The sequence below is a fragment of the Pezoporus occidentalis genome, unplaced genomic scaffold (genome assembly GCF_034315485.1).
Source record: "Pezoporus occidentalis ecotype Australia unplaced genomic scaffold, CSIRO_AGI_Poc_V1 ctg83, whole genome shotgun sequence".
NCBI lineage: Eukaryota > Metazoa > Chordata > Aves > Psittaciformes > Psittacidae > Pezoporus > Pezoporus occidentalis.
Window position 1 is genome coordinate 4,199,320 of NW_026916192.1, and position 144,179 is coordinate 4,343,498.

General features: G+C 40.1%; 3 protein-coding genes across 8 annotated transcripts; 2 read left to right on the plus strand and 1 right to left on the minus strand.

Annotated features, from left to right (window-relative positions):
* Positions 1–1,162: 1,162 nt before the first annotated feature.
* Positions 1,163–2,270, minus strand: MC3R (melanocortin 3 receptor). Its single transcript, XM_062604077.1, has one exon. The coding sequence runs from the start codon at positions 2,169–2,171 to the stop codon at positions 1,194–1,196; it is 978 nt and encodes a 325-aa protein (XP_062460061.1). The 5' UTR covers positions 2,172–2,270; the 3' UTR covers positions 1,163–1,193.
* A 13,222-nt stretch (positions 2,271–15,492) lies between these two features.
* On the plus strand, positions 15,493–61,772 carry LOC134156181 (formin-H-like). 5 transcript variants are annotated; one of them, XM_062604028.1, is made up of 18 exons: positions 15,493–15,572; positions 19,435–19,690; positions 30,852–30,956; positions 32,586–32,672; positions 35,267–35,440; positions 36,479–36,627; positions 38,802–38,978; positions 39,579–40,005; positions 40,182–40,344; positions 43,416–43,527; positions 47,188–47,278; positions 47,808–47,894; positions 50,007–50,174; positions 51,779–51,908; positions 52,040–52,072; positions 53,780–53,883; positions 55,241–55,324; positions 60,961–61,772. In XM_062604028.1, exons 2-18 carry the CDS (start codon positions 19,631–19,633, stop codon positions 61,063–61,065), a joined length of 2,256 nt encoding a protein of 751 aa, XP_062460012.1. In that variant the 5' UTR covers positions 15,493–15,572; positions 19,435–19,630; the 3' UTR covers positions 61,066–61,772. The 5 variants fall into 5 exon arrangements, with proteins under 5 accessions (XP_062460012.1, XP_062460017.1, XP_062460016.1 ...); XM_062604029.1 differs by having other exon boundaries at positions 15,495–15,572; positions 50,022–50,174; XM_062604033.1 differs by lacking the exon at positions 50,007–50,174.
* Positions 61,773–76,823: 15,051 nt separating this feature from the next.
* On the plus strand, positions 76,824–83,483 carry CBLN4 (cerebellin 4 precursor). Of its 2 annotated transcripts, XM_062604071.1 has the most exons (4): positions 76,824–77,754; positions 79,250–79,366; positions 82,170–82,305; positions 82,396–83,483. In XM_062604071.1, exons 1-4 carry the CDS (start codon positions 77,479–77,481, stop codon positions 82,479–82,481), a joined length of 615 nt encoding a protein of 204 aa, XP_062460055.1. In that variant the 5' UTR covers positions 76,824–77,478; the 3' UTR covers positions 82,482–83,483. The 2 variants fall into 2 exon arrangements, with proteins under 2 accessions (XP_062460055.1, XP_062460056.1); XM_062604072.1 differs by having other exon boundaries at positions 82,170–83,483.
* Positions 83,484–144,179: the final 60,696 nt, after the last annotated feature.

A 144,179-nucleotide genomic window follows, 5' to 3' on the forward strand; every position in this document is an offset into this window, starting at 1 on the left:
AGACTAAATTACTGCAGCTGAAGTTGCATGCTTTACATGCCACCAACTTGCACACATGGTTTGAAAATGGTTGCAAACAGCATGCTGCTTTCCTGTTTCCAATGCAGGAGTGTCCATCTACTGAACTCAGAGTAAAGCTCTTGAAGTAAAAAGAGACTGACCAGTGACATGCGTCTCTGAATGCACAGAAGATGTATCTGCCATATACATCTTATTTCTTCCACATACCTGACTTAACCAAATGGATACCTCCCTGCAGCTTTTACACAAAGCTATATTAAAACCATTTTGTTTTTAGCTATTCCTTATGTTCAGATCTGTGTAGCCTTCAAAGTTTCCTAGGGATGGGTCTCTTTGGTGATAATTTATCAAAAGATTTGTGACTTCATTTTATTAACATGCCAAATACTACATGGATCGGTGCATCCCAGTTAAAAAAAAAAATAACAAGTTGAGGATGTGATACTCCTGTGTCACAATAATGTGAATGCCCTCTTCATAGGAGGCACATCCATCAGGCAGCTGTTTCAGTCACACTCTCACTGATACATGAGCTGTTCCTTTTCACTTAACTGATTTCTACTGAAAACGTACTTCAATACAAGAGGGATGTTCACTTTCACCTTCAAAAATTTTACTCGGGTTGCTTTGTAGGAAGCAGGATTAATGTCAATCTATTCTTTTAATAAAAGGTAGAGGCATGGAAGCAAGTGTAAAGCAATGCTGTTACCTGTTGGTGTTTTGATTTGTCTTGAAAGTGAATAGCTTTCCATAGAGGCTACTTATGGAATCTTTTAGAAAACACTGACCTGCTGATAGTAGCCCAGAGATAAAGCTACAGGTACAAGGGAATGGCAGAGAGAAAATTATTTCAGTCTCTGTAAGGTACTATTCCCTTTCAGGGTTCATTTTTTCCAGCAAGTTTCTTAAGCTATTTTGTAAGCCACTCTGGATTGTTTTCTGTTAGAACTATTTAAATAGTTTCAAATACTTCAGTTGAATCTGGCTTTCATTTTGAAAAGTATGAATCAATGTATTTAGTTGTTTGTTTTGTTTTCCTTTTTCCTATGCTTTTCCTTCAAGCAATGCTTTTAATCTGGAGCTATCTATGTACATAGATATCTAGATACATATGTATATTCATACCCTTATTGTGTGTATCCTTTCTCTATTCTCAACACAGAGCTGGATATTTACAGCATGCACTGTCCCACACTCATGCCATAACAGCAACACACTATTTCTTTGAAAGTCTTTCTCATCTCCAGGCTTCGGAAAGCATAAATGAGTGGATCAATTACTGAGTTGCACATTATCAAGACAAGATAGGTATTGAAATGTGAAGTGTAGCAGACACAGTATGGATTCATTGGGCAAGAAATTATGAGAATGAGGTGAAGGAAGAAAGGCGCCCAGCAAACAATGAAGACACCAAGTAATATAGTGATGGTGATGGCTCCCTTCATGCAGGTACGCTGGTAGGGCACCCCATCCACAGGGAGGGCTGCAATCCGCTTAACGTGCAGGCGTGCAAACAAGAACATGTGGACATAAAGGGAGGCCATGAGAAAGAGCATGGTAAAGAACATGGTGATGAGACAGACAATGACAGTTTTGCTTTCTGAATAGGCAATGAAAATGATGCCACAGATGATACAAGCAATCCAAATGACCACAATCAGGGTTAAAGCTTTCTTCACAGTCATGATGCTGTGGTAACGGAGAGCATAGAAAATAGTTATGTACCTGTCAATTGCTATAATCAAGAGGTTGCAAATTGAGGCTACCAAAGAAATACAAATCATTGAGTCAAAAACATTGTCCATATGCTGAATAAAGTGGTCATCAATGATCAAATAGCCGTTGCTCAGGATTGCGATCATGATGGTCTCCAAGGCATTTGACATGCTCACTAACATATCTGCAACAGCCAAGCTACAAAGGAAGAAATACATGGGAGAATGAAGGTTTCCATTCTTCAGCACTGCAAGAATTACAAGGATGTTTTCCAGGAGGCTGATGATTCCTAAAGTCAAGAAGACCTCGGCTTTTATGAAGACCTGCTCACAAAATCCATCACTGCTTCTGTTGTTCAGTATTGAGTCATTGAAGTCTTCAGTGACATTAAGCAGCACAGGCTGAAATGAAAATGCAAAGTGTGTGGCATTCATTGTCAGCAAAGGAGTGGAATTCAGAGGTGATTGTGGACCTGACAGAGCACAGGTGGAAAAAAAAGAAGAAAAAAGAGGGGTGGGGAAGGAGAAAAAAGAAAAGAAATCCTTTCAAGTTGTTGCTGTGCACTTGGGATGGAGTCACGCAGGACTTGTCTTTAGTCACTTCTACAAGTAGAAACACAGAAATCTGCATTCAGAGTGAGTTTTGTGTCAGTCCCAGGCCGCTCTTCTCCTTTATAAGAAAGTAAGCTTCAAATCTTGCAGGCATCAAAGAGTTTTCTCTGAAGGGAAGAATCATCAGCAGCACATTGCTGGTTCTAGCTCTCCTGATGATTAAAAGCAAGGGGAGTTTTCTGATCTGGTATCGTCTGCTGGGGCCAGTGCAGGTTTCCTGTCAGTGTGTTGCAGCTCAGCAAAGTATCTCCTGCTATTTCAGTGGCAAGAAAGGGAAAGAGAACGAAGGGATTTATAGTGCATGAAAGGAAAAAACAACTCCTACTTAATCCTCCGTGCAGAGCATTGGCCATTAGAGAGCAAGCACCTTTCTGACTGACAGCTGCAAGCACCAGGTACAGCATCTCCACCGCTGGCTCCGCCAGCGGATCCGAAACTGTCTGGCGCCCCCTGCAGATACCGAATAGGATGGGGTTTGCCTTAAAATTCTCCAGAAGAGCGGGATTTTCATGCAGAACTTTATGGCTGTTGTGGGCAGCTGGGTCCTGCCTCGCGGGGCAGGCAGCTGAGGGTGCTGTGTGTCCGGGGTGCCCGCACACTGTCCCATGGCTTCTTTCCTGCCCGGAGCCAGAGCTTCTCTTTGCCTGGTTCAAATGAGCTGGGAGAGCACCGAGCTGAGTCCAGAGAAGTCCTCCGTTTAAGGCTGTCCCGGGCTCACTCGGGCTTTGACCCTATGACTAAAGACAACCCGAAGGCGATCTGTAGCACAGATTGACTGCCTATGCAATAATATGCCCAGTTGCTGTGATGCTCTGAAGGCTGTCATCAGCTAGGTAATATTGGTTTTATCAGAGATGAGCTCCCAGGGATTTCATTTCTTACCCACAAATGCTTTGGGTTTTGTTTGGTTCCTAAATTCCTTGCTCACAAGTGAAAAAAAGTGCAGGTGTGTCTCTGCATCCTGTGCCAGGAGTCTCCAGCTCTGCCGAATGATGTCAAGCAGCCTAAAGCCTTAACCAGCTCTGGAAAGTTGATCCCCCTCTTCCTCCCATTCTCCCTGTCTGCCCAGTGTGAGATGCACTGGCAGAGAAGGGTCATCCCAGGAGAGCCAGAGCCTCAGCTGGTTATTAGACCAGTTACATGGAAGTTAATTTGTAGCTGAATTCAACTTCCAAACCATCTCTGGCCGCGCTGGCCTCCGGGGCAGAGTTCTTGAAGTTCAATTGCCAGAGTTAAACTTCTTTTCTAATTTTATTATTGTTTTAAATCCTGTCACCCAGCTCATGAGAATGGACTCTTAATGTTGGTCTAGTTTCCTTGGTAGCACCTGCAACAGCCTGAAGCCTTCTGAACTAACTGCTCTTGAACTTTGACATTACCCCTTAAAGCTCTGAAAAGTCCTTTATTTCTAAGGGTCTGTGGGACTGCTCCAATATCAGACTTGTTTTAACAAAGATCCTTCTAGTAACCTTCCTGGGCAGTTCATGTGGGCACAGAGCTGTGGGATGAGCTGGTCTGACCCACCATGTTACTGGGTGGCTGCGTCTGTCTCCAGTGAATGTAACCTTGAGCACCTGTACTAGAATTGCTGCCCAGCTGGAAATCTCTGCTGGAGAAATGAAACAAATTTCCATGTGCCCTTTCCTTTATTTATTCTTTTAAAGGTAATCCTTCTCCCTAGCAGCTGCTCTTTCTCACAGGAGCCTGCCACAACTGATCTTTACTGGAATTGCACTGATTTGAAGCCTGTGCAGAACCAGAGATGTTTTCAGTTATCATGTATCGACAGGCAAGCATAAGCTAGTTTTTTCTTGCACATTATTCACTCAGACTATGTATCTGTAGTGAATTTTCTTTGATTTTTAGTTTTGAAAGTGCTTGCTCGTTTCTGTATCCTTCATGACTCATGTTTTTGCAGAAGTACTTTAGAATCAAAGCCATACAATCAATGTGTACTGATGTGTGGGGTTTCTATAACAGGTTTCTTAGCTCAAAAAGTCACAAATATTTTCCAGATTTATTTTGAGCACAAATTATTATCACAAATTATTGACCCACAAGTCAATATCAAGAGGCAACAAAACTCAAATGCAAACTCTGGATGGTAGCTTTGCAAGGACAACATCCAGTGCTGTAATTTTAATGAGGAAAAAAATAGGTAGGGACTTGCTCATCAAGTTGTCTGTTTAATGTTCTAAAGATCTTAGTTCGTCTCTCAGTCTCTCCTGCAATTCATAGTGATGTACTTTAAAGCAGATAGCTTAAAACAACAATCTGTGTCTCACCCGTGCAGTGAGCTGCCTCATGCCAGCTTTCTTGAGCTGACTGAGTACACTCCAGGTAGTGATTTCAAGACATAATGACTATCACTGCCTTGTAAATGTTGTCTTTCCAGCTGAGGAGGAGCCCGTGTTTGCAAAGGCTGAGCACATGTCCCTCCCTGCCAGCTCTGTCCTTTGAAGTGGTAGGTGGAGGTTGTATACTCTCAGGGTGAGGACAGGCCCAGAGGCAGAGCTCCCATTCATGGAGGAGAGCTCACTCTGGAGGAATAGCATCCTCTGGGTTTGGCTCTGAGTTGCCTGCTGGTGGAGGGGCACTGTGTTTTAGGCACCCACATGTTTATCAGCTCATAGGAGTGCTTTGCCATTTACATTTCAGTCCTGTCTTCCCGTCTGACTAGTCTCAGCCGTATACTGCATTTATCTCCTAAATAAGGGCTTCAGAATGCTCCATCCTTTGTTGCCACACAGTTTCAAAAGACTGCTACAGATCTCCCTGCCTTTCAGCTGAATCTGAGTATAAGAAGCATTAAATATGTTGCATCATGAATTTTTGAATGTATCTGGCAGCAGGAATCGAGCCACCATTTGCACTGAGATGCAATTTGAAGTGGAAATTGAACATTATATCCCAAAGTGGATTAATGGCACTGTTAGCTTTGCCATTAAGTGCTAAAAATAGTGGGCTAAAACCTCATATCTGATTGCAAGCTCAAACTGACTCTAAGGTCTTTGCAAAAATGGGAAGAAGCTGTGTTCCCACAAAAGACAGCGACATGCTAGGTGCTATTTTCAAAGGGTATGAAAGGATTTCTCTGCTCAGCATTGAAAACCTACGTGACCTGAACTTCTGTAGTAGTGTAGAATAAGTTGCTGCCTCTCAGCTGCCAGTTCCTGCTTCATTTCCAGGTAGGGTTACTGATAGTGCCTGTTGCAGTACAAACTAAACAGGTTGCTCTAACATCCACCGCAGTGGCGCAGTTGATTTGCATCGTGGCAATTGCTATGCTACATCTGAGGAGTGGCAACTTATTAAATGATGATAGACATTCACATCCTCAATCTCCTGGAGAGTGAAGTCCAATTCTTTTGGATAGGGGGCAGAACGATGGCAATTGTTGAAACCAAGGGCATATAAAATGAAATAACACTTGGTTTAGGTCCTCCCTCCACCAAAACCAGGTGAAGAGAAAGTTGGAAGTTAGAGATATGAGGTGACTGTGTGTACATCCCAAATTTTGCCTTGTGCATAGCTGTTTCCATCTCTTATACCCAAGTCCTTAAGGGGAAAACAAACTGCTGCCTGGGCTGTGCTCAGGTCTGTTATTCAGAGGAGGTTATCCTGGGTTTAGCAGTAGCAGTCAATTTTTCTCCTTCGTGGTAGCTGGTGCAGTGCTGTGTTTTGATTTCTAGCCTGGGAGCAGTGCTGATAATATCAATGTTTTCAGTTGTTGCTAAGTAATGTTTGGTCCACGATGGAAGTCATGCAGGTTGAGTGGGACTGGTCAAGGTTTTGGATCTTTGGGCTTTGCTGGTGAGCCAGCAAGCACACAGCACATCTGAATGCTTCATTGCCACTCCATGGAAGTTCAGCAAGTGTTGTCATCTTTCTTAAGTTGGTGAGTAAAGTACCCTTCTCACCTCTTGTTTTGGGCTTTGCAGTCCATGATTAATGTTACATTTTATAGCCTTCTCTGCAAGTGGTGTGAGAGTATGTTTATTTGACACCCAGGGAGCAGTGTCAGCTTTCTGCTGTGTTCATGTTTATTCACAGGACTTAAAAAAGAAACTCGCTGCTGAAATTATTGACATTGTTTTTTAATCTTGTCGTGTGCTGAATGGTTTCTGTCCCTGTCGTTGCTATGCAACTCTCATCTATTCTCTGTTTCTGATACCATGTTCATGTCAGACAGCAGCTGGGGCCACAGGTCAGGGGAGAATAAGTACATGGGAAGGGAAAACATCTCTTGCAGCACTGTGTTCAGTCCCTTGCTGTATCAGCTGTCGTTGATGACTATATTACCTCCTCGTGTTTTATTCTTTCAGCTTCCAGCCCAAAATCCCTGAACTGTATTGTTCCTCATAGATGGAGAGGAATCTGTGTTTCACCAATTTGATGTGACTTTGGTTCAGTCAGGCTATCCTATTTTGTAACGATCAAATAGGTAGTAAGAAATAGTTGTGGTTTTGGCTTCCAGAATTACCCTTCTTTTTTCCTGATTTTTTTTTTTTTGTTAACATATTTTCTTATGATGAATCTTCACACCCCCAAACCTTTATAGAGGCAAGGGTGATTTTATGCTTGTTTTAAGTTGTGTCTCACTACGAGAACTTAACCTCCTATGCTTTGATTCTGAATACAGCAGTACTCTTCAACCTCCAGTGATTTACTGGAGGTGGATTGTGGAGGTAGTCTTCAGGGTCTGGCTTACCTGAGCAATAGAACTCTTTTGAATGCACATAGAGTTCAAATCTTGTATTGGTTCTGTATACAAATACCAGCACTTGGGTAGGATGGCACAGCTAAACCCAATTATTTAAACAAGTGTGGCCTAAGACAATTTTTACTGAGGGAAGCTTCCTTCTGTGCTTCTGTAAACAAGAATATAAACCCCCGTAAGAATTAAAAGTTTTAGAAGCATGCAGGCCAGATTGCAAAAATTAACATTGAATTTCATTATGAAATTATCTCCCTGACTGTGGAGGCATTTGAACTGAATCAGCACCAGTGTTTCCACCCTGAAGATTTCTACATACTGAAGATTTCGGCATCAGAGCCTCCACATATCTCAGGTTTGTCTGATAGAGCAATTTGTGCCTACTTGACCAGCTGGTACTACATGTACACTCTCCTCACTACACTCTATACCTGTGACCAGATTTGACAATATTTAGCAGTGGCTACCTCCTTTTGGAAGGGTTACAGAGGAACCCTTGTTTTGTATTCTACAGATTGGAGCCCTGGCTCAGCATGTGTTATTTTCCATTCCTTTCTTTGCCCCAAAAGTTGAGACAGTTTATCTTCAGATGCATGTTTTCATGTATCACCACTTTAAGCCTTGATTTGTCAGAGGTTTGTATTCAAATTCAGGGCAGCATAAAGCTTTCTGAACTAGCAGACCATTTCCTTGACAGTATTCTCTAGTACACACTTGCCATCAGTTTTGTTTTTCTGCCAGTGGCTGTCCTTCCCTATTGGAGGCTTGCAAACTTAAATTGTTATTTAATCCATGAAGTTGTTATATTGCTCATGAGTGTTACATATATTTCACTTCAAGCAGACGTGTCCTTAGAAGGATCATAAGTAGCCCTTTCTAAAATGTCAGGGCAATCCACCCCAAACACAAAGATGAAATGAGTAAAAGGTGTATCTAGATGTCTCTTACAAAGGAGGCTTTCAGTCATGTTCTTTTTCTCATCATTTTACCCTAAAATAACTCTTTTTCTAAGAAAAAAGAACAAACACAAAAGCACAATTAATGAATTTTGGCTGTGATGAAGTAAAAAAATTAGCTGGTTTAACTGCCAGCAGAAATGAACCATTTTCACTGGTGCAAACTCCAGCCATGTTTTACACAGCAGTTAATATTGTAAGGGTTTTTTTGTTTGTTTGTTTTAAATATTATTACTCAGTTGTTTCTTTACTACTTGAACTATTTAATCTTCAGGGAAAGGTAAAAAGAGAGTAACAGCTACCGGTAAATGTAGGTAATAGAGTTTTCTAGAGAGAATTCCCTTGTGGTATTGTTGAATGAAAAACCTTGTTTAACCCGTGCCATGATAATGGCTGATAAATGCCTATAAGTTTGCTTTATTTTCAGTCTTCTCAACAATAGTTTGTGCAGACAAAACTGAAAATCTCTAACTGAAGTTAGAGAATAGTGAACAGTTGGTTGCACCTGTGCAGCAGGTAATTACTACTGTCCTGTGGTTCCAAATAGCTGAAACAGTGAGTGAGATGCTCTTGGAAACCTCTCCTCAGTTTTTGAGCAGATAAATACTTTATCTTAACAATGCAAAATACACTGGTTTTGAATTCTGCGCACATTTCTGGGGTACCCATTATAGGCTTTGATTTGGAAATACCTGCAAACATGCCCTTGAATTCATCATCTGGGCAAGTCACCATGGTTGATTGATTCAGATGATTAAGCGCTGTATGCTAAAATGCTGTGTTTTTCTTGAATGTCTTTCTGAGAGCACTTTTAGCACTGTCCGATTCACAGACTGCAGAATCACTTGTGATACTAGAGATCAGATGCAATATTGGACAGAAAAGTGTTCTTTTAAGAAGCTGTAGTTCATACACGTCACTATTGTGTCCATAGCTAATCTGACATCAGCTGAGGTCAGTGGAAGGTGCATATGTCTGTTCCAGATTACTGGAAGAGTCTTCAAATGGAAGAGTAGGTCCTCACCTGGCACAACCACTGAATCCCTGCTGAAGGCAAGGGCATGAGCAGTTTGTACCATTTAGGATGTGACCTACTGAATATTCTTTCAACCCTGGCTGGAGCAAAAAGCCCCAGGACTGCAAATAAAGAGACAGCCTGCCAATCTTTGTGAGGAAAAGGAACATTCAATAGTAACTGTGATGAGGTGGCTTTCAGATGAGTGTTTCTATAATTTCAGCCAGTTAACAGGTTAATTTGAACAGACCTAACTTTTGCACATTATGTACAGTTTTTCTTCTCATCCAACAGTAAAAGGAGACAAAGCAGACCTGATTGCAAACCACTTACCAGCACCTGCAGGTGCTTTGTCATATTCAGAGGATTTTAAGGGCTTTAGAATAATAATGCACAGTATCAGTTTTGTCCTCTCATTTACAGAGTGAAAAGACAAGCAGACGTGATTAAGCCAGCTGCATTCTGCTATTCAGCTTCATCAGTGCCAAGAATCCCTGGAATATCTTCCTTATCTCCCTGGAAGCTCTTGTCTTCATAAATCATGCTGCCCTGCAGTGCCAGGGCAAAGCAGTGGGTGCATTTGGCCTTTTTAAAGCCTAATAACCTAATGCTGCTGCCTGAGCTCATTCCTGGCACTGTAGGTAACTGCAAGACTTTGGAAACCAGCAAGCTTTAAAGATGATTTTACTGAGTGTTAGGTGCTGTGGGTGAGTGGATACTGGCTCAGATTGTTCTGCTAATGCTCAGAGCACCTTAGCTTGTTGCTGCACTTGGAGTCTTGGTGCTGCTTCCTTGCAGACAAAACACTCATACAAGAAGGACAGGAAAAAACTCCCACAACCAGAAAATTGAAGCTTTTTCCCTTTGATGCTGCCACTCCTTACATGCTGGAGATGGACTGTATGCTGTGCCTGTCACCAGCCACTCCTACACATGAAGCAGTACCATTTTCAGGCTGTTTAAAATGATGTCTACTTGTGTGTCTGCCCATCTGTGTGTGGTTCCCTTTGAAGACTGCAAAAGAAACATTCTTGGCTGGCTAAGCCAAAAATGGGGGAAAAAAGTCCCACAGGTATTTACTTGGTTGTTGGTTCCCACTTCAGCACATGGGGTTTTCCTGAAAACAGTGGGGAAGTCCATCGGATCGGTTGTTTCCTCTTTCTAGCCATGGAAGAGCATTCCAGTAAGACTGCTTCTCTCTCAAAGGCAGTGATAAGAACATCAGAACCTATCCTTTAATGTTAATTATGAGTTAGGTCTACCTTTTGCCTTGTTAATTTGATCCAAAAATTTTCTGTTGTATTCTTTTTGTGTTTGAAAGGTACTGTCCTGTGGTTGCAAAAAAAAAAAAAGTCAGCTGTAGTGCTTTATCTCCATTGCTTTTGCAACTAATTTCTAGAGCAGAGTGAGGCAAACACCTCTTATAGTTTAGGGGTAACTAGAAACAACAGAAAAGGCCCTTGTCAATCAACTGCATGTTGCTGTGCTTGGAGATATTGCCCTAGTAAAATAGGACTTAAATGCCTATCAGGGTTAGAGAGATTCCTTTTCTAGATTCTGGAATTTGCCATATGAGCCAGTTTCTTTTCAAGCAAGGTTAAACTGCAGTGTGAATATGGAATATTTTCTGTTAGAAACAAAATCTCCTTGATTTTTTTTTTTTTTTTTTTAAAGCAAAATAAATTTGGAAAGCAAATATGGGTTGTGAAATTTTCTGCTTATTATAGAAAACAGAAGTGACAAGTAGTCAGTCTCATAGCATTTATTGTTCCTTTTCTTTTCTTCTTCAGTTCAAGTTCACCAGGTTATCTACACTTCTTTCTTCATATTTAATAATAACGTATGGTTAGGTGTTTCTGAATAGCCGATTTTGCCATCTGACATGGGCTATTAACAATATTAACAATATATAGGCATAATATTTCTAAGGGTTTCCTTTATGTGAGCCAATGCTGCCTTTCCTCGTCCAAGCAATGCCAACTTGAAAGGCTTGTGTGGATCATCTGGGGAGACTATGTGCTAACAGGGTGCCCAGAGATCTGTCAATGCGAGAAATACACACCCCCGCGCAGTGGGTTGTTGCTCTTTCACTGGCTAATTAAATGTCAGAGCAGGAATGGGAATGAAATACTGTTTTTGCCACTTTGCAGTGGAGATATGAGATTCAATGCCACGGGTGGGTGCCTCATTCCTGTATCTTAACCACAAGACACTTTTATTTCCAGAGGTAGTTCTCTATTCCTTCTCACTCTGTGCAAAGCAGAGAAGGAAGCTAATTCAGTCTGGGTCTCAGCTTTGTGTTTTCTGCTCCATAGTGGAGCACCTATTTTTCTTGAAATCTCTTCCTTCATTTTCTGTATTAAGTGGGCAGCAGCGACTGAATAAGGCCAAGCTCTGCAGACTCCCCCCTGCTCTTTCCACTGCCCAGCAAATGGCCTGATGATGAATAACTCAGTGACACCAAGGTTGGAATTTCAAAAGGCTTTTAGTAATAACCTGCCACTGGCAAACATTGGTGGCGAAGGTTTCTAAATAACAGCTATGGCTGAAATTACAGAAGAGAGTGCAGCTGAGTGCTCCCTACATTGTAAAATGGAGGATAATGATGAATACTTCCTGGAGGGAAAATTGGCAGGACAGGGGCTTGATTCAGCCCATTTCAGTTCTCTGTTGCTGCTGCTGCCCAGGACTCTGCCTGCAGGCCTGTTTTCTTTCGGAGACTGTGCCAAAAGGGGCTGCCTAAAGGCAAGTTTTATGACAATGAAATTCCACATCTGAGCACCAGATTTACTGGTCATTTTTAAAGCCAGCATCTAGGAATCTGGCTTGTGCTTGCTGATTTTAGTGACTGGTAATAGCCCCCTCTCCAGAAAAGCTGGGCTTGCGAATGTGCTTGCTGAAGTTTGGGTGATTAGCTGCCTTGCTTGAGCTTGACATTACACCACTGCATGTGTAAGGCGTAGGATTTTAGTGAACACTTGGTGGTTATATTTGCAACACTCCTGTCTGAAGCCTGCAATGGCATTAACTGCGTGTTCAGCACAGATGGACAACTGCCTGCATGGCTTCAGCCAACAACAATCACTTACCAGAGACATAGTGGTTTTCTGTGGAAGCCTCTTGCTTTACTCTTTGCCTGTCGTTTGCTGACCAACAATGAAAACAGAGGAGGTGAACCTATTTGAGCTGTCCCTGTACATGGCTCAGTGGCCAGAATGAAATGGTGGGACAGGGAGGAGGCAGCTGCAGTCTCCTGTCATCATATGTTTTTAATACTGTCTTTTGTCAAAGCCAAAATACTTGTTTTGATTGATCCAAAGATTGAAGTTCCAAAGGGAGGCTGCAGGAGAAGAGGCATCCTTTTGTCATAGGGCTCCTTATAGGATAAAGAGGTTATCCTGGAGTACAGAGGACCCCGACTTCCCTACCCTTTTACACCTCATTACACGGGTGGTGCAGCCGTGTTCCACAGCTTTCAGAAGTGTGATCTTGACTGTTGCCCTCAGAGGTAGGATTTCTTTACTTCTCCCTTTGATTCCACAGCCAATTTCTTGTTATTTCAAACCCTTCAGCATTTACTGCTTGCCGCTGCTGAGCCCCAGCCATTCCCATGAGCCGGTGCACACCCTGGACACAGTCTCTACAGAGCCCATCGTATTCTGACTTCTCATTTAAACCCGTATCTATGGCTCTTCAATTTTAAACTGTTTTGATGTAACTTTTTTGATAGCCTGAAATTAAGGAAGTGTCTGGTGCCATCTTGTGTCACAGAGGGGTAAATATATAAAGCTGTCATTTTTGAGTAATGTGGGCTTTTAACTTGTTTAGTTTTAGGGTGCGTCACTGGATGCAGCATCAGTAATAACAGGGTGAGATCGCCAGTGACAGAGGACTAGAATTTTGCATTAATATGTTGTGATCAGTTGAAAAATGAGCTAAAATATGAATGGGTGTAGTATCACCAGCACCAGCAAAGCTTTCTTGACTAAAACACAGGCTGTGGGGCAAGCAGGTGTGAGCACTGCTGGCTAAAGGCCACTGAACGTCAGCTAAACATGAGAGGAACTGTTCACACAAGTGTTGCTTGGTTTTATGCTACTTCATGGTTTTACAAAGATGTCCTTGTCAGGGTTGGCTCAGCTGGCAAAATCAGGCAAGTCTCTTTGCCTCTGTCCCTGCCATGGGCTGCAGGAGTCAAAAGGGATGGATGCAGTGGCTGCTGCTGGGACAGGGGCAGCTCTCCTCTCCCTTTTCCTCTCCTCTCTTGCAGGCTTTGGGATTGGTGTCATGGTCTCACGGAGCTGAGCATCTAGCTGGGATGTCAGGCTCCCTCCTCCCCACTGAGAAGAACCAGGCCACTGCCGGGATGCACTGGGAGCACTGCTCTGACATTTCGACTGTTAGTGTTTGTTGCACACAGTGGGAAGCTCAAAGGAAATTTGAGAGAGACCTGTGGGTTTTTCTTTTCCTTTCTTGATGGTGACAATGAAACACTATCAAAGGCAGAAAACTGCTGGAAACATTTTGCTATTCAAAATTCATCAACTAAGTAGTTTGTGCATTGCCAATTCACAAAGGAAGAACTAATAGCTCTGTGACTAATTACTGATTTGCTTTATTTATATATCAAATTGCCACTATGCTTTGTACAATGTATCGTAGAAAGAATTGAACAATGAAAGAAGGATATTTGCTTTTATGAAAGAAGCCAAAGCCTGACCTCTCCATCAGTTGGGTGCTGTGCATCTCCTTCGTTTTAATGGGTAGATGTATTATAGAATAATAGAACCATAGAATAGTTAGGGTTGTAAAGGACCTTAAGATCATCCAGTTCCAACCCCCTTGCCATGGGCAGGGACACCTCACACTAAACCATCTCACTCAAGGCTCTGTCCAACCTGGCCTTTACACCGCCAGGGATGGAGCATTCACAACTTCCCTGGGCAGCCCATTCCAGTGCCTCACCACCCTCACAGTAAAGAACTTCTTCCTTATATCCAATCTTCTAGTTCCTACTGAGGAGGTTTTTTTCCCTTTTCTCAATTCTCCCACCATTCATTCTAACTGCGCACATTGAGTTAATTACAAAATTAACTCAAATTGCCTGAAAAAAAAATTAACATCCCCCCCCTTCCCCATTCCACAGGAAAACATTTCTTTTAGGGTATTTCTGGTGAACCAGATGGAAAATGTTTAATTTTGTCATGTGTCCAGCCAGAGTGGCTGGGATGAGCTTCCGATGTCCAACTCTGATGCCTCCTTGCACATTGATGGTCCTGGGAAATTCAGGTGTCCCTCTTGGTTGGACATACTGCCATGCTGACAGTCCTGTCCAAGCCACCTCATCCCTCTCAGCTCTCCTTTCCTCCTCCCTCCCTCCCTTGGGTTCTATTTCAAAATCACAGTTCTAAAGTGAATAACAAAACCAAAATGAAATGTATACATTCCAGCTGTCTCAGATCTGGAGTGCCCTCTCCCTTGATGCCGCCAGGACAGGCTGGACCAGGTTCTGGGTATGAGTCTCAGTTCAACAGGAATAGTTGCGCATAAATTTTTTATGTAGAAATTTCTTATTTCTGCTTACAGGCTTAGGAATTAATTTACAGAGGTGTAACCTAAGATGTATGAAGCTGTGTACTGTGAGAAGGATTTATGGGTGAGAATACAGCAAAACCTGGTGGTATTTGTGTGAGGGCCAGGACCGAGTACTGCGCATCACTAGATGTCACTCTCGACCTGAATTTAGTTTCACAGGCTCAATTGATTGTCCTAAATTTTAATTTTAAATTATTCATCTTTTAGTCACACCTTCCCATCCTTTTACTTTGTTTTCCCTTGCATTTAACGCACAGGTGATGTTCCAGTTCATTGTAGCATCATCTGTTGTACATCAGTATTCTTCTTGCTTAAAACCAGGATCGAAATTAGGTAAAATAAAAATAGCCAAAATTTGCAATACCGTCAATTTCTGTGCTAGATATTCACTGGGGAAATAGAAAAGGCAGACCCCCCTGAAACAGGGTTTCCTTCTAACATGTTTGGTTGGTTTTCCAGTTTCATTCAGAACTTGTTGGCACAGTCATACAATCCATCATGTGAAATGGAGGGTGTCCATTTAAGCCCCAGAGATCTCCTTTGTTTTAAAATACTGGATTTTGGTTTATGTTAGAAAGCAGAGGTGATATTTAGGTGATGTATGTGATTTAATAATGTTCTCTTTTAAATTGCTAAGGGTTTCTATTTTGGTGCTTCTTGGTTTCTCCATCGAGCCAAATTTCTTTAATGAATTCACACTGAGGGGGCTCTGTTCATCCTCAAAATCTAAACAATCCCTGCAATAGAGCCCCTAATGTTCTCTGTCTCTTTAAAAATAAAGGTGCATGTAAGACAATTATCACTTTCAGGTGTGAAAAGGACCAGGCAGACTACTCCTCCCTTATGCCCTGGCTCTTCAGTGATTCCCAGCTCTGCTTATAGGCACTGCTGCCTCCAAAGAATGTCAATTTAATGGAAAGCAGAAGCACAGCATCTTCCAGGTTGGTTATTTTACTGCTGGCTTCCTCTGTACATAGGGCTGACTCTCAACATTCTGTCTCTTTTCATTTGGGCTGTGCAAAAGGTACCTGTTTTCTCTTTCAGTCTTACAGATCCAGGCGCAGTCTCTCATTTGGTCACTGAGCAAGATGTGTAAGCCCTTTTATCATACCAGCCCTTAATGTCAGAGTGTTTTTTATCCTGTATCTCAGTTACTTCCTTGATGTACCTATTAACCTATTCTAAGACATGACACTTACAATTGCAGTGTGTTTCCTTTAGAGGAGATACTTTATCCCTTTTGGTCCTTTCAGCCTTTTCTTCCTGTTTCCATTTGAAAAATGAACTGTTCTCTCTTCAATTACTCATCTTTTTTCCCCTCAATTCCTTTTTCTTGATTTACCTTCAGCATGTCTCCCCACATCACTTTCTGATGATTAACACCCATGGTATGCTCACTATCGCACTAGGTCAAAACCCCACATTACACAATGGTGTCATTAGGAGCTCTGGTTTCCTCTTTTCTTCAACACTGTTGCACAGAAAAAAAGAAAAAAAAAATTATAAAGCAGGTTTAAGCTGTAATTTTGAGGTGAAACAAGTTTCTTTGTTTTTCACCTCTAAAATATTTGGCAAGAACATTCCAGCTCTGCTGAAAAGTTTAAACGTTTGTGCTTGAATGAGAGGAGAAAATGTTTCCATGAAGTTAATGCTTCTGTTTGTTTGTTTTAAAGAATAATTTCAGTCAAACATCCAGTTTTTAGCCTGAAATGACTTATTTCAGGAAGTCTTTTTCTTGGGTACGAAAATATTTAAGAACATTCTTTAATGAAATGAGAAGGGATACAAACATTTTTTGACTTCTGGCTATTAAAGTATTTGAGGTTGATTGAAAGCACACTTGTCATAGGAGTTGTTTTTTTTTAACTTCCACAAAAGGCACAAAATCATTAGTTCACACAGAATTATCCACAATATCCTCCTGGAAAGCCCCAGGGGTTTAGCATTTTGAAGAGCAGGTAGGGAAATCTCTGATTCCTGGCATGTGAAGTCATGCCAAGGCTGTGAGGGATCTGGTGAGCAAGAGGATGAGATCATGCAATCAGGAGGCTGAGAAGGAGGCTTACACCTTGTGGTTGCATATAGAAGTGAAGGAAGTTTGGAAAAAGCTGTTCAGAATCTCTGTTAGTAAATCTGAGACACCTGACTTGTCTCCTTAGCCTAAAAAAATATAAGGGAAGTATGGCAGATGTGCACTGGTGGGTGGGAGTGGGACCAGACTTGGGGACCATGGGCAGCAGGACTTTTGGAGAGGTTGTGGCAAGGCAGAACAATGTGCGTCTTGAGGCAGAAGTCCACCCTGCTTGGCAGCAAACACCTAGCACCTAGTGCAAGTACTAAGGAAGAGGGAAAAGTGGTTACAAAGTCATCTGTGACACTGGCTTTTTCCACCATAGAAGGGTTTGAGTTTGAAGGGACTCTAAAGCTCATTCAGTTCCAATCCCCTGCCACAGGCAGTGTCACCTTCCACCAAATCAGGTTGCTCCAAGCCCCCTTCAGCCTGACCTTGAACACTTCAGAGACAGGGCGACAGTTTCCCTATTGTCAGAGTTGTTCTGAAGTGGAATATGCATTGCTAGTATGACACATTTGCCTTACGCATCGGACAGCGCACAAAGTGTTCTTGTTCTTCCATTTTGGTTTAAAACTCTCTTCCTCATTCTTTTCATTTTCATTGGAGAGTAGTTTATTTAAGCACTGAATTTCCCATGTGTTTGCTGCCCCGCATGAATCTGACATGTTTGAATCGATTAACTGAGAAGAAAACAAAGAAAATTACACCAGAGCCTTTATTAAGGGAAGGGGTAATTAACGACTTCAGATTAACTGAAAATGTTTGCTCTAGAAGTAGCAATTGAGCTCTGCTCTGATTAACTGCTTTCTCACAGGCTTTGTAACCTTGCAGGACATGCTGTCAGGCAGGTGGTGGAGGGGAAAAGACCATCTAATATCTCTGCAGAATCTTTATAAAAGAAACCTGTCACTTGCTTATTATAAAATGTTCTGTGGCTCATAATCACATTATTAAAAGAAATTCTTTGGGATTCTTTAATTCAAAGAGACAACCATAGTCTCTTCAGGGCTGAGGACTTATAGGGGGAATAGGCCAATACTAGAAATTTGATTCCGAATGAATTAGTTGCTATTCTATTTTAACCAAACCATTTAACATAGCTGTCAAAGAGACCTATTTCCCATGATTTCTTTTTCCAGTTGAAAAAGTTCCATCCTGTCATACTGGACATAGTCAGAATTGAGAATTGAGAGCACTGAAAGATGGACAGTCTTCTATTAAATATTTCTTTAGAAGATCTAGGCTTAGGCCCTGTTACATTTATCTGCCTTAGTTAAGCTAACATTCTTTCAAAGAATAAGACTTACTTTTAATCGGTTCAAGTGATTTAAAACTGTTTATACTAGCATATATTGACCTTCCTTTCTATTTGTACTGTCCTAAGTAACCACGGGAGAATTCATTCCTGATTCTTTCCTTCCCACACATTTGCTAAATATGGTCTCTTTTGGGTCCATCTACCCAAACATCTAGCAAGTGTGGGCTGAAAGGCTCTTGACTGTGTAGCTGATGGATCCTGTGTGGCTGTCAGAGCCTGCTTTCAGGCACAAGTTTCAGATCTGTTTCTGGCATTGTGGAGGACCTGCCATCAAGGTGAAGGAATGGGCTGGCCAGCTCTGCGCGGTGTCAGTCTCTGCAGCTTGTCTCTGACTTCCAGCTTGGGCTGGGGCTGCCTCCATTTGCCTCTTGCTTTTGCAGCACTGTCTTTTGGCTGAGCTCCTCGGCAAAAGGTCCGTAACTGTCAGCTAAAAGAGCAGGCGGCATTTATGCACGTTGATATATGGGGCTGAGCCAGGGAGCCCTGCCTTTGCTCCCAGAGTGGTCTATTGGCACCACTTCATCACTGGGCTTCCCAGCTTCCTCTCTGTGTGTTCTGTTTCTAGTCAATTAATATTCTATTCAATTAATATTCTATTCAATTAATATTCTATTCAATTAATATTCTATTCATGTTCTATTTCTGTTAATATTTAGCAATAGTAAAAAATCGCTAAGGAACCCAGCTAGTAGAGGAAAGAGACCCCTCTTCTAAATCTTTTAACTCCTGCCATGTTTAAAAATACTTACTTTGCGAGAGCTATATAGCGACTTCTGATTTTTCTCCTTTGCCTCTATTTGAAAGAGAAGAAATTTCAAGCTATGAACAGTCCATCTTCCAGAAATGTTTATTAAGGACTTTTAATCTCCAAAACAATTTTGATATGCTTTTGTGTCATAATAGAAGCCTCCATGTACAGGTGGGGAAACTGAGGCATGTTTTCTCTGTAGCTTCTGAACAGGGTTAGATTTCAGGAATGCCTTGCTGTTAATTCCCTCTTCTAATCACTAGACTCTCTCCTCCAACACAGATAGCAAAACCAGAGTTTATTGTTAATCTTTACAGGAATCTTGTATGTGAACCTGCAGGTGCTTTAGTGCTTTCGTCGAATATGCGCATATTCTTGCTGGAGGTTGAGGTGTTATGTTAAAGATTGCTGCTGTGCATGAAAATATTGCTGTGAAAATTTTGCATTGTATTTGTAATTCCTCAGGCAAACTTTGTTGCATTTAGTAGGAAATTCATGCTGGTAACTGATGTGTTGAGTGTTTGGATAGATCCAATGTACAGTAATCAATCATAATCTCAGATTCATGGCTCGGTGGTTTTAGGAGGTCACTAGAACATAAATATCAGCTCTGGAAAAGCAAACAACCAACTTCTACTTTTTTTGCTTTGAGTCTTTTCACAGAGCTGCCATAAGGAAACAAAGCGTCATTATCGTTTCTTTCAGTTCTCAGCATAAAAGGAAGTAACACTTAATAAAAGCCATTGGCTGCAAGATTTCATAAGAGAGAAAGAAGCAGAGAGAAAGGACGAGAACTGTGCTGTGGAAAAGCAGGTGTGATTCATGAATTAACTGGAGTTTTGAACCCTATGGGATACTGATGAAACAAACAATTTTCACAGACATGGATAATTCAAGAACACAAGACACTTTTTCACAGGTAAAAGCAGAAACTTGCTGCTTGTGTGGAAGTCCTATTTGTGGGTAACTAAAGAGCACATCAGAAACTGAAAATGACTGTATTTTATTGGCAGGGAATTTGCAGTAGATTGTTTAATGTAATTGATTATTATGTGATATGAGCTCAGACTGGTCTAATAAATCAGAAAGTGTTAGCAGATGTGTATGAAACAATATTTTTGTGCTTTACTCTTGAGAAAGTTGCAATGTGTGAGGTTTTCCTGGTGAAAAAAAATGAACAAAGAGAGAAAATCAGTCTTTCTATTGCTAGAGAGGATTTATTAATACTACATATTATCTGTGCTAAAAATTTCCATAAAGTAATTGGAGGGGAAAAAAAGTGGTTTATATTATAGGCAAATGTAGTCTTTTGACAATCATACTGGAATTTGAAGTGATTGATATGCCAGACATTAATATATATCAGCTTGCAGCACTATTGAGTTTGCCTGAGAGTGCCTGCCAGATATATAGCTGTTGTAGCATTCTGCTTGTTTCAATACTTGTGCGTTTGGAAGTCTGTTATCTGGAGAATTAAGCAGTGTAAAACTTGCCTGTAACTAGCACAGCCGATAGCATGTACTGGCAGAGGTGCCCTGGTGTGTGACCTGGAGTAGAGAGCAATTAGGAGAAAGAATGGCTGTATTACGTGTAAGCTGAGAACGTTTGATGGAGTGGTCTGAGTTAGTCCTGGGCAGCTGCCGAGAGTGGCTTGGCTAGCAAAGCATGGGGATAATCCAGCCCTGTTTTCATGATCCCCCTATTTCACCAAGTACAATATGTTCACTGAAAGGATTTGCTAAGCAAGGCTCTAGATGAACCCAGAGCAATTGCATAAACCAGGGTAGAACCTTTTTATTACTCTTTGGTTTGTCATAGAGGAAAAAGGGCACAGGGCAAATTGCTGCCTTTGGTTACCTACATACAACATCAACCTCCTTGGCCTTTGAAGATTTTCGTGGAGGGCAGTGGAACAGGTGATCAAAGAGTGAGTCATTTAGCTTGGCAGACATTAATTGCTTCACCTGAAGTAATAGAACCTGAAGTGTAATAAAATTGCAGGTCCCATCTGGCCCTATTCAGTATAACAACATGCTGAGGTTCTGGGGTCTATTTGGAGAAGCTGTTGATGACAGTGGTGTTGAAAAAGGCACAGATCCAGTCTGGAAGTATTTTTCCCTTCTCTGCTGTCTGCAGCTCGTGTTTTTATTGCTTGGCAATGACGCACAGGCCTGCAGCTTGTGAATCATTGCTCTTATTTCTTACTTCAGGTACTGCTGAGGTGGTTAGGGCAGCACAGATGTGGAAATAACCAAATGTTTGCCACCAGAAAGGGCTTACATGGATGAGAATCAGAAAACGGGAAACCAGCCAGATGGTGCCATTTTTCCCTTACTTTCACTCCCCAAGGCCTGCAATAAAGTGTATGCACAAAGCTCAGGCTGTATGATCTCCAAAATACTTGCAAAGCTAAAACTGCACCTGAGAAAAATGTGTGTTAAACTTTCTGTGAACTCCTTTGGAAACTTGACTCTGTCTTCCTGAGGCTTTAATCTAAGTCTTCTGAGAGCTGATAAAATCATGGTGCAAGGTGGAATGATTGTCAGACCTTTTGCTTTCCCACCCTGCTTTACTTTAATCAATGACTTTAAAGTACTTTATCCCCATGGCTTTCCCCTACAATTTTCACTGGACTTTCTGTTAAAGGACACTTCTCTTAGGTGATTGATTTCCCCCTTATCCCCTCCCCCTTTTTTCCTGGTCTTTCCCAAAGTACCTTTTTCACTGTGTATTTACCAAGGGATCGATTCCATTTAAATAAGGCCAAACAGTTCCGTATCTTTTGTTATCTGTGTTCATGAACATGTGCCCAGCCTCAGAAGCAGCTCTTGTAGTCTCTGGAATGGGTTATTGTTGTTAGACTATAAATCAGAAATCTGACGTTCTGCTGCTGTCTCTGGGGCTTCTAATGGCTTGACTTTAAGCTTTGAGTGGTCAGTTCAGCACAGATGTGGATTCAGAACAATCAGCTCCTTACAGCTAACATCAAATGTCAGATAGCACAGAGGACTTGACAGTTCAACTTCCTTGGTCCTGCTGGTGTTTGGAACCTGGGTGATTGTGGGTTCTGCAAAACTGCTGGAGGACATATGCTGTACCACACTGCAGAATCACTTGTAGGCAGACGAAAGCCTCGGTATGGAAACAGTTCTGTGTGGGAATCAGAGCTCACCTTTCCTTGTTCCATCTAACAGTGCCTCAAAGCCTGGGAATGTGTTTCTTGTGTAACACAAGATTGAAAGACCCAAGGAGGTTGCACTGAGTTTTCATATGTTTGCTACTTAGCAGGGAACGAAACTTAGCCCATTAAACAGAAGAAATGCCTGTGGGACAGGGATGATGTCCACCCTGAGGTATGTCTTCCTTGCCACCCATACAAAGGGGAAATCCCTTAGTTAAATTTTCTGCTACTGGGCCATTTGGAGCTCATTCTATCTTGTTTCATTCTCAGTATTGTTCAAGTTCCTGAAACTGGGAGCACAATGAATGTTTCCAAGCTGCTTTCTGAAGGAAAATTATTTCCTAAGCATAACAAAGGGCTTAAACCAGCATAAACAGGTGTCCAACTAACTGGTCCTGAGGAAGTTAACCTTGTTTGGAAAATGTAGTGTACTTCTGTAGGGAAGTATTAAGAACATTTATAAAGACAAGGATCATATTCTACTGAATCTGTCAGAGCGTAGGAGGAGGGTGGCAAGGAAAAAAAGCCCCTTTTTACCTACATGTTTTGCTAGGATGATTTATTAACAAACCAGAATCCTGGGGAAAAGTTAGGTCAGAAACAATACATTAGCAGGTGAATGCTTGCTGGGGTTCGTCCTTTAACTCTCAGACTGTTTTGATTAGAAAAAATGAAGTGTTTTTTCATTAAACGTTCCAGCTAAAAAATGCAAAATTCGTGGACACCGTGGATTCTCAGTTAGATGTGCATGGAATCAGTGTTGTGTTCTCTATATTGTGCTTCATACATATTCCATAGCAGGTGTTATCTAATATGATCTAATAAACATCAAGTGTAATGAAACGAATCTTGTTCAGCAGTTAATAATTTTAGCAGCCCAATTCTTGTTTGATCTGTATCTTTTCCAAGATGTCAGGGTGCAAAATGCGATTGTAAGCCTGTGAACAGAAAGATGCATGATTTTCTCCAAAATAATTAGATGTCACTGTTAAATAGTCTGGTAATCTTTGTTCCTTCGCAAGATTAATTGGACTATCACATTAACAAGCAAAGACGATAATCCCCAATAGTTCTTATCACTGTGAATTACTTTAATTACTGTAACTAAAGGCATAGAACACTTAGTTACAAACGGAAATACTTCTGTATGAACCCCTTCTTTATTCTATTTTAGTCCACTTTGTAGTATAGCATGTAAGTTAAATCTCAGTACACCATGAACTTACTTAGGTGAGTTCACACTGAAGTATTTTTCTGAAGTGAAAAATCATGGACACATATGAAATATGTCCATGAATATGAAATGAAAAATTCAGGACACCTACTGCATGTTTCTGTGGTGGCGAGGCACTGAAATCAATGGGCATTTTACTGTTGTACTGAATGTGCCTAGTGTAAATCTGTCCTTGGATGCTTTTGAAAATCATCCCATAGTAGCTACTTCAAAGGTAAACTGCCTCTATTTAGGTAATCCAGATTGCACTCGCTTAATTGATTTCAAATGGCACTAATGTTCAGCAAGCCAGCCTCTTACCATATAAAATCTTTATTTTTTTTTTTTTCATTAAAAAGGATTCACTTTATTCACATTTGAAAAACTTGTTTTTGTGAGGGCCAAAGTTTAGAGGAAACCAAATTTTTGTGATGGTGGGGGAGGGTGTAAAGTTGATTTACTAATGGCTTAAACATGACACAGAAAAATTGAACATGTTTGTCACTCATTGCACAAATCATTAGTACAAGCTGGAAGCCAGTTCACACGGGGAGCTCCTGCATTTTTATCAAGGTGCCTGCCTCCAGCTTTTGTAATACCAAGTGTAATGTAAAGCTTTCTGTAGATGTTTTCCCTTCCATTCACTGTAGCATTCTGATCAGGTGTACTTCTGGCATCAATGGGGCCGTTGACATTTCAATCATTGTAATCTATAGGAGAAATTGAAAGGTTTCACTGCTTGCTGTACGGTGAGTACACTTAGATCTGCCTCTGCACATGCCTAAGAATTCTGCATTCCTAATTTCTGTTTTGAATACTATCTGCAAATATATTTTGGTAGGTATTTGAAGGAAATCACTAGCAGGTATTTCAAATACCCTGTTAAGGTTACTTAATTTAGTATTGCACCTGCTTAATATGAAGTAAACAAAGCAGTAAAATCACAGAATCCATGAATTTTAGCAACACATCAGGCTTTTAGATAGACAAAATTCTCATTTGCAAGCAACTGGACTGAGATATAAAGGAAATGTGAGTGGAAAACTCATAAAAATACTGTTCAGAGACTGCTGTGAATTTTTATTTGAAGATGTAGAAGTATACAACTGTGTCTTTATACTCCAAGATTACCTCTTGGAAACAGCCACCTTAGCTTTACTTGTCAGTATTAATAAACTCACTAGACAATTGACACCAAATGGGTGTGGAGAGGAAATAAGAATGACCATTAATCTGCTGATCATATTTGAGTCTATCAGTACTGAAGAACTGAAGCACTGTAGGCATGGCTCTGCACAGCCATGGGCATCTCCTTTACTGTCGTAGATTGCCCATACCCTTAGTACAAGCCTGGCTGAAACAGGACCTATGATAGGATTTGGAAAGCATCATGGTATTTTTTTCTTATGAGGTGAGGCTTGCTGCAGAATGTTGCTCTATAGGTCTTGCTCTTCAGTACTTCATTGCAACGGTAATGCTGAGGCTGTGTAATACCCAACCAGGCACTGTCAGTTCTGATAAAACAGCACATGGCCTCCTAAAAGGAGGGGTTTTCAGGGAGCATCTCTGCATTGGAAATAAACTCTCATAGGCTGAACAAGGTTTGCTAAAATCTTTTAAATTTAAAATTTAAATTACTTTTCAGAAGGAACTTTAAGAAATGTTTAGGCATTAAGGCTTCTCAATTTGGGGATGTTTTCAAAACTGGACTAGTAGGTAGACTAGTTTGTACTGTACTGCTGTAGTATACACATGCCACTAGGTACCAGTCTATACCTTAGGTTCCTAAATATTTTTGAGACTAGCTCTTTGAGATATTTTTGTTGTTGTATAAAGGGCTATAATAATTAAGTACCAGTAAAAAATAAACTGCAATAGAATATGTTTGGGCTCCTCTTGCTGCTATTGAAAGTGGCAGAATTTCCAGTGTTTTCAAGGAAATCAAGCTACCATTTGATGAATATCTTTTTCTTTGAATAAATGTTGACAGATACTATTCAGCCAGATAGAGCCCTGAGCAAATAATGCAAAACATTATTACAGATGGATAATTTATTTGATGAATAGCAGCTCCGTTTGACAAATAGTCAAATTGGTCTATCTCTATGACTGGCTACAAAAGAGGGCATTACCACATAAAAATATTACATCAATCATCTCTATTGATATTTAATGTAAATTACAAGTGAAGGCTTTTCAGCTGCCCCAATCATAGAAGACAGCTACTCCCCTGTAAATATATGAGTGCACTCAGTACACTTTGGGCCAAGTTCAAACCTGGTAAAAGTGACTATATTAGGAGATGAAAGTGGATAACACCAGACTCTAAACTTTACTGTAACCCAGACTACGTCTGCTGTCTTTAAAATCACTTGAATGACATGGTCAGCATGCAGGCAGAGTGCAGCTTGGCATAATATTGCAAAGGAATGCAACTCTCCATAGTGAACAAAGCCAGTGGCTTTGACTAAAAAGGAAAGAAAAAGAGTTTTCTTTAAAAGCACAGCTTGGAATAGGAAGTTGCTACTTGAACTTTCATCACAGGTCAATCTGTATTGTATGCTGGCACTTAATTTTAAGCTTCTATACTGTACTTGCTTTGCAGAAAGTGTTGTACACTGTAGCGGGAAGGCACTGAGTCAGCAAAAAGTCCTCAGAAGGCTTTAGCTCAAAGTCACTTTATCTTGCTGCTGTGGGTAGAAAACAAAATCTTCTCTTCTTAAAAGCTGTATTCAAAATCTGGATTCCAAAACGAATGAAAATATGACCTATGCTGGGTAAAAAGTGTCAGCCATGTAAAAATAGCGTATTTCTTTTCATGTGGACAACACTAACATTCAGTCAGATTTATATCCAGAAATTCATGAGATCTCTATAAAGCAAAATAAAGCTACTACTTGGTTATTCCCTCCTGGATGAGCCCCTTTGCCGTATTGATCCTAACAGCGCTAAAAGGAAGATGCTGTTGTGGAGTGCAGAGGGTGAGGAAGAAGCCTTCTTGGCCCACCTTTCCTTTCTGGGTCCTGTGGCAGCCAAGAGCTGGTTTGTCTCTTACTCCTCGCAGCAAGCAGAAGAGCATGTTTAACATGGTTAATGTTTAATAAGGACAAGCATAAGGAATGCTTAACAGTGAAAAGCCTGACTAGACTTGAATGAAAATTTCTCCTCATTTGTACAGGGAGCAGGATTTCTGCATGACTTGGTTTTGTTGTCACAGGAAATGATAGAGCTCGGTGCGTATTATCTATGATCTTCACCAAACTAAACCTGAAATAATGTTTCACTGAATCATGCCAATATTTGTAATAATTGAGATCATATGTTTAGCTGACTGACAGCAGGATTTCTTGCTCTATCTCTCCATGAGTGTACATTCCAGGAGTCTTTTTGCATTAGCTTGCTGTCATATTATTATGATTCAGGTAGGATGTTCCAAGGAATAAGAATAAGCTGAGCAAAAGCCATGTAGCTCAGATTCCTCTGTAGGTAATGGAGAGAAAGAGTTGTCAGACAATGAGACAGGTCTTGCATGCGGTGAATTACCACCTAGAGAAGCCCAGGTATCCCCACTGACTGCATAGGAGTCAGAGCAATCCTGTGGTCAACTGAGGAAAGCGAACCAGCGTATGCTAGAGGATGCAAGTCAGGAAGAAAAGACACAGGAAGACATCAGCCAGTCTTATCCTTGGCCATTATCCACATTCTGCATGCCTTCCACTGCTTTGCTCAGTCAGCTGTAAATTACTCATATGATGTGGCTTTAACCCCTCTTCCTTGGCTGATGCTCAGAAGCTCTGGGGACCTTTCTGGAGTCCTTACAGTAATATTTCCACAGCATGAAAACTGCATGCAAATCCCCCCATACCTCTTAGAGCCTAATGTGAGACTGTGCTCGGTAAACAGACGCCCTGGAAGGGGTCATGTGAAATACTGTGTTGACAGCTGCCCAAGAATAAGACAGAAATCTCATATCTTGCCACTAAACACATTTTATGCATGTCTAGGCCAAAAAGATAAAAGCCTCACCCTTCAGAGTAATGGAGATACAGAGAATGCCTGGAGCCCCACACTCTTCCTTCAATTGTGAGAGTTGGTTTTTTTTGCTTCAAATCACTTGTGTGGCTATACTGAATTTTAGATGGGTGATGAAAATTTAATCTGTATTAAACGTCTCTAACCTGGCAGGTAAATTAATGCATTTTTAACACAATCTCATGTATTTCCTTAATGTGCATGCTTCATAATAGAAGCATTTCATTTTTTTCTAGGTTTTGTTATCCAACCTTGTATAAAAACATTCTGTTGTGCTGCACCAGTCACATTTTATCAGGAAATATAACGTGATCTGACCTAGTGGCATTTCAGCGGATAATATGACAAAAATTGTTTCTTTTTAGGAAAAAGAAAATATAACCAAAACAAACACAAGAATGAGCATTACAGAAATGGTGATGTGCTGAGAAAAAAGCCCCACAGATAAAAAGTGCTAAAGGTCAGGATCTGTTACTCAAGTCTTGTTAGCAAGTAAAAATACCATGCTAACACGTGGCTGCCAGAAACTGAAGCGAGCCAGATAGACTTCTGACAAATAATTTTGACAGTTCTCATAAGCTGAAAAGTGCCTTTCTTTGCCTCTCTTGTCTTTTGAAATGTTTCCTTCCTGCTTACAGGATGTGCAGTGAGAGTTAACAGAGATGTTAAAACAACAGGGTGTTGATAAAAATAACCTGTACCAAGTGCTGCCTTTTGTGTGCTCTCTGGGGAGTGCACTAACTGTCAGTAACTTGCTAACTAACCTTCCTGAGTTTGCAACATGCAGCATGATTTGCTTCTTTTTTAAAAACATTTTTCTTCATCCATTATTAAGCAAATTAAGAAATGTTCCCTGTTGTTTTAATGTCTTGGGCAGAATTTCACTGTAGTTTAAGGAGGCTTTCATGAAGGTAAGCAGAATGAAGAGCCAAAAATGTATTTTTTTGGTAAAAAGCAAAAACAATCCCAAACCAAAAACAATCCCAAACCAAATAAAAAAAACCCTTGTCTTGGTTTTGGCAGAGATGTGGATGCAAAGTTTCTTGTTTCTATATAGAATATTTGGCTGGAAAGACAGACCTTAAAGTACTCAGTGCTTGGGGCACTGCAAGGCATACGGAACCTGCTTGCACAAGAACAGGGATGGTGACCCAAATTACCTATATTGTAGAAACAAAATAAAAAATCAAAGCCTCATATTTTTTGTGTTGAAACTCTTGTTTTCTTGGCCACTGTAAGGAAGCATCCCTGAAATGCGTGCAATATATTGTGCAGCTGGACAACACCGTGAAATTCAAACGAGAGCTGAGCTTCTTCACTGAATTGCATACTGAAGAGAAGGAAATAAATACTTCTCTTAATCAGGCTGTGCCTTTGACATGAGGCTATGTTATCTTTATGTTTTCATTGGTAGCCTGCTGCAAATTCTTTGAACCCTTCTCCATACAAAAGGGTCTAACAGTTGCAAAAATACTATCTGGCTTCCTACCCAGAGTCTTCCTGTCTGAATAGGAACCTGCGCTTTAAAGCTCTAGAGCAAAAGAGCCTTAAGGCAACTCTATTTTTCAATTCAAATTTATCCATATTCTGTTTGCTTACCCAGAGCCTGTTCAGTGGGGAATTATCTTGTTAAGATCTGGTCGTATACAGTGTATGTGTGGTGTAAATATATGGCCATTTAAAATTCAAATACAGAATGTGGAGGCCATTGTAGGAACCGTCTGTGCCTCAGTGAGCATGAATGAATTATCAGACTGCTTTCATTCTTTCCTCACTGTTGACATTACTATTTGCAGCTGGGAGCTATGCCATAAGTTACCTTTCTATTAGCATTGAAAATTCCAAGGCTTTAAAACCAAAATATTTCTTCTTCTTTTACTCCCAGTTTTATTTGCAGGCAGTAAAACCACACAGTGTTTCTGTTGATCAGAAACTGGTTGAGATGTCGGTAAGCTAAAACACGTTTGGTGTAGTGTGGCTCTGAAAAAAAGAGAACCTGTAGGTTTACTGTTGTGTGACTTCTGTGCTGTGACTGGTTATTTTTACATTGCCCATGAGACTTGTTCCGGGTGACTGTGGTGCTTGGATGGGTGGAGAGGATCTTGTTCTGCTGCAGGGCTGTGCTTCTGGGGTTTTTAGCAGAGAGGGGTTTTTAGCAGATGTGCCTCTAAATATATGGAAAGCTGTAGGCGTAGGTAAAGTAAGTGGCTGTCAGGACATGAGGGCTGCTGGGGTGGCCTGACCTGCTGCCTGCTCTGCCTGCCTCAGGTCTGGAAGCAGCTTGGTGGCTGTTGATGGAGGTAGCAGTTATATCAAGAGGCACAACTGGCACCTCTCAGGAGCACTGATTTCTATCCACCTTCCCCCTCCCAAGCAGCTGACCTGGCTCTCTAGGGGTACCTGTTTCAGCTCTTCACCTTGTTTTCACTATGCCACTCTGGGTCTTGCTGCATTGTCCTTGAGACAGCCAAAGTCAGATTTACTTGCAGTGCTGAGATGCTTTGAGCTACTTTGCTCTGAACATATCACGGTCCTGGCAGTCTCAGCAGCAGGGACATAGGGGAACCCCTTCTCTGAGACAACTCTGCTGCCCCTTCCCCTTTCTCCTGGGATGAGCTCTTTACCTGGATGTCCACATGGAAGAGTTTGAAAAGGATTATTTGAAAGAAAGTTTTTCCAGCAGTAACTTATATCCTGGTGGTGAAGCTGCTCTCTGGGGGTTAGGAGGCTCTCTATATTGCAGCTAATCGAATGCTGGGGGTAGGAAGCACTGTATATTGCAGCTAATTGAATGTTGTTGCTAAGCTGCTGGATAAAAAAATCACAAGTTCCTGAGCTCTGGTGGTAAAACCTACGCACTCCTTCCAAATTCCCAATTCTGCTTGAGGACGGATATCACACAAGGAAACTCTTTGGTCTGTCTCAAAGGGAGCTTGTTTGTTCCTTCTACAGAGTCTGTGAAAAAGCTTTACCTACAGTGTAAGTGGCTGGAGTTCTGGGTCCATGGTTACACCATTTGTCTTTTTTCTTTGCTTGATTCCTGTTTGGCATTGAAATCTCCACCTGAGTCACTTCAAAGTGACAGACGTGGTGTGTAAGCTTATTGAAAGAAGGTGTGTAGCCTTCTTTTTTTGGGGAAAAAAAAGGGGGGGTGGTAATTCCGGCTTGTTATCATGTTTAGGTAAGTTTAAGTGACAGCTTTATCTGCTGATACAAACATCAAGTTCCTCCTCTGCCCCCCACCCTTCACCCTTGAAATTTCTAATGGTCCTGATTTTGCTTTCATGTTGCCTGTGTGCAGTACTTTACACTGAGGGCAAGACACAGGCAAGCATGCAAAATTGATGGTTTCACTTCTTACCAGATTTTCTAACTAAAAAATATTTCCTCCTGGCCGTCCCATCTGCAGATATTTCCACCCCATCTTCTACAATTGTAAAAGCCCCTGTATATTTGATATGTTGTGAGCTTTCACCAGGTTTCAAAGGGGTATTATATTTGCTGGGCAGGTTGCTGCTAGAACATGAAATATGAATGAAATTGTAATTGTATGGCAGTTAGCACAGCTGTAACTGTCACACGCGCTCTGTGTCCTGAATGGCCACATGAAAAAAACCCTCTAAAAACATTTGATTGACTTTTTTTTTTCCCCAGTTAAGCCAAGAAAAAATCCTCAAAATTATGAACATGGTGAAAAATAAAGAAGTGAGCATTGAAGACGCTTTGCATTTGGCACAGAAAGAGGTGTACGCTGAAAAGGTAAAGCCACTCCTTTGATCTATTTTCCTAGACATTCAAATGTATGAGCATGTTCTGGAAAGCCTGGGTGAACATCAGGTGCATGTCTGTATTGCTTTCAAAGATGTATTCCCAACTTGGGAAAACATCTACACTCCAGTTTATGTTAGGGACTAATGGCTAATGCTACCTGTAACCTAAGTAATGGATATCCCATGTAGATGCTGCAGCTACATTGATGTTATTACCTTGATTAAGTAGTTTAAATTTACATCAGATGTGTCTACATGAGTTTATTCCAAGTGTAGCATCAAGTACTTTAACAATACATTCAGGGTGAAATCCTTGGGGTGATACCATGAAGAGCCAGAGGAAAATGGTGGACCTAATCTCTGAGGAGTCTTCTACAGTTGGGCTATCCCTGGGGCATGACTGGTCACCATAAGAGGTCAGATAACTCAGCATTATGCATGGCCACACAAATGGCAGGCTACAAAGTACAAAGCCTTGGCCTGTGTGACTTCAATTCTAACATTGCCTATGGTTGACTCGGACCTTCCATCAGACAAAAGTTGGAATAAGTGTAAATATGGCTTAAAATTGGGTTTGAGTCCTACAACAACATAGCTTTGCTGATCATAGATCAATGGGACTGGAAGTTCTAGTCCAGAGATAATTTCAGGATCAGGCTGAGACAAAGCAATGTCATCTTTTTTTTTTTTTTTACAAAACCGTCATCTCTTCACTGACAATCAGAAGATGACGTTTTTCCATTTTATAGAAAGTATGGAAATTCCTTCCTGAGAAAGTAGAAACTGATACTGGTGAGTGAAAATGCTCTGAGAATGAGGAGGACGTTAATTGTGTGTATTAGAGCATCAGCCTTGAACTCTCCCTAATCCCTGCTCAGCCTCTCTGTCATTGCAATCTCTGCCCATCATCACCACACAAGTGCCAGAAGCGAATTCTTTGGAGAAATTCTCACTATTTCCCCTTCTGCTCGGATTTTTGACCCAGCCTCTTTATGCAGCATGTCCAGCAAACAGTGAAATCTTATCATGTGCTAATGACACAATCTGGGTTTTCCTTTTTGCACCGCAGGAGCTGAGAGAGATTCCGAGATAAATCTGGTGCTTTTTGGAATTTGTAAAATAACTTTCTGAACTGCTGATTAACTTCTTGGCTGGAAAGAAGTAGAAGCACAAATAAATACTAATAGAAAAGCAGCACAGGTTTTGCAGAAGGGCTGCAGTCACAAAAATACAAACTCAGCAGTGTAAGGCTGTGTGGAAATACATTCTTGGTGTAAGAAGAGAAAGGGTTTCTTTGCTACTTCTGCCATGTTAAGTTTTTGTGATAGCTAATTATTAGAACTCTCTCTTCTCCTTTCTGTCTTCCTGCTTTCCCTTTCATCTTCCATCCCAATCTGTGATCCCTTCATTAATTCAGTAGGACTTGTGGATGCTTTATATTTGTGAAAATCAAGTCAGAAGGATGCTTCCATGTATCTCCATGTGGAGTTCCTCTGCAAAGCCTCCAGTGCTGTTTGAATACTGTTCGCGAAGGGAGATTTAAGCTATGAATATGATTGGATTTGAGTGGACAAAAATTAGAGCAGTGTTGGACATATTGCTGATTTCTGTTTTTCAGGATTCACAGGATTTGCTAACCGGCTCCCAATTTAACTTCATCATCTACAAATACAAACATTATCGGTGGCAGAAACGAATTTTGCAGGTAAAACTTCAAAACTTTTGAAGCAATATATAAAAGCTAGAGGGTGTTTGGGCTGCTCAGTAAATGTTATGAGACAGCATAAAAATACCTTGTAGTTCAGCTACCTATCAGAGAGGTGGAAGATACTAAAAAACCTTCTATCTTTTATGCTGAAAGCATTCTGGGTTAGTATCTGAAACTCCCTCTACTGAGACCCTTGGGAGGGTATAGAATAGACTCTGAGCTAAGAGATTGTTTCACCTCTAAACCTCGTGATTGGTCACTGTCGTGGTTTAAGCCCAGCCGATAACTCAGAACCATGCAGCTGCTCGGTCCCTCCCCTCCTTCTTTCTCCTGCCTCTCCAAGACGGATGGGGAAGAGAATTGAAAGGATGTAAATCCCACGGGTTGAGATAAGAACACTCCAGTAACTAAGGTATAACACAAAACCACTACTGCTACCACCAATAATGATAAAGGAAATAACAAGTGGAGAGAATGCAACCGCTCACCACCTGCCGAACAATACCCAGCCCAACCTGAGCAGCGATCTGGGCCTTCCAGGTGACTTCCCCCAGTTTTTACACTGGGCATGACATGCTGTGGTATGGAATACCCCTTTGGCTAGTTTGGGTCAGGTGTCCTGTCTCTGCTTCCTCCTGGCTTCTTGTGCCCCTCCTCACTGGCAGAGCATGAAACTGAAAAGTCCTTGATTGGAGGTTTTAAACATCACTTAGCAGCAACTAAAAACATCGGTGTTATCAGCGTTGTTCTTGGGCTAAAGGGTTAAAAGTCAAAAACACAGCACTGCACCAGCTGAACCCAGGACAGTCACAAAGATGATTGATTATAGTAGATTCTGCCTGGGAGTTGCTCTTACTCACTGGCAGCAGTAAATGCACACAGGCGATGTGTGTATTTGCACACAAGTGATGTGTGCTGATGATACTTAAGTATCTGCTCCATCTGACAGGACATCATTTCAGCTGCACTCTCTAGAACATTAGAAAGAAATGTTCCTGGGGATATTTAGAAGATTTATTTGGCACTTCATCTCTGGTTACTGTATTCTTTGACACTGTAAACCCCTAAGGCTTTACTGACTTGTATGATATTAAAGCAAACTTCTGTTGATAACACTTGATAATGATTTCCCAGTTCCACAAAATCAGTGACAAAGATTTCATGTTGTTTCCAGGAAACTGGATTTCACTGACTTTTTCCTGCAGTTTGGACAAAATTTGATAATGAGCAAGTCATACATGCTAGAGGTTTTTTTTTGTTTGCTACATCTTAACTGTAGAAAGCATAATCTCTTTATTTCTCTCAATATCCAGTGGCTTTTGGAATGAAAAGATTATTTTTTTTAAGACATAAAGCTGATGGAAAAATGGAGAAAGCCATATTATATATGGAAGTTATAGGTCTAAAAATCTGAAGTAGTTTAATTCTAGTTCTCTAAGTTACCAGAAGCCATCAAAAGTCAGAGATAATAATGACAATGGTTCTGCTTTGGAGATTTCCTGCTATAAGCAGGATGGAGGGAAGGGCCAAGGTCGTAGCATTTGGTTGGCACGGTCTGCACTATAGGAATGAAAGGTGCCAAGAATCATTTATGACCAAAGGTAAATATCTAGCCCAGGTGAGATCTGACTCTTCTGAATTTGTCTTCTCTGTTGGCTCTATTCACTGAAGTTGGGCAGTCAGATAATATTCTCATCTTATTATGTCAACAAAGCTGTTTCTGCTCAGCGGGGACTGACACATAGAACACATACTGGAATCTGCCTATATCAGTTTTTAACACTGCCAATATAGATTGTCCAGTGGAAGAATAATAATCTTCTTTTGAAGCAAACAATTTCTAATTGCTGTAGTTGTGAGACAGCATATTCACGTGGTATTCAAGGCCAGGCTGGACAAAGCCGTGGGTGACATGGTTTAGTGTGAGGTGTCCCTGCCTATGGCAGGGGGGTTGGAACTGGATGATATTAAGGTCCTTTCCAACCCTAACTATTATATGATTCTATGATTATTACTGCTCCCTTCATCTGTATGTATACATATATTTTTATAGATACAGGAAAAAAATCTGTGATAGCTAAGATCTAAACTGAAACACAATAGTATTTAAATCGGAAAGTAATCTGTCAACAGCGTTGTCTTTTCTTGACACAGAAGTGGCTGTTGTAGAAATAGCCACCTCTGCTTTGTATCAATACTGGGGCATAAGTTGAATCTCTGCTGAGATGGTCATGCCATTAATTTGTGCTACCTCTACTTCTGAATGGGAAGTTTTTGCACTGGGTTGTATAAGACAAGGAGAATTTAAAATGGAATAATATTTCAGAGTGATAAATTGATGCATATTCATAAACAGAGATAGGGAAAGATGCTTACAATGAATATCCCTTTGTTTTGAAACTAAGTCAAATATGATACAGTATCTTGATGAAGTAATGTCATTTTTTTAAATTCTATTCATGGACAAGATAGATACATATTCTAAGCTGGTCCTTTGTCTACATGCCCTTGCATGGGAATATCGGAGATGCTCTTTCCTTCCCAGTGAAGAGCAGTGATGGCGTCAAGTAATGAAGAACTTTCTGTTCCAGATTGATTTCAACACAAGGACCATTTTTAACATTGAAAAAGGAATTATTAAGAAACAGTTCCCTTTCTCACAAGTCAAAGCCTGTGAAGATACTGAAAGGAGGCGTTTCAGCATTGTGTTTCATGGGCGACAAGATTATGAGCTGGAAGCAGTGTCTCTTGATGATAAAAGGAAGGTAAGTTTTTACAGTGTCACAGACAGATTGCTATAAATAACAACATGGTAGTACCCAGCAGGTCCTGATTGTAAATGGGAATTGTTATGATGTGCATTGTGCAAGCAAAGAATTAGGTATGTCTTTATTCTATCTAACTCCTTTTGAGTTCTAGGTTTAATTAAATATTTCAAGCAGTTATTGTAATTACACTTTACACTGAAACCCAAGAAACTGGAGTCATGACATCAGAACTGGCTCTTCACCTGAATGCAGACAGCCTGTGTGTTTAGGGGTGATTGAGTCTTGGAGCTTGTGTCATCCCCACTGCTGAAGTGCTGAAGCCAGCTGCACAATTTATGTTGAGGTACAAACTCTCAAAAAGAGTGGAAAAGTTTGCATCCAAGCTTCTGCTGTGGCCCCTCTTTTTAAGGTGCTTTTTGAGAGGGATTCATTTCTCATGAAACTCAATGCTTCACGTGCAGAAACTTTCATTCCAGATGAACAGTACCTCATGGTTGATTAACTTAATTTTCAAAGTAGATTACACTCAGCAGAAGAGCTCAAAAAGTAACATGTATTCAATAGTAAAAGCGCTCAAATATAGCCCTGTATAACAAAAAGAATGCTTTAAATTCACACCCACCTTAATCCATGCTATTTTCAACTAGGCAAGCCTTCATTTTCCTGCTGTTTGAGACTTCAAGCTAAGTCAATCAAGTACTATTTGGGCTTGAAGTGAGCTGAACAAAATCTTTGTCCTGGATTGCTTTGTATATGAATTAAAAAATAATAAATTAAAAATGTTTTACAGTAACCCCTCCAGAATAAAATTATATTCTCCTTACACTGATAGATTTAGCACTGTGGGCATAAAACCAAATGGCAGCTAAGTAGTTTGTCATCATAGAAAGACCTTATTTATTTTACGTTAATTTATTTTACCCATTTGGCTGCTGCTCAGTGTCATTTTTATACTTGAAAAATCCCCCTATTAATGTCTTATTCAAGGGAATTATCATGGAAAATATACTCTTTCTGCTGCCATTTATTATGTAGATAACATACCTTCTGAGCAGAGTCATACAGAGCAATTCATGCAAGAGACCAGCAGAGTCAAGCTTTGGAAGACCTGCAGAATGTGATGTGATACATGAAGGACTGTTGGATTTGCAGCAAAACACTTGTACATGCACTGAATGGGTGAAGTATGAACTGCACTTTTGTAGACCTTTGGGCTGCGGATTTCATTGCAATTTCTGATAAAGAAGAATTTAATTTGCTGATAAGTTAATTATTTAAATGTCTTTTTAAAGTTAAAATGTAAATGCCAAAACTGCATGGGATGAAATCACTGAAATTAACTGTTAGTGCAATAGTGATACGGAACAAAATGAAGCTCTGTTGTGTACTAGAGACTGTTACGTGCATAACTAGCACAAATAGTGTTCAGAGTGATTTTAGTGTGAGTCTTTATGTTTACCTCTTGAATTTTTACTTGATTGAAAATTCCTTTTTCAATCATTTTTCAATCATTTTTTTTTATGATTGAAAAAATTCCTTTTTCAATCATAAGGAAAAGGAGAAAAAGAAAGCAAAGCAGAGACGTATGAGTCCTGCTGGAGAATGTTGACTTACACTGGCCAAAGTGGTTGCTCCAAAATTCATAATTCATTCTCGAAATGTTCTGAGCTTCCCTCCCATGGCAGTGGCCAACCATGGTGGCCTAATGGGGTGATGGTTTTAGAGACAGGAATCGTTATTCAGTAGAAAATGGACCATCACTACCATTTTGTTCAGCCCCTAAACATCACAGATAAGCACGACTTTCGCTTCTGCTTATTCTATTACTGAACTAGTGAACCAGACACAGTGGTTTTACATAGTTCACTCCCCATTCCACAGACAACCCATCCTTCCCCTGAGCCAGATCCTAAAATACCTGGAAATTTTTGTACCATCAGAAAAAGAGAGAAAAAAAAAGTCTGACTAGCAAAAGCTAATGAAAAAAAATGTAACACTGTAATCATCTGCACAGAGCAATTATCTCAAAGACTTCAGAGAAAATGATTTTAATTGTTTTTAAAAGGCTACCACTGTAAATCTTGTAAACGCCATCCTCGAGCATGCCCAAGAGTTGTTACCTTGCAACATTTAACAAGTTTGTTAACAAAAAAAATTGATTTTTATTTATCTGACGAAGCAAAGCCCTTGTTGATTTCTGCTTGATGTTAATCCTCTCTTTTTTTTTGGCAAAGTAAATAATGGCGGAAACATCTGGAGATCCTATTAAACTATAAGTTCCTGCTTTAAAGAAAGGAGAGATCAATATAACTGCCAGCTCCATTAAACAATTCTTATCTCTTGGGCTGTTTATGTGGGAATAGCTGCAATTTGTATTTTATGTTTAATTCTTCTGGAGCAGCTAACCTTATTTAAATTCCTCATAGAACACCTTAATCAACTAGCCACACCTTGAAGAAAGAGTGGAAGAAAAGAAAGGTCTGATAGAACTGTCAGGATGATAAAGACATGCAGTAACCCTCAGGAAAAATGAAAATGTAAATGCTTGAATAAGAATAAAAAGTGCATACAGTAAAGCCCTGCTTTTTATAAGCAGCAGAGCAGAATCCTAGAGCAGAGACTGAAGCTGAAGATTGTGCTGTAAATAGAATCTGTGTATGGTCAGGCAATTTCTGCAAGGACTAATTTATCACTTAAATAGATAATACCCCAAATTTGGCACAGTTAGTTCTGATGGAAGCCCTTGACAGCAGACTACTTTGACCTTTTCCTGCCAGGTGACTCCTGGGAATGAGGAGGGACCAGGATCAGACCTTATGGAGTAAAAGCATATACAGAGGCATTTCTAAGAGAGAGAGAGAGTTATTGGACTATAAGATTGGGCACTAACTTATATCATGGTGACTTGTTTATAGCTTGGTGACAGTGGAACCTACCAGACACAGAAATTCTGAAGCCTTGTCATATTGTGCACTGCTCAGCCACACAGAGAATTCCTTTAAAAGTTCACAGTCCAAAAGACCCACCATCCCAAAAACCTGAAAGGAATACATGGAATGGGCTGGACAGAGAGTGGCTTAAAAATTAACAGAACTTGGGCAATTTTTAGTTGATAGTAAGATCTTAGTTTTAGCTTTCTCATTAGACGTGGCAGGCTGGAAGTTCCTATGTTATATCACAGTTTACTTATGAGTCAGATGAGAATAAAAAGCCTTTATCGTGAAGGTTCTATGCTTTGAGAGCATTGTACCTGTTCGTGGAAGATGCTATAAAAATGTGGAGACTTACTGACATTAGAAAATGCTTTAACAATGTAGTCGGTGAAGAATGAGCTATATCTCCATTCCTTGTCCTACAGGTACTTGGTACAACTACATGAAGGAGAATTGGCTTTATATTGCATAGATCTGGGAAGAAAGAACAGCACTGCAGACCCTGTAACAACTACAATTAATTTGACAGGTGGTGATGTGAGTGTCAGCAAGGAAGATGGATGCAGTACCTTTTCAATTCAGACCAAAGAACACAATTATTTGTAAGTATAGTTGGCAATTAATAATTTGTTAAAGCAGAAGTACTGAAAGCATGGTCAAGCAATGGAGAACAAAATGCAACAGTGGAGAAACGAGGCCATCAGAATTATGTAATTACCCCTCCCATTGTTCTGCAGTGATTTGATGAGTGTTTTAAAGAAGAATTAAAAGTACCACGTTGTGGGATTGAGAAGAGACATTGAAATACTGCCAACAAAAGCTTGTCTAGTTGTCATGTCAGGAGGCAGTGAAGAAATATGTCATTCAGCTTGATAGGCCAGCTGTGTGAACAAGTTCTGACTAGCTTGTGCAACAATCACAGTGAAACAGAGCTCACTGTTCACCTTCTCCCAAGGTGGAGAAGACGAGTTAGGAGGTAACTGCACCACAAAGTCAATATATGGCAAAAATTCAGCTCTCTAACCTTAGACACGTAAGCAATTGACTCTGTCTGAAAAGGTCAGAGTGAGCAACACTAGGCTCCTTTTAACCAGTAAAACAGCTGAACATCATTCTGATTAAATAAGAAATATCTGTGGCTGTATTAGTCAGCATGTTATTTACACTGCCTTGTGTTTATATATGACACTCTTAAATTTCAGGTTTCGTATACCCCTTACTGTCCAAAATAACAGGATGGAGGATGTCAGCAAGCTCCAGAATGAGTGGGTCTCTCTCATAGAAAGGTACTGTCAGCTGTGCAAGGGTGCCTCGCTGCCTCAGGAGGGGTCTCAAGGATGCACCTTCTCTGAAGCTGATTACGAGGATTTCACTGAACCTCTGAATGAACAGAAAGAAGAGATCTTCCACTTAGGTGGGAGCTCTCCAACAGCCAGTCTGAACAAGTCTTCAAGCCCCCAGACAAAGTTTACAGAGGGGGAATCAGCCTCAGCATCACCACCTCTTCCACGTCCCAGAAGCAAGGCAGAGGTTCCACCAGCCCCACCTGCACTCCCACAGCCCTGCAGCCTCACTCCATTGACAAAGAGAACCAAAGCCTTTCACTGGGATGTTGTTCCTTATGATAAGGTGAGGATGAAACTGATGGTATCTGTTACAGAAAAACAACACTGCAGCCTGTATTACAAGTTATCACAGAAGTACAGCTGTGCCACAAAACAACCTGGATGCCCTTTTCTGTGTTTGGATGAAAAGTGCCTCTGTTCTTTGTCTTTTTGCTTATCCTGTCACTCCCATATTTTTAGATTCAAAAGTCTGTCTGGGGATCGTGTGACCCATGCAAGAAAAAAATAGATGTATCCAGACTCTGTGACCAGTTCCAGATCCAGGAGACTGCATTATTTTTAGGCAATGAACCTTCAGTGAATCAGCACATCATGTTAGATCGAAAAGTTGCGCATAACTTCAGTAAGTGTATTAATAACAACTGTGTACTCCTATCTGGAAGCCTGGGGTGAGCACTGCATGCATTTTCTATTTGTACGTTCTGCCATTCAATAGGCAATGAGACAAGCTTGCGTTTAATTCATCTTTTAATTCAGTGTCCTTCTACTCATTTATAAAAGTAGGTCTAATGGCTCAGTTGCTCTAAATGTGGTCCTTAATGATGTAGAGTAGAAGCACTGAACTTCTCCACTTTCATAAAACATGTGGATGTGCCATTGAACTGTGATGCTGTTGTCTTAGGGCAGACATGTAAAAATCATGTATGACACCTGTGGAATCTCTGACTTTTCAGATTCTGTGGGCTATGCAGGTGAAACAAGTCAACAGAAAGTTTGAGAACTGTGCTGTCTCTTTCCTATATTGAACATTCAAGAACATTTCTGTAGGTGTAGATGGCTTGGTGTAAGAAGACTTTGTGCCAGCTACAAGCCACGTCACAGGAACACTCTTGGTTTATCTCTGGCTTAGACTGTGAATGGCTGTCTTGAATGATCCTGACCAGGATTCTTCCCTGTTACATCCCAAGTATGATTCTGCTGAAGGCCTGACCTATAGCAGTCTATCACACCTAATGAAGCAGTTCAACACATAGTTCTAGTCTTACTAATAAAAGGATATAAAGGTTTTTCAATTACTTTGATGAGAATTGGTAAATATTAAAGGAGCAAGAGTAATTGTTCTTCAAAGACTGCTCCGATTTCTATTACAGACATGCCTTTCCAAAAAAGTTCTATATCCTAGTGATGTTTTAAGAAACGTTACATGTGTAAAGAATTTGGGGCAGTTAATTTTGAAGTTTTAATGATTTCATCTTTATGAATATTGATAAGAGAATATATTTTGGAGATTGTGTAAAGTTTTAATTGGGAACAGTAAATGGAGATAACTTGTTGGAATTATTGCATCCATTGACTAACAGTTTGAACGGTTAAAAGGCAGTGATACAAAAGTGCAGTTGCAGATAAAAAGAATCCTGTAATAGCACTTTTATCTACTAAATTATTGCAGTTTCTTTGAGGAATTTTCTTTGGGTTTGCAAATAGCACCATTCTTTCTTTTGATCCTATTCTTCTTACATTTTTTTTTTCATTGAGATATTATATGTCTCTTAATTTTATCCTTGAAGTCCTGTCAGTGAGATTTTTGGCACATGCTTATTTTAATGGACATTGCTTAGATCAAAAGTTAATTTGATCATGAGAATTCTGAGTAATCTTCCTGCAAGTGCTGCAAACCGCAGTTCTTAAATTGATGAATAAAAAGATGAAGCTCCCAAATGCCAGTAGGTTAAAATTTCTCGACAATGTGAGTGGCTTTCTGAATACAAGAGGAAAACGAGAGTTCTGAGGGAAGACCTACACACTAAATTCAAGGCCAGTGTATGAGAAAATGCAAATAAAAGTTAAGTCATCTACTGGGTTCTTCTAGACAAAATAAATTCTGCCATACAGAGAACAGGTACAAGAAAGAGAGATACAAGAAAAACATCCTTTGATTTGCAATGAAAAAGTTTGGGGGGACACTTCAATGTACATATAAATCCAAGAACTTGGGATCCAGTGGGTGTAAATCTGATTTATGAGTCAAAATACCAGCTTCTGTGCCTTGATTTCTGTCTGTTTCTCTGTATGAGACCCAGTTTCCCTCATATATAACCCTTCTTTTCCTTAGGAAAATACTTTGGCAAAGTCTGGTGACTAGAATTTACACAGCAGCTGCTTTCAGCCACTGAAAACATTCAAGAAATTATTAAATGCTTTATAGACAGGTTGTGAACATTTCAAAATCAACATTTTACTCTGAGTTATTCATTCTGTTATGGTCTGTAGACATTACTACTCCTGAAGAGATACATGGTTAAAAGGCATAGGAAAGCAAAAGCTACAAGGCATAAAAGGCATAAAATGGAAAAAGGGAAGATTCTGCCAAGCTTAGCACTAACTTTAGACCTTATAATAAAATTAAAAGAGTGGAAAGTAGTGTGTCAGAGGAAGAATAAATGGTATATTCTTCATTGGTCAACAGTCTTCTGAGAATCATTAATAGCTGAATTGAGCCACAGCAAGTTCCTATAACCTGAAAAACTATTGCTTTTTAGAATTAGAGAAAGAAAACCTGAAACAAAATTGCATCAGACACATCCTTCCTGAATTCTCCTTCCCAATCCCCTTTTGCTGCTCAAGGAGTTCTGTCATAGCAAAGACTGCAGCAAAAGTTTCATGCCAACACTGAGAAGCATTTGAATCTTTTTAGATTATCTGCTATTGCCTTTTGTTCACTTCCTTGTGCTTCCTGTTTTACCTTTATCCTTTAGTGATGATGATGGAGACAGACAGCAACTAAAGAATAACCAATATGACAAAGTGGTCTTTTGGGGAGCAACAGCCTTACAAATGATTCTTCACCTGTTTGAGGAACAATCTTATTTCCATTTTCCTATCATAATATGTATTATGAGCCAGCCCCATGTCAGCATAGAAGTCTTAAACATTACAAAAACACTTAATAGAATTTTAGAATATCAGGAAGTGTGGAATGAGTGAGCACTTCTGATCCCAGGCAGCCTTACTCATTCTGGGAGTAATTTTTCTTGCATAGACTCTACTTATTTTCTTTTGAATCCTAGAAATTAAACAAACTAAGCAAACAAAATGAAAATAATTGGAAAAATTAATTTATTTAACCTTCAAAATAATATAATATTCAATACATTGTGTTGTTATTTGGAAAAGAAATATTTTGTCTGTTGAGCTGAGTACAAGAGAAATACATAGGAGCAAGTACTTGAGTATCTTCTGATAAGTGTCTTGATAGTTCTGTCTTAAGCATTGATTGACAGAAATATGTTTGCTTGTCTATTACTATGTATATTTAAAGAAAATGAAAATACTGAGTTCTTGCCTTAGTTTTTGGTGTTTTGTTTTTTTTTTCTTAAATCTGGAAAGTAAATATCAATATTAAGAAACGTTTGGGTGATTTTTCCTTTCTTTGAGCATTTTCTTGCAAGTAATCTAAGAATCTTATTCCTCCAGACATTTTTCTTAAAAGTTTCCACATAAGACCAAGTGAGCTGAAAGAAAAACTATATATTGTACATGAAAAGAATGGTGGACTTACGGATGAGCAGATTACAGCACTAAGAAGGTAATCTTTGGGGTTCAATTGTTTGTTTATAATACAGACTACCATTTGGAGAAGGCATAATCTTCTGCAAATAATGTGAAGTTTGGGAAAGATGTTACTGAAATATTGGATCTGTCCTGACTGTGAATACAGTATTAGGGTTGCACACAGAAATCTCAGTCTTTGTAACTGAGATTTTAGTGTATGCCTCCAAAATGTCACTTTCCCCCATGTTGTGTAGGAAAGGAGATTTCAAGAAATGACAACAAATATGACATGATTTTGTGAACTACTTATAAGGAGCAGTGTTAGTAAAATAAGTTGAGGCAGTGAACAGCTGTAACTTGATGAGAAAACTACAGTATCTCTTACTACAGTCCTACCATCTATTATGGGATCAGAAATGCAAGATTTAAAATTGGTATGGAGAGGACGGAAGGCAGAGAAGTGTTAAAGGAGCTTCATGGGTTGATGGGCTAGTAAGAATATTGGTATTTCTGAGTTGCAGAGATTTGTAGATTTGTGGGTTTAAAGCAGCATGCAAATTTCTGTATCATTAAAAAATTGAATTATTACATTGAGACAAATAGATTTCAGGAGTGTAAGCAAACTACTGGTATGTGAAATTTATAGGAAGTGGATTGTACCTGTTTTACTAGTTTAAGATATGGAAAGAAAGGAAAGAAGCAGAATCCTAGAGTAACATCTGTAATACATCCTAGTCCCCATGTAATACTTGGGCCATTCATTAAATGCATTCATATGAAAATTTGATGTAAAACTGTTTCTTGCTTCAAAATGAGGAAAAGAAAAAGTGTTTTGCCAAAGTGAGCTTGGAAAAAGATGACACAGGCAAAGAAAGCAAGGAAGTAACAACTTGTGGAATGTGTTTAATTTGGGCCTTAAAATCTTTATCTTAATCAATGCATCACAGTAATTTTAAAGTCTGCAGAATCATGTCTGTACTTAGAAAGTGATCTAAATGGGAACAACAGACATGTAGTATGGAATCACTGTTCTGTGAGATGGTTTGTACACACCTTGCCTGAAGTAAAAAGGGACATGAACAAGACACTGAATATGTCAATGTATATGTGTTTGACCACACTCTTCTGTTCAAGCCCTAATACAGCACTGCATATTCAGTCCAGGACCAACATGATGCTGAAATTGGTAACACCACTGAGGTCACTAATTTACAGCATCTGTGGTCTTTGCCATCACCCAATTGTAATAATTATAATGGCAATGAAACTTGAAAGATTACATTTTTTCTTTGAAAATTTCAGTCTTCTTTTCATAGCAGTAATGCTGAGGAAATGTTTCTAGGAGTGTAATGTGTAAGAGTTATTGGATGCTGTATTACTCTATGCTATATATGATCAAGGATTCTCATTTATTGCCAAAATCTAGAAATGTATGTACAAATCTTGCAGTGAAAGAAAGCTAATTTTTCCACCCAGTAGTTTTAGAAGAATTACTGAAATAGATGAGGTGCATTTCAGAGTTAAGGGTTGGATTTCCAAGGCAGTTCAGTGTCTTTTGTCTCCCATTCACACATCTCATCGAAGGAGCAGATTCTTATCACAAAACATAAGCACTTATAAGTTTCTCTCGTACAATTCATTGCAGTGGATGTGGCACAACACAAGTAGCTGAACACTTCATGCTTTTGAAGATATTTTCACTTGATTTTAAGTGCCATGGGGGAAAATTTTACCGTTAAAATGTGTCCTCCAGCTAACTGAGAACCTGTAGTTATGACAGGAGTTTAAGCAGGGTAGTCCGTGGCTGGAAAATTCCTCTCTGTGCAAATTATACCTGTCACACTGTCTAAGCCTGAGCAGGAACTCTAAATTCTACTATTGCTGAATGAAAAATAATTAAAGCCAAACCCAAGATTACATTTTAAAGCCTGTGACCAATGAGCAAAATGTCCTGCTCGTGTATCCAGTGAATGTGAGTGGAGGTGGTGGTAAATCAGTAGAAGCTTCAGGACTTATTTTGATACAGAAACAGTTCCACAGTTCTCTGAATAATTCTTTATCCTGATGTCTTAAAATCAATAGCAAAGGACTCTTTTGCCCTATAAACTTAATTTTTCAGAACAGTGGGAGATATTTTCATTGTAGAAATTCCGAGTTGCATTCATATGAAGATATATTTATGGAATGCATTCACATATTCCTGTGCTTCCTTTTCCACGGTTTCCATTGTTTAATGCTTTAAACTGTAAAGCTAGGTAATCTACTAGTTTCACTTTCCGTGCACAATACATTAAAAGAAGTCGATGTGATATCAGGCTTCTGATTAAACAAAGATGTTTGCTGTCAGCTTTAAATAAAATTGTTCTCTCAATTTGCTTTAAAAGTCAAACTATTTTTAATGATAAGTAAAAACCCTTTCATTTGCCAACAGTTAACTGTTATTTTTAAATGAGAATTCACTTTTGTTTCCTGATGCTGAAGGCTGATGAATGGAATATATTATAATCTGCTTTAATATAATAGCTCAAAACCCAGCAATAATTCAATGGAAATGTCATATTAAATTATTGACAACAGCAAAAAAAGCACCTTTATTGTTTGTCTTGTATTTAACATGCTTAAATCGTTGCATTATTTTTTCTATCTTTGAATAAATTTCCTAACTTTTAATGGAAATGCAGATAAATCCCCTGAATGTTTAATCACAGTTGCTACAAATTCAATAGGTTGTTTGCAGAAAAAGAAGTTAGTAGACCTGAATACTTATTTAAGATTCTTAACACTCCTCATATGTTAGCTATTACATTGATTTCATTTTTCTTAAGGTATGCTATGAATTCCCATAGTGTATCAGGCAGACAAAGGAGAACTGTGATGGCGTGTTTATTTTTCCAAGTGGAGGCATGTTTAAAGATGCCAGTTTTTAAGAATCTGCTGCTATGGAGTACTGTGGAAGAATATTCTGTTACCATATGCAGAAAGAAGAAAGCTGTGTTGCATGCTATCATAACAAAACCAAGAAACAGATCTTGGATGTGATGCAGCACTTAGAGAGACAGAAATGCCATTGCCCACTCTTGTTTCATGGGTAATTAAAACTGTTTTGGAGGTAGGAGTCAGTCAGACAGTGGGGCCCATTGGTTAATCACACCACAGCATGAGTTTGCTCTGCTTTTCTGCTAATTTTTCAGAGAAGTTATTGCTGGAGTCAAGCTGAGCCAGCATGGCCACAACCACTCAGAAAGTGTATGTTGTTCCTAGGTGCTTTGGAAATGTTGACAGATATGATTCTCAGATCAATGAAAACATGGCACGTATATATCAAGCTCAGAGTTTATGAACCTCTCTGGAAATTATGTCCTTAACTTCTCTGTGTGATTTTATGTGTTCCAATCCCATGCCATCGTAAATTGACTGTAGATCAGCAGCTGAACAGTACTGACTGTTATTTTCAAGCCTTATATAAACATTCAAGCATTTCCAGATATGCAGATGTATCTGCAGATCATTTTTGCTTGACATCACGTAGCTGGCTCAAATGTCTATAAAGTTCCAATGGTTAAAGAATAAATATGCAATGTGTAACCCACATGAAATAGTAGGGAATTCTGATGGAACGGAATGGTAGTTTTATGTTACGGTAATATAGAATGAAGAGGAAGTGGACATCTGGTTTTCATTTGCTCCTTTACAGATACATGCCAACACCAAAAGATGCAGAAAGGTACCAGTCATTCAAGGGGTCTTCTTCAGAGCTGCACGTGGTGGATCAGTTTATGTTAGAGGTAAGAAGGTGTGCCATTTTTAGGACACTCTCCTAGATAAAACCACTACAAGAAGCTGCTGTTTGTAACTTAAATTTACAATCTCAGCTAGAATCAGTAGAAGAGGATTTATCTGATAAAGAGTTGAGACAGGTAGATGAAAAGAACTGTATGGATCCCTTTGTGTCTCCAAGTCACATGCCCTCCCTCTCTTCCAAAGTAGGAGCTGATTTATTCTGAGCTAGATTTCTAAAACCTGTGAGCATAAAACTGTATGCATTTAACCATTCTTACAAGAAATGAGTGTCACCGATTTTAATAATGTCTGGCCTTAGGAGTGTACAGTGCCTTCTTAAATTTGCTTTTGCAAAATGCATATTCAGGTATGTGCCATAGTATATCTACAGACTTAAGGCCTAGAATAAAATGAATAAATGAGCACAGAAATCAGGAGAACTATGGTGCAGCAAATTACTCAAATTATGAAAGATATGTGCTTGTTTTGGTATAAACACAGGTTTTGATTCTTTTTCTGTTCAACTCCATGCAGATGTGTAAAATCCCCCACTTAGGCCAGAGGTTGGATCTTCTGCTTACCATACGTGAGCTCCCTGTAAGCATGAGAGATTTGGAGCCTGTAAGTAGCACGGTTTATAGTGTGTTCATAGTGTGTTTGTAACCAGAATCTACCAGCTAGATGGTAGAGGGCTGAGTGGCCTCAGTGCAGATTTCAAGCTGGTGTAGTTAGGGAGGTTGTGGGATTTCCCCACACCTCATTTTTTTGCCTGTAGCAAAATATCTCATGGTCCATAATGGAAGCAATTCATAGTGTAATAATCCAGGCAGCCTAGTGTATAAAAAAAAAAAACAAACATTTCATGGCTCTGTTCAAAATTAACAAGCAGAAAGGTTAAAAAACTTCATAAAATCTCTGTAGTTCATGGCTTTGATAGCCAAGGAATTGTAAATGGCATGAACTGTTAGAGACAGTCTACATTTGAAATGCAGTGGTGCTATCAGCCAGTGCACTTGGAATGCTTTTGGGAATCCAATTAGTTTAACTGTATTTTGGTAATGATGGTATACCACAGTACTGGTTCAAAACAAAACAGTATATACATGTATGTGCATTCAATATCATCCTTATTCCATGAAGATTCAAGAAGCAGTTGCTAACGGAACTGGCAGAGGAATAGACTTCCACAAGGGAGAAAGAAAAGAACAGGAAAGGATTTTCAAATTTTAGCTCATGCTGTTGAATTTTCCTCTTTCTTTGGGCAGTGATAAGACAGAAAAGAATTTCACCATTAAAATTCAATTCCTTTTGTGTGGAGGTTCTTGCCCCACAAGCTGAAGGAATCAATCTAATGTCATAGAACTGTAGAGCAATTTTTGCACGATTTGACCAGCATCTCATAGGCATTTATGATGTTTAGAAGACCGCAGGAAGATTACAGCCCCGAACTGAAGTGTTGCAAACCACAGTTCAAGTCTCTTGCCTCTTTTAAGGTTGATTGAGGAGTAGGGGCACGCAAATAAACAGTGCTCCAGTTGCATGGACTGGATATTCTTGTTCCAAACTGCTGCCTTACCTGCCATGGTTTGCGTAGGCTTTGATTCAAAACAAAGTGTTTCAACATGATTCTGTTCCTATGAAAATGTTGCAAAGTTTTTGCTGTCATTCTGCATGGGGGTGATAACAAAACTTGGAAGTTCTGCAAGTGTGTTATCCTTTGTCTGGCTTGATTAAAACCGTAGTAACAGTTAACAAAGCTCAGAAGGGGAACAGACGGAAAACACTGAGGAGATGCACAGATTTCTGACCCTGCCTGATGCAGTGCTACACCTTTGCTGTCCTCCACTGAAACTAAATATTTGAATACTTGGAATCTATTACATATACTGTTTGCTTTGACAGATATTTAATGTTCACTGAAGAGCTGATTAGTTGTCTATGTATTTTCTTACTGGTGCATGCTAACACATGCTGTTAAACTATAGATTATACCCCAGAAACTCTATGAGACAAGCTGGATACTGACCTGGTTTCTGGCCCTGTGATGTGTCAAAATTGTTTTACACATGGCTTTCAGTTCTCCTGTGCACTTCATCCTTTCCCTGTTTTCACATTTGTGTTGCTGACTGATGAAGAGAGGTGTGGTGCTAAAAAAACATGCATTTCCTAATTTAAAACAAAGCTCTTGCGTCTGTAGCTCTAGAAGGGAGGGAAACAGAAATTGATACTGAGTTTGATTACAGGAAATGATGACTCTTCCTTGTGGGGAAACTGCTAAGAATTCTGATAAGAACAGTCTTCAGCTGGTATAAACAGGAGGGAGGGAGGTGAAGAATGGAGAACTTTGTACCATGCTTGAGGCTATCTGCTTCCCCTGATACATGACATTTGATGCAATCTGGTGCATTCAAACAACAAAATACCTTTTTTTTTGCAACAAGCATTTTTAAGAGATGAAGTTGAAGTCATTTTGGCAGGGCTGGTTTGGCAGCCAGAAAGGATGTGACCTCCTTCAGGGACAGGCAGCTGTGCCAACACCAGCTTTATCTTGGTGGGAGACTTTCAAAAGGTCCTTCCTGAAAACCCCTGGCCTATTCCCCCACCAAAGTTGAATAGGAAATTATCCATCAGCTAAAGCGTGACTTGCTTCAGGCGAGGAAAATGAGGCTTTTGGCAAAAAGAAGGTATAGACACCTGTGATTTGCTTACATTTTCAATCTGAACTGGAGGAAGATTTGTGTATTTCAGCTAATAACCCAGAAAATCCAAGCAAGTAAGCAGCTGCTATCCAGCCAAAAATTTGTTGCTGTCTTGGAGTACATTTTAGCCATTGGGAACCATTTAAATGAAAAGGCTGGAAAAGAGAAGACAAAAGGATTTCGATTGTCATCTTTGACCAAAGTGAGTAAATATTTTTCTTGTAATTAAAAGCTTCACATTCTATGGTATGTTAGCCATTAATATTAACTCAGTTTTTCCCTCAATATGGAGAAAGGCTATAATTTTTAATGAGTAGCTAACATTTTAACATCTTCTTTTGGTTGCACCAGAAACAAAATCCTGCATAACAACATATTATTTAACGTCTATTAAAACAAGATGCATTTCTCCATTTTAGACAGCAGCACTGGCTAGATGAGGGCACCGAGGTGCTGAGTACACTCTGTTTCTAATGAGGTAGAACATCAAAATGCTGACAGTCCTGATATTAAGATCCCCTGGCTAGAACAGGCATCTGAGCTGCAGGCCCCTGGTTAGAAACAAGTTTAGATAAAGCATAATTTGCAGTTTTGTGCAGAGCACTGTTATATGGACCCTTTTCATTTCACTGTAGTCAGAGATTGTAACTACAGCATTTCTTCTGTGGTGGTTGCATTTTTATGGCACTGGAGTAATTTCTTAGTGCTTCATTTTACACCAGTGCAAGACCTTTTGCCACCAGAAATTTGAAGGATTTGCCATTTGAAGGTAAAGTTTCAAAAGTAGAATGTAAATAAATTAATAAATTGACAGGGAGTGAAATTTGCCTGCAACAGTTTTAACCCTCCATCACTGCTCTGCTGGATGATTGAACAGGGGACAAAGGTGGCAGTTTCGATCTTTATCCTGCCAGACATCTGCAGCACAATAAACATCATTTGTCTCTTAGCTTTCTAATTGTCTCATCACTGACCTACCACTTGCATGACATTAGGCTGAGTTTTCCACTGGTTTTAAGGAAACTGCTTTCCCCTCTTCATCAAAATTTGTCATCAGAAAATGCTGTTGCTGAGCACTGGGTTTTTTCCCCTCCTCCATCCAGCAGAACAAAGCATTATATTCTTATCCTAAAAAGTAAGAAATACAAATTCATGAAGCTGCCTTGTACCTTTAATGCTGTTGCAAGATTATGCCTTATCTGTATAGGAGAGAGAAGGATTTTTGTTTTGTTTTTGTAAGGTATCTTTCCCATCTGGAGACTTTAATATATGAGTGAGTGATTTATAACTCTAGTGACAATTCTGAGACACAACTTGCATTCTTTTTTTTCTTTATATATATATATATATATATATATAATGGCTATAATACCACATCTATCATAATGAAAAATGCCTAAGAAATCATTTTCTGCCACAAAGCATCTTCCCAGATTCAATTAAGAAACTTTGCTATCTTTGTGAGCACAGCACACTGCTTTTAACTGGAAAGGAGTAATGGCTGTGTTTGGCGGTTCAAAATCAGTTGTAATCAGTTAGGATACCTCAAGTTAAAAAAGACCCATGTGAATAAGAATACACAAAAGAACAAGGAAGGTCAACAGATATGGGAGTGTAAAGCTGATCTTACTCAAGAATGTGTGAAATGGCAGATTGAAAAGAGGATTAATTTCATTGTTTTCTATTCTTGTCAGCTTTACCTGGGAGCTATCAACATCCTGCTGTTTCTTTTTCTTTCTTTCTTTCTTTTTCATTTTTTAAGTGTAACAGCTCAGTCTGTCAATTATTGCTCCGTTCCCTTTGCAGTTACCTCTGTTGCGGGGTAAAGAGAAGACATTCACCTTGCTTCACGCCCTTGTGGAACAGATCTTCTTACATGAGCCTGATCTTGCCAAATTTTCTGAGGAGTTGACAGAATTTGAAGCTGTTCCCGATGGTAAGAGGAGGGAGGGGGAAAAAATAATCAACAAATGAAAAATGAAGTCCTTCAACTTCTGTGGAGACTTCCATCCTCACACTGTGAATGGTGCTTATTAGCATGTTTTTTCCCTCTCTCTTCCTTTCCAGCTTCCATGAAGGGCCTCAGCGCTGAAGTTGATGGTATGTAAATGTGGTTTCTAAATTCAGAGAAAGATTTTCATATGGTGTGCAGTCATTTGGAACAGGTTTTCATTGCACTTCTGCAGCTTGTAAAGAGAGGTAAAGGTTCAAAACACTGAGGTAAACTGTTGCTATGGTGATACTGAACCTGCCGTGCTACCGTGAAGAACTTAGGAAAATAAAAAAGAAATATTAAAGTTTGTCCAGGTGGTTTAGAAATATAAAAAAAGAGACTGCCCATGGTAAATAGAGTTTGTCATATACTGCATATGTTAAGTGATACAAGTGCTCCATCAAAGTTACGGCTGCAGCAGAGTCTCTGGGAGCAGGCGATGAGGCAGGAGAAACTTTCCCACAGTTCAGTCCTGAAGTTCAAGAGCTTCTTTGAACAAAACTGGTCATCTTCTCTAGAAAGGAGTCCAACAGCAATCAACAGGAGGGAATAGAATAAGGTTATTCAAATATAAGACAGATTTTGGAAGACATTTACAAGTTATCATTGAACAGTGTCATAATGTGGCCAGTGAATTCAATGGATTTTAGAATGAAGCTTTTGATAGAGGAGGTGTATGAGTGGATGAAAGTGACTTGTATTATGTTGAAAGTTTGTAAAAATTCTATCTTCTGAAAATGTGATGTGGTGTTGACTCTAACTACACACCAATAGATACTGTTTTAGCCTTTGATAGCACATCTGAATGATAGTCACTCTCAGCTCTTGGCTTGAAAAACTCTCATACCTATTCTGCTGGGCTCCTGGAGTCAGCCAGGCGTGTAGCCTGGTTGTTTATATTGTTTCATGAAACTCCAATCAACTTTTTAGGAGATACAATGAAGTAAAAATAACACTGTTTGCCTTTGGTAACTTGCGTTCTTTGGGGACAATGTTGATAGCAATTCAAAATTACTTACTATTTTAAAGGCAGTTTTGGAAAATCATAGGTAAAGCAGTACAATGGACATTATACCAGAAACTGTTGGGTGCTGTCAGAGGAGGTAAATATTGAGTACTGGATGAGGTTGATGTCTTCTTCCTTCCATGGGTTCCTGAGGGGTCCAGCATAGTCACTTGTATCTTCTGAGACCCATTCACCAGAGCAGAGAAGGAAAGAGATGGACCAAATGCCAGTGAATCAGCCTTTCTTACCATGTAGTTCAAAGCACATCCTAGAGCTCATCTTCTGCAAATATTGCACAAGCAGAGGAAGATGCTAGAATGCAGCCTGAGTTCAGGACCAAGTCCCTGGAGCCAACGCTGTACCCTCTTCTCCTGCCATTTCACACAGCAGGAGGTCTCACGGTACAAACAGCATTTCTTACTGTTACACACAGTAGAATTTTTGTTCTTTTATCTTTAAAAGAACCCTGAACTTTTTACACAAAACATAGGTTTGAAGAAGGTTTTTTCATTACTAAGCCCAATGCTTAAATCTAGGAAAGGTCAGATTTATGGCTGCTGCATAACCATATTATCGGCCTCTTCATTATTCAGTAGTTGCTGCGATGTGATCACATACTATATTTTTTCTGCAAGACCCATGCCTCTTTCAGGATTTCTATAACCACACAAAAAGTTATATTCCTAGATGAATGTATTGTAGACCCATAATCGCCTAAATTTTCCATGTGTCCTAAATTAGACATTTGCAACCATTTGGACACAACTGCATGCCTGTGAGATTTCTCATTTTCTTTCTCTTTTGTTAGTTTTAAAGAAAGAATTGGAAGACGTTATTCAGTGCAGGCGGCTTATTAAACCCAAGACAATCAAAGTGACATCCCAGGAGTCACAGTTCTGCAAGGATCTAAAGGTAACATTATCACAGTCTTATTGTGGGCTGGAGGGAAAGGATGAGTAATCTGCTTAGTTTGTGCTGAGATCTGCCCTGACAAGTGTGTCAAGCATTTGAGGGAAAGTGGCCTTTTATTCCCTTCTGATAGTGTCTCATACTGCAGCGTGAGAAGGGCTTTTCAGAGTTTCTGCATCACCTGCTTTTGCTTCACAGTGAAATGGGCTGGAGTGGATGAGGAATGGGTAGCCCAAGTTTACTCATGATACTCACTTTGCAATAATAGTAATTTTAGAGCATATATGAATTTTTAATAATTTCCTCTGCTCTCAGAAAGGAAAATAGCACAGTCATATTTATTCTGTTTATATGTGTACATATATATATATATATATATGTTTGTATGTTTATTCTGTTTATATGTTTCCAACCATTTAGGTTGGAAAAGACCTTTAAGGTCATTGAATTCAACCATTAACCTAGCACTGCCAAGGCCATCACTAAACTGTGTCCCCAGGTGGCACATATACATATCTTTTCAATACCTCCGGGGGTGGGTACTCCACCACTTCCCTGGGCAGCCTGTTCCAGTGTTTGATAACCCTTTTAAGTGAGAAAATATTTCCTAATATCCAGTCTAAACTTTCCCTCATGCAACTTGAGGCCATTTTCTCTCAACCTTACTTGGAAAAAGAGACCACCCGAGAAACACCATGCTAAGGCATGCCTAAATTATGAATACAGGTTGATCTAACGTGATTCTACCCGTGCTAGTGGCAAAAGAAGGTGGGGTAGGAACACAATGGAGAGTTCACTGAGCAAGCTGTAGAAAGCCCAGTTCTGGCCATGGTCAGCAGAACCAAACACAGGGTTTATTAGCCCGGGTAGAGAGAAGTTAATTAACTCTCAGAAGCGCTGTTGCCCTACTTGTGAACAAGCCTACTTCCAGTGAAGGCATTCCTGTCAAAACAAACGAATCTTCAAAAGTGAAGTTTCTAAGTTAAGTTTCCATCTCCTTAAGAACTAGCAACCGGGAGCGTTTTCTTCACTTATGCAAAAAGGCTAGTCTATGCCAAATGTGGGTGGAAATTAGGACCTTATGGTGCTTATCTAGTTCTGCCAGTTTTAATAAATTTAGGTAATGTCATCGGATGATACAGTAGAAACTTCTCTAACATTGATGTTTCTTTTTTTTTGTCTTTGATGTCTCAATACTTGTAAGGAAATGTGTGTGCTTGATATATGCTTATCTTTTGTGAAATGTGAAATTTTTGTGACATGAAAATTTTGACATGAATTATCTTGTTTTCACTGCTATTTAATTCCTGTTTCAATATTATGCTCCTATATGAAATTAAGAAGTTTTATTTTATTACAGGATTTAATTCAGAAATATGAAGGGGATCTATCCCAACTGTCAAAGAGATGTGATGAAATGAAGAAGCTTTACAGCAACGTACTGGTACACCTCATATTAAAATACAATGAAAATAAATCTACATTTCTTTATTTATAAATGAAAAAAAAGGCGAGAAGAAAGAAGTGCCAGAAGTTTCCATACTTCCACATGCTTTGTAGTTACAGTGTCCACAGAAATGGAAAAATAGCTAATCACATCTAACAGTGTTGGCATGCTCTGAATGAAAATCTGGCTTTTCATTTTCTTGAGGTCTTAACAGCCCATTTTTTTCAGAGGGTCTGCGGCCCAAGTATCAAAAAGAAAAGTAGATGTTCAGCAACTTTATAAATTCAATGAATTTAACTGTTGAATGCTTTCAACATGTTACAGAAAACATGTTATGAAAAGCAACGTGTTCTGGTTCCTCCCAGCAGTCAAAGGCCGGGCTAGGCAGAGCCTTAGGTAACATGGTCTAGTGTGAGGCATCCCTGCCTATGGCAGGAGGTTGGAGCTAGGTGGTGTTAAGGTCCTTTCCAACCCAAACCATTCTGTGATTCTATGTCTCTGGCTGGTAGGCAGCTGCAAATCTATTACTTTGGCTGATAGTTTTTTTCTAGTGACAAGCTTACAAGTCCAGGGCATTGATTCAGCTACTGTTATTTGAGTGGGAGGGAGACTGAGATAGAGATGTTAGTAGTAGCTAAAAATGAGCAGAGCAGAAAGGAAGCTCCACAGGCAGAAGAATTCTGATAAAGAAACTCTCTGTTCTTGTTTGTTCCTGTTATATTCACCCACACTTGTACCGGAAAAGCACCTAATTTTCTCAATCACTTTTTCCTCTGAACAGAAGCAACCCATCTAGGTCCAGTACACTGGAAAATGTTTTTTTTTTTTTTGGTGAGAGGGTTACACTAGAAGGAATGATAAAAACTCCACGCTGCATTTTTTAACAACATAGTACGTAGATTCCTTGTTTAGTACAATGTTCTTGGAGCGTGATTGAAATTCAGGAGGTCTCTGCTATGGTAACAGTATTCTCCTGCAGAATAGTCACACCAGGAGGCTTTAAGGAAAGGAACAGGTTTACTGCCATGCAGAAATAATTTCCTGGTCCTGGGATTTGGACCTTTTTTATAAGGGGGAGGGATAAGAACATGAGAAGTTTTATGGTAGGTAAATGTTACACAGAAGATGCAGCCAGGAAAATCTTTGGGGACTTTATCTGAATAGACATTGAAGATGAGCGAGATGTTTGTCAAAGGAAATTTAATTAGTAATGTGTTTTACTAAAAATAATATTGTAAATATAGAATCATAGAATCATAGAATAGTTAGGGTTGGAAAGGACCTTAAGATCATCCAGTTCCATCCCCCCTGCCGTGGGCAGGGACACCTTACGCTAAATCATATCACCCAAGGCCTCGTCCAACCTGGTCTTGAACACTGCCAGGGATGGAGCATTCACAACTTCACTGGGCAACCCATTCCAGTGCCTCACCACCCTAACAGGAAAGAATTTCCTTCTTATATCCAATCTAAACTTCCCCTGTTTAAGTTTTAACCCGTTACCCCTTGTCCTATCACTACAGTCTCTAATGAAGAGTCCCTTCCCAGCATCCCTATAGGCCCCCTTCAGATACTGGAAGGCTGCTATGAGGTCTCCACGCAGCCTTCTCTTCTCCAGGCTGAACAGCCCCAACTTTCTCAGCCTGTCTTCATACAGGAGGTGCCCTGATCATCCTCGTGGCCCTTCTCTGGACTTGTTCCAACAGTTCCATGTCCTTTTTATGTTGAGGACACCGGAACTGCACACAATGCTCCAGGTAAGGTCTCACAAGAGCAGAGTAGAAGGGCAGCATCACCTCCTTTGACCTGCTGGTCATGCTCCTTTTGATGCAGCCCAGGATACGGTTGGCTTTCTGTGCTGCAAGCACGCACTGCTGGCTCATGTTCATTTTCTCATCGACCAACACCCCCAAGTCCTTCTCCACAGGGCTGCTCTGAATCTCTTCTCTGCCCAACCTGTAGCTGTGCCTGGGATTGCTCCGACCCAGGTGTAGGACCTTGCACGTGGCATGGTTAAACTCCATGAGGTTGGCATCAGCCCACCTCACAAGCGTGTTGAGGTCCCTTTGGATGGCATTCCTTCCCTCCAGGGTATCAACCGAACCACACAGCTTGGTGTCATTGGCAAACTTGCTGAGGGCGCACTCAATCCCACTGTCCATGTCAGCGACGAAGATGTTGAACAAGACCGGTCCCAACACCTATCCCTGAGGGACACCACTCGTTACTGGTCTCCAGCTGGACATTGAGCCATTGACCACAACTCTTTGTGTGCGGCCATCCAGCCAGCTCTTTATCCACCGAGTGGTCCATCCATCAAATTGATGTCGCTCCAATTTAGAGACAAGGATGTCATGTGGGACAGTGTCAAACGCTCTACACAAGTCCAGGTAGACGACATCAACTGCTCTACCCCTGTCCATCAGTTCTGTAGCCCCATCATAGAAGGCCACCAAGTTGGTTAGGCAGGATTTCCCCTTGGTGAAGCCATGCTGGCTGTCACCAAGCACCTTGTTGTTTTTCATGTGCCTTAGCATGCCTTCCAGGAGAATCTGCTCCAAGATTTTGCCAGGCACAGAGGTGAGACTGACTGGTCTGTAATTCCCCAGGTCATCCGTTTTCCCCTTCTTGAAAATGGGGGTTATATTTCCCTTTTTCCAGTCATCGGGAACTTCACCTGACTGCCATGATTTCTCAAATATGATGGCCAGCGGCTTCACAACTTCATTCTCCAGCTCCTTCAGGACCCACAGATGGATCTCATCAGGACCCACGGACTTGTGCACATTCAGATTTTTAAGATGGTCTCGAACCAGTTCCTCTCCTACCGTGGGCGCAAGGTCTTCATTCTCAGAGTCCCTGCATCTGCCTTCCCAGACTTGGGTGGTGTGGTCAGAGCCTTTGCCAGTGAAGACCGAGGCAAAGAAGTCATTCAGAACCTCAGCCTTCTCCAAATCCTGTGTAGTCAGTTCTCCTGAGAGCTTCCTGAGGGGGCCTACATTCTCCCTAGTCTCTTTTTTATTTGCTATGTACTTGTAGAATCCCTTCCTGTTATCTTTAACACCTCTAGCTAAGTTTAATTCTAACTGGGCCTTAGCTTTCCTAACCTGGTCCCTAGCTTCCCAGACAACATCCCTGTACTCTTCCCAGGCCTTCCTCCTTGCTTCCACTTATTATAAGCCTCTTTTTTCATTTGAATTTTCCTCAGGAGCTCCTTATCCATCCAAGGAGGTCTCCTGGCCCTCCTGTTGCACTTCCTTCTGGTTGGGATGCACATATGTGCAAGGGTTTCTTTGTGTCTTTTGCAGCCCTTCAGAAATGGCAAAAATGCCTCAGTGTAGCAAGCCAGAGTTGTACGTACCACCTAGGCGAGTAACTCTGTCCCAAGCCTTCGAAAGAAGAATTGGGATAAAGCAAGAAGAAGAGGGTGGAAAAAGTATTGTAAATGAGAGAACAAACGTTTGAGTTACATGAGTGGAAATGGTCGAAAAGTATTCACTAAGTTTAAAAATGGGGAGATTTGTGCTGTAAAAACTTTGAGGGTCACTTCTTGCACAGGGAACGAAAGAATCTAACCCAATTTATGTAAAAGTCATCTTCAGAAGGAGCTGTGCTGTGTGGTCAGTCCTGTTTGCAGACCCATGTCATCCCCAGGGAGAATGTGCCCTCCTGTGTGTGTGTGCTCTGTCATATTCCTCCTGCATAGACATGGTTTCTCTCTAGCTGTGTACACTCAGCCAGAAGGTGTAACACATGTGATGATGTGTGAGGCTCTGCTTTCCTTTCTTGTGCTGGAAACTCATCTGAGACTTATTTGCATCTGAAGAGGATTTTATTTTCCATGTAGCTGGAAGTTGCCTCAAGTTTTAACCTATCTGCTTCTTGCCTTCCGTCCCCCGTTGTTCTCTAAAGTTAGGCATTTGATATATTTCTTGTCTTTGGAATGGATGTTTCTTTTTCCTTCGTAATAATGTTATTCCTAGGCAGAACTTTTTGCATATTTATAAAGCAGCAAAAATGTAAAGCAAATATAAAATAGGATGGGTGATCAAAGATCAGGCTATTCTCTCAAGCAGTAGGAAGGAATAGTCCAGCTTATCTGGGGGAATACCTGACATGGAAATATTGGTGTAGGTAGCCATGGAAATCACGTTGCACATAAACCAAAAACTACCGCAGGCCTACCTATGATTTTGTATTCTGCTTATAAAATCAATAATGACTTTGGCATATGACACTTCTATGGAATGAACAATAAATTGGGGATGACTGCCTGTGGTATAGCTGTGGGCTATCAACTTTTCACAGATGGTTATTAGCCCCAGGAAATGCCTCTCTCATTGTTCTTTACATGATGGTACACTGTGGGTGAGTGGCAAGGCGTGCCAACGATCAAGGGCTTGGAGCACCCAGGAGGTGCAATTAGGAACACAACAGGCAAAACTATTAATCAGGTGTCACTGGTTGATGTTAAAGTTTTTGTGACTGGTTTATATGAGAGTGGTTTCTTTTACTGTGTTGTTTCTGATTTCCAGGCTTAGTTTGCTCCTAAGAACATGTTAGATGATGTCCAGGTGAACACACTCAAGTAATGGCAGATACCTGCCCAGACCTTTTTGTGTGTTTCAGTTGGAACCTGAAATACGTCATCATTGCTGCTCAGCCCTGGGAGAGCTGCATCCCCCAATTACAGAGAAGCTCTCAATTACAGCAGAGATAAGAACCTGTAGCAGCACAGGATGCCTTTTTAAACTTTTTGATGAAACCTTTGGAGCATGTTCACTAGATTTGTTCTGCTCAATTAAGGAAGCTGTTGCAGGCAGAGTTATGTTCTTTACTGCGTTGATCCCATTAACGGGGAATCTCTGAAAATGATGACAAACCTCTTGAATTAAGCCTTAGCAACAGGTGTAATATCAAAAATCCTTTCCTATCCAAGAACTGGAAGGTGTATGTGGAAGTGATTTTAGTTAATGCAGGAATCATCCTCCTAATACTAAACACTGTAGTATGACTGCCTTTCACCTCTTGTTTTATAGCAGGGCAGACAGGATGCCAACATCATTCACATCTCTTAAAAGCTTTCCATCTGTTCCCCTTTTTCAGGTGAAGGAAAGAAGAGAACAGGGAGCTCTGGTTCTTTGATAAATTACTTTTCTCTCCAAAATATTTGCTTCCCTATGAATACTTTTGTTTGTAAAGCAAAATGACAGAAAAAGAAAGGTTTTGGGCTTTAATCTGACATAACCGTGCCCACTGTGGGGCATAAACAATTTCCTTAACATGGGCATTTCCTCTTACAAATGGGTTCATCTAACAGTTTGTAAAGCCAGTTTACTGATTTTTCTCCTTTTCAGCTGGAGATCTATAGTCGAGGCAGAGAGATTGTGTTAGCAGAACTCCAGGTTACTCAGTTATTCAGTGACAACTCCTGGGGCCACTTTTACTTAGGATGTTTTGGGTCTCAGATTGCTGGAGACTTAAGCCAGCTCTAAGTTTTCTAATTATTAATATCAACAATAATGAAAGTATTTAACTTTTCTCTTGCTCTTTTATTTTCTTTAAGATCCTGGACATGGGTTAGATTACTTGAATATGCTAATGTTAGATATTATTCTCTTTCAAATTTACAGGTAAAATTTGGGGAGCCACAAGACCTGGACTCTCAGGAACTGTTTGGATGGATATCTTCATTCATTAGTGAGTTTAGGAAGGCCTGTGCTGAAGTTATGCCATAAGGACAACATAAATCTTATAAAGAGGTGAGGGAAAGAGAAGACCAGGAAACAACATTTAAGCTAACTGGTTTGAAAGCTTCTCTACTAATAAGTAGCCTCTAGTATATAGTCTGTACAGCCATATACCTTGATTTTGGGAGATATTTGATTTATGTGCAAGTGGTATTTGACCTTTAGGATAACAGATCACTTATGAGGCTCTCTACCTTTTGTGGTGTACGTGCTTTTGTATTTTGAGATGCCTGTATTTTTAGAAAGGACACAGTTTGGAGATTTTATAATCTTTCTTTCTAATATTTTCCTTTAATGTATATTGTGTTGAGTTTTAACTATTACTTTCCATGAATAAGCTTCTGTATGATCATCTGTTTTTTTAATTACTTTTTTCTGTAGTTTTCTAACCAACACTCTACGAGTTTTATAATGAAACAGGGAGCTGTTACCCATAGAGGAGAGTATTTAGCAAAAATTCTTGTTTGTTTTTCTGCTATTGAAGCATTGCAGCCTTAGTATGTCATGGAGAAAGTATCTGGCTGGGTGGGTTTTGGTTTATTTTCCCCAAAGTGGTGCAATAAAACAGTGCTTTTTATGGCTGATGTAATGTATTCAGGTAAAATACTATAGAAGGCAATCAGGGTGAGATTTGCCTTGGCAGGAAAAGAAAAATATCAGAGGAGCAAAATAAAAACTTGTCATGATGCATCCAAGTAATGGATACTGGAGGTGTAATTATTCATGCTTTTCAAAAGGGAAAATATATCTGTTGCATTTGTTGGCTTTTACATATTTTTATATAGAATAGTTATCTGGAGCTCCAATATATGAGAAGAAAAGAAAGCCTATAAATGCAGAGACAAAATGGATGTGTTTAACATTGACAGCAGAAAATGGTTCTAAAAGGTCATTGATAAAATTTGGCATTTTCTCTATCAGTTTTGCAAACAGTGTTTTTTTGCGGAAAAAAATGTGCTACCTGATTTATTTTAGGTCTGACTGCCCATGTCTCAAAGTGTTTGTTTGGGCTTTAATAGAAATGTTTGACACTCTCCCTGACTTCAGTGCTAAAACAAGGTAGGGCTGACCCTTCTGAAATGCTTAAATGCAATTTCGTCTAAAAATTACATTACCACAACCCACTCTCACGAAATTTCTCTATACCCTGCATTTAATTTGCTGTTCTAGATGTGATCACTGCTGCACATCTACGTATTTCGATAAAGATCCAGTAAAGGGCCTGGGCACCCAACAGCTAGGGTCTGCAATACGTAGATTTTTAGTGCTGGTCATGTCAGACAGTAAAGGACAGTGACTAGGAATAGACACTCGGACACATCTGATGTACCATGTCTGACAGCACACCCCTATGTGCAAAGGCAGAAAACCATTCCTGCAGCTCGCGTGTCCATCACCAAAGGCAAGGGTTTCAATTCACTTCAACCTCACTAAATCTGCTGAGAGAAGGGAGCAGCTGAACCCCTGCCCTCCATGGGTACTCCTCTTTGGAAGCTAAATCTGCTCTCAAAGGCACCCACACAACTTCTGTTTCAAAGTGAGTGGAGGTCATGAATGCTGTTTTAAAATGATAGTTCGCACTGTTTCAAGGAGTCACTGAAGAAGGGGAATCCTGCCCTGAAAGATTCCAGTCCTTATAATGCTCTTCTTAAAGGTGTGCTCTGGCCAAAAGGTGTTGAGCCAGCAGCATCTCATTTGTGGCCAGTGAGTGAGTACTCCAGGGAAATGTCTTCAGCAGGAGGCATCAGGTGTTGAGCAAGTCAGCTGATGAACAAAGAAATAACTGCTCTTCCAGCTTGGTGAGAATAAAATCTGGCACCAGCTGTGAATGCCAGTGGGCCCCACTGCTTATCTTCTCTGCCTTAAATCCACCCCTTGCCTTAGAGGATGCCTAAAAAAACCTTTGAGGAAGAGGTTCAACAGGCTATGTATTCAGTATGCTTAATATCAACTTCCAGGCACATCCCTACCATGATATAGAAGCTGTCTTGCCTGAGGTAGAGGATGCCTGAACTAGAGCTCTGCGCAGCAGCAGCAAGGTACCCAGTGGGTCTCCTCAGCAGTGTTGCTGCCATCCACAAGCTCTTGCATGGCTGCACTAATTAAGTGCATCATTTTGGCTTCTCAACAGTCTAGTCAGGACAATGCTTCCAGTTAAGAACACGCAGTCCTGTTACTCAGAGGCAAAAGGAATAGAAATAAAATAACAATTAGCAAAATTAGAACCTCTGATACTTATTTTACAGAAAATTATTTATAGAAGCAAATAAAGGGATTTAATTTTACAGAAAACTTATTGGCTATATTTGCCTCAAGTCAGCATGAAAGCAGTGACAACTGGCTGACACTGAAGTCAGTGGCATCTAGTTATGAATCAGGAACTACAATTATATTACTTATTTTTCTTTGAATTGAGGACAATTAAATTCCTATTTAATTTCTTGCACCTCCACACCACAGTGCCCTATACAGTGCTCATATGTGCACTGCAAACAGCACTTGCAGTTTTTGATGTGTCTTGTTACTGCTCTGAAATCTGAACCATCTTCATTTATATGTGAATCATGTAAGATAATCCTGAATACAAGTGCCATTTCCATGGTATCAAGATCCCTGCATCCCTGAACAGCGTTCGTGATGGTCATGATAAGTTTCATGTTTTTCTACCATTAACTTGGCTCAGGAGTCCTGGGAAGTGTCTTTTAATGAAATAGTTTTTTTCCTCTCTTTTTTTTTTTTTTCATGACTCACTTTTTTACTCTACTCTTCTTTCTCTATCATGATATCTAACAGCTCGTACTTGTTTTATAGCTCAGCTGCCATGGCCTCTTCTAATTAAATTATATTCTACACAGTAGTTGATATCTGTATCTTTGTGTGAATATCCTGGAGCATTCATTAAAAAAAATGAATGCCCAAATACCTTCTTGGCAAGAAGTTCAACTCCTCTCAGAGAGCATGAACTTTCCTACGGAGTGAGAGCTTACTGAGGAGATGTGTTCCAGTTTTCTCAAACAAGCTATTTCTTCAGTGCCTGTGAGTTTCAGACCCCTCCTGATTTATATGTAAAAATAAACAAATAGACCTTGTTCCCTACCTCATTCTTTTTTACCAAGTATAATTTTGTATAAGACCGGGTTCTTTCAGTTTCTTAGGGTCAATTCTAGTATTCAGGTTTAGTGATGTAAAGAATAATAGTTACGTCTCAACATTTACTTCGAATTATATAGGCAATCTCTAAATCTCTGTGTGGTAATGCCTTTGGAATCCTTCCTTAGCAGCTGACCGTTTTATCCTGCAATCCTGTGGTCATAAAAGTCAAAGTTCTGGATGAACCTTTTGTTGTGGAAATTAATACAACTGGGATCACTCTGACAAATAGCAACCTGCAAGAACTGTAGTATCTTTAATTCTGGGTTATTCCTTTCCTACAAAGCTGGCATTCAGCATATTATGAAAAATGAAAACTTAATTATGACGTTAAGTAGTTCTGTTCAGTAAGATCAGTCTCAGTATTTAGCTGTGTGAAGTGAGGCTGTGGGTCAAATGCTGCACTGATTTTTAGTTTCTTGACAACTCAGCTGTGTAAGAACTGCTTGCCTCAGAAGGAGATAGAAATTCCTCTTGATAATCTGTTTCCTTAAAATGCACACTGCTTGGTAGTATGTGCAGTACTTCAGCAAGAACCGGAAAGAGAACTTCTGAGTCTTGTAATAGATGTTAGTTGTCCTCAGCAAAAACATGACTGAGAGAAGCCCTGCACTCTGGGACTGGAGCTCTTGACAGAAATCCCTGACTTCATCTGCCTGTCCAGTGTTCGAGTGTATTCAAAGCACCCCGAGAAAGGCTGTAAGAAATGGAGCTCATATAGGCACAGGTCACTGGATCGACCTGAGCTCCCAGAGGGCCAGTGCTACATGTGTACCAGCACTCACAAGGGGTTTTCAGGAATTCACAGTTGAAATACAAGTGTCTTCCCCAGGAGGCAGAAATTTCCCAGAGTTTCCTCAAACCAAAAATGTAAAGAGCTGGTGTTATCCAACACTGAACTCAGCGACAGGAAAAATAACTTCCCTAGATGGACAATTACATCTTAGGACAGTGGCTGAACTTTGCTTCTCAGTTTGCCTTTATTTTCCCTTTCCTCTTTGACCTGCCAGGCACCTGCCAGCTTGTACAAATGCACAGTAAAGCAAAAGCAGAAGTTGTGGTCACTTGGAAGGTGCATAAAAGATTTGAAGTCACTTCTGTGGACTGCTTGTCTTCTAGTTTGAATGAATGCTTTTCAAATACAAACACTGCTTTTAGGAGAAGAAAAAAGTGGTGTTACACAAAGCCAGTACAAACATGGGGTCTTTAAAAGTGAACCTGTTGGGCACTTGCTGCACAACAACTAAAGCCTGAAAGTATTCTTAGAAACTACTCACTCCTGTGCTTAAGAAGCTGCTGCTAATGACGACTCAGAAGCACCACAAAGAGAATTCAAGCTGCTGGCCTTAAAGAAGAATATATTAAACAATTCGGGCTGAGGGGCTGCTTTGCCCAACCCTGACTCAAACAGGGGCTCAGAAAGCTTGTGGTGAGATCCTGTCCTGTGTTGCTCACAGAAGCTTTGCTGTGGACCTTCACAACCCCAAGACTCCGTTCCCTGGTTTAAAAGACATTTTCAGACTGCCCAAATGCTCAGATATTAAGTTTTCTCACCAAACTAAATGCGAATGTTAATTTTGTTCACTGTTGCAGCTCCTACCCAAAAGCAGAACCATCGACTTTATTCCCAGAGTAACAAAGAAGGGGAGAGCCTTTTAATGAAAACTAAGTCAGACTCATGCAGGTATGAACACTTTGTGCAAGTGAGATTTTATTTAGCATTAGCTTGAGTATTTCACGTCACAGCATATTACTGCAGCTGACATGATACATCTAAGAAGCAGACTGCGCTTTCCTGGGTGTACATTGAACTGATTGCAGGATTTGCTAAATGTGCTTAAGCCTTACACTTGCTGCCTGTTTACCCAGGGATGAATTTTAGTCAAGGACAGTCAGCATTAATTAAGCAACAGAAAACTACAAAGTAAGTAAATATTGCTTTAAGCTCATTTTACAAATAAGATATTTGAAACAAAAAGGTTTCAGATGCAGAATTTAAGTCTCTGGAGGCAATTTAAAAATGCTGTGATGTGTTTTGAAACATAAGTGATACAAGGGTAAATAACTGCTGGTCTATGCTTTGGTGGCATGATTTGCTTATGAGCATTGAACCAAAAAAAGAAAATAACCCCAAAGGTTATTGTCCACAAAGATCAAGTACTAATGAGCATATTTATACCAAAATTCTTCTGGTAGCTCCTAGGAACTTTCCTGAGCAAGCTGTACAGGACTTGGCCTGAAATGCTGTTATTATAAATAGAAATTTGCTTGACTGTTTCAAACAGCACTGTTCTCAGCCTGTAAATAAATAACAGAGAACATCCCAAGTTGCTATCATTAATGCTTAAATTGACGTTTGTTATTTGGAATCCTGCCATTTAAAACAATCTGATGTCTCACTTTGTTGTCAGGAATTAAGCTGATTAGGAAAATTAAAAACAACAAAAATCCTTTTGATTCTAGATTTACTGAACTTGCCCTGCAAAAGGACAATCTGTGTGTGATGACTGCTCTCTGAGATGAAGTTCAGCTCTAGCTGGATGTTCATATGATTATTGAGCTGTGCATAGAATATGACTGTCTAGAGATCGGGACAGTCACTTGGAAGGAGGAAACCTGACTGCCAGTTGCTATTTGAAGAAATGTTTGTATATTTTTATGTTGAAAATCCCGTGGTTAAAATAAAGAACAACCACTGGTATAGCAGCCAGAGCTCACATCTATCTCTCTTCAGGGCAAGGCTGCGGGCTATAGGCTAAGGAGCTAGAACCCCTAGAGGCTGATTTCTATGACTATGGTGACTACACTTGGATTTTGGATCCAGTTCTGGGGACCAAATGCACAAAACGTATACAGAGCCTGTGTTTTAGCTGTGCAGGTCCTTACCATCAGTTTGTCTGTCAATTTCTGCAAGCAGGAAGGCTGCTTGATACCATCCTCAAAGAGTTGGAAATACATGCAAAAAATAGCTTCTGTGTTAAAGTTTTTTATCTGAATAATTTGAGTCTCAGATAACAGTTTATTAGCATTCATCTTGATGAACTCATCCTGTATGAAAACTTTAAGCAGCCATAGCAAAAGCTCAATGCACTGCAGTTAGTAAAAATTTGTTACTTGCTGAAAGACAGCTGACATTTCAAGCTGAAAATCCCATAGTTTGGGATTGGAATTGGAATAACACTGGGAAGTAGGACATGGTGTGTTGAGATGACTTTTGGAATGGAACTCTTAGAAAAGGATATCCTTGTCAAGCACTTTGGTCTCAGTGATAACTGGATGCTGTCAGCTTTTCAGAAGTACTTACAGTTTGCATGCATTTACAGTTTTCTTTCTGTTTTGCCCAATATTTACATCTTTTGATAGCTTCATTGCAGAGAAAAGAAAATAAAAGGAGTTTTAGCAGATTCACAAAATGGTGGAGGCATCTCTTGAGGTCATTCAGCCCAGCCCAGGGTGCAGAAGGTCCAGTGTTGTTTTGACTGTCTCTGGTGATGGAGAAGATGGAGGTTTCTCAGTTTGTCAGTGAGTTTAAGGTTTCTAGAAGTTATTAGCTGAGGACTAAAATAAAGATAGAATGTGAGCTCTGGACCCTCATTTCCTTGAGAATGCAGGTTAAAACAATGACAACAGGTTGTCACTTGAGACAGACACCCACCAGATAATCAGGAGAAATTGGTGGGTTTGATGGACTTGATTCCATAGTGGTGAAATATGTGTACTGTTTTCTTCCCTGCATCTTTTTAAAGCATTCACTACGACAAAGATAGATAATAGATATTTATTGTTCTTGACAGCTTTGCTTGGACAGAATTGGAAATATCTGGTTAAAAATTACTCTCCAGGAAATTATTCAAGGAAAGGAATTAAAGGAAATTAAAGGAAAAATACTTTTAAAACACTTGATCTTTTTCCACCCCGGGGTGGCTGCAGTTCATCTATAAGGAGTTCTAGATTACATACAGTTAATTACACAATGTTGGGGTCCTCCGGGATGAATTTGTTTTTCTTAGAAACAATATTTTCCTTAGAAAGTTGGAGGGGATTTGAAGGAAGACTTCTAACCCAACTCTTTGAGTGCTGTGTTTCCTATGCATATCTTCATGGAACTGATTGTCTTCAATGGTATTGTCTTGTTTGGCCCTTGGGGATAAACGCATGGTTTCCAGGATTCTTGCTGTGGGCATGGTTTGTAAAGTATCCCATACACTTACAAATAATAGTGAAAAATGCTATTCACAAGCAATTATGAGAATTTACCTTTTGGATTAATGAACAAACCTTGCAGATCACATAGGGAATATGTTTCACCCTTCTTGGTTCTGGCACTATCAGAAAGCTCAAATGTGAAATCATTTCATTTATGTTTTAAATACCTGACCAAGAAGAAAAATGCTTTTCTCTTAGGACTCCATTTTAGAGAGATGCAGAAGCAGTAGTGGGGCTGGCTGGAGGCAAGCAAACCTTGGAAGAAGGTCTTGCTTTGCTTTGCTTTGATTAAAAATCATCTCAACATTTAATCAGATTAATCGATTCCCATCTGCCACAAAGGTGAGGTTACTCATACTTAATGCTTATCTCCAAATACATCACTAACTTATAGCTGAAAATTACTACACCAACTAATACAGTCAGAGATAAATTTTTAAAGCAAAATTGAGCACCCTTTCTTCTAAAATCGTCTATTAAGTTTTACTTCCAGACCACTTTAGGTAACAATGCAAGTACAGGAGAAAGTGAAATTTGGTCCTGAATCCTCAAGCAAACAACTGAGAGACATGGGTACAGTAAAAGACTTGCTATTGAAGCTGTCTGGATAGTTGGGTAAGTTACATAATATCATTTCCTTCCTCTGATGGAAACACTCATTCGCTCCTTTTCTAGCCCAGTACCAATTGTGAACTGCAAATGTTAGAACTGTATAAACACTTGATGTTAAACATTTTGCAGGTTTAAGTTCCATAAATTACATGCACTCTCTAAGTTAGCTCCACAATTTGTAGAAGAAAATGTACACTGAGATTTAAATATTTGCCAAGTCATCTATTAAACAAATAGTGAGTAGGGAAAATGACACATTGGTTTTAGAAGATGTGCGCTCCTTGGAAAACAGCAGAAACAAGTTTTGAGATAACCGCGTTCCACCCCTGAACGACTCAAGTCAAATTTAGCCGCTTTGAGGTTCTTTTGCACATTTGCACTCAGAAATAATTTCTCAATAGGTCCAATTTTTAGAGGAAATTTCTGGAAGAATTGGGGTTAAACTTTCCTCACTCTACTTAGGCCTGAACTGGAAAGGAAAAAAAATGCATCCTATAGAGCTTGTGATTGTTGCATTACTATGTCACTCCAACTTGCCTCAACACCAGCCCCTGCAAGCAGCTTGACTGCTGCAAGAAAGGTTTACAAACCTGTTGGAGCAGTGTAGAATAGGTGTTGGAATCCATATACTGGGGAGAAGTACAAACAAATTCCACGGAACATTTCTGTCCCTGTTTCCAAGTTGTTTCTAGAGATTTGGAGAACTGTGCCCAGCTTTGGACATTCAATCTGATATTTATTCTGAAATGAAAGGAGAGACACCAGCTACTTGAAAGTACCATACTGTGATTTTGGTATGTCCCCCAGTACCAGATGAATGTAGCAGGACTGATATGACTCGTGCTGCAAGGAGGCTGGAAACTAGTCCGAGCAGCAAATGGATGCAATCAATGTTGGTAAGTTAAAGAACAACCCCTACAATATATAAAAATCTGTTAAAGTTGGTATGTCTCTATAGATGGAACTAAAAATCCTGATGCAAAGCCATTCCCTGTGGCTTCTTCCCTGAATATCACAAGTCTTCCAGTCAATCCACTTCCTTTAAATAGCAAACAAGCAATACAACCAGTGGATGATCTCTTAATTCACTGTCTCAGACACTTATTTCAACAGAAATTATTCCCTCAGTGATGCTATTATTAGCTTTTTATTGGCCCTTGCTATGAAAAGCACACGGTGAGAAATGTATGTGGGACAAGCTCTCCTGAGGGAGGTAATCTGTGTACCTCCATTGATGTCAAAGAAGATGCTCTAAAGTACACCATAATCTAAATTTTGTATTGTTTTCTTGACACCAAATTAGCAAACTATATCCACAGTTTAAGCTAAAAAGACTGGCAGTGGATTGCTGGAGCCTTTGCAAACTCCATCCTGAGTGCACCAAGGCACCTTGCACAGTGAAACTGGCACAGGTAAACAAACCATGTTCCTTCCCCTCCCATCCTGCTAAAAGGAAAAGCTTTTCCTGCAAGGCTGTTTTTCTGTTTGTTTTTTTTTTTTCCTGACCTTATTGTCTGATTTTATTCCATTTGGGCAAAAAATCACACTTCTTACCTCATTAAAATGCAATTGAAACACCTAAGACCCCTGTATAGGTCAGCTCAGTGCTTCATGGAATTATTTATTTAATGAAACTGCACAAATGTATCAGGCAAATGAGTTGAAAAAAGAGTTTTTTTTTCCTAGGCACAAACTGAAATGCAATATTAAAACAGGAATTAAACTTTATAACAAGTTATATAGCTGCACGTAGCTGCTATAAAGGCAGATAATGTATGTAAATTGTTCTTACAGTCCAAATCCGTGCTTCTACAGGAGGGTTAAACATACAAATTAGGAAGAGATTGACTCGAAATATTGTATATAAAAATAAGCACAAGCAATATTAAACTATTTGTGGTTAGCCCAGCAAAGGTCAATGATAAAATTTACAGGCCTCTTGATATTGCAACCAATTGACTCCTACTTAGGACCTATGATAGAGTAAAAAGAACCTACAGGGTCAAATTGTGCTCTCAGTTTTCCACTGATGTAAATGCAAACTAAGTCTATTGGACTCAGCGCAACAGTACAACTGTGGAATATTTCCAGATATCTATCAAAAAGTCACTGCAGAAACATGCTGCTGTAAGGAGTCTCAGAATCTGGCCATGAGCGTATCAAACCCTGATTTGCACTTCGTGCTTGGGCCTTTGGCAGTATTGGCCAAACAGAAATTTTAGCTGTGTAAGAAATGCTGAATAAAGACGTCAAATGCCAATGCTGTCAGCGTATCTGAACAGTTTTACCTTTACACACATGCAGACATTCTGCTGACTTCATTTTCTTAATCACCTCTAAAATTCACACAGAATTTTAAGATTCTCTTTCCTGAGATGGCCATCAGAACACAGATTTATTCCAGCAGAGTGCCAGGGAAATCAAAGAAGCCCAACAGACATAAGCAGACAAATGTTCTTCACTGGTTCTGCTGCTGCAGAAAGTTTAAAGACAAAGGATAATTGAAGATGGAATGAAGAGAGGTACATTAAAAATAGACAAACATACAGAAAAAGCTCGCTTAGAAGCCAAGAAAGTTGACTTTTAGATTAAAATAAAGCAAGGGAAAGCGAGGTTTGATTCTGTGTCTGAATTAAATAGCAAGAAGCTTTGTTCATTGTAGGCATTTCAGCCGTATGTGTGGCTGAAGATTTTGTGGCATTCCTAGAGGATCTCTTTACATTTTATGCCTAAATAAATGAAGTGACATTTGCTCTATAAAATATTTATGGAATCTTCTTAAGAAGCATTAAGCCCATTAACCAGGTGAGTTTGTTTTGGATTTGGGCAACAGTTTAACTAGCTGAAGGCCACAGGGCCAGCTGTCCAAAAGACAAGTCAGTCTGTATGGGAGCCAGCATCCAGGTGGAGATGAGAGCCAACTCAGGAAATACAGTATTTAGCCTGAAAGAATGTTAAAAGACAGTGAAGTCTGACCACTGAGCTCCATAAATGCAGGTTTGAACCATCAGCAGTATTCTGCTTTTGAATCCATCCTTTCTGCCCGCTGTGTCCCCACACTGGTTCACTTCATGCATCCTCATTAGGGGGAGTCCAGCAAAAAGCCAAACAGAGCAGTGCTGGAGCTGGGGGTTTCATCCTAGGAGGAGGCTGATGAATGTTCAACCAGCTCACTACAAAACCATGTTACACATTCAGCAAACAGAAAGCTCAGCTTGACAGGAGGGAAATATAATTAGGATAAAGAAATAAAGAAAAGGAGTGAAAGGAGGGCTCCTGTCACCAAGGGGTAAGTAGCATTCATAAGGCCTCCAGACACAAGCAAGAGGCTCAAAAGCAGGAGAGGAAGTCAGAGGCAGATTATTTCTCCCTTTTGTAAGGCAAATGAGTAATTATACAAAGCAAGATGGATTTTTTTTCCCAAAGAGATTTGAAAGGTATCATGCAATATTGATACATAAGTTGTATTTAATGCAGGTTTACAAGCAGAGCAGTAAAAGAAAATGTAAATGTAAACATGGTGTTCTCTCCTTATTCTCCCTGTGGCTCTTCCCTTTGTCAGAAAGATGCCTAGCACACCTGCCTCGGCACAGAAAGTTCCTTGTGAAAGGGCAAAATACTTCTAAATGGAGACAGTTTTAGGCTTCCACAGTGTGTCCAGAAAGGGAAAGAAACTGTGAGCTTAATCTAACCGCATTTCCATTCTTGAGCATTGCTGCTACTTATTTTGCTCATTTTTCTTTCAAAGGAAGAACAAAAAATCCCTGTTAGAGGGAGCTGGATCAATACTAAGAAATTCTTTGTCAGATGAAATAAGAACAATCATTAACCTTGCTGCTTATGAATTAAACGCCAGTTTTTCAACTTGTCCTTTGCACAGCAGCTGCAGCAAACTTCCCTCATTTTGTTCAGCAAGTGAAGCCCAGCTCAATTACTCACACAAACACTGGCACTAAGAACCTGAAAGCACTCTTCCTGCTGCATGGGTGGGGAAAAAAGGAGGTATTTTGTGATATGTCTCGGGTATTATGGTGATGGGGCTCTCCAGTCTGGTTATCTTTATTATAGCTTATTATTAAAATATTAAATTGATTTCCAGGAAGAATTCACTTTCTTTTTCACAGTTCAGTTCTGTCCTCCCCAGAATGCACCCTCCCTGATGATGGTCTCTGTTTTGCTTTTCTTCTCTTGGAGCAGATAAAATATACCAGGATTTCCTCTGTGCTAGTAGGACTTGGCTGTTGAATCGTGATCACTGTGTCAAATTTTGCTTGTCCTGTTATTCTGCTGCCTTGTCTCCATCCTGCAAGTGACTTATTGCTAAGGAAAGGTTGTACTAGTCTTCTCTCTTGAATTCATGTTGTTAATAAATGTCATCTGAAATCTCAATATCGGTTACCCTTTGGGGAAAAGAATACTTCAGTGAAGCACAGTGCCTCCCAGTCCTGAGCACGGAGCAAAATTTCTGACTGAGCTCCTGTTGGTTTCCATGAGGGAGGGAGCTCTGGTGTGTACCAGTGGCTGCAGACAAGGGCCAGTGCTGCTGTACAGCCTCTGCTCGGTCCTGTTCCTTCAAATCCATGGAAGCTGCTAGTGTTACTGAGCTGCAATCAGGAAACACATCAGAGTCAGTAGTACTCTAGAATGTCTTTTAGGCATTGGAAAGGGTATGATGAAAAGGGTTTGTCCATACCCTTTTGTAAATAAGGACAAATACCCAACTCAAAGGCACCAACACAGGAATAAGAGTCCTACCTAGTGAGTGTGTGTGTGTGTGTGTGTGTGTGTGTGTGTGTGTGTGTGTGTGTGTGTGTGGTGTGGAACCTCTCAAACACCACAGTTCAAAAAGTCTTTCAAATGGGATGGGCCCAGCATTGATGTGGGCAAAATAGAGGGGCAGAAACTGCTTCCTTCTTCATGTCATCTTCATTAGGAGCCTCATTTAATTGGACTTCCTTCAGATTAGGATATCACTGAAGTCAAAATTGAACGCCATCTGCCAAAACAGTTTTGGAAATTGCAGTGCAGTCCACTGCAGGACTGTCTGCTTCAGTCTCCTTTCGTAGCTGGTAAGTACGGTGTTAATCATTAAGGTATGTCTTGTGTTATCTGTGCAGACTGACAGTACTTTCTAAGAGTTTTTGTGATATTATCTGATTTCTCCAGACTAGGATGCATGTGCTGAGGAGCACATCGATTTTGCAGACTGCGCTCTCAAAAGAAGTTTTATGACCTCATGCAAAATATGTGTGCAAATTTGCTCCTAACTTGCATTTAACCTTATTGCAACTGAGCTCTGAAATGAGGCAGCTGTGTTCACGAACGGCTGCAATTAGTTAGTTGCATACTTACTTATGTGTTCACACTGCTCAAGTAACCTGCATGCTCAGAAATGAATGCACGGCTCTGGGAGGAAAGGACAGAAGTGAGAGGTGATTCTGACCTTGACTTTGTCTGCACTTGTGCATCTGCTCTCTGAAAAACAGCCCTTTCCATATTCAAGTGAGAGAAGCGGAACAGGAAAATGCTTTTTGCCAGGCCAGGCTTAGCAGGTGCCTGCACCTGCAGACAAGGAAATCTGAAAGTCAACTGCTGAAAGATCTGATTCAGCTCCTACCTGACATCCAGCTGACGAGGTGGGGTTATGATGTTATGATGTTACTTTCCCTTTTTTTTCAGTTTCTTCATTTTAGTTTTGGTTATTTTCTTGCTTTTTTCATGTTTTCCCCACTACTGAGGTAGCTGATGGCGTTGTCCACAGCACAATGAAGGTAGGTCAAGCAACTTGTCCAGAATGATCGTAAAGTTTTTAATCTCTGACAAAATTCTCAGCAGTTGCAAATTTTAATCTAAATTTATGTCTATGCTATAAACACAGCTCCTGCTCTTTGTGCGGTGCTAAGAGGCTGCTCAGCAGCACGAGGTACAGAAGAGTTTTTAAGGATGAGATGTTGCAACAGTGTGGAATTATTTATACGTTTGTATTTATCCACAGAACATTGTGCCACAAAATCTGTTCCTGTTTCATGAGAGTTCTCCAGGCAGGGGCTCTGATGCCTTGGCACAAATCTTTTAACCTGCAGATCCAGTTTCTACAAAAGGGACAAAGTTGTGCTGTAAGTATTTGCTTTATTTCTTGTTTCCTTTCTGTGGTGCTTCTCAGCTTGCTCTTTCATTTGTTTTTGCTGCTGTCACTGAATAAGAGACACATTCCGAGGAAACAGCAAAGTTTATTTTTACCTCTTATCTGACCAATGGGATTCCTTAAAATTTGAGTGTGGCTTTTGGGATGTTAGAGTATGGTGCTTGCTGCTAGCTAAGAGGACTTTTGGCTGCTTTATGGCTTCTCAAAGACTTTGTTGAGTTCTGCAGACTTAGTGCTTCACCCCTAGTCCTCCACATCAAGTGTAAGGGTGGTGAGGCACTGGAATGGGCTGGCGAGGGAAGTTGTGAATGCTCCATCCCTGGCGGTGTTCAAGGCCAGGTTGGACAGAACCTTGGGTGACATGGTCTAGTGTGAGGTGTCCCTGCCCATGGCAGGGGGGGTTGGAACTTTATGATCTTAAGGTCCTTTCCAACCTATCCTGATTCTAAAAACAGTCCCAGCTCATGTGTGCCTGCAGAAAGTCTTGGAGTTCAATAGAGTGGGTTTCGTTGCTTTTTATTTCTTCTTAGCTTCCTGTTGCTTCTTTAATTTCTTTTGTCCTTTGGTGTCCAGATTTATGGTGAGCATTTGCTAGCACATGGAGCCGAGGTGCTGTGTGAGCTAGTGTATCACAAGGCTCTTCCTCTACAGAATGGGAAGCAGCAAGATGTGCTGGCATTCCCAGCTCCAGAACAGCTCAGCCCCTTTCCCAGCTGGGTTTGAAAGGTGAAACAGCTGTATCCAGATGGAGATGCCTCTGGGCAGGAAGGGAATGAAGGCTGCTGGGGGTTAAGGGTTCACATGGGACATATTTGTTGCAAAGCTGTTATAGGCACAAAAATAATCTGCTGTTTTGAAAGGCACCTATCTAAAGATCATAAGCTCTATTTCTGACAAACCATTGGTGCTTTGCTGTTGGCTTGGATGGAAATCTGTTTAGCCAATTCTGCTTCTGGGACCACTATGTCATTTCTGCACCCTTGAAGAGCATTTAGGTTTCACCAGTAAACTATTTCAAAAGGGAGCAGGTGATGGGGGAAATATTTTTAATTGCCTTGAAATACGTGTGAGTATGAAGCTAAGGTACTGGCTCAGTCTTCCACTCCTTCCTGCATGCATCTAAACAAGAAACCAATACTTTTTAGTGGTGTCTAATCAAAACCTTACCAGAAGCTGCCATTAGGATTACCTGGCAACATTAATCCTCAAAAAGCAGCCAGCAAAGTCCTACCAGCGATCTCATTGTGGCCAACTTTGAGGAGGAATCAGCGTCGGTGTGCACAGGGTCATAGTGTCATGCCCAAACGCAAGCCACAGATACAGACCCAGGAGGTCTGTGTCCTGGCAGACACCTCCAGGTTTAGATGCTGCCTTTTCAACCAGGCTGCGGCTCTTTCCCCCTCCTCCTTTTGCAGCAGGGGATGCGCGATGTTTTGTTGCTTTGTAGCTGCTTGAAAAGTTGCCTGGGAGGACAAGCGCGTGCCTGCGCAGGGGGCAGCCCAAGAGGAGGGTCTGCAGTGATGAAGTGTGGTGTCTGCCCGGCTGGGTGCGAGCTGGGCAGGTTTGCTATGACATAACTCTTTGAAGGAAGGGGGGGTTGTGGCCGGGGGGGGTGGGGGGGGGGGCTGTGGAAAGAGGGAGAGAGAATTAGAGCCTGCAGCACCCAGCAGTGATATCAGATCCGTGATCTGGCAGCGCTGGGGTAAGCCGCCACCTCTCCACTCCACCTCACACAGCAGCCTGGAACTCCTGCTCAAAGGGGAGAGCAAGCCAGCAGCAACAATCATGGCAACGCCAAATGGGTTTATTTCTTCATGACCTCTCTCTTCCCCTCAATAATTCACCTGAGGGCTTTTTTTTTCCTCACCCTACCCCCCCCTTTTCACTCTCTTGTTTGGATGTGGAGAGGGGGGAGAAAAGGGGGCACCGGGAAGTGTTGATTTTGCTCGGCAGCTTTTTGCGGCGTGTTTTAAAGAGCTCGGGAAAGGACCCGGGTAAAGATAGACATCGAACGTAAAGAAAAGGCACAAAGTGGTGGCGGGGAGGGAGGAGGAGAACAGAAGAAGGAGAGAAAAACCGAGGCAGAGGGAAGAACCCGGAGGAAAGAAGACTTCGAGCGCGGCGCTGCCGGGAGGTGCGGGTGTGTGCGCGGGTGCGTGTGTGTGCCCGTGCGCGGGTGCGTGCGCGGGGGGAGCGGAGCGGCTGCCGCTGCTGCGGGCGCTGCCTCCCGGTGCTGCGCGGCGCGGTGGCCGGCGCGGGGCGCGGAGCGGCGGCCGCGGGTGCCGACCATGGGCTGGCGGCTGCTGCCCGCCGTGCTGCTGGCCCTGGCGCTGGGCGGCCCCGCGGTGTGGGCGCAGAACGACACGGAGCCCATCGTCCTGGAGGGCAAGTGCCTGGTGGTCTGCGACTCCAACCCGGCCACCGACGCCAAGGGCTCGTCCTCCTCCCCGCTGGGTATCTCCGTGCGGGCGGCCAACTCCAAGGTCGCCTTCTCGGCCGTGAGGAGCACCAACCACGAGCCCTCCGAGATGAGCAACAAGACGCGCATCATCTACTTCGACCAGGTACGCGGCGCGGCCGGGCTGCCCGTGCCCCATCAACAGGTGCCTCCCCCCCACTTCAACCATTAATTACGGTGAAAACTTAGGGTGCCGGGGGGCTGCCGTCTGCGGGGAGTCCCCGCCGAGCCCCAGCAACCCGCAGCTGGAGGCTCGGTGGGGCCGGGGGAGCCGCACCGCGGAGAGCCCCGCGGTAGTTTCCCACTTGCTCCCAGGGGATGGGGCGGAGCGGGGTCGGTGGGGCGCAGCCCGTGCGGGGCAGCCGCCGTCGGGGCCGCGGGTCCGTGCGCCACCCGCTCCGCCCTGGGGGCCGCGGAGGAAGGGGGTCCCGAGCCCAGCGGGGCAGCGGCCGGGGCTGTGCGGGCACCCGAGGGGCAGCTCTCGCCGGGTGCCAAGCGGGGACGTGGTCGTGGGAGGGATGTGATGGGGTTTTCTCAGGTGAGAGGAGCCGATGCAGGTTTTCAGACGGCCTTTGAGGGGGGAAAGAAGAACGAAAATGAAAGAAAAATCATTTAACTTTTCCATAACGATCAGGTTCAACCTACAGCTTCTCTCTTCTCAGTCGCTAACAGTAACATAGGGATGCCAGCACACATTTTATACACCAGCTCCCGTCTGAGGGCGAGTCCAAAGTAATTGAGACTGATGGTTATTTTTCTTCCCATACCACATTATAATGGACAGTAAATTGTCATGACAACTGAAGTCAGATATGTCACATAGCTTAATGCTAGCAATGTAAATTGCCTCAAGTTCACCATCATTCCTAGTGGCTTTCCAGGGCTGTGTCTGGCATAAAACAGCCTGAAAACAACAATTTAAAAAACAAAGCATAACTATGTGGAAAGAAAGAAAAAGATAGTCACTAAAGAAGATATTTAGCATATGGATGATGACTCTTTTAATATGTTCCCTCCTGTTACTTGTCTCTGTTTAATCAACCCCAAATCGTTATTAGTGCTTACAAACCCAGATAAAGCAGCAAAGGCTCACAGCCAGTCGTGGCTCAGATGTGCCAGGTATCGCAGTAACTCAGCCTGCCTGTAAACTGGTGAATGAATTGTATCCTTCATGTACATCCTTCCTCTCTGCTTGATACTTTCAGGAAGACAATGCTGACTTGACTGTTGTTTCTTAGCCAAAAGCAGCATGCCGCTCCCTGAGTTAGGGTTTTGGTGTCGTTTGGGGGGAATGATAAACAAATCTGCCTTTGCTTAATCTCCTCTAAACATGTATAGAAGAAAAGTCTTGAAGTTATGATATAGTAGCAAAGTAAGAATTATTTTTGCCCTAGTTTATTGTAAAGTTGTACTATCAATATAATTAAATATCCATTGTATGAGTATTATACCAGCTTAATTAAGAGAAGGAAAGAACCAGAAGAGACGTAGATAGGTAAGAAAACTCCACGGGTGAATGGTTTCTAAAGTTAATAGTCTGTATTCTTCACTTAGCACGGAATGCCTGTGCTAATTCCCATGCTACATTTTTCTGTTTGCAGATCCTAGTAAATGTGGGCAATTTTTTCACGCTGGAGTCTGTCTTTGTAGCACCAAGAAAAGGAATTTACAGTTTCAGTTTCCACGTAATTAAAGTCTATCAGAGCCAAACAATTCAGGTACGTTGATTATAATTATAAAACATTTTACTTATAATGTTGATTTAGAATAGGATCTTGACTGAACACAGGAGTATTTAAGACTTTCCAAGCAAAATAGCTTAATATAAAGCAACCTGTGCTGTGGTGTAGAGTTCCTAGCAGTAGAGTGAATACATTTAAACTGTGAATACATTTAACAGCTGTTACAAGGCAGGACCCTCGCCTCAAGTAAATTGACACAGCTTCACTTCTACAGCGTAAGAACTGAGTACCTGGGGTGACATAAAAGTATTAAATAGATTGAATCATCCAAGAGTAAAATGGAGCTCTAAACTTAACTGCATAAATACTAATGAGGACTTATAATGAGGACTACAGGTTAAACTCAATGTCTTGAGCACAAGAGTTCTGGGGATACACACCAGATTTGGCTATTTCTGTAACAAACTGTGACCTGGCTGACAGCTCCTGATGTTGGGTGTCTGTCTGTAACAGCAGTCTGATGTGGACCAAGGTTAGCTAAGGTGGTCCTCTTGTTCTGTAACTACACCAAAATGTTATAATTCTTCAGGGATGTCTTCTAGGGAACCTTTATAGCACTTCAAACCTTTTTTTCACCATATAATACAGAAAAGACGTCATATATTTCTTTAACAAAGGAGTGATTCTGCAGTTTCTTTTGTAGCTTAACAGCAGCTGAACTGTGCAATTAAATACAAGCATGCTCTAGCTTAGAGGGAAAGTCTCTGAGTTCCTGAACGTCCCTTGCTGAACTAGCAGTAAATTCCTGAAAGTGCATTACTAAATCTTCATGCCAGGTCATGCAATTTCTGTGACATACATACTGGCTTTCTCGATCTGGAATATCATCTGTGGCTTCCCTTGTTTCCACCCATGAGACCACTGGATTCGTAGAAGTCTCTGATGCTTTTCCCCTGATCGCTCCTGTCCTCAAATGTGGGTTTCAGTGTACGAGGTTGGATAAAATAGATATCTGCAGGAGGAGTGATCAGTCATTTCTTTGTGGCAGCTCTGACTTTGGATTGCTGGGAAAAGTGTAAATGGTAGCAATGGCTGAGCAAGCTGGTGTGAGACAGTCACATCCCTGGTGAAATTCGCCTTCAGTTTACAACATGAAATCATGGATACATTCAGATCAATGACAAGAGTCTTAAATGGAATATTGACCCCATGAAAATCTCTATAATGAGCTTATAAGCTATTTAATATGCTCAGACTTTGTTCCTGTCCCTCTCATATGCGGGAGGTTGAAACAGTATAGAATAACCGTGTGTCAGCCAGCTGCATTAGGTTTAAAATACACATTGCCAAGAAAGATGTCAGAGGTTGGACTCTGGAAGTCCAGTGCAGACTTTGGTGTTTCATACGCCAGGCATTCAAACCTGGGAGCTTAGGGCTCCTAACAGGGAATGTTGCAACCTCTGACATGGCCTGAAACCTTTCATACATGAAGAGCTCCTTAAGTGATGGATGGGTTTGGTTGACTCCAAATTTGGCACAGTTAATGTGAGACTACTTGGTGCAAGCCTGTAATGTGTTCTTCTAGTGTGATTAAAATAGCTGTAAGACAATCTGCAGGGGAACCTGACCTAAAGAGGTGGTACAGAAGGAATGTGATAAAACAAAACCCAGCAATGAGTAAACTCTTGATGCCCTTTTCTTGCATGTGTAATACCTAGGGGGAGGACCAAAAGCCATTGCAGTGGAGATAACCAGCTTGAGACTTAGCCACATGCAGACTTAAACACCACTAAATCACCTGAGGGCTTTCTACATAAGTGATATTACTATGCCTCTGGAACATCTGCTAGTGCCATTAAATATCATTAAACTGAAATTGGTTCCCTGGGGACATCTGATTAAGTAGATTTCCCAGATAGGCAAATCCCAAATCAGGGCCAGATTCCGCTGCCCTGACTTATGCTGAGCACTAATTTATTCTGTGGTGGCTCCGATTAAAATTAATGGGAGCATATGCAAGGCCAGCATACTCCATATGAATAAGCATTTCATAATTCACCCCTCTGTGACTGCATTATAGCTGCTTAAAAAGAAAAAGCAGAAGAAAGCAAATAGTTTGCCGCTGGGGAAATTAAAAAAGCCTGGATCTGTCCATTCCCCCAGCCCATGCCCATCTTTATTTACAGAGTACCTGTGTGATGCTGTGTTCAGAGCAGACACTGTGCTGACTTTCAAAAGTGCTTTGTAGGAAAATGGATTCAGCACCAAAACACAGTGTGGTGGTTCTTAAAGCTAAAGGTCTGTTCTAGACTTTCAAACTAAGCTACTGTCAGTTATGGAAGGGACATATATTTTGCTCTCAATGAAGTGTAAGTTCGCAGCCTGCTGCAGCATCTTTGACATTAGGTGCCTATATTGCATCTCTGGGTGCCTTGAGTTTCTTGAAATATCTTTGCTAGTGAATATCTAAATAACCCATGAGGCAAAATGAAACAAACTGAGGTAACAGCTCACAGTTACATGCACCAGGGAGTTACAATTAATGCCCCAAGGAACAGAGGAAAGCAATGTCATGTTGCACACTGACTATGCCTGGTCCACAGCGGTTGGTGGGCGGTGTCCCACCAACTTCACTCAGCTGCAGGTGAAGCCCATGAAGAATGAAAGTGCTTTTATGCTCCAAATACTAATAATGTAATTATTAATTCAAAACAAAATGAAACTAAAAGCAGTGAAGACTGGGACCTTAGCAGACCTCTTACTTTGTAGTTAATATTCAGTGGTAGTTCTTGGAGTTTTTCTGTTAATTAGAGCTTTCCAATATTTTCTTCTCTTGTAGGTCAATTTGATGCTAAATGGAAAGCCAGTCATTTCTGCTTTTGCTGGGGACAAGGATGTCACACGTGAAGCTGCCACAAATGGAGTCCTGCTCTATCTGGACAAGGAGGATAAGGTTTACCTGAAACTGGAGAAAGGTAATCTGGTCGGTGGATGGCAGTATTCTACGTTTTCTGGCTTTCTGGTCTTTCCCCTGTAAAGTCAATTTTCCTGTGATATCCATCCAGATGTGGACTCATCATTGCCCCTGTTACATGAAGAGCATTTTATCATCATGGGATTGATGTCTCTTTATTGTTTTTCTCATGGGTGAATATGGATTCTCTTTATGGATTTTGGCCCCATCTGAACTACTCAGAAGTTTCACAGAATTTTGTGTGTTTAAATACAATATATTTGGATTGGGACTAAAGCAGACAATAAATATCTATGCTTAATGTTACAGTCTAAAGCTGCCTGCAAAATTTGTTCTGATTTCATTTACTGGACTTACTGGATTCATGGGAGAAGTGGATTTTCTTTAATTATGAAAAGACTGGCAACCAGGTCTATATTTAGGAGAGTTCAGACTTCAATCAAGAGTTAGTGTGTTGCTGCCAAAGAACTGTATATTGATATATTGGTAATACGTGTTTTTTGTCACTGAGACTTAACTGACATGACCTATCCCATTGTCTTGAAAAAGGTAATTATTATTCATAAGTGGTTGACTTTAATTCTCCTCTGCGTGTAGTGTGTTGGATGATTCACCAACCATACTTATGCTCTGTCACCTGTCACAATCAAGTCTAGCCTACAGAAAGCTAAGAGGTTATGGTTGTATTTTAGTTGTAATAAGGTATTCCTCTTTTCCGTGTTTCTTAAAGAGAAGTGCAGATTATAACCATAAAGAAAAATATTCTTACCAGCATTAGAGGTGGTTATTGAGGCACAACTTTGCAAAACAGCTTTGCCCTGCAGGAACTCTTGCACTTGCTATTCAATTTTAATCAACATGATTGATAATAACAGCTTTATTAAAAACCTAAGGGATTCCTTCCTTAGACACAACCACTTTATTAGCTGGAGACAAGATCCCCTTGTTTGTAATTATGTGTATTTTGCAAACCTGTTGTGTTAAAGGTATCATCTGGTTTTGCCTTAACTTCACAACTGTACATAATTTTAGATCATACGTTTAACAAATATTAAATCCAAATAGCTGGTACCTAACTTGGGGCAATATCTTTTCGGCTTTTTGTATGAGTCATACAAATCCATATACTTATTTATTCTATCATTGTTATATAATAAAGATTAATATATGTTAGCTGAATTTTTGACCTTTGGATTTTGGAAGTCACTTCATGCTATTTTTTTATTAGATATAATTACTATATGCAAAGTGTAAGCTTTTGGGATTCACAGAAACTGTCCTGGGAGGCAGGAAAACTGCCATAATTTAGTCTGGCAGAATCCTAGAGGTAATCAGAATGTATAAATAGTAATAACCTATGCATTTTATTAAAAAAAAAATTAGGCAGAAATGCTGACTTCACTGAAGTTAGTGTTAAGAATCACATTGATTCCAAAGGGTATTGGATGAGTCCTGTGCTTTAGATTTTGCCATCAGCATTGAACTCTGGTGCCATCAAATTGAATATAAAATAAAATGATTTTCACACAAACTGCTAATGAAATCTTCTTCCCTCATGCCCAGTATATAATACATACACTGAATTCAATGGATATCTGTGCCTTGCATGTGAGGAAGGATACAGTTCTAAATTAAAAATTACTATATACTTGAGAATGTTTGCAGATGGAAGCAATGCCCAGCAACCTGGGACCTTTTCTAAAAGTCAGTTTAGGCTTGAATGTGCTGGTAGAGGTAATCTGTTTCCAATTTCTTCACTTGTTAGCCAAGTGCAGTGTATCATGTTGCTCTAACTGCTGTAAATGGATTTTTCACTGATTTAAAGTGCAATGCACAGCTGGTTGACGTTCCTGATAAAAATGTCAGGGAATCAGTGGCAGAAAAATCTACCTGAATTCCTTATTTTTCTGGACCAAACATACAGGATTTTTTTTTTTTGGAATTTCAGGAGGATAAGTGGCTACATTTGCACCCCTATGAGATAAGTCAGATGAGGTCATTTGCTAGAAGCAACATTGTTTTGGCACAGAACACTGCGGTTTGGGAGGAAGTGGAAAGACAGGGTAACAAGGTGAACGATTTACATTGCTGAAAAATACTCAAAAGTTTTCTATTATGACTAATCAAAATGTGTTACCACTGTACCCCAAAAAAGTGTATATATATGTATGTATATCGAAACCCCCCTGAGATCACAGCACATACTATGAATGATATTATAAAAAGGTTATTTGCCGTAAGAGTTTATTTCAGAAGGTACCATCAGTATTTTGTATAAAATTAGTAAAATCTGAAGGCTCACTCCTTAATATTTATGTAATGTAAAGGAAACATTGTTCCTACAGAGACAGAAGAAAAATGGCATTAAAGGTGTCAGTATACTTTTCAGAGTGATCAGATGTACCTAACTTCTTTAGCCTGTAAACATATCATCTTCAGAAGCTGCGTTTAGCATTCAGCAATAATACTGAACTATCTTCAGACACTGTTGATTTCCCCTTGGCAAAACATTTCTGATTGCTTCAGCGTCATTAACAGTTGTTTAACTAGAGAGCCTAGGAAGTTATTCAATTAAGGAGATATGTTTTGATGGAAATTGCCTACATTTTTCTCCTCGGCCTCAAAAATCAGATTTACTAACTAATTATTTTGCTATTGAAAGGAAAAATAAACTTTGGAGAAGTCACTGTAGAGAGCAGCTTGTGTTATCTTCACACAAGGCTGAGCATTGACTCTGCTCAGAGGTGGTCTCTGGAGATGGGCAGTTCTCTTAGCTCATGTTTAAACGTTTAAACAAGAAAGATACGTGGGTTTTAGACTACAATTTTTTGAGCTACTTTCCAGATCTGGAGCTGACTTTCATTGTATTGTACCACACTTCAGGTATGTCAGTAGGAGCTTCTCCCAGAAGAGATAAGCTAAGCCAGCTTAGATAGAGCTGCGTCTGGAAACTCTTTCTTCTCTCTTTTTCGTCATTACTTTTCCTTCTGTCTTCCTGTGTCACTGCTATGGTAGTTTTCTTGTTCAGAAGCAACAGCTCAGGAGACACTTCAAATTTCAAAGGGTATTTAAGATTAGAGGCTTGATTATGTTTTCTTAAAGAACTTAAGCCTCCATTGAGCTGCACTGTAAAGGTTAGAGCCGAATTTCTGATCCTGTTGAATCTGATGGTGCTAGTCTTATTGATTTTGGTGGGGCAGAATTTCCCACTCTGTGTATGTCCCTGTTACAGAAGGCACTGAAGATCTGTACCCACATCCTTCAACATATATCCACTTTGCAGTCAACTTTGTAGCTTACAAAGATTGATCGTGCAAGAAAACTTTCTGGCTATGTGTGGTAAAAAGAAAAAAAGTTATTTTCTGAGAATAAAATATATGTTGCTATTATCAGTGATTTCTTTACAAAGGGGATCAGTATTTTTAACTTTTTATCCATGTTTTATTTCGGTTTTATAAATTTTTTATTATAAATCTAAGAGAAAAAAAAACACTATTTGTCCTCCTCTGACAATGGAAATGTTTTTGGTAGAGCCAGGAATACCGGGTCACCTAGATTCATCCAGTGTCAAAAGCTCCTCTGTTGAATTCTGTTTGTTATGAAGAGTTTAGGCTACATATACCAGATGACTGTGGAGCCAAACAAGAAACTGTTCAAAAAAGCCTGGGTAACAGAAGTGTTTTTGGAAAAGGCACTGAGGCAGCTTTGAAACTTTCACAAGTAGTTTTTTCTCTACATAAAAGGAGAAACTGACTTTGAAGCATAGAGAAGGAAACCAGACCTTTTTCTTTAAGCAACATTTTGTATTTGTTTGGTGTTATGTCATTTTCCAGTAGTACCTGAATATTTTCTGAGCCCTGTGGCAGGCCATGGCAGAGAAGTATTGCAACCTGTGTTACAACTGAGAAAAGGGAGACAGGGCTTGGGAAATGACCAGTGCCGGAGCACCAACACATCCGCTGCTGATGCTTGATCCTGGGTAGTCCTTTTCCTGATAGAAGGAAAAAGCGTGTTTCTGAAGTAAATGGCATACTGCTGTATTTCCTCTTCCATATTATTTACATGTCTGTTTCTAGAAAGATGAATGCAGTGGAACAGGACAGGTTTAAATGCCCTAACAAACAAGGTCACAATTAGCTATCAACTCTTTTTTTTTTGGTTGCTTTTTAAAGGAACACATCTGCAGCAGGTATAGTATTTTTACAGGCAGGTTTTAGGATAGAGAAGATAAATGCAAGAAGCCGTATGTCATAATCACAACAAAGAAGCCAAACCATTAACATGAAATAGGGGCTGAGGCAGAGAAACAGATATATGTTCTCCTCCTTTTATAAGGGTTTCTGAGTTGGTAACATGTTTTACCTTAGCAATTCATTACAGTTACCATTCATATTGTAAGATCTCTTGATAATATTCAAACGCTTTGTCTTCTAAAGACAATGTTAACCAGATGACTCAATGTAAATAAATGAAGATCCCCAGTGACAGAATTTATTGGTTGGCACATGCCACAACAACATATTTTTCATGATATTGGTGCCCAGACAGAAAAAGCTCCTTTGAGAAAAGACATTGTCTTAGACACTGAGCTAAAGTAATTTATCTGTTGCTGGTTAGAAATGGGGAGGGGGGGGCAGCGGGGAGAGAAACCCTAGAGCATTAAGGGGAATGCGCACAAAGAATAATGATAAAATCAGTCACCATTATATAAGTGATGATGAGAATAATGGAAATGTGGCTTGAATAGCGTGTTTAGTGAAAGCTGTGATCTAAGGCGTTTGATGGAAGCAATCACTATTTCAACCTTCACGTTCTGGGGGAAAGTAAAAAGCCAGTTGTATCATTTCTAACAGGTTCTTTTCCTTCTCCCCCCCCCAGTTCCCCCTTTTTTTCTTTCTGCCTTGTTCTGCTTAGCTGCAGAAAAAAAGTTATCAAAAATTATCTAAGAAAAGTTAATTTCTGATGCGGTACAGGGACGTTATAGATTTGGGGTTCTTTTGTATTTGATGTGGGGATAAAAAAAAAGGTGGTTGCAGTGGGTGAAACGGCAAACTTAACCTAAATACATTCTTGACCTATCATCCAGTTCAGTGAATTGCCTAAATATGTTCTGCTTATGCGTGTAATACTTTTCTACAATGCATGATACCAACCCATCCTGTTAGAGCCACCATATTGTAATCTGATGGTTTTTAATCCTGCAGGAGGAAACTAGATGTAGAAGTGTAGTGCAGAACACTGGAGATCACCAAATAAAACAGCTTTATCTCTGTACTTACATGTGTGCCTGGATTTACTCCTACAAAGCAGGTCTGCCATCCCTGGGGTATTTTGATGCAAAGGGCAAATGCGTGTATGAAACCAAGCTGAGAGTATGGGTATTTCTGAATTACTGCTGACACAGGGAAGAAAGCGTACCTTAATCTCATTGTGAGGGCATTTAAATGCTCTGTATAGTCCTAATGCTGAAAGGAAGCAGAACTTCATGGCTCCTGGGCAGAGTGACCAAAGCTCCGTGGAGATGACAAGACCTGCCTATGCATGGAGGTCTGTATTGACCCAAATGCTGGGGCCTCTGTAGACAGAGCAGTGCTGTGCAGTCAAGAATGCTGTGAGCTCTCCTGGAGTTTTACTCAGTTTAAAAAACAATGATGTTTGGGGTTTTATTTTATCCCTTCCGTTGCAAACGAAGGTCTATTTACAGTAAACGTAAGGGATTCTCAAAGGCAGCCTTTAGAATTAATGCTGTCTGAAAATAAGGAAAAATTCTTCTAAGTATACAGGAAGACTAAATTTCTCTTAACTTGAAGGCATGCAATTAACTAGCAAAGCAAATTAAAGAAAGATACATCTGTGCTCTACTACACAACTAAGCATAAAGGAGCAAAATTGATTCTGGCATCAATCCCACATACCTGCAGAACAGCTCGGAAGCTCCATCCAGCAGTATAACAACTCATTATGCCGGCTATTCCCACTCTGCAGTAGTAGAAACAGCCACTGGGCAGCCTCACCTGGCAGCGCTGATACCGCTTCTGCTAATGAGGTGAGTTTTCATGAGCTGAAGGTTAGCGATGGTGTCAGGGCATTTTCCTGGAACAACAGGCTTCGATGTGGCTCCTCCAGCTCCTCTCTATCTAGCCCTGATCAGCCTTCACCATGCTCCCACCTGCAGCAGGTTGCAAAGTTTCACTTGGAACAATTCCCTACCAGGAAACACCATTTGAATTCAATTACTATTGGCAAAAAGCAGACACATTAGAAGAAATTTTCTTTTTTTTCTTTTTTTTCTTTTTTCCCAAATGAAAGGAGAGAATTGGTTTGGATCAAAAAGCTTTTGTATTCAATTTTAAATTCACTCTTTATTTAAAAGATTACATTGGTTCAAAAAGAAAAGGGGAAGAATTTTCACTGACATAAAGCATTTTAACTTTTGAAATAAATATTTGCAGATGAAACAGACTGCTCTAAAATGATTTTTTTTTTGTCACCATAATGTGATTTGGGTAAAAACTGCGATTTTAGAAGTTTGCTCAGATTCTTTGTTTAAGCACATTTCCAAATCTTTTTTTTTTTAACAGAAAGCAAATGTATTCCTACAAACTTTATTTTTATTCTATTAATTGATTTGCTGACACATACATAACTGTATGCTGTATCTGTTGAAAAGTCCGCACAAAGATTTCACGATTGTGCCTTTTTTAATATCAGAATGTATCTTTAATGTCATGGGGAATGCTGGTTTTGTCCTCAGGGAGGATCAAACACTGCATATTTCCTCTGTTGAGAAACCCCAAATCCCATTAAGAACACCTGGCTTAAACATTCCAGTAGAGAATACTTGTCTTAGTGTTCAAGTTCAGGGAACTTTTCATTAAGACCTTTGATGCTTTAAGGTAAAGGTGAAGAAGAAAGGTCCAGCTTTCACATAAAGGACTGTTTAATTTGTGCCTCCATTGTCACCCTCAGTTCCTAATACCATGTTGGTGGCCAGCTTATTGTATCTAAGGTTTTTCTTAGGTTCAGATTCTAGCACCCTTGCTAGATGCTCAGCACTGGCTGAGCACTAAGTGTCTCACCAAGAAGCGTAATCAGTTCTTCTGAAGCTTAGGAAGAGGGGCATTTGTCCTTTCACCCTTTGCATGTGAGGCTACATCCCTCCTGAATTCCTTTCCACACTGTGGTACTTGCGGCCAACCAGAAATATTGATCAGTATTGGTACTGAAATATTGCTAAACTTGGTGGCTTAGTCCAACAGTTCCTGGTACAGGGGTTAGCCGAGTTAACCACCCATTGGTCCTGTTGGACACTTATAATTCTTTAATGAGGTTAGACAACCAGAAGCCTGTATGGGCACTGAAGAAAGGTAACCAACTGCTTGAGAAGGCATTCAACACCAGGCATGGCAATTGCAAAACATCATACATATATATACATATAAGTAGTTGTCATTGTACAAGTGGAACTATTCAGTGCAACACAGATTTACAGCTAGAGCAGCAGAAGATAATCTGATGTACACGTAACCTACTTAAGGACACCTCATTTATCTTTTCTTTGGGAGAAACAAACTCTGGTTCATTTCTAGCAAAACTGTGATTCAAATAATGAAAAGACTAGAAGAATGACTACTTAACCACAGGAATATGAAGGAATATCACTGCTGTGTAAGAGAAATGAGTTGTGCAGTGGCATCATGTGTTTTAGTTTTTGTGGACTATTTAAATGGATTCTTACAAAAATAGTAAAGGCTTCTGAAGATAACTTCGAGACCATCTATCTTAGTTGTCTTAAATTCAATACAGGGTAAGTAAGATAGTCTAGATTTAGTCTGTTGTAAACAGTGATTCACTGGGCACGATTCAACCGTCACGTACTTCTTTGTACAGGAATTACTTAACTGAACGAGTATGGAAAGTACTTTTCTTCAGGTCTTGAGAGACAGCTGAGTGTATATAACTTTGATCGAATAATGATATTAGAAAGAGAAAATATGGTGAGTGAGTGAGTTTAAAATTCTGACTTGCAGGCTGCAACCCAGGTCCCCAATTTATCCAAGTTGTACCGAATGTTATGCACATACATCTGGTGGAAAAGGCTGTGAAGGTTTTTTTGTGCTTGTCAGTGTCAATCCTGGCTAAGACATAGAGTTGGCTTAAATGGGGTTTCCAGTAATGATAGCATGCAAGATAACAATTGTGAGCATTTCTAAACTCTGACAATTTGTCAAAAACTCACCCTGAGATGAGATTTTTTTACTGAGCACAGTCTAAGGGCTTCAAGATGAAAGACTGCTCAGTAAAGCTGGACAAAATATAGCAAGTACATTTTATAGAAAAAAAAATTGGGTCACAATGTTGTTTTCCTTTAGATACAGGGAAAAAAACCCCCTCAAACCAGATGTGCAATGGCACCTGAAAAACTTGCAAAAGTAATATTCCAAAAGCCTTTCGAAAAACACCTCTTGGAGCATCACGATATTGCCTAAAGTTATACAGCAACCCAACTGATACATAGAAGAGTCAGGTCAAAGTTTCTGCTTTGCTCTGAGTTTGTGTCTTCCAGAGAAGTAACATCTCTACAGATCAGCAGGGCATTTACTCCAGTGAAGGATAAAATAAAGCTACAGCCTTTCCTGGTGCTCCTTTTGGATATTAGAGCATATGCTTTGCTGGAGGTTTCTGCTGAAGGCGAGAAAGCTGGCTACCTTCCCCTGTTATTGTTGATTGTCTATAGAAATGTCTTCATCTCATGCATTGCCAATGACAATGGGAATGTATTGTTTATGTAGTAAATAAATCAGTAACTGTTTAAGCACTGTAGAGTTGCGCAACATCAGGGGCAAGCCAAGGATGACTATAAGCTTAGTCTTTTCCTGTACAGTAAATGTGAGATTAAGGTGCTCAAAAGGCAGTGTTAATGTTTTCCCCCATTTTCTTCTGCAAAGCTCAGCTAAGGAATTTGGTTTTCATGATGCCCCTTAAGGTCCCAACAAAGTAATAAGTCAGCATCATTTTCTAGCTGCAGTTGATAACATTTATTGCTAATTCTTTAAACCCTTCTTTAAAAGAAAACAAGTCTGCAACCTGCATTGCACCCACTGGAATAATCTTTCTTTTCCTCAGTTTGGTAATTCAATTGTGACTTGTAAACTTGTGCAGTTGTAGCAAAAAAAAGTATACAGTCAACTCTAATCTATCTTGAGGGAAGTAAAAAGTGCTTACCGCCACTGGTGTAGTAAATCCTGACTCCTTTATTAAATAAATGTAGAATTTCACTCCGAAGCCTTAAGGAAGAAGAGTTTTAGAATATCGGAACAATTTAGCACGTTTTGAAGCTGAGTAAAGATTGATTCAATTTTGTAGCAAGATTTAAACTGATGGCATACTAGATGCGACTTAAATTAACTTGAAAAGTATAGGCATTATTTACTTCTTCTCTATTGTGAAAGGCAAACCAATCTACTGGAGAAATTCTTGAGTATCATAGTCTTTCTGGTACTGGAAAAACTAGAGACTCTAAAAAAATCCCATATCTATTTATAATTGTAAGTCAGATCTTAAATAGTCTTTACATAATCGTTACACATGTAAGCAAGACAAGATCCAGCAGACAGTTAAGCACACATATAATGCTAAAAGCTGAAGTGATTTTGCAGGTTTTGATATACTTGCTTCCACGTCTCAAGTTATGTGTCTGCTTAGTTCTTTGTTGCACCAACTGAAGAGCCTTTACAGGCATAGGTAATGCTTTAGAAAGTGATTTGACATGTAATCAACCAACCAAATTTCTCTTGCTGTGCTAATTTAAGGACATTGATCAAAGATGAAATCTCCTCCCCTCTCTGGGGAGTCTGACTGAACTGTAATAGCACAGGTGGATTTGGGCACCAGACCCTACCTTCAGAGAAGGAAAAAGCCAAGGTGACTCACATTAGTATTCATAACAAAATCCACTCTCTTTTAGCAAAGGAAGGGATATGACAAGATAATAAATACTAAAAACCACACCTCCTTTAGCCCAGGTGGGCTTATGGGAGCAGATATTGCTTTACATGCTTGTCACAGCACCCACCTCCCAGTCCCACCTGGGTTCTTGGCCTGGAAGAGAAGCAATGCCCAGGATGGGACCCATAGCTGTCCCCTACCCTTTTGCTGGACTATATATGACATCAGCTCTCACAGGGTTGTTCTCACAGGGTAGAATTTCTCTCTCTTGAGCACCAGAGGAGCCAATCCGCACAGACTGTCCTCCAGTCAGTGCTGGTGGGTTCTCCCTTATTTGGGAGTAGTCCTCGTTGTCCTCCTGGTGGGAAAATGGGCCCCAAAGAATTTCTCTTTGCTTTATCATGAGGCCTGTTACATTTTTTTTCCAAAGCATTTGGTCTCTTAGATGTATTACCCCTAGAGACTTTTCGTGGGATGCTCCTAAATCACTTTGAGTGCTCTTGAAAAGTTATGTTTCTAGGTGGTCTAAGAACTGGTTTTGATCCTGGTGTATGTTCCTGCAGCTATAGGAACTGGGTAGGCAGAAATGTGCCAGGCTAACAACTGCCACCCTGCTCTTCTCAGAAAGTTTTCTCTGTCAAAGCATCATGAAATGGACCCCTACAAACTTGAAAAAGCCAAACTACTGTTAAAGTAATTAAAGAAAGGCTGAAAGCAAAGATTGAGAAAGATTTCCTCCAAGCAGAATTTACTGTTATATCTTCCTTCATATTACTGCAAAAAGATGGAGAAGTTTCACAAAAGAGTCTTCCTATTCTTTGTATGAGTCATGGTAATAATGCAACATTTTATACTGCTTTCTCCATCCGTGGAATCTCTCATCTCAAAATACTTTAACACTGCAGAGCTGTCCTTATCGCAGCTGTAGAGAAGGGAAACTGAGTCACAGACATTTTATTTGCTTGGTTTGTCCCCAGTCACCCAGGGAACGATTATCAGGAAGGGACACAGGACTCAGGTTCCTAAAATCTGCAGCCAGCTCCAAGCAATGCTTTTGTCCTTAGTAATTAGAACAATTTTAAGCAATGATCTTCACTGTGACCTCACATACCTTGGTTTAAAGAAGGGAAAGCTCAGCTTACCTTGAGAGTTAAACAGTCACACGTGCAAAAATGCAGTTAAGAGATGAGCAGGGTCACGGCTTGGGAAAAAAGTGTATCTATATCATACGGGGCCAGAAAACATCCAGAGAAACAGGAGCACAAAGTTTGCCTGGTCAGTTGAACTGGACCTCCTGCAAGTTCACCAAGAGGGATTTTGGTACCTTTTATTGATGGAGCATGATCCATGTGATGAAGCAGAGTACCTTTATGTACTGGTACATACTGGGATTGACTAGGCTCTGCAAGAGTGGAAGCCTACAATTCAATCCTTCCTGTACAGTCTAGTCCTGTATTTTACATAGAGACAATAGATTTGAGATATCTGAGTCATTATATAGGTTTTGGAAATCTATATTTGCCTTATTATCTCTGAGCATTTAACATATTTATATTTCCCCAAATAATGAAGGTTATTGCCAATGCTGAAGTACCAGCATTGAATGGGTTAGAAAATATATTATCCTTTAATGTATTAAATATGCTTTGTCAAAATTCATACTGCCATTGGGAATACACAAATTCCCTTTGGCATTCTGTCTGATGTTGTCTACACAGATTGAGGCAAATGGTTGACATTTATCTTTGAAATGGCTGGGAACTGGATTATTTATATATTTATGCATCATGGTTTCTAGCTGCTTATTCTTTACCAACAGTTAAGGAGTACCCATTTAGCCTTGTAAATGTTAGTCTGTGTGATGTTTTAATACTGCAGAATAGGACTATACTGCTAGGAACTGTTTTGTAAGTGGTACGTATTTAAGTGGCAATGAGCTGCCAGGTCACTAGCCTTGAATGTAGATGGCAGTGGTAAAATGTACTTAAACCAGTACTTTGGAGACATCTATGAGTGGCTTTCAGTATCCATCATACGACTGCATTCAATTCAACTGCAAAATAAGTAAGTTTTTGATGGGAGGAGGCTGGATCTTAAAACCAGAACAGAGGACCTGAAATGAAACAGGATTAAATCATCTTAATTTACGGCTAGATATTAAATTAAAATCTCCACATACATAGGAGTTGTAGTAAAACAATGCCTGCTCTTTAAACTCTGAGTAATGTGTTCAAAGGCAATGCAAAATGTAGTACAGCAACAATATGGGTTTTTCCTCTTTTTGAAGTTGAGGAATTTTGGAACTGGTCACAGAAAAGTGAGAACAAGACAGCACAGAAATGTTTCTTTGCTCCCAGCTTTCTGCCCAGCGACTATGTTATAGAAATGCTACAGAGTTCAACGGTGCAGTTTAGCAAAGTTTGTCCTTAGCTCTGTACTCATTACTATGGCTCTGTAGGCTACAAAAGTGCCTGTAAACCACATCAAAAATAAATGAATGTACTAAGTGAGTGCCAGAGCTCAAAGTGCTTAAAACTGGGCTCTGCTTCAGCCCAGATCAGCTCCCAGGCAGGGGTCTGATGACTACAAAAGCCATCAGTGTGAGGGGAGCTGAAGAAAGGACAATTTAAGCTGAGACCAGAGGGTCACACTCAGACTCACCTTGGTTACCTAATTTGCAAGCCTTGGGGGAATTTTGGCTATAAAAAGAGGCAAATATAGGAAAACCTATGCTATATTGCAGTGGTCTGGCCAGAACTGATCTACTGATCTACATGATCTATATGTCCAACAGATCTTTAAAATGTTCTTACCTGACATAGGAAACTGCCTCCAGCACGTGGTGTGTATTGCAGTGATGTGCAAAGACAGTTCTAAGTTGCAATCTTGAATTTCAGATTTCAAGGGATGAAGGAACTGATTTGAATACACAGAGTCCTAACTAATTCACTCCTGAAACTTTAGTAAAAGTCATATCCAAATTCAAAATGGAATTACTTCTACAGGAATAGTGGGAAAAAAATACATATTTCATACTGGGACTTCAGCTTGACTCATTCTTATTGCAGTTGCTTTATATTTACAGCTTTGCAAAGCTCTCAGGGTGGACTGGATGATTTGTCTCGAAATATGTGGGACTTGTCAGCAACTAGGTGTATTTGAGACACTAGTATGGATGTCCACTTACACTGTCTTATGCATCCCTTGTCTTTGTTGTAAAGCAGCATGTTAATTCTCACTGTGAATGCTCTGTTTAGGGGTAAAATACCCTTACATGAATGCAGATGAATTTCAGAGGAGTGTCTGGGAGGTTTATGCTGTCCCATACTTAAAGAACTTTTGTCCTGAGCATTAAACATTCAACCCTTTAAAATGCAAGATGCATTTGCAAAAACAGGGGCTGATTCACAAGAATCTAACTTGCTGATCTATAAACCAGGCCAGTTCAGCTTACTTCTGCTTTCCATTTGACATGGCTAAAATCATCTTACTTGCTTTCATGACACTTTGGCCAAATCCTTTCATTTACTGGATCTGCAATTGCTCAGGAAGTGAGATACTTTCTACTGAATTTGGATCCGAAACATATATAGATTCAGCCTCTTCCTAACCTGAAGCTGAACTGTATTTTCTGTCTTCAAATCTAGGTTTGATGACATTTCAACATCACAGATAAGACCTTTTCTGAATGAGAACTGCAGAACTGATACGATGGAAGTAAAATTAAGAGGCTTAAAAACATGGACACATACAAGTATCTTCTAACAGGACTTTTCTGTCTAGGGGGACTGGTGCTTGCTTCCCTTGTGTGGTGGCAACAAAGCTTTTTGCATTGTCCTTTTTGGATATTTCAGGCATTCAGTATGCAGTCACAGCTTAGAAAAGGCACATTTCAATGAACTCGGTGATAATTCTTCATTCTCCAAGACAAAGAAAGCACAGAAACAAAATTAATCCTGGTTGTTAACAAAGATATTGAGTCACTGATGAACTTGGCATCCCCCTTGCATCCTACTGACTGTTTTCATAAAGTTCTACTGACTGCTGTCTGCCAATTTTTTCTGAATGTGTTGTGCATGCACAGATAATAGAGTCTTAAATAAACACCAGATTACTGCAATAATCTTCAGCCTATTTGCTAAGGCCACCCTCCTTCAGATCTGCACACTGAAGGAAGGAGTAGGGATAAAAAGTAAGTGAAGGCAAAGAGCGTGCTACACAAGACAGGAAAGGGGTTACACAAAACCAGCTCCAACTAGGAGTCCAGTTTCTTCCCCTACTTCCATCAGCTCATCACTCAGTATCTTCAATGGCCATAGCAAAACTATAGGTAAGCATGTTGGTATATTTGAGTTCAGTCGACAGGGTCATAACTACTACCATGTGCCTTACAGTAAGTAACTGGGGCTAAATTAGCTTATAATTGACTCTACCTACTTATGGGAATAGGTATTTTATTATTTGAGAGGGACTGTAAGTGCTCTAAGGACTATGAACTGAGGGAGATCTCATGTGACAAGTTGAGAGGGATGTAATATAAGAACTATCCTACTGCTAACAGAAATCATAATGTTGGATCATAATCTGCATGCAGTCTGGATCTAAATAGGCAGATTAAAGGTCAAAATAGAAGACTAAAAGTAGAAAAATAACATTTCAGGGTAAGCAGCTAAAATGCTTTAGGAACAGCTCAAGGTTATAGGCAGTTTCTACACAAAAACCTCTGGTGAAATCCAGATTGCTAGAAATCTTCAAGCCAGTGATTGAAAAATACCAGCCAGTGAGAATCTAAAATCAGAGTCCTTTGGAAGTCATTTGTTCCATTTAATGCTCATGTTCTCACCCATCTTCTTCCTGTCCTCACCAACGCCCACAGATTTAACCGCATAAGGTCGTTAGGATTCAGCCCCCTGTTCGAAGCTGCAGCCTGTCTAAATTCAGGTAAAAATAAACCAGGTCTTATTGTCTTTTATGAAGCACAGCAGCAGCAGCAACATCTGGCAAAACAGCCACCGGTGTGTTATGTTGCAGCTTTTTCACGTGGTGCTATCTCACCCTGCTGAAAGAGGCAGAGAGAAGTTTGTTAACACGGAAACTCTCCCGTAAAAACCTGACAAGATCTTTTTTGCCTTGCAGTGCTGTAAACCCGGCTGTAACCGAGTCTGTCCATGCAGATGCCTAATAACATTTAATTGCTTTATAACTCAGAAGCAAATTGCGTTGATTTAACTGTGTTATAAAAGAAGGCTTAGCTATTATTTCTTTGCAAAGTGCAGAACCCTGGCTTGCTTTCTGGAGCATTTACTGTCTTTTTTAAGTTTCAAGTTAATAGCTCTTCTGAGAAATGTGAAAGAAATGTATTTATGACATTATCATCTCAGTTCTCATATAACTCAGTCTGCAAATGTGTCATCACTTTCTATTCAAGTGTTAGCTTTTGTTGTAAGTTTTCCTTATTCTAGTTTTAATGAAAATTTTAAGAATGCAATGAAAATATAATCCTGATGCTTAATTATGGCATAAGCCTAGTAGAGTTTATGCATAACAAAAATGTCAGGGCCTGTATATTCTGCTAGAAGCCCTCAGCTTTAAGCAATGCAATTAATTATACTTGAACATCCTAGAAGTTTATTGCTTCAGATAAAAGCATTCAGAGCACCTTCTTCACTATTATTTCTAGAAGAAAAACAATGTAAAATAAAGATAACTGAAGTATCTTTGACAGACAGGTTGGGTGTTTTTTCTCAAGGAAATGTGTTGCTTTAATGAAGAATCTCCTCAAACAAATTTGTGAGAATCTACTTTGCATACAAAATTTTGGTTTATGAAAGCCTAGGCCATAATTTACTTTATTCTTTGCCTTTAAATATTCCATTGTACATTTATGTTGGTGATATGGATGCAGTTTAATTATCTAATGTCAGCTTCTGTAAGACTGATAAAACTATTAAAACTGAAATTCGGCGCTAGGGTGGAATGGTGCTACTAAAATTGACAAATAGCCCTTTAGTTCTGTCAGCAACACTGGCACTGCTAAATTTCCTTCCAATATAAAAGGTGTTTGGTGTAGGTATAACTGAATGGAAGCCCGCAACCACATTAAGAATACATACCAGGCTAAATCTGACGGCTGCGTCTTCAAGAACTGTCCTATGCTGGCTATTTCACTGGGGTTAGGATTTTGCCACTGATCTGATTGACTGCTGTATGCATCTTCTGGAAGAGGAAAAAATAAACCCATTAAAATGTTACACTTAAATAAAAGCCCCCAGCAAATTGCTTGCTGCAGAGAGCTGTTTGCATGAGAAAGAAGCAAGGATGTAAGAAGCTTTTTCAAACTAGTGGCGTATGTTTTCCTGATAAAATGTGTAATTTCTGCTTCTCCTTGTGCATTTTATTCATCGTGTCTAGCTATAAGAAGCTCACACTGATCTTTATCAGTTTGATTTAAAAACAATGTCTTTTTTTCAACTGCCAGATTTAGCAATAGTTTCTTATGGAGCAGCTTTTATTTTGTTTAATCAATGATATTGATTTCTCTTTAAATATAAAGATTGCACAGTTCAACTCTGAATGCAACAACAGTATTTTAAAGCTGAAGTGACTGCCTGTTTTTTTAAGGTCTTTTCTCAATAAATCACCCTTTGTTTAACAATTTTGTTTAGAATGAATCTTTAAGAATTACTAAGTTTTGATCCTAAATGATGAAAGCTTTATTTTATATTAAAACAAAGGTCCTAACTGTGTTCAAGGTACCCTATATACATTTTGGATTATTTTTTCTAATTAACTTTTATTTAAGTAAAATACCACTGCGTAGATTTGGTTTTGTGTGCAAGTCCTAATCTTCACCTCTTTACCGCAGATTGCAATTTGTCACCATTTTGGGCTTGCTTGGTGTGCCAGCACTTCTCAGAGTGATTAAGGGTTACAGGATCTGGCTCATGTATACAGGTATAAATACCACACTGAGATGAGGGAGTGTGGCTACTGCTGGGCCAGGCTGGATCAAGTGCCGGGATATCGGCAGCATCCTCCTGGGGAGCAGCTCTGAGCCCCTGGTGGTCAAGCTGAAGGTGCAGGCTACTGGGGACATGTGGTTGTGATCACAGGGCAACACAACCCTCCTAAACCAACTGCTTTTTGACAACAAATTATGAGTTTGAAGCTTTTGCTTTGATATCTCCTCTTCCTGGCTATTCAAGGGAAACATCTATTGCATTCTGTTGTGGGGGTTTTGTTTAACTCTTTGTTTCATTTTCTAAAAGCTCTGATCTGAAATCCCTGCGCTGCTTTGGATTTGCTTCTCCTGTTCTTTTAAAATATTGACACTTTTCTTGTCCCTATTCTTGAAGGACTGATGAACAATTAAGACCCTGTGAACAATTAAGAGCTCCTCCTTGCGTCACGTTTCTAAGTCTTTCCCTTAGAAATGGAAAATGTTGGGGGAAAAGGTCCAAAGCAAGCAAGCCCCAAAAAACTCCAAACCCATCCTCTTATTATCTGTTAAATGTTTTCATTCAGAGTATGTAAAAATGTTAATAAGAATGTCTTCTAAGCCAGCCTCAGTTCCTCATCCCTTTTTTTTTTGCTTTCTGCCAAGATTTTCCTGCAGTAAAGGAAGACAAAACAAGAGAAAAATATCTTTACACTGTCCCTGTTTCACTTTGTTACAACTTTCTTTAAAAGAATTTAAGAATTGTTAGACAATAGTAGTGGTGAGGGGAATGTGTTCCCCAAATAACTCCCATTTTCCTAGGTAAGAAATTGAAAGGACCCAGGTTTTTAATTCAAATTATTACACTGGAATTCAGCTGAAAGATGAATGCCTCTTGCACTCCAGACTGAAACTTCTTAGAAACCTTTAATGGGAAATTTCTGAATGGATTTTGATCACCGAAAAGAATTATAGGAAAAAGAAAGGGAATCATGTGATCATCTGCAGCATGAAATGTTGAAGTCTGAGCTTTTTATCCTCTCTGTAAAGAAAGGCTGATGTCTTCTGAGGTGAGGTGTTTCTCAGTTTCTGCTATTCACTGCTTCTGTGTGCTGCTGTTAACTGAATGTGGAAATCTGGAAAGCTGGCAAGGCTCATTCTTAAAAATATTAATATTTATTAAATGCAATTAATGCTTTCGCACACTATTTACACCTAATAGAAAAGCTTGTCACAAAGTGTGAAACACATTCATTTATAGTATCCAAAACCACCCTAATTTCTTCCTCTAGAGTCAGCACCAGAAAAGAAGTAGCTATAAGAAACCCAAAGGTCCCTTCTCTAAATGCTTAAATGAAGTTAATGGGTTAACAGTGGAGTCAGAGACACAAAATCCTTGCACTGGTGCTTTGCAAAGGGGTAAAATTTATTATAGGAGAATTAAGAGGCAAACCATAACACAACTTGAACTAATGTATAGGAAATTACACCGCTACACATCATGGAACATTTAAACTCCAAATGATACTTCTAAAAAAAAAAACCCACAGAAAGAACTCTAACATCTGTTTCTGACAGCAAGATACAAACAAATTAGCATGGCAACATGAATTACAGCATGTTTGCTGGCGATAGGACAGATACAGAAGCTGATCCACAGGTTATCATCCTTGTAGATACTTTGCTCAGCATGCTTTCTCCCAGTCCCTGTGCTCCATGTTGTCCTATATAAAACTAAGCTAATTACATTAATCTAAGAATCACTAAAAAAGGCTCTCAGTAAGCCATGAAGTGGGAGCTGGAAATGTTAGCTCCCCATACTCCTTGGTTTGAGAATCTCTTCAAGAGGGATGACTGTGAGTGAAGGGTGTGCTTTTAGTCGCAGTTATTATGGAACACACATAGTGAGGACAGCAGACTTAAAGCATAAATGGCATATACTTATTAGAACAATTAAGCATGTCTTCTTTCACATTTAGTATTCTGCCTATTTCTGTGAATTCAGTGAAGCTACATGAGTTTATACCACCTGGAGACCTGGGAACATACACTGTTGTACAGCCTCAGAAAAGAGCAAGACCCTGTAGCTCAGGAGTTTCTTTAGCTCTCAATCCATGCTTTTGTCTTCACCTCTTTTTACTTTATCCTGAGACCCTCAAAATTGTTTTTCCAACACCATCAAACTCTATTAGTATTGCCTTTACAGCATAACACATTTGATATCCTATAATGCAATAAAAGTCAGCTGGTCTACATTTGACATCTGAATTGTATTAAGAAAGGAAAATCATTATAAAACAAATATGGTGAGACTCCAGCACTCTGGATGATAGCCTACTGAAGGCTGCTCATGTGCCACTGAAGCCAAGGAGAAAGAAAGGACATCATAAATGCCATAAAGGATTGGGTTTTTTTTTCTCCACAGTCATAGTGCTGGAATATGAGCAAGTTCGTATTTACTTTGTTCAGTGCCACAATTAGTGAAAATCAAAGCATCTGCAGCTGCATTTTATACTGTAAATTATTAGGTAATTAACCTTAATGCACCCTGCTCAGAATCTCCAGCTTTCCAATATAGCTGAGAGCATCTTTGAAATGCAACAATACATATGACTGCATCACTGCTTAATTATAAACAAAATGAGCCTTTAATGCAATATGAGGGATGTGAACGGTGCTAATGGATAGTGTGCAGGAGGCAGAGGGGAAAAGAAAGATAGAGAGTATGAAATTATCTTTTATCAGAGCAGAAAGACAAAGATTCACATCACAAGGATGCAAATAAAAGAGCATCCAATGAAAGGATCTTTATTTCGACACTGATTAATATTATTACATTTATTGTCTTCTACAAGGGATTGTGTTTGTTCTCTTTCACAACCAAAGATTATTTATAAAACTGGGGATAATAATGGAATAAACCAGATTACCCATAAATAAAACTGAGATTGTTGGAATCTATCTCAGGGCTACCCACTTTCGGGTTTATGGCAGAAGTGGGTCCTAGCAATGGAACTTAAGACCAAAACTGGTGCTTTCTCTTGTATTTTCACAGTAACAGCTAATGCAATCACCTTGCAAAGCTCAGTAGAGGATCTTGACTCCCAACAAATGGATTTACACAGTGTAACCAGGATCACTTACACTTCCCACAGTAACAGAGTGCTGATGTACTCCTGTAGCCTTAAATATTTTCCCCTAAGAATACCGTGTTCAACAAGAGAAAGACGCTATTAATTCTGTCTACTGTAACACACAGATACATATATGAAATAAAATATTAATTCTCTGTGTTTGAGGACATTTATGGGAGAGAGCTTTCACATTGCTGCTGGCTACAGAAACTATGTAGGTTTGAGGCCCTGATGTTGTAGAACCAACACACTCTACCCTCCCCACCACAAAGCTCAGGCAGGACAGCTCAAGGCAGCTTTGCTGGCAGCAAATATCTGCTGACCTGGGGTGAGACAGGGTTTATCCTCTAGACCGTTTCCCTTCCTGTTTCCTATTTGTGATATCTGGAGCACTAGATAGACTGGCAACACAGAATAACCCAGAAGAGAAGCATAACATCCATGGGACAATGGATGTTACAGATGAGATTAGATGAGCTCCAGATTACACAGCAAATCACTGTCAGAGGCAGAGTTCAGAAGAACAGACTCACATTCTTTTATTGCAACCAATGTACCTTACCTTAGACATGTGCTTCCAGCCTGACTATGAAAAATATCATCCAGTTTTGTGAAAACTGAATGTGTTACCTTTTGGCTTCAGCCTTGCACTTGCAGCTGCTGGTAGAAAGTAGCTAAATTACAATTTACTCCCCACATAATATTAATACAAGGAATGCATTATTTTCACAGTGAGTGAAATTGCTGTGAGATTGTATGAAAAAAAGAGAAGGAAAAAAGGACACACTAGTAACATTGCTGGTTATGCGACTGCTTCGAAAAAGCAGCTACGGTTGGTTTTGTATCATCTGAAAGGGAAGGAAGAACAGGTCTGATGACACAAATGAGATCTGTCATCAAATTGCAGCATTAAAATAATACTTCAAGATTTCTGTGTGCATGAAAAGAACTGAAAGGGCTATTTGTCTCTTCATGGGTGTGAATAACTCCTACTGACATTAATGCGATACGTCTGATTTATGTTGAGGACAGCTCAAGGGATGAGGTTCGTTTACACTGAGTAAAGTGGTAAAGCTTATTGGAGGAATATGAATAATCTGAGAGAAGCATTTAAGTTTAGCAGAAACCTTCAGCTCCTGTGTGCTGTTAGTAATGACGTGCTGTATTAGCTTTCCAAAGGGAGAGGACTGCATACTTCTTAAAACAGAACAAGAGTTGTGGCTGCAGTTCCCCTACTGTGAGAGCAATGTCAACACATGCAAGCATCAACACAAGAGCTCAGGAAAAAATAGAAGGAAACAAGCCTTTGTATAGCAGATTATTCATCTCCTGTACTTCAGCTTTCTATCATGTGCTGGCATATAATATGACTGCAAACATTGCACAGTCCATGCTTGAAAAATACACTAAATAACATAAAATTGTTAGCACTGAGAAACAGAAAGGATTAGGGATAAGCTCAGGGCTACTGGATGTGGATCTGCTCCACACACAGACTATGTAGCAGATGCTGGTACCCTACATGGCATAAAGAGGAATGCAGGCTGGTGCCCCAGTGCCAAATAATGGAAGGGATGAAGGCTCCTACTTTCAGTGGGAATTTTCTTTGCAGTTCAGGAATGAATGGCCCGAAACAAGCACTGTTGGAAGGGGAGAGGGAAAAATGAGGTGGAGGAGTTTTGCCAGTTCAGACAAACGGGCAAAACACTACAACCTTGCAGGAAGTCTCTTATGGCTCAATACAAAGTGATCATTTTCCTCTGTCTTTTCAGTTGTCACTAAAAAGCCAAACCCAACAAGCAGAAGCACCTTGTGAGTCACCACTTTAAAAATGGCTTGTTACAAAACAGCTATTTCTTTAAAAGCTGAGCAGCATAGGTCAGATCTGGACACTGTCTGGGCTTTTTCATTAGATGGCAAGGAAGAAGAGGCTTTTTCCTTGTGATGCTGATTCAGAGTCAGCTGGGTTTTTGCTCCGCATAAAAGCAGGTACCAGACATGCTGCCTTCGCCCTCTCCTGGGTCCTCTTCAGAGGTTTAGCATCATGCTCAATATCAAACCCAGCATTCTCCCAGCTCTGAGGGCAGCAACTTTGTCCACCTATCTACCCCACACAAACCAGTTGTATTTCTGGAACTGCTGCACTGAGACCAACAGCTAATATTTCATTTAGGGGTAAACAGGCAGAGGTTTACCATTGCCAGGCAACACAGCTCTAGCTATCATGTTGCTTTACAGCTATGGAATATCTGAACCTGATTTTCCCTAAGCAAAGGTCATTGACCTCTGGCACTTGTAAAGGGCACAGATTTTTTTCTCCATCCTTGTTTTTTGTTTGCAAATGAAATGTGGCTAAAACCATCAGTATTCACGATTCATAAATTCATAGAAATGTATATTATTTTATATAAAAACTAAATTACACTAAATCAATAGAAGAGGTACAAAACAAGCACAGTCACCCTCGCCAAGATGAATGACATAGAAAAAGAAACTCTAGAACTTTGAAAATAAAACATACAAATTTCTGAGAATAATCACCATTTCATCTTTGCTTATAATTTAATTATAAACCTAATTTTGAAACATTTAAGTAGCTAGTTAGCATTAAAATACTTCATATGCAATTATCTGCCATTGAGCTTCCTCATTATAGAGAAATTGCTACATAAATTTTCCTGTTGTTTAAGCATATTTTTTGCCATTTGCAGATTTCATTTGTAATCTAATAATACAAACCATTTGATCCAAGATCAACGGTCCTGTTTTACACACCTGTTTTCAAGAAACCAGTATTAAATATTTGATATAATGCATATTGACAGAGAAACTCTTCTTATACTTTCCTCTTGCACTCAAACTGACAAATCACAACATTCATAGAATCATAGAATAGTTAGGGTTGGAAAGGACCTTAAGATCATCCAGTTCCAACCCCCCCTTCCATGGGCAGGGACACCTCACGCTAAATCATGACACCCAAGGCTCTGTCCAACCTCGCCTTGACCACCACCAGGGATGGAGCATTCACAACTTCCCTGGGCAACCCATTCCAGTGCCTCACCACCCTAACAGGAAAGAATTTCCTCCTTATATCCAGTCTAAACTTCCCCTGTTTAAGTTTTAACCTGTTACCCCTTGTTCTATCACTACAGTCCCTAATGAAGAGTCCCTCCCCCTTCAGATACTGGAAGGCTGCTATGAGATCTCCACACAGCCTTCAGCCTGGAGAAGATTTTGGATATTGTAACAGATTTTGGATATTGTAATAGTCTTGTCCACCCCCATAGCCATCCATTAAAAAAAAAAAAAAAAAGTCTATTTAATAAATCAGAGGTTCTCCCCTCCTCTTGAGTTAAATTTCTATCCTGACTTGAGCAGAAGGGAATCCGGATTAAGGACAGAAGCAGTCTGGAATAAAAGATCTCAATTTCATGTGCTTCCCAACAGGTAAAAATGAACTGACTTCAGAAGAACCAGAGAAATTCATGTCATTTGAGGATCTGTCACATATCTTTTAAAAAGAGATAAAATTTCTGCCTCTAACTGAACAAAAGTAGCCTACCTCACAGGTGGAACAGTGGAGGCTCCAAAGTCAGTAGTGGATATCCCCTTGTGAGAAACGTTGTCTTCTTGCGGCGTGTGTGATGTCCAGGTAGGTACCATAGTGGAGTCAATCTGTAGCAAAGGACTTCACATTTCATGTGGGCTCTGTAAGAATAAGATTTCATATGCGCTTTCCTATGCTTACATATTGACTCTTTCACAGTATGACAGAGAAAACTCTCTCATTTGAGCTGACTGACAGAAAGGGGTGGAGGTGCAACATGGATTTTTCTCATCAGGCTTTCCTGAGAAGTCTCAGATATTTTATTGTGTATATGCTAGTAGCTTTGGACAATTTTAGAAGATGGCATGAAGTGCATCTTCTGGGAAAAAGGAGGAAGACATGCTTTCACAGAGAAAAGCAGGAGATACGAGGTCTAAATGTTTGGGGATCATTGTGAGCACATCTTAAAATTAGGTGACATCTGCCTAAAACTGCCAGGCTGCGGTCTGCAGTACTCTGGGACATTCAGACCCTGAGCCATGCCAGCCAGCACAGGGATGTCAGGAGCTACCTGAGCTGCACTAGATTACAGAGAAACTCCTCATGCCTTTCCAGACGTTCAGCTCTGCTGGGAGAGGTGTTTGGCCAGGCTCCCAGACATGTCTTCAGTTCTGTGGGAAGACCCAGGTAACCTGTGACAACAAACATTGCCAAATCAATTATATTTGCAAGCATGGAATGGCAGGGAGAAGGGAAGGACTGGGTTTTCACATGGCATATGCTCTTCAGCCTTCCTTCTCTAAACTGTCATGCAGAGTGATCTAGCAGTGTTGCAAAGACTAAAGGAGATTGATTTAGCCATTAAAAAAATAAGAGCTCTCATTGCTGTACCAGCTGTAGCTGGAAGGAGAGCTCAGGCTGGCACGAGAAAATGTATTAAATGGTTAGAGATCACAGAGAAGATGAACTTAGAACAACTCAGTGGTTGATCTATTTTAGTATTTTTGGGAAGCTGCAGAGCGCTAATCTCCTGAAGTACCTGCAAAGCATTCAGGAAGATTTTTTATACAACCATACATCTGCTTCGGCAATACAGTTAATACTGATGATACAATTTTGTAATATTCTTTAATCCAACCTATGATTATCCTGGCCTCAGACTGAGCTGCATCCTTTGACTTTCTGTAGTGGAGCTGGAACTGCTCCTAAATCCCACTGAGACAAATCAGAGAGCAAATCTTTAAGTTCTGAATGAAAATGCTCTATGTTGAATATGCTTGCACTTAATATGAGGAAAATAAACTCATGAACATATTAAGCTAGGGTAAATCAACCTCAGTGAAGATATGTAAATATGTAAAAAACCTGTCCCACTCAGTTTTTATATGTATTTACACTGATACAATAATTAATAGAATGTTATTTATAATTGCAGTGATTTGATGGTAATACTTCCAAGTATTCTGAAAAAGGCAAACGTACTAAATGAGATGAAATTTTTCCAGTAGCCTGAACTATTTTCTATTAGTAATTTCACTTGAATGTAAGCCACTGTACAAATCTAGCTTGCCAAGGAATTAACAGCTGACATTCATTTTACATTGGGGGAAAAAATGTAGTTACATAGCATCTATGTTCAGAAAGTCACAGGAACACCTAGATAAACTCTACTATCAGTAAACTTAGAAATGTTATTCTAACAGCACTATAAAATACCCCTAGATGAAATTTGAACAGGTAGGATGCAAGTAGGTATGAGTCAATGGGTCCCCAATTTCTTATGTACTTGATTGACACTTCAAATATATGCACAGATTTCTTCAACTTCTGCACTTTTACATGGTTTTAATTCATTTCACTCTGAAAAGCTCCAAAGAAAAAAGCTCTGTCTTTTGTGTTTCCCATTGTGAACACAAACGGTCTTCCCTTGGATTGATAACTTTCTGACACAATTACTTTGCTATCTTGTGAAGCCATGTCAGGCAAGTTCATTTGAACAATGCTATTCACTGAACCCCTCTGATCTCAGGGAGAGATCAGGGCTTGAAGAAATTAGAAGGTAGCAAAAGCAGCCAATTAGAGCAGCAGATCTATTGATGATGAATATCCACTCCTCCAGGTCCTTCTGGATCCATCTCAAGCCATGCAAGACATAGCCTTGATGCTGGTTGTCTGAATAAATGACGACTATGGGGTTTTTGCTGCAGGAATAGCTCCAGCCATTTTATAACCTTGTATTACAGATTTATGAGACATAATATGGTTGATATGATCATCTTCCCATAGCTTTGTTCTTTCATATTTAAAAGCACAGTTGGAAACTTTGCAGGGATGAAAGATATGAGATATATACAACAAAATACATGAATCTTAAAGGTATGAACCAGTGTTGCATATATCATGGAACAGTCAGTGGCCCCAGATTAGATAATTCAGGAGACTGATTTCTGTGAAGTTTAGTTATGTAGTTCATAAAATGCATGTGTAATTGCTTTCCTAAACTGATTACGCAATTCCCATGTCTGTGCATCCCAGCCAGGTAATTGCAGACCTAAATACCCATTTGCATATTTTCTGTTACCCAATTGGCATATACAATTACCACGCATGAAAACAAGGAACATTATTATTTTGCATCCTAACAGTCCAAGAATCAAACCTCTAGGTCTTTTCCTTATCTAACTTCTGTAATACATTTCATATTGTTATATCTAAAGTGGATATTGGCCATTCCTCATTCAGAACAAATAATGTAAGTTTTTCACAGTAAACTGAGATAATGGATAAATTTCTGGAGGGGGCTTAGATAAGTATCTCATGTAATTAATAAAGCTAAAAAAGCACACACTGATCCTGCTACTTCTTGTCCACCATTGATAACAGTAAAATGTAAAGTTTGTAAGGAAAATTGAATATCTATGTACAAAGTTAACAGAAAATTTTCCTTCATGCCATGTAAGCATTAAATCTTTATCGCTTTTTGAAACATGAATGGCTTCCAATCGGGAGAGTGAGATGAGCACTAGCCTGGAAGAGGAGCACATTCCTGTGAGCACTGTCTCGATCCCTGGGCTGACGGTGTAACTGAGCTGGGTGAATGTGCTCCATCCAAACTGAACTGTGGTCCTGCTTCCTCTTGCCTATTACAGCAAAAAAAAATGACCCTTGCTTCTTTTTAAGGATAAAAAAAAAAAGGAAGAAATTTTATAAGAGAATTCCTCAGGTGATGATAGAGTAACAAGGAAGATGTGCAAGTGCTGGTTGTTCTCTTCTCGAGCCCCATGCAACGTGCTGCACCTGGTGAGGCTTATTCTGAGCCATTTTATAGCTCCCCTGCACCTCAGAGGAATATATGTGCAAATCCACAGGGGACGGCCACCGACAGATCAGATGCTGTGTGTGGCGACAATGCCCAGCACAGATGTAGGGGTTCCTTTGATTTTTCAAAAGCAGAAAGGAAAACAACTCTTCTCTGAAATTATTTAGGTAGTTCAGGATGCAGACAAAAACGACACTGTGTTTTCTGTCCTCTAGGAAACAATCCAAATCTGTGATCTGGATCCAAAATTGTTGTTAGGTGTTACTGAGCTTTAACATCACCCATCATACACATAGGCAGGAGCCAGGTTCCCACCCTTTCTATCATCAGCCTAATGCAAAAGACTCTGAACTACATCAGTCAAAGCTGCAGCAGACTTTTATACATTTCTAGTCAGACTTTATGGATAGAAAAAATATAGAAAAAAAAATAGCATAATCTTTAAAGAGGTCTGTATCACCAAGATAGGAAATGCAGAAGCAACATTAGTGTTAATGGAAGCAGCGTGCATGCATGCATAGCAGAATAAACACATTAAGTGCTGTTAATCATCACTTAAACATAGAAATGTCTTTGAATAAGAACAGTGCTGGCAGCTCCCCTGACTACAATTGTTTGCAATTGGATGCAAAGCCAGAAATGTCTTTCACTTTTTAATGATTTCTGAAATTATGTTGTATTTTTATGGATTAAACTTTTAGAAGGTATGAACAGACAAAAGCTGCACTAACTTCTATGGAATAGTACCAATTCATTCCTTAAGGCAATGTGTCTCTATATAAGAACAAGAGCTAAAGGGTGTAAACTGGAGCATAGGAGGTTCCATGTGAACATCAGGAAAAATTTCTTTACTGTGAGAGTGACAGATCACTGGAACAGGTTGCCTAGGGGGGTTGTGGAGTCTCCTACGTTGGAGATATTCAAGGTCCGCCTGGACAAGTTCCTGTGTGATGTACTCTAAGTTACCCTGCTCTCGCAGGAGGGTTGGACTAGATGATCTTTTGAGGTCCCTTCCAACCCTTAGGATTCTGTGATTCTGTAAGATTAAATATAGTTATTATGACAGTATGACTTTTGTCTTGATTTGTTAAAAATACACATTTTCTCACAATTTTCATGAGAAAGTAGCCTTTTGTGGTAAAAGAAATTTGACTTTTTAAAAAAAGTTGATTTTGTAATATCATAATTGAATAAAGTCTACTCAAAAAAAAACCCTTTTCTTTCTTTGAAAGTAGCTGCCATCTTTAGTGTTCCTCTGGACAGAAAAGTCCCTATGGACAACATTTACAGCTTTCAAAATGTCCATTTCATCAAAACCAGCCTACTTTACCCAAAATCAACCTCATGAACTACAAGCAAGAAACATTACAGAACTAGAGGAGTACCTGGGAGCTGCATATAAGGACAAAACTGCTCCAGCCAGTACCAGAGGAGCTAGAAAGGCAGAGGACACAATACACAGAACTATTCAGCCAGCTCAGACTGCATCTTTTTTTGCTCTTCAACTATTTCTGGGTGGCTTAGTGAAATATGTGACAGCAAAATAATTCTGGTGCCCAACCTGTGCTTTCAAACCAAAGAAATGATGCTATTGTGCTCTATTAATTATACTCTTCTGTGTGAAAACGTGACACCATAATTAAATTTGATCCAAACTGTGAAAGTCCAAATTACGCAGCCCTTTCAGATGTGCTTCTCCCTATTTGAAGTTCTCTAAACTTCTTAAATCTCTAAAATCACTGAAGCGGTCAATGTTAATTGATTCAGACACTGCCAAAGGGAATAAAACTTTTGGTCTTTTGAAACACTGATGTCATCTGGAAGCATCAAGTGCCACTGAAGGAAACCCATTCCCAGAGAAAACATTTGAGTCAGCCTCACGACAGCCTGCCAAGTTGAGAGCTAGCTCCTTCCAGATGAAATATTTCTGTATTCTGTGACATGCTATCAACCTTCAGCTCTTTGAATGAAGTTCAAATCAGACTGAGACTTTGTCAAATGTGGAAGAATAAATGGAGTTTCAAAATCAGCCTTTCTAATGCAGCACTGGGCTTGTCACTGCCACTGCTGAATGCTGCAACTTCCTCCTGCAAGTCAAATTGTCTCATCTCCAGCCTCAGAGGCTGCTTTTCTTTGAGGTCAATCCACATCCAGCGTATAGCCTGGTACTTCTTAGGGCTTTAATAGTCATTGATGGGTTTTGAGGAAGAAATACAGCCTTAATAAGCTTTCTTTTTTTTCTTCTCACTCAAAAGATAAGCTTAGCTGCAAGATTTTTCATGCAGACACAGTAAATAATTTTTATGTTCCTTTTCCTCCCATGCCTTTGGTGCCTCACAAGCAGAGCCCTGCCAGGGCTGCTGTTGTGATTCTGTGTCTCTAGCAAGATGAGATGAACATACCTTTGATACACTTGCTGTTTGAAGCATGCATTATTGCTATTCTGCACTGCGTATTTGCTTCCCAGTGAACACAACTGGGAGCACCATAGACTGTTTTATGAGCAACCAGAATTCAAATATGGTTCTGTTCCAGTGCGCTACTAAGGAAAGAAAAAGAAATAAATGCCTGCTGGATTGGAGAGCCAGCATTTCTTGCCTTATACAATCCATTTATTTCTATATCATTTGTAGGGGGTATTTTAAAAGGACAAATATTTTTAAAGCCACAGACAGTGTTTTATTGCATTCTCATAACTTATTTAGTGCCTCAAATCAAACGCTTCACCCTACTACTTTGCAAAAAATATGCAGAACACAGCTATATATCATCTGTAAAAATGTCACCCACTATTAATTTCTTCTATTAAAATGCATGTTTATTGCCTACTGTAATTATGGGAAATTTAGGCTGGTTCATATATTTCCCAAGGTATGGAAATTAACAGCATCTTATTTTTGCAGTAGACAGCAATGCAATGTGCCTTTCTCATGACTAAGTCTATCATCATATACTAATACTAACCAGTGATGTCAAATACAGAATATAACTTTAATGAGATTCTTCTAATTTTATTATTAATGGCTTGAATGATTACAGCAAATTCACAATGATATATGCTGCCTTTCTGGTTCAGATATGAACCATTACTTAGCCTAAGAATTCCTTGCAGCTCAACTGTGATTATATATACAGAAGCAGAGAAAATAGTACTTTTATTAGAGCTAGTGACAAGCTGGCATAAGTCACTGGGACACGAGAGTGAAGATCACTCAAATGAGTAAAAGCTTTCTGGACTGAATCCTAAATCTTTAGGATGAAATTCAGGCCCCACTGAAGGCAAGTGCTGAACCAAACTGTACCTACATAGTACAAAACAGCTTCTCACAAAGAAGTTACTTATATGAAACCCCCTTTGTTTAAAAGCCTGTGTGCATTTTATCAACTCCATGGAACCGACCGAAGAGAAAAAAGATTGTTAGAAAGTAAACTTCTAACCTTTAAAACTTCTCTGGACCTCTTGCAAAGTGAGGTTAATATAAATGAAACAAGTAACTCTGAATTTTGCATTATAATAAAATTACTTTCACTGTGATCACGAGCCTGAGGCAAAATACTACTCTCGGTGATGTAAATAGGAATCCTGTCAATATGCATAAAAGGTAATGACCAGGACCCAAACTCATATTGTTAATTGGAAAAATCTGATCAAAAAAAGCTGTTTTAAACCTCATCAGATTAAACATGACCATCACAGAGCTGTCCCCTGATAAATGTAGATACTCACGAGAGTTCTGCCTCCCATGCAGGAACACCCAAAAAAGAGTTCTCAAACTTTTTAATTTAAAAAATGCTTGCAAAAATTCTTGACTTTGATGTTGCCATATTTGCCTGCTGTTGCTTCAGCAGCAACAATGTCCCTTAGTGGATGGTGTTCAAAGAGTCTGACACACTCGTGCAAGCATTCAGGGACTGCTCAGAACCACCCTGCAGCTCCTCCTGACCTGCCTCCATCCCTGGTGAGTCTGCTTCATGGATATCTAAGGTAAAAGGAAAGGACAAGAGAAGTCCACAGCACTTGACTTAAGCCTACATGAAGCCACAGATAGTTGCTGAAGACGGGAATTAATATATTAGCATCTTCTCACTTTGCACCTGCCTACTCCCATTCTTTCTAGTAAACACCTCATGAGTGTATGTAGACTGGGATCCCATTTCTGATGTCTCAAATATGTGTTGTCATTGCTAGGTATCCCAGAGAGCTAAACACACAACCAGAGCTCCCACTGGCCGTGATCAGTGAGAGGTGGGAGTGGAACTGGGTTGGGGTGGGAGTCGGACAGGCTGGTTGTGGGTCTGGGAGCACCAGACACAGTCTTTCTTCAGGAGACAAGCCAGAGAGATGGGAGAGGCAAAGCCTGTTAGATCAGCAGACATTTAAATGAACAAGGAATCAGACTGTGCACCCAAACAGAATCGCCAGATTAGTACCCAGAGAGGAATCTGACTGCAGCTCTGACAATCTACTAGATCTTTAATTACTTAAATGGTTACTTGGTGATTAAATTCAACTAATTCAGTCCATCTGAAATCAAGATGATCCTGGAATCAAACTGAGCTGTAATAGCCACTTTGCATTTCTAACTCATAGCATTCCATTTAACAGAGTGAGGCAAAAGTTGTGTTAAAACAAATCAGTTATAGCCCCGATTTCCTTTTTTACTTTTTCAGCTAAAAAGAAAATAATGTTGCTAATCAACAGGAAATGCAATGTTGACTGCGTGAAAACTGCCTTTTGCAACTGCAGGCAATTATAGCAAGTCTATTGAAACATTTGCACTCTGTGATACTGTTGAAACGCTGATTTTTTTTCAAATTACACACTAGGTACAAATACTGTATTGAGCAGCCTTTCCCCAGTACCTTGGGTTGAATCCTTATACCCTAATCCTTGCTGAATAGGTATTTTCACGAAGAGGAATGCTCTTGACTTCAGAGGTGCTATTTACAGGATCAAGTTTTAAGAAACTCACAAAATCACCCTGAAACTATTTTTTTCCCTTGGCTATTAAGCAGAATGGAGAAGGGGCCCAGGATCATAACAGCCAGAACAGAATTCTAGAGCTCCCTCAGCTTTTGCTTTGCCTAATTCAGAAAGTATTTCAGTCAGCAAAACTGAAAGGTTTTCAAATTCCTCAAGTCAGGATGAAAGTTTTCACACTAGCCTAGCAATTCAACTTCCTCGGCTGTGATCCAGTAGCTAGCAGAACATGGTGCCTGGCTGGTTTCCAGTGCTGGGGGTACCAGCACAGGTCATGCTGTAGACAGCAAGAAGCAGGAGGAAGCCTGTGATTGCCGTGCTCTTGACACTCCAGCACTGAGAGAGGAACCAAACTTCCTCCTGCTTTGACCACAGAACAGACTAGGTCCAAAACAGTGGGAGCAAGAGCTGCACTGCTCATCTCGCTGTGAATGAATTTCCTGATTTTAAAATGCCCATTTCCAGTGTGATTAATTTTAAGAATACTCTCAACTCCCATTGCGTTCAGTGGGTGGTAAGTGTATGCCCACAGCTTTCTGGATAAAAACAGACTTATCACCACCCAAGAGCTGCCATTCACAGCTTTGCTAACTTAGAGAATTTCCCACAGTTGCCAATTTCACTCCAAGTTCAGCAAGCACCAAATTGAACAACGCTTCTGCATGCAATGTGTACACGCTGCTCGGTGCACACACATCAGCTACTGCCATGTTCCCCAGCCATGAATCACGCATGTTAAACTGGATACTTGGCTCATCCTACAGATTGGGCTGGTAGGTTATTGGTCTTGGAATGAGATGGTATTTCTTACAGATGATTAAAATGGTGTGATTAGGCTGGGAATGTGAACCAGGAACAGGAGCTGAAGTCCTGTATTCAAGAGCTTAAAGAATTAAGTTTAAGGGGATACATCTCACAGAAGGCAGAGGCTCTTTGCAGTATGACGGGGCAGCAGCCCATCCAGCTCAGGTGTGAAGGTCTAGAACAGGTAACAAATCGGTAGCAGAACAGTGGTGGACAGACACGCAGCATACACCAGTGTGCAACCACCACACACATCATGTGTGACATTCTCTGTCCAAAAATACTACCTGGGTTTTATCACAGGAAAGCGTACGCAACTAGTACTGGTTTCTAGTTTAGAGGTTCAGAAGTGCAATACAGGCCTGGTTTGGGTAGCAAGCTTATGGAGGTTTTTCCTCAGTACGTAAAGAATGGTATTCGATTTCAGTATAACCTTTCAATTAAAAGAATACTTTGATATAACCCAGAATCTTATTAATACAATTCAGGACTCCTTAATCCTCCCTAAGTTCTTTTTCTGACTTTCTCCAAAAATTGTTTTAGTCTCTTTTCTTATATTTTACTTTTAATTTTCAGTCTTACTCATTTTGATTCTGATTAAGCTCTGAAAAGCCTTTCTTCATATCACATTCAGATTGATAATTAGTTTGAAGGTATTCACCAGCCTACGACAGCTTCTGTTATTGTGCAGTTTTTATAAAAAATAATTAAAACACTGTTACCTCCTCACTCCTGAGAAGCCTGTAATCCAGCTTCCACAGATAACAGGGAATGAGTTCTGCTTTTGTATCTCTTGAACCTTGGACTCCAGAATAAAAAGATATGTAGGTTTACAGATAAATATCTGTTTAGTCAAACTGACATATATTTAGCAGAAAACAAGGGTAATTCTAACTGAATGCACTTAATCTATAATGGTTAATACTAACTTCCTTTCTTATTTCTATTTCCATGGTCATAAATAGATAATCCAAGAAGGATACAAAACATTTTCTTTCAGTGTGCTAGGGTTAGTGTCATGTTATTTGACCTTCCCTCAGTCTCCAGACAGAGATTCCCTCAAAGTTATGTGGACAGAATAGGACTGCTAAATCTGGAAATCCACCAGTCTCAACCATAGTGCTCAGGTATTCTGTATTTACTACCTTACTAGAGGTTGCCAGAAGACTTTCTCCTAAGGGAGATACTAAAGCTGTTCAGGTCAGTGTGAAAAGGTCAATGTGAGCACTGATTCACTGGGGTTAAATGAAGCTCTCTGTAGCATCAATCAATGCTTACCCCCTTCTAAATCCCTTTATATGCTGCCATGCACACAACTCCAACTGACTCTCTCGTACGTGAAACTCCTCATAGGCAATAGATGAGGATTTGGTATTTTCTTGATAGAAGTACTAATACTAAGCAGATGGTAGAGGAGGGGGAAAGTCAAGAGGGATTATTAAAAATCAAGAGAGATTATTGAGTTTTCATCTTGCAAACTGTCAATAATTATGGATTGGTGCCATGGGATGAAGACAATGAAAGAAACCAGGGAAAGAAATATCTGAATAGCAGGTGAAGTCAGACTTGCAAAAGCAGAAGGGATAAAAGGAAATAAAAAAAAAAGCTTTCCCTTCCTCTGCCTGACACTTTAGGAGCTGACTTTTTACTCTGTTTCACCAGGGAAAAGACACAGGGAAAACCAATTTGCACTTAATTTTCCTCTTAAAAAACTTTGAAAAAAGCTCCTAATAGCCACTCATTTTGTCAGCTTTATGAACAAACAGTCAAGTGTTGCTTCACCCTTGTTTCATGCAGCTCCTGGGGTTAACACAGCGCCCAGCTCGGCTCCAGAGGAGATGCTACACCAGGTGCACCGTGCCTGTGCTCTACCAACACATCCAAGTACTGGTGGACAGTGAAGCTCCCTCCTCACACTTTGATTTTGTCCCAGAGGGAGGAAGGGCTGTACAAACTTGGGTTCCCTCTCTGCATCCCAGTATGGGGGAGGCCACATGGCAGGACTGTTACATGGAGCCCAGTTGGATTCAGCTTAGATACCAACAAGTGGATCCACTCATAGGTATTGATGAGAGAATCTGACCCATACAAAGCTAAGAAAAAAAGAGCCTGTAGATTTTATCCTTCCTGATGCTGGCACAAAGACTTGGAGCCTGATATGACCACCTAGTAAGGAAACTTGCTGGAAAGTAATTATTGCCTGGCCTCTTGAAAGATGAGGGAATAAGATGGAGAAGTACACTGCAGCTCTGAACATACATTTTATAAGAGCCAAACAAAATTCTAACTTCAAAGGATTTGGTATGTGCTCTAAATCTAGAATAGGGTGCCTGTGTTTCTTCCTTCACAAGAAGCAGCTTCTTAAATCCAGCCTGAATGAGAGAAAATAGGCAGGTTGCTGAGCACAAGAACTAATGAATTCTGATTCCTATGGATTTGTGTTGCCTGATTAACTAACTCTGTCTCAATTCTACTAAGGTTTCCTGTCATCTGCATTTACTGCTTTCTGCATGTAGTTACCATCTCTCCTGAGTTAGCTATATTGATATATATTGATTCCCTGCAATATTTTCTAGCATTGACAAGCCCCTGGAGCCTGGTGTTGCTACGTTTACAGAGGAGTCCTGAGCAGCCAGGCTTTACCCAGCCTCTCCTAAGTCCCTACCAATAGTACTTTTTTGAATGTTAAGGACTAAAGCAGCCCACCATCTCCTTCTCTCCAATTCCACCTGCCCCAAGCCTTGAACAGTCCTCAGGCTCACTGGTTTACGAGCTCTCCTAACCTCAGGGGTATCTCCTGATTGATGCCTGGTGTGCGTGGAGTATCAAAGCTATTTGCTCCCAGGTCACACATTCCCCCATGTGGATTTTTGAAGCTTGAGAAGTTGCATGCCCCTGGCAAAGCTTTTTTAGCATTTTCAATCTTTATTTTATAATGTGTTTATAACGCTGCTGGCTGGTATAGATTCTCTGGTGTCTAATAAGCTGCAAACTCCCACTGCAGGTTTTCTCACTTGTTTGCCTGAGAAAACTGAACTTAAACAATAGGAACACAGGACAGATGTATATGCATAACCCTCCCAGCTATCCCCAAAACATGAAGACTTCCTTAGGGAACTAGGCTAAAAATGAGAGAAAATATCCCTAAGAAAACTCCCAGTGTTTGTGTGTCTCTGCAAGAGATTATGCTGCCTTGAATACAAAATGGATGTCTATCTCGAAAGCCAGAGGATTCCTTAGAAATTTAAAGGTATAACATACAGAGAAGGAATTTGTAGTAGTTATCCAGCTCAATACAACATTCAAGGATTTTTGGCAGAATGAGCTTTTCTATTTCTGCTATAAAAGGCACTAGAGAGCAGAACAATTGTTTAGCAAATGTCAGCAGCAAAAAATATATATTCCAGTTTGTATTAAGCTACCCTGTGCTAGTCTGTTTTAGACACCGATTTCAAATTGTGCAGCCAGATTCATCTTTCTAATGTTGAGAATGGGTTGATTTGACATGCCAGGTGCAGAAATGCCTTTTGCATACTCAGACACTGTCTGATTCTCTGCCAGCACTTAAAGAAGGCCCTGCTGAGACCATGCTACAAAAAACTGCTTCTGAAGCTGAAGAGTTTCTCTTCCACAGCTCATACAGATGGTTAGGGCTCATCTACTTGACTTGTCAGGAGCAGGTACTGTCAGTTGTGCATTCACCTGGAGACTCCCAAGGATCAGTAAAAGCTGATTGACTATCTACCTGGCTTACAACTGAGTACACGAGGAAAATTCTTGACAATATTACCCTGCTACAATCTCATTCCCTCTTGATGCAGATGCATTTTTTCCAGCAAAAGGGGTTTTTGTGCCAACAGGCACAGTTGGCAGCAGGCAAGACACTTCTCTACAGTGCTGGCAGCAAATTAGGTGGAGATCATCCTCCACGGAGCCAAGCAGTCGTTTCAAAGAAAGCAGGACTACACTCCTGTGGAAGCTGGTGTAGGTAAAAATGGCAAGGGTCTATACTGCTGTATAGTTTAATAATTAAATCTGGGAGGTCTTGATGGAAAAGCTTGTGATGCTTCCTTTCTTCATAAGGGAGGATGATGATGGAGAGAGCTCTGAGGTATGATGGGGTACCAGGCCCTCCTCCCTAGCTGGCCCACTTGCTCTCTGTGTGACACTGGGCAAACCATGAGGGACAAGACCTTTGTGCAACTCTGAGGCTTAACATCTATGCCTCTTCATATGGATCACACAGTCTGGCACATTGCTACAGCTGCCAGTCTGATACATCTCACCTGCTGTGAATATACTAGACTTTTTACAAGACTTGCAGAAATAACTGCACTGTTTCACAACTTAATACATGAAACATTCATTCCAGGCAGTCAATACACAGAATGCTTTTTAAAACAGCATCAGCTCAAAGCATGATTTTGGAAAAAAGTGTAAAAAATCTTTAGTTTTTGTCAGATTAAAGTCGGTTATGCTGCAATAGCTGGCATTTATCTAATGCACCAAAATATGCCAACTATGATACAATCTGGCTAATTAGAATCATTTATGGTATTTTGCAAAGTCAGAGATGATACATCACACCTAAAACCACATCCATTTGCTGGCTGCAGTATTCCCTGAGTGCTGTTTTTAAAAACCAAGGAATAGCCCCAGACATGAAATGACCAGCCAAGAACAGATGCTCCTGAAGGATGGCACTTTTGGAAACCTCTCCCATCACCTTTCACCCTAACTTTTAAAAACAATTCTTTTCATGAAGTTTTCATTTTAATACCTATAATCGCAAATGGAACATGAATTTGGCACAAACCCTTCCATAAAACACCATGAGAGTCGAACTATTGAAATTCCTTTTTGTTTTTCAAGCCTTGTCTATCAAACGATATTAGGAATGGTCAGGCTTATCAGCAGATGTCTCAGAATAAACCAACAGTATATTCTTAAAAGGTCTTCTGGAGATCAGCTCACTGTTGGTTATCTTTATTCCCGAGACCTGAGGGTGCTAGGTCAAAGAATGATAAGTAAAACTAACACTTTAAAATGAGTCTTCAAATGTTCATAGGATCACAGAATGGTCTGGGCTGGAAAGGACCTTAAGATCATCAAGTTCCAACCTCCCTAGCAGGGGCAGGGACGCCTCACCCTAGACCATGTCACACAAGGCTCTGTCCAATCCATGGAAGTTTAGGCAAGTAGATGGAGCAAAAAGATTAATGCAGTTAGGAATTTTCATCAAGAATAAGTAGTTTAAAAACCAGCATTTTCTCTGAGAAAATATAATTTTCAGCAAAAAATTTCAAATGATGCATCTGGCATCCAAATCTCTTCCAGGAAAATGGTAAAACTAGAAGCCAAATGAGCATTTGAAGTCTCTTGAAATATTTTTTTCCTGTAAAATTGGAGCATTTCTGTTTGTTTGGAAACGGTTGTTTTGTGCTTTGTTTTTGTGGTTGGTTGTTTTCAATCCCATATTAAAAATGAGATAAAAGTTATGTTTCCTGGCCACCAGTACTGGCTGACTTTCTTATGTACCTTATTTATTTTTCTGATTCTACATTCTTTCTTTTATTGCCAATATAGACACTTCCATTACTGTTGAATACAAACTAAATGAAAATCTGTGGTCCATTGTACATTCCCTTTTCATTGCCTAGGAAACCATGAAAGATTAGCAAGGCAAACTTGTGAAGACACGTAATATCCATCATCTGCATGGCTGTATGAAAATGTATCTCAGGTATTAATACTGCTATGACATTAACACAGTAGATTTAGATACATATAAAAGGCCCAAAGTTGTTGTCAAATCCCTTTGTGAAACTGTGAAAGGGAACAGTGGAAGGGGACAGGGCTCTGCAGCTGGCCTTTATTCCCAGCCTTGCTCCTACTGCCTTAGCTATGACAGGGCCTTGAGCAAGCTGGTCTAGTGGAAAGTGTCCTCCCATGGCAGGGGGGTTGGAACTAGATGATTTTAAGGCCCTTTCTATGATTCTATGGCAAGATGCTGTATCATCCTATATATGATCATCTTCCACTATCTATCAGAACTTTAAGTCTCGGGGCTGCCTGTTGTCTTGTGCCTGTTCGCTGCCAGTGCAGGTAAACCCTGGTTAAAGTTGAATCATCTGGAATATGGGAGTGTAACACTGTGCCATTCAAACATTTAAGGTTGTTTTTTTTTTCCTACTGATTTCCTTAAATCCTTCCCCCCTCCCAACAGGCATCACATCTCGTAAATTACAGCCCATCTGCCTCAACAAAGCAGCCTCACTGAACATTGCTGCTGTGCAGAGGACTGACTGACCTGTGGTTTCCCCCAGAACACTATTTCCTTTGCCTCATCCTAGACTTGCCTACACTGAAACATGCCACAGGAGCTGTTAGAATCTCCTAAGTTTCCGTATCTCCTTTTTTAACTACAAGAATGCATTACAATTACTATAAACACCTAAGGCAATGAATTCTGAGCTTTTAGGGGCACCCCTTGTATTCACTTCTTATAGTCCTTTTTTGCAAGCCAAATATTTGATGGAATTATAGTCCTGGCATCATGAAAGGGAACGGTTATCTGTTACTTTTTCAGTGTTTTCTAGCCTGGGGCATCTTGTCACTGCAGATGACAGCAATAACACAAAGAACTCTTATCCCAGTAACCTGAAGTGCTCTGGGTCTCAGACACATCACAGATTTACATTTAGACTTTGTTGGTATCCTGGATGAAAAGAACTGCAAACTCATCATTATAGAGAGATATGCAAATCCCTCTTTTGTTTTCAAAGAAACCATTTAATTGTCTATTTTTCATTCTCAGATTTTTCCCAGCAGTTTCATTTGCTGACATGACAAAATGCCAGCTCATTTCATATTTAAATATAGGGCCAATTTCAAATAATATATCTTTACTTTGGGAGCAAATTCATTGAATAATGTTCGTAAGAAAGAACTTAAGCCCTTTTCTCCTATTTGCAAGGTTGACAGAAAATTTCTATTTCCTGTAATAAAATAAGGTGCTTTTGGTTGCTTTATTTATTTTTTTTTTTTTTTTTTTGAATTTTCTGTAACTGTAGATGCTGAAAAAATGATCAGAAAAAGCAAAAGAATCCTATGAAGTTCAGCACCTGCACTGATAAACTGCTTCAATGATCTATGTGAAAAATAGACATGTCTTAAAACTTCAGTTTTAGGCCACAGCCACGTACTAAGGAATTGAGGCAGGCAACCTCCCCACCTCCTTTGCTCCTTAACCAAAAAATACCTCAGAGGCTCTTGCTACAATAAAAGCAGGTCTCAATCTTTTGCTCTGAATAACTGTTGTGGATCAGCCACCAGTTCAGCCTTTGACCCAGACTCCTGTGCAAAGATATTACTCTATAGCACACATCTGAAATAACCTGGTCATCATTTCAGCAATCATTTTTGTCCATGCAACTACCTATAGCTGCAAAAATGTCTCCACACAGCGCGACCGATAGTGCTTGGGCTTGAAAACTGATGTTGGCAACTGGTTTCCCATCAGTGCAGATGAGTGAGTGAACACACAGAGTCACCCAGGGGAGCCTGCAGCTCCCAATGGCTGTTACATAACAGCTGCTTTTCTCCAGCCTCTTTCACTACATCTCCTTCCAGGCTCATAAAAAAGATCAGTGGGAGCTCAGCTACATTTTGGATAGGTATTGGATCCTCCATTGTTGGACATGTTTAATTCACTCATCCCCCATTTATTTCACTCATCCTCCCAGCTTTTAATATTTTTTCTCTTTAACAGCTCCCACAAATATAGGGGGTGGGGATTCTTGTGCTTCTCCCTGCAGAATCACTTTCCCTTCCTATTTGCAGATTTTACTGGACTTTAATGTAAGTCTCCCCTTTCATGTATGCAAAAAAAAGGAGAAATGTAATTACACACATCGCAACTGATATTTCCATTGAAGTAATGGATTTTTTGCTAATACCAGATAATAAATGAACACACCAACAATGGATCCCATCTGAATTCTCACATTAAACTGATAAAAGCAAATTCCAATTCCTTTATTATTTTTATCAAGTACTGTCAGTGCATGTGACTCATGGTGGATAATGGTTTCCTATCCCTGATGGAAGATTAATACCTTAGCAAAGTCCACGGATTTATAGAGAACATATTTATAATGTTTGAAGCCTGGTTTTATTCTTTACAGGGGATACAGAGAGGTACTTCTAGGTTCTTTTGCAGTTCTAGTATTACACAAGTACTTAATGACTTATTTCAAAAGAGTTAGAAGGGAACCTGGCAATCAAACAGGAAGCCTACGTCCTCTCAATCTTTGAAATTCATCCTGATACAGAAGATCTGCAAAATGGTCCCAGGACTTGTTTAAATTCTGCTTTAAGTACTCAGAATAATGGGAGCAAGGGTCTCTGTGTGGCAGCATTGGCATTCCTTAAAAAAAAAAAAAAAAAAAAAAAAATCACAGGGTTTCCAGCCCAGGCTTACACCCTATGTAAATCCATTAAATGACTTCTACAAGGAGCAGAGCGCAGCCTTCATCCTCTCACATTCCTTTCTAAGCTAAGCAGTTTTTTTTCAGGGAAACACAGGTCAAACAGATACATTGCAAGTGTAACACATATGGAAAGATACTGCCCTGTTCTGAAAAAAAAAAAATAAAAAAATCACACTGTGGGTACTGCTAGGCTAGTTCACACAGGAGTTGAAGATGGGATTTTTCTGTGGAAGGTGAAATAGTCCATTTTTCTCCCCACCAGAACATGCTGACTCATTGAGATAGAAACTTTTTCCAAGATAAAAGTCAAATTTCTAATTGATACATGAGAGAGAAGGAACTTACATAAGACATGGAAAATCCATGGTCCTGTCCGCCTCCATCTGCCTGGTGATGTCCAGATAAATGTCCTGATTGCATAGCTGGGGCAGATGTCATACTTTTTCCTGAACAATTTCATAAGATCCCAGTTTCATTCTCATACAGAACAAAAAAAGTCTATTTCAGAACTTTAGTATTTTACAAAATATGCATTCTTAGATGAGTACAGTGTCTGAAATCAGGGAGCGTCAATCTATTCTTCTTCAAGGAGGACTTTAAAATACCAACCACTCCACACAATCTCTTCAGTTGCAAAGACAAACAGCACTAACATCTCCAGCCCAACCCCTCATGCACATCTTCCCATTGCTGTGTACATTACATGGTAGTTTTATTGCTTTTTAAAATTGCCAAATCCTGATAGAAAGACAAGATCTCATGCTGGAAACCCATATGTTTAGGCAAAACAGACAAGACCTTCAAAAGCACTCAGTGACAAATACTATTAAAGGATATATCAGTCAGTGGTCAGTTTGGTGCTGTTACTCACTAACCCAGCCCTAATACTTCGGGTTTTTTCATGCCTTCAGTAAATTGCTGGGAAATTTCTTTCCACTTTAGCCTATGTTTGAGGAATAACTAAGAAAAGTGCAAAACTTCTTACTGGAGAAGTAGAGTCATGGGTGGTAACATCTGGGGAGAAACTGAAAGGGGTACAGCACATGCAATGCAGCAAAAATACAATGCCTGTAGAAACAAGGCAACAAACCGTGGTAAAACACTGGAGGATTTGAGGGAAGGTCCTACACCTTTGTAAAAGGCAGGTATTTCTGGCATGGGGTTTTGCACAGCTGAACATCACTCTTACCTGTCTATGGTGCATCAGGTCTTGCTTTAGCAGGTCACTGAAGTACATGCTTCAGGCCAATCATCATAATCACACACTCCCTTGAATGAAAGCCAGACATTCTCTGATCTAATAGTTTTGTACCTGAAGGGCTTTTTTTTCCTACCCAGAAATGATGTTTGTTTGTGATGCAGTCTCAAACATTTTAATTGCTCTCTTTGGGTTTTTTTCCTGCCTTTAATCCCAAAGCTGCACTTCCCATTGTCATTACCTCAAGCGCCTTTCACGGTGCCCTCAACCCTGAGCACATATCACTGTCAAAACCAGGTATTTCTGTAAAACTGCTTTGTCAGTAAAGAAAAAGTGTAGCTGTTTTTATAAATACCTGCACCATGTTACTCCTGACAAGGACTGACAAGAATTCCTCTCACTGAGTCTAGAGCAGGGAAACACCATTTTACATGAATTATGGGAGTAAAATTATCCCCCAGTTTGACCCAAATTATTTGGTATTTGCCCAAACATCTTTCTAAAGCATACACTTTATTTTGGGGTAAGGGAGCTCTTTCAGGATTGGCTGCATTGAAATTCACAGCTCATCACTGATAATGTAATCACAGCATTGCATTAATTGATCTTACTCAAGATGACTGCTTCATGTCATGAGGCTATCCCACAGCTAAAGCAGACAGCAAGATGTTTCCTGGTACATTATTTAAAGCAGGAGAATTCACTTCTGACAATACAAGTTTTTATTCTACCCAGGTTTTAGAAGCTCTTGTTTGGGAGATATTCAATAATAAGGCAAAGCTTTGATCTCTTTCCCCATGAATGATGGAAGAATTCTTAGATTTACTGCCTAAAATTTCTACTTTATTAAGCTGTCAAGTTTTGCTTGGTGGCCTACTATAGAGTGAAATACTAAATTTGATTTAAAGGTCAGAGGAGATCTGTGGCACCTACAATCTGCCTTTGAATTGTTTTTGTAACACTAAATAGAGTTTACAGGGAGAGAAAATTGGAACTGGTCAGCATAAGTCACTCCAATCATTGTGTCTTTGAAAAGACAGCTCTTCTTTTAACTACACTAAAAGATAAAGGAAATGGATACATTAGTGTGTTACTCTGGGATTTATGAAACTCCAAGCTGAGTTCTGGGACTGTAATTGCAACAGCTAGACAAGGGGAAACCGTCACGAAAATGTTTCAGTTTCTAATGTTAATGCACAGCCACAATTATAAGAACCCTTAATTTGGAGAGCTATTTTAATTTACTAGAGGTCTAAATAAACTCTCAACAATAGCCTCTGACCACTCTCCCAACAGAGTTATTATTTCTGCATCTGCACATCTTTTAATTCACAACCCAAATAAGGCCCCAGAAGAAATTACTTTCTTTTAAAACAATTCCATAACAGCAGCCAAATATATTATCATTTTAATTAAATATATGAAGTATAACAAGGGCCAAGATATAAATTTCTCGGATACTGAAGCCTAATTTAATTTCCACATTTAATATATAAAACTCGTGACATATAAAAACTCCTAATATCCTCATTTGCCTCTTAGTACAGTCCTTTATCATGCACGTTTCGTTAGTCACACAGATAAAACAATTACAAACTAACTGGTAAGTCTATACAAGACATTTCTTGGTAGCAAAATTTGATATTATACTAAGTGGAAAATTCTGTCTCAGAATAAAAAAAGGGAGTTAGGCAATTTTCCTCTGCCTTGTTAAAGAAAACATCAGTTCACTTGTAATCAGCACGTCATTCTCTAAAGGTACCAGGCTCATTCCTGATTTTCTTGACTAAAAAATAAGAGTAGCTCTTCCCTCAATAATCCTGCAAAGGAAATAAGCTTTCAAGAAATCATTCTCTGACATTGTTCATCTCCATATGGAAGAAGAACCCTGGTCAAGATTGAAATGAATTAATATATTGACATTCAGCTGACAAAGTAGCTGGGAAGTAAACTTGTCCCAAACTTGCTAATTCCGCCTCCTGACAGAGGTACAGAACAACGCGGGCTGACTGCCTGGTAGCACATTGCTCAGATTCAGCACAATCCAAGAGTAAAGTAAGCAGAAATACATGGAGGCTGTTCTCTAGTTTTTGACCTGACAATTGCCATTTGGGCTGTGCGCATAATACCTCATTTTGGAAAGCTCCTGCACACCCTCTCCCCAACTGTTCCTCACAGCTTTCAATAAAAATGCCTGTCTCTCAATTTTTTCACCCTTTCCTCCTATATTAAGGGTCACTGTGAATTAAAAATAGAGTTTGAAGGGAAAAGGTGGTCATGGTTTCAAAGTTATAGCTTTTGACTTTTTCTTTGAGGTCTCACATAAAACCCTTACACTGAAAGCAAATCTGAGACTTTGATCCTGTCATGGTTTAAACCCAGTCAGGCAATTCGTTCACTCACTTCCCCCCCCCCTTCTTGCCCTCCCCCTGCTCCCGGAGGGACGGAGAGTCAAAAAGAATGCAACTCCCACGGGTTGAGATAAGAACAGTTTAGTAACTAAGGTGTAACACAAATCACTACTGCTACCACCAATGATAATAATGATAAAGGAAATAACAAGGGAAGAGAATACATCACCTCACCACCAGCCAACCGATAACTCGCCCCCCTAGCCTGACCAAGCTCTGACCGATACCTCCAGCCCCAGCCCTTCCAGCTAACTCCCAGTTACATCCTGGGCATGAGGTGCTGTGGTATGGAATACCTCCTTGGTCAGTTTGGGTCAGGTGTCCTGTCTCTGCTTCCTCCCGGCTTCCCCTCCTCCCTGGCAGGGCATGAGGCTCACAAAGTCCTTGGCCAAACCAAAACATCGCTATCAGCTCTGTTCCCGAGCCGAAAGTCAAAACACTGCACTGCACCAGCTACCAAGGAGGAGAAAAATGACTGCTACTGCTGAACCCAGGACAGATCCAAAAAAGATCCCAGTGTACCTCTAGTTCAGGTCTGCTCAAGAAATATGACATTTCAGAGATAAAGTCAGACAAAACTTATGAATTCCTTAAACCAAATAGACTTTGCATTTCTTTCCTGTTTCTGAAGGCCCTTTATAGACCGTCTGGCAGATCAAGACAAGAAGAAAAATACCTGAAGGAGTTCCAAAATGCTGTGTTGAATGGCTTGGTCTGGAAACACAGCTTTTGCACTGACTGTTGTTTCTAGGCTTGTCCTAGGTCCTAACCATGAACCACAACATAGGTAAGAGACTACAAAGAGCTGAGTCACAAGGGATTGCAGACACACTATCACAGACCACCAGGTTCTACTGATTCTGACAGTGAGAAGCAGTATGGGTTTACGTGTCTTGGCTCTTCTGTATTTTCTCTAAACTCAAACTTGGGCTCCTGTCCACACAATGTAGGCAAGAAGTAGGTTCAGGTCTGAGCACAGGGTTTGCACTACAAATACAAAATATATGATGAAGTGTTGCCTGAGGGAGTATTATCAGGAAAGGAGAAAATCTGCTGCCAACTGTGTGAGATTTACAAGCCATTCATGGTTTTCAGCACAGAATTATAGTGTTATAAAAAAAAAAAAACACTAAATGCAGCTTTACTGCAGGTGGTATTGCAGATGAAAGAGGTCACCCCACTCAGACTGTGTGACCAGAGAGGCTTTTTTGACCTTTTTTGTGTCAAATCCAAGAGAACTTTCAATTGGGTTAAAACATCTCCATTTCACCCTTATTTATAAATATGACCTGCTGATCATTAACTATCAGAGCAAGCATTTTATACCTGTACTTAATAAGCAGGCTACAGAAAATCAACCACTCAGCACTGGCAGAGAGCTCTCAAGGAAGAAAAAATATATTAATATGAAGTGTGGAAAAATTTAACATGATTGCAACGTGGCAAGTATCGGTGGGGTCTGAACTTTAAACAGTAAAATTCAGGCTTTACTGTCTGACAAGTACTGAAAACAGCTGAGAAAGATAAAAAATACACATCCTTTTGGTTGATCACTTGAGATTCCGTCTGAAATAGCAAATTCTGTATACAATATATGGAGGGTCTGTAGGCACTTAAAAGATACTGTGTGCCCTCAATTTCTGTTGATCACAGTTCTGCATCTTTGTAGCATATAAATGATGAATTACCTGATTCAGTAGCTTTAAACAAAAGAAGAGCCTAGATGGAAAATGTTTAGAAGGACCCATTTAATAAGACAGCACAAAAAAGATGGCAAGGCTTTCTTCCTACAAATACTTTCAGCTGTAATCATAGAACCATATCCATGGATTTACAAACTCTCATTATTTTGATGTATTGCTGCATTTCTGCCTAAAAAATAAAATGAAATGCATTATGTTTGGCCTGAGATGAAATACTGAGTTTCCTGTACTAAAATGTTTCAATTATTCATACTGAAAGATCAGGAAACTACCAAGGTAGTTCATACACTGACCAAGTGTGCCAACTATTAGAAACTCTTTCAGAATAATCTAATTCACATTAGCATGAGTGTCAAATAATTAACATATCCACCTGAACAAAGTTATCAGGCTCTGATTTAAACTTCACTTTCATTCAGTTAAGTGTGCAGTCACTTTTGCCATCATTCAAGTAATATTTTCTTTAAATGAAAGAAAAAGAAAATAAAAGATACAGCGATAGTCACACAATAACTATGTGACAACTTCAGCTATCTCTGTGATTAATCTGTTTGGGTAGGCAGGAAACCATACTGGGTGTAGATTACAAGACACAGCTGATGGATAGCATTTTTACTGCACAAAAGTTAGTTCCAACAAACTCAAGAGTGTTTAATAGGCTTGGATTTACCAAAATAAGAACAACAAAATAGGTAGAGACTTCCTGAATGAAATTTTTCAGGGCTTAAAGCACAGATTTGAGAGTTGATCCCATTATTAAGAAGGAAAATCACAAACCTGTGACCAAAGATTTCAAACTTCTGTACTTGAACACTTGTTTTCAGGAGTTTCTGCCTGAAGTTTTGGGTTGTGACCATCTCCACAGAGGGGTGAGCAGTGTTTGGTAACCCTGCGAACCTGCTCCAGGCACACACTTCAAACCCATCTCCACAGGGAGTATCTGAATAACTAAGATTAAACATGTTGGGTTCCTGCACAACGTAACTTTGTGTCTGTCTCATTTTGGGGTTTGTCTGGGATTTTTAGGTTCTTATTAAACTCGGTGAGAAGAGACCCTTCATACGAGTAGAAGCTGGATGTGGTCGTTACTGCTAAATTTAAACCAAGGAATAAGAAGATCCAGCTAGATGTCAGATAAGCACTATTTACACCAGAAGACAATATTTTCAATACTTCTGAAGATTGATATCCTCACATGATAGCATGAAAGTATAAAATCAGATTGTGAGGTAGCTGCAGTTCATGATTAGTAAGCAGACTTCCATGATCAACAATTCAAACTTGTTGAAAACCATCTACCTATCTCTGTTTATTTATTATTGATTATCATTAATTGTAAAGACTCTTGACTACTGCAATATCTGATGATTTTTCATTTTTCATGACAGTCATTAGCTTATTCATCCAGATATTGCAAACACTTTCAAGTATCATAACTCAGCTGCCATACTGATTGTCTAATTATACAGCATTCACCTATAAAGAAAAATACCTCAGACATGAGACCTGTACCAATAACAGCAATGATTCACAGTCTGATAGGAGCTTTATAATTTGCAGAGATGGAACTCAAAACACAAGCTCAAACAGCTGGAAACTCAGAGCCCCTTGCAAGCAGCACCTACAATTCACCATAGCAATGCTCAACCTGCCACCCATGCTTTGGTAACATGCAATGAGCAGACTGTGATTTTCACGGAGCCTGAGTATTGATCCTTCTTTGAGTCAGTTTGCTCAGAGCCTTTATGGCAGCATCTCAGGGAAAAAAACAACAGAAACAGTGGGTAAACGACAATTTTTTTCCCGAGTTATGAACGGGGAGAGACTTGAACTGCAAGGCAATTCCTGCACAGGGGTTGGAGTTGGGAGCCAGTGTGGGGTACAGAGACTCTCAGCAATTGCACTCAAGGGCCTTGAAGCTTCTCAGCACCATGGTTATTTGTGCAGCAGCTACAGCACTGGTATATTTTTCCTTGCCATCATCTATGGCACTGTCAGCCCCTGTACCTGCACTAGTTTGTTTCAGCTAAAAATGTTCATTAGATGTCATACTGTATGCTTTTACTTGCAGTGTAATAATAAATGACTGCTACAAAGCTCAGCCGGAACAGGAACTGTAAACCAGGAAGATCCCTATCAAACTACTGTAGCAATGAAATAATACATATCAGATTCCCAAATGACCTCCATAAATCCCTGTTCACCAACAGTGATATTTGTTAACAACAAAATTAACTTTTATTACTTTCTTTCTGTGAATGTATTTGCCAACACTTATTTTTGAAGCTCCTTAGATCAACCAGAAAAGATAAATTAGATTAAATTGGGTTTACTGTCCCAGATATGAAGACACAAACATAACTGAGACTTATATTAAGCCATGATTTGAAGAACTTCATATAATGCGCTGTACACTGGAGACTAATAGAGAAAGAAAAAAGCTGCTATCTCTGATGCTTACACAACATCCTCAAAGGATTACCTCCCAGCCTGGCAAGCGGTATACAGTACTCTGAGTGGAGGAAATATAAGCCCAAATAAAATCTGGTCTTTCACTCAAGGTGTGACAATAGGACTGTGATCTGAGCAAATGCTATGAACTAGTTTCTAATAGCCCCACACAGGTGAGGCTCTGAGATGCCAAAACAGCATCAGGAATAGCACTGTGGCTCAGGTGAGTGTAAAAGAATGCCTGAGGTGCACAAAAGTGCTTGCCATTTCAAACAGAAGGGCAAGTAAGGGTAAAGAACTGATCAGAATATGGGAATGGCAAGCTTGTTCTTTCATTAATTATGGATCCCAATTTTATAGAACACTTTTTTCCGTCTTTTTGGAAGCTTTTATTACACTGGGCACTGACAGTCGTCCCCAGCAGCCACAGGCATGAACCCTGGGAGTCCTTGTGACAACATCATGGCATGCCAGCAAGGCGCTCATTGAAGAGAATGTCACAGCATCTTCTGGGTCCTGCAGAGACTACCATGGGAGGAATCTCCTGAATTTTACTGAATTAGGCTGGTTTACTTGTTTTCTGCTTTCCCACTGGTGTCTCTGTCTCGCTCAGTGCCAGGGAGATAGACTTCAATAAAGGACCAGTGAACACTAACCTTGGCTCTCACTGTGAAAAATTTGCTAAGTAAGGTATAACAGGGAGATATGATTAATTTTTATCCCATGAAGATTGTCTACAGACAGCAAGCAATATGGTTTTAACACACTGCCTTTATTCTGGAGTTTTCCTTGACATGTTTGTGCTGTTTATGAAGAGGGAAGGTCAGGATCCTTGGCAGAAATCGAAATTACTTTAATATTTTCTTAACAATTCTTTGGCTCAAATTTATGTGAGAAGCCATCCATAAGGATTTATGAAGGACATTTGTGACAGGTCCGCTCTGCAAAAACTGAAGAGGGAAAAAAAATAAAAAAAAATAAATCAATAAACAGCATTAAAATAAATAAATACAAAACAAACATTTGAAAGTATTTCAGAACCCCTCTGATCCACCCCTAAGCAAGTTCCTAGCAAAGCACCAATAGCTTCCAGTGCTCTGCCTGTGCCTTATTCAGATGATCTGGAATGAGAGAAGGGACCAATTTTAAAGTGCAAAAGTAACAAAAAAGGTAAAATTTGTCTTGATCCAATTTGAGTTCCTACGATTTTGCAGCTGCTCCAGTATTTTGTCAAGTCCCTAAGGTTTGTCTGGTGAAAGCAGCTGTGAAAGACCCATGGGTAAGTGTCATCCCTATGGCAAAGATCAGCATGCAAAGCTTCTGAAAGATGCTAATTCCCACAACATAACTTCTCAAAGTCCTTAATTTTACTGATGGGTGATTTTGGCATGAGACGGGTGACCTCTAAGAGGAGCTTATTCTTTAAAGAATCAATGACCAGATGTCACATGGTTTTGTGAGAATCTCAATCTACGCATAAGGGAAATAAATAAAACCCTGTCCAGTGCAGCAAATATGACAAGGAGAGCTGGGAGAAACCATGCTTTGTTAATGTCAGAAACCTTTGTCTAAAATGACTGAGGCTTGCAAATATTTTTACTGTACCAGAAGAGGATGCTCACAGAGTTGGGTTAAGACTCAGTGGGCTTCCCCAGGGCCAATGGGCTTGTTACTTCTGAAGTTTCTACTTCAAAGTAACTCCTTAGTCTTACTCCAAAACTTATTTAGGAAACAGACCCCATGTCCTTCTACAGTCTTACCCCTGCCTTACCAGATTTGTTGCAAGCTGGAACTCGATGACCTTAAGCTCCTTTCCAACCCTAATCATTCTATGATTCTCCATGCTGTAAACCTGCTCATTACAGAAGGATTTGATTCAAATTCACTCAGAAAGAGTCAGTTTAAGAAAACTACTCTGTTTCTGTTAAATAGTGAATTAGTGCGTTTATAGTTCCACATGGCTTTGCATTAGCTTAATATTCAAGACATTCCTGTCCCAACTGGGAAAACCCCTCCAAAACCCATCCCAGATTCTGTGTTGGCATTGCTGTAACCCCAGGTGTTGGCTCAGTATTGTCCTGGCTGTGTCAAAGCACCAGGACCTGTGCTTTATATTTCATTGTGAAGTTCTGTGGTAGCATCAGGCCTGGAGGTGTTCTCAAATGTTAAACATTCAAGCCAGACAGTAGTTGTTTGGAAGAGGGAAATGTGTGCTCTACACTGAGACTGCAAAGCAGCAGCTGCACTTTTAATTAAAACTTATGTCCTATATATCTTTGTGTGTTTGAGTGGTTCTTTTTTTTAATGAAATTTTTTAGATAAAGGGAGCTTTTTTAATTATACTTCTGCCTCCTGGTGCACTTCTTCCTTATTCATTTTTGCTATCGTGACTTTTTTCAATTTACGTTAACAGATTAGGCCGTATCAGAGCTTCTGAGTATATTAAAGGTGACAGCAGCAAAACACAGCTCTGTTTCTTGACCTATTCAGTACCAGTCTCTTTAGTCACCCTTACTTATCCTCCTCCCCAGCATACACGCTTTAATTACTGTGACACATACAGAACTTAAGCATAGTTGACAAAGAGTAATGAATGAAGTCTCAACACTCACCAAGCAAATGCCTCAACATTTGCATAAGTTAACACTATTATCATTCTGTGGATCTGCAGGTTAAAACTGGTTAATTTGGGGAATTTGACTGGAACAGCGATTCCCAAAGAGCTACTGTTCCAATGTTTTTCCTCACATAGAGCCATATGGATTTTGGAAATAAAGAGGAAAGAAGCCAAAAGCTGTAAAATAAAAGTAAATAACTGGGAAAATGAGGGATTTAATTTAACTAGAAGTTACAAAGTTAAGAAGTAAATCACAAAGCAACTGAAAAGAATGGCATTAAATGCAATACACACATCATGTCCCAGGTCTTTCGATACAGGGTTTTGTGCTCATGATTTGGATGACACATGGAAGAATTCCTTGCCATTAGCTTGATAATACAAGTAACAACAGGAATTTACCTCCTTGACAATTAATAAATACAGGGAAACAACTGAACCATGCTAAAATGCCAGTAGTTAATTTTCCTGTCATTACCTTGCTTGCTTGCTTGCTCATGGAGAAGACTCCTTTAGTTTTCCTTCTACAGCCTAAAAAGATGTAACCCCACCTGGCAGCTAAGTACCGCTCTCTGACCAATGCATTACTTAGCAAGAACATTGGTGTATTCTCAAAATTAGTCTCAGACTAAAGACGAAAATGCAGCACTGTACCAGCTACTAGGAAGAAAGTTCTCTATCCCAGCTGAAACCAGGGCAGCAGGACAAATTTACCTTCATATGTAAAAAGCAGATGAAAGCAACTTTAGTAATGCTGGCCCCTGAAAAAAACAGGAAAATTCTGTTCAAATTTCGTTCCAAGGAATTGGACAGGGAAAAGGATAATCTGGATGAAGGTTTACTTCCCCTGTACTCAGTCAGCACTGGTGAGGCCACACCTCAAATCCCGTGTTCAGTTCTGGGCCCCTCACTACAAGAGAGACATTGAGGTGCTGGAGTGGGGCCAGAGGGGCAACAGGGCTGGCAAAGGGCCTGGAGCACAAGTGTGATGGGGAACAGCTGAGGGACCTGGCAGGGTTTAGTCTGGAGAGGAGAAGACTCAGGGGTACCTTATCACTCTCTACAGCTTACCTGACAGGAGGATGGAGCAAGGTGGTGGTCAGTCTCTTCTCCCAGGTAACAAGCGATAGGATAAGAGGAAACGGCCTCAAGCTGCATCAGGGGAGGTTTAGACTGGAGATTAGGAACAACTTGTTCACCGAGGGGGTGCTCAGGCATTGAACAGGCTGCCTAGGGCAGTGCTGGAGTCCCCGTCCCTGGAAGTGTTCAAATAACATGTAGATGAAGCCCGTGGTGACATGGACTAGTGATGGTCTTAGCAGCACTGGGTATTAGTTGGACTTGATTTTACAGGTCTCTTCCAACCTGGTTGGTTCCATGATTCTATGATTTCAAGTTCCCAGTCCTGCTACAGAATTTTGCCTTTTGAGCTCCTTTTCTGTCAAGACTCAGAATATTACAAACTGCTTGCTGCAGTTTTAATCTTCATGCAAAATAACCGCTGAGCATAAAGTGTGTTTACATCAATCACTCGAGAAATGTAAACAAATACAAGCAGCAGAATTACGACTGAAGAGTTGATTAAGAAGTGACAGCAGAGATTTGTGATAATGAAGGGATGAACAGTGCTTGTTTGGAAATGTGCCCGTTAGCTGCAATTAATTTTGCTAGCTAGTCAGCAGGACACCTGCCGGGTTGCAAACAGAGTGGGTATTTTCTGCCCAGGTTGGTATGCAATTACAGACTCTTCTGTACTTGGATATTTGTTATGTTTTATGACTATGGACTGGAATAACAAAAGCACAGTAGACCTAACAGCCCTGACCGTATTTGATCTTAAATTCAGGTGCTCTAACCATAGACTATTGTTTCCAATCCCTAGAGCCTGTGTTTCACCAAAACTATTCCTACCTGTCTAGTGATGGCCATGCCCAGAACCACCTCTTTTTAGGACAGATAAAGAAGGCCTCAATTAACAAACTAATTTGAGGCTGTTCTCCCAGCCTTATCCCAGCAGGTAAGAGGGCATCCTAGACAGATCTACCATCAGAATTCTCCTCTTGTGCCTGTGAATGAACTCTTAACAGTATACTACCAGTCAATGGGAAAGCTCCTTTGAGTCACAGGAACACGGTGCAAGGCATTCACTGCTGCCAGGAGTTGGGACACACACGTGGGGACCAGGGTGGCACTGTGCCCAGTATAAATGCCCATGCCCCATCATAGAAAGTCAGATTCTTGGAGCAAAAAATGAGTCCTAAAGAATGCTACTACAGCACAGGATATTCACTTGAGGAGAGATGTGGGTCCCAGATCATACCCCATACAGCTACCCAGGAGCAAGAAACCTCTTTTCTTCCCAATGTCCATATTTGCATAAAGAAGCACTCTTCCATGGTACTTTCATCAGTTCTCCTTTAGAGAGATGGATTAATTGAAATGGCTGAGCTGATACAATGTCCGATGTTGTATGTTTCCTGAACTCATGCAGCAAACAAGTGACAGACCCAGGCAGCATGGTCTTGGTGTAATGACACTACAGTCTCTTATTCTGATCACAAACCCATCTTGCAGTCTGCTTAAATAAAACCAAATAACCTTAGACCATACCCCTAGAAAAAAACCCTATCACAATATATCCACAGGGTCAATGAAACAATTCCCTTACGTTCTTTAAGCACTACAAAATGAACACTTACCTACTAGCTGAGGTACTTCTTAACTATTCCCAAATGTGGGCTGATGACTAATCAATCCCCAGACAATCAATCTATTGAATTCGGGAATAACTGGCATCCCACTTACTTTCTAATAGCTACTCTATGAGAAGAATTTCAAAATAACCTGAAGAGGTCCAATGTTCCCCTCTATTACAAATTATACCAATGAATTACAAAGAAAGCTTGAAGGTAGGATTATTAAAATGCAAAGGTTTTGCTGGTTATATAATTAGGAGCATGAAGAAAAAGCAGGAGGTGAGAGTGTGAATGTAAAGTAATAAAAGGAAGCCAAATGATTCGTTTAATTAAAGGGCTGATTAAACTTGAAGACTTGTTATACCTCACATTTTTTATTAGCAAACGTTTCTATTTAGAGGGCCCAGCCCCACTTTTGAAATCAACAGAAACCTCTGCACTGATTTCAAAAGTCAGTCAAGGGCAAAAAACCACCTTTTTAGATCAATTCTCATTTCAGCCATAGTTTTGTGAATCCTAAATAATTTTATGGTAGAGGCCCCAGTGTCACAGAATTTTAGGAATGCAATTAGTTTTTTTGCTCTGTGATATTACTCAGATATAAATAATCTGAGGATTTAGAGGCCGAGATTATAAACTACCTTCTTCATCATTCGCCTGGGTTCTATGTCATTGCAAACACTGGACACAGTCACGTTATTGAGATGTCTCTCAGAGGGCCAGTTAATATAAACATATCTGCTGGCTTACCAGAACAATGCTAGAAACTAATGAGGTAGCATTTAGTTGATGCCAAGTAATTAAAGAAAATGTAATGAAGTGCTAAATAGATCCAAAGCTTTAAACTTTGGTCTTCCAATACAGACCTTGTGTCTGTGAGAGAGTGCAAGAGAGAGAAAGAGTCAGTATCATTTAATCTTTTACGCTTCTGCCATTTAGTTTTCAGCCACCCATCCACAGAAACAGGCTTATTTCAGATTTAACTGTGTGGCTAAACACTAGAGAAATTAAGTATTGTTCAGAATTAGTAGTTACAGTGTGTGCTAAAACTGCCCCAGAACCTTGGAGACTTTGGTCACCTAAAGCTTCAGTCAATTAAAATCAAAGACAAGGTTAAAACTGTGTGTGCACAATCATGCATATACCCACACAAAATAACTACTGCGTAAAAAATGAGCCTTTCCTCAGAGGCACCTCAGCATACAAAATTTGAAACATCAAGGTCCAGATCACTAAGTGAATCCTACCCAAAATCTTTGTGAAATTTGGCAGAAAATCCGTGTAATAGTGAAGCTACTTATCTTTTACAATGTTCTGACAGATACAGCCCAAAGGCAAGCTCTGCCTTACTCCTCAGAGCTCAAAACGGAATGAGAGAAAATCTGGTTGCTGGGATCGTCTAATTCCAGACAATGTGCCTGGGCCTTTGTCTGGCAGAAACTGGAAATTCAAAATGCTTAATATGTTCCCTTCCCTGAACCGTTGTGCATTCTCTACCTGTCCTTGATTCAATAGCTAACAGATACCATTTACTCCCCCCAGTCAAACATCACTATTTAATGTATGTGAGCCATGCAGCGTTCAAATAAACAGCTGCAGCCACAGAAATTTCAATCCCAATAATTCTGTATTGACTCTAATTAGGATTCATCCTGCACAGAATCCTGCTTCAAAATCCCAGTTCCAATATCCTTGGAATAAAATGACTGTCATTCATCACTTTTAAAGTAAATGCATTAGTGAGTAAAAATTCACAGGTCTTATGTACAGAAATGTACAGATAACAGAAGACATATGCCATATTATTAAAATGTTAAAACCCACACCATTTTATTGATAAAAACCCTTTAAACTCTGTGTTTCTCTTGGGAAGTTTAAACTGAAATGACTGATAAAATATGAAAGCTTCCACTGATTTACTGTTAATAGCAAATAAATAAATTTAGGGGACAAAGTGCACTTTGAGACATTATTGTTACTGAGGGACTAACAATATCTTTAGCTTCCACATATCTGTACAGAAATCTGTTGAAAATCTCTTTTGCATATTCATGACCTTGGTCATTCTAGTGGGGAATATTCATAAGCTAAATTTTTCATTCCCTTACTATCCTGTCTAGTTTACAGTAAAAATTTCATCCTCAGGATTCAGCTAAAAGGTTAACATTATTCTTTTTTGAAGCAAAAAAAGATGCCTATAAAAATGACTGAAAAGGTGTAGGAAAAACAACAAAACAAGTTAAAACCAGCAACTGACTCAAGATTGTTGGTTTAGAGATTCTCTACAATATTGACTTTTTCATACTTTTTTTGTTACTTGATACACAGAATTCTATTGTGCCTTTTTTAGGGTTATTTTGTTGTACAACATAAGGTGAACCTTTGGATAGCAGATGCTCAACAAAGCCTTTTGGCAAAGGCTGAAGACAACAGAGTCCTGATGATTACTCAGTAATCATGTCTTGGTCATCTTCAGTCTTTGCTTCTGCCCAAGACTGATATGAATCCAGAAATGAAGTTTTCCTTTGCCTAGGTCTGCTGAGAAATGTAATCCAAGAAGTTTGTAGCGAGAACATATCACTACACGCTATTAAAGCTAGGCTCCTACAGAATCAACCGGATGTGGGCACTTACTTAATCTTTAATTAGGAGCTTTAAGATCTCTGGTGTTACACCAAGAAGAGCAACAGCCTAAATCAGGTTGGTTTCAAGTTGTCTTCAGTCTTTGCTAGCTTTGGCACATTTAAAGATGACATTTGGTATTTATGTGAACTTAAAAACATCTTTGAACCTTTGGCCTTTGATGACAATATGCTCCCATTTACCTATCTCTACATTGATAACGACTGTCTTTACCTTTGAGGTACACAGATGAAAGAGACAGTCTGAAATGATCCCTAAGGAAAGAGAACCCTAAGAACTCTAAAAGTTAAAGCTTACAAAGTCCAAACCAACTTCACATTAAATGTGGTATTTTTATGATTTTTGCAATGCTGGTTTCCTCAAGAATTTCCTGGAAGGAACCCACATGTACCATATGTAAATCCTCTATAATGAATGGTCAGATCTAAGCGTGTCCTAATTCCATATGGCACATGTGTTTCTGCTGCATTCTGCTATGTAAGGTGTGTCAGGCTACATTAATTTGTGTTAGCTGCAAGCATGAGCTGCACATGGGATAACCCAAGGCAGGCCAAGACAACCTCACAACAGGAGACACTCACTCAGGAGGCAGAAAACAAAAAATCTCCCAAATGCCTCCAGAAATCACTATTTCTTTTTAAAATGCCATTGACAAGTATCTTTTTTGCTCTTTTTTTTTTGTGGGTCTTTGTGCTTCCTGAGAAGTTGCATGGCCAGATGCTCTAGCCTGAGCTCTACAAGGCCTTCCTCTGCTTTTTCTAATAAAGAAGGAACTTGAAAAGTTATTAGAAAGTTTGAACTGCTTTCTATCAGTGTATTTGCCTTAATGACGAAACCCCAATACACCACCATGGACTTTTGTTTCCCTTTTTCTTCTGTTGCTTTGTTTATTGTTGGAGCATTCAGAAACATTTTTATTGCAGATTCTGTGCTCAATTTAGGGCTTAAAGTAAATATGCTCTACACTGCTACTAAAATAAAGCTTGTAGTGTAGAACCTACTGGCAGCAGAGTGTGACATGTATTTCATATTTCACTAATGTTATAAAGCCTTATTTAACAGAAAATCATGGTTTCATAGCCTAAAGCTTGTTATTTAAAAATCAACATTTTTTGGTAAATCAAGCTCAAGAGTACATAGTAATAGAAATTTACCTCCACTACCTCCATAATTCCCTATAGTCACTGTGTTCTCCAAGCGCTGAGTAACATGTTATTGAAATGCCACCCAGCTTTGCCATACAGGAGGAAAATGCCTCAAAAAACACTCCTCCTTCCTAGTTTCACAGCCTGTAAATACAAAACACTGTAGAAATTTATAAGAGAAAAAGAAAAGCCCACTCTAACACATTGTTCCAACAGAAAGCTTGTTTACAAAAAATGTGATATTTGTCTTAGAGGATAACTCACTCTAAGTAGAATTATTTCATAGATCTTTCATGCAAATTCACTGCTGCATGTTTTCTCATAATCCATTTAATGTCCCCTGGTCTAGACACTTATGTTGTGTTTTGGCTCACTGAATTTCAGCCCTGGAAAAGAAAATTCCATCTGTAGAGAAAGCTGGGTGGCTTGGCTCCCTCAAGAGCTGAAAGAGGGAAACACAAACCTCTAGGTTAATTCCTCAGCCTTTGTTCATGTCTAATGTCAGTGGAGAGCCCTGCTTTCCCTACTGCCTTAAGGAACCTACACAATGAGCTGAGCTCCAGACCCACCCACACAGCGAGCCCACACAGTAGGCCAAACCTGCTCATCTGTACCCTGTATGGGCATCCTCCTTAGCGTGGTGTTCGTGCCTTCCCTTGGTCACCCAAAGGGACTTCATCTAACTGCGATTGTAAATAAATCACTGACAAAGAGCAACAGCAATTCACTTCATTAAATGATCAACCAGAAGGAGAAGCAAGGATTTATAGTTTCCTGAACCCCTTGCACTGGTAAGCTCAAGCAAAGCACTTACAATATGAAATCTTGAACAGAAATTTAGACCCATTTGCAGTGCAGTTACTGCAATGGGGCAGTCGACGACCTTGGATGTGGTGGCTGGGTACTAGTTCAGACAAGTATTAAGTGGAACAATAAACTTAATGTCTCTCTTGAAAAATGCAGTGTGGCTCAGACTTTAATCTGGTTTGCTTAACAGTGAAAAACATTTTCCTTTATAAGCTTCATATTTTTTCCCCCCTTACGTGGACTTAGTTCAATCAGAGACTTCTCACTCCATGCTGCTGAAATAAAATGACTTAATGTGTACCTTTAAACCGGGCCATTAATCTTCTATCATTCACCTCCTGTATTATGCCTTAGCTTATAGTTAATGGAATATTTAACTGCCTTAAGAGGAATAATAAATTGAAGTCAATGCTTCCCTTCAAGTTTTTATCCATAATTTCATCCAAATAAAAGAAAAATTGTTGACTGGGAACCATTGTGATGTTTTCTTAATAGCATTTTATTTGTGAGTATACAGTGTAATTCCATTTCAAAATGTGCTAGCGAAAAAAAGGATGGCTTATAAAGCCTCAGCCTCAAATGCGGCACAGAGTATAATACACAGAAGGGTATTTCCTTGATTATCTTGGGATACCACATGGCTTCTAGTGCTTATCTGCAGGGTTCTAAAAACAAAAGCTTTTCTTACTTGATTCTGTATGATACACTGTTTAAAGACAAGTGCATCTTTGAGGACACGCCTCCTCAGAACCCTTACAGAACAGTAATAAAATCCAAAATTCCCTTTCCACTGTTCACGCCCAAATTTCTTTCCCCACAAAGCATTTGGGTAATAGGAAACCTTTCCTGACCAAAACCTCAGCCTAATTTTTGAAAACTGCGGCAGACTCTGAACAGGTTAAAAATTACACTACACAGACTTCAGATTTATGGGCTGCTGCTTTAGATGCAACTGTCCTCTCGGGACAGGAGGAGTTTGTTTCAGTGAGGATGGGCAAGACCCTCTGCTCCACCAGAATATGTACATTAACGGCACCACTGAAATAGTTTGGTGGAGAACCCTTCTGGAACTGCCCCAAAGACCCAAAGGCCATTCTTACACACAGAACAAAACCCAACAGCAGAGTGTTTCCATCCCATCCATTCCTGGCAGTGTTAAAGACAGAGCCTTGGGCAACACGGTCTAGTGTGAGGTACCCCTGCCATGGCAGGGGGGGTTCAAACTGCATGATCTTAAGGTCCTTTCCAACCCAAACCATTTTATGATTCTATGATGCTCTAATTACATTTGCCAAAATTGTGCACAAGTAAGTCTTACAGTTTTGGTGCACCCTGCCTGACCTGCCACTGTGCCATGGCTTTTAGAATAATTAAGCTAAGAAAAATCTCAGTAAAGTCTTCCAGAATGCTGGTGTAACTACATGAGCAGTTTGAGGCCAGTTCTGCAGTCTGTTGGGGAATGCCAGCCTGTCCATAAATTTCTGGGGATAATACAGACACATGTGGGGAGTAAGTGACCCTCTGTCTGTTGAATGGAGTCTTTCCAGTTGGGGTAAATCACCCTGATAGCTTGCAGGCAGTTGCTTGGGAGCGTGGCTGGAAACATTTATATGTACACTTGAGCAAAAGGGAAAGCTAAACAGCAACAACACAGGGCTGCTGTGGGGCTGAGAACTGGCACCAGCCCAGCATCACAACCTCCAGCTGGCTTGAGATGTGTGCCGGGCAAGTCCTCACAGCTTACAGCGCAGCAGAGCTTGTCCCTGCCAGTCCGCAAAGCTTTTTCATGGAAGAACACAAACTGTGACAGTTGCTTTAGGACAGATAGTGGTGTATACCCTAATGACCAGTTGCAGATCATGCCCAGTCACTGTGTAACCGACCTGAGGGCAGATACTCAGCCTGTGCCCTGCCTGCAGGCGTCTGCCTGATTGCTAGTGAGATTTTTTTTTGCTGTGTAAGACTTTTCCTTCCCTAGTTATGTACTGGCAGCAGCTTCCTTCTATGAATGCCTTTGACCTTGCCCAGATGGCCCTCATGAGTTCCAAATCCTCTCCTCATTCCTCCAGCCAAGTGGCATGCAAGTGCCAGAAGTAGGATCAAATTGGTAGGTACAGTGTGGCTGCCGGATCTCACCAGGGCAGATTTCCCATGGAGAGCCAGGGCAACTGCACTGTTACACTGGCTTCAAATACAAATCACAGTTACCAGTATTCCCTCTAAGGAGGTAATCTGGCAAAGTCAGGAGTGGGCCCAATGCCTCTGAACCAGATGCCCTTCGAAAAAGTTGCCCAGGAAACAATATATTTGTATCAGGCACGTTTGAGAGAATAAATACAAGCCAGAAATTTCAAGTGGCTCCTCTCCATCCTTTCTCATCCATCCCATGGCATAGCTTCCCTTTCAGTTTTACTCAAGAACAAATTAACTTCCAAATTACATTAACATCAGCTGGATGAAAACTGCAGGATTTTTGTTGGCTTCAAGCATCTGCCAGCTACTATGCCAAACTCTGCAGTCAGCCTTGGTGATGCCACGGTAATTTGTATCGACACATGCAAGAACACAGAAACCCTCATCAATTCTGCTGTCAGCCTTTGTCATCACACATGTCTAGGAAAGGACGGAACAGGGCTCAAGACTATTAGGATTCAGAAAAATGGTCAAACCACATGACTAGAAATTGCTTGTCTCTGTCTCTAGTTCCTATACATGAAAACACTTCATCTTTTAACACTAAGCTAAGCTTGCATTAAAAGATGTTATTTACTTTTTGGCTTCTGTAAGGATTTACCAGGGAAGGATTTCCAGGATAGGTGTAGCTACTGTACTCCTTTAGATATGGAAAACCATAAACACGTACTATAGGGATATAACTAGATTTCACTGTGCTGCATTCATGTACAAACACAAACTCTGATCAGAAACTGGTTAGAGATCAAAAGAAACCCATCAGCTGCATGCTGTTACAAATGTTTTGGACTAGAAGCTTATTTAATGTCCTCCTCTTCCGCTAGATTTTTAAAGCTGTGTTTGAGT

Coding starts and splice junctions, on each gene's coding strand:
- LOC134156181 (XM_062604028.1), top strand. CDS start 19,631: ATGAAACAAACAATTTTCACAGACATGGATAATTCAAGAACACAAGAC. Junction 32,673..35,266: donor GGCAGAAACGAATTTTGCAG/GTAAAACTTCAA, acceptor TTTCTGTTCCAG/ATTGATTTCAACACAAGGAC. Junction 36,628..38,801: donor ACATGCACTGAATGGGTGAA/GTATGAACTGCA, acceptor CTTGTCCTACAG/GTACTTGGTACAACTACATG.
- CBLN4 (XM_062604071.1), top strand. CDS start 77,479: ATGGGCTGGCGGCTGCTGCCCGCCGTGCTGCTGGCCCTGGCGCTGGGC. Junction 77,755..79,249: donor GCATCATCTACTTCGACCAG/GTACGCGGCGCG, acceptor TTCTGTTTGCAG/ATCCTAGTAAATGTGGGCAA. Junction 82,306..82,395: donor TTACCTGAAACTGGAGAAAG/GTAATCTGGTCG, acceptor ATATCCATCCAG/ATGTGGACTCATCATTGCCC.
- MC3R (XM_062604077.1), bottom strand. CDS start 2,171: ATGAATGCCACACACTTTGCATTTTCATTTCAGCCTGTGCTGCTTAAT.